The sequence below is a fragment of the Oncorhynchus nerka genome, linkage group LG15 (assembly GCF_034236695.1).
Source record: "Oncorhynchus nerka isolate Pitt River linkage group LG15, Oner_Uvic_2.0, whole genome shotgun sequence".
NCBI classification, from domain to species: Eukaryota; Metazoa; Chordata; class Actinopteri; order Salmoniformes; family Salmonidae; genus Oncorhynchus; species Oncorhynchus nerka.
Genome location: NC_088410.1, coordinates 60337492 through 60481670, shown reverse-complemented (window position 1 = coordinate 60481670; position 144179 = coordinate 60337492). Strand labels below are relative to the sequence as shown.

Below are 144179 nucleotides of genomic sequence, written 5' to 3'. Positions count from 1 at the left end.
CGCGAGATTTCATCTGGAGAGAGAGGGGAGAAAGAGGTCAGAGCACAGGGTAGGGCAGTGTGAGCAGAACCAGCGGTGTCGTTTGACTTAGCAAACGAGGATCGGATGTCGTCGACCTTCTTTTCAAAATGGTTGACGAAGTCATCTGCAGAGAGGGAGGAGGGGGGGAGGGGGAGGAGGATTCAGGAGGGAGGAGAAGGTTGCAAAGAGCTTCCTAGGGTTAGAGGCAGATGCTTGGAATTTAGAGTGGTAGAAAGTGGCTTTAGCAGCAGAGAGAGAAGAGGAAAATGTAGAGAGGAGGGAGTGAAAGGATGTCAGGTCCGCAGGGAGGCGAGTTTTCCTCCATTTCCGCTCGGCTGCCCGGAGCCCTGTTCTGTGAGCTCGCAATGAGTCGTCGAGCCACGGAGCGGGAGGGGAGGACCGAGCCGGCCTGGAGGATAGGGGACATAGAGAGTCAAAGGATGCAGAAAGGGAGGAGAGGAGGGTTGAGGAGGCAGAATCAGGAGATAGGTTGGAGAAGGTTTGAGCAGAGGGAAGAGATGATAGGATGGAAGAGGAGAGAGTAGCGGGGGAGAGAGAGCGAAGGTTGGGACGGCGCGATACCATCCGAGTAGGGGCAGTGTGGGAAGTGTTGGATGAGAGCGAGAGGGAAAAGGATACAAGGTAGTGGTCGGAGACTTGGAGGGGAGTTGCAACGAGGTTAGTGGAAGAACAGCATCTAGTAAAGATGAGGTCGAGGCCCCCCGACCATCCACGCAAGAACAAAACGGCCTGTAGCTGAATCTAGTTCATGATCCCTGCCTTAAAAGATCTGGACTGTGATAGTAAAGATGAATCAATCAAATTTCAATCAAATGTATTTATTTAGCCCTTTTTACATCAGCCGATGTCACAAAGTGGTGTACAGAAACCCAGCCTAAAACCCCAAACAGCAAGCAAGCAATGCAGATGTAGAAGCACGGTGGCTAGGAAAAACCCCCTAGAAAGGCTAGAATCTAGGAAGAAACCTAGAGAGGAACCAGGCTCTGAGGGATGGCCAGTCCTCTTCTGGCCGTGCAGGGTGGAGATTATCGCAGAACATGGCCAAGATGTTCAAACGTTCATCGATGACCAGCAGGGTCAGATAATAATAATTACAGTGGTTGTAGAGGGTGAAACAGGTCAGCGCCTCAGGAGTAAATGTCAGTTGGCTTTTCATAGCCGATCATTCAGAGTTAGAGACAGCAGGTGCGGTAGAGACAGAGAGTCAAAAACAGCAGGTCTGGGAAAAGATAGCACGTCCGGTGAACAGGTCAGGGTTCCATAGCCTAAGGCAGAGCAATTGAAACTGGAGCAGCAGCATGATGCGGTGGACTGGGGACAGCAAGGAGTCATCAGGCCAGGTAGTCCTGAGGCATAGTCCTGAGGCATAGTCCTAGGGCTCAGCAGGTCCTAAGAGAGAGATAGAGGGAGCAGACTTAAATTCACACAATACACCGGATAAGACAGGAGAAATACTCCAGATATACAGACTGACCCTAGCCCCCCGACACATAAACTATTGCAGCATAAATACTGGAGGCTGAGACAGGAGGGGTCGGGAGACACTGCGGCCCTGTCCGACGATACCCCCGGACAGGGCCAACCAGGCAGGATATGACCCCACCCACTTTGCCAAAGCACAGCCCCCACACCACTAGAGGGATATCTTCAACCACCAACCTACTACCCTGAGACAAGGCCGAGTATAGCCCACAAAGGTCTCCCCCACGTCACAAACCCATGGGGGGTGCCAACCCAGACAGGAAGATCATGAGTTCCTGCATGGAAAGTTCAGTTCACTTAGCATCAACAGAGACACATTTCGTTGGTAATGTTTGTTCATTGAGAGGGTCTGTGTGACTTCAATCAGCATGTCCACAACACTAAAGCTCGAGTTTAGTTTAACTCAAGTTTGACTGTATCTGTATTGATTTTGGCAGTTCGCTGGGAGTTGAAAACAGCCTTAGCTAAGTTTAGGGATCACACTAAGTTTTGACTTGGAATCCCCTGAACTCATAGAGAAGCAGGTTTTGCAGTGGGATGGAAACGTGACATCATAGAATGTCAACAGACGTGACCCAGGTGGGCCACATGTTAAATCTTCCACTAGTGCTCTCACATTTGCCTACAACAGGAAACCAGAGACATTCTAGCCCACTGAGTTATGGTTGGTCTGTGGCCTGATGACTTTACCACAATACACCCTTCTTTCTGGCGTAACCACAGTAACGACCTCCTCTCTGGCATCTGGGATGCTAACCAGGTGACTCACAGAGAACCAGACTCTGACTGGTGTGGAGGAGATAACCACCGTGTGGATAACACACACAGGCACACACACACACACACACACACACACACACACACACACACACACACACACACACACACACACACATACGCACACACAGGGGGAAAACCATCCCATCCCGTCACTTTAATGAAAGCATCTCTGTGCCAGACGGAAAGTATGCGTGGGATTTATATACCTAAAGGGAGGAGGGAGCGAGGAATAGCATGAGTATGGCCATTTATGTGAGCCTAGCTCATCCAGTAGTGTTTGTGTTTGAATTGAAATAAGAGTTTAAAGCCATCTAAAGCTGAAAGGCCAGTCTGTGGTTTATCTTTTTAACAGTTAGTAGTTGAGAGCAGCAGGATAGTCAAATGCCACATACTGCGCTAGACTAGAGAATTGGCAGTGTTGCCCGGTTTAACATTTCAGTGGATTCTCCCTCAGTGTCTGTGTTTTCACTCGGCTTCATGAGATAACAAAGCTCTGGAGGACGTCTCAGATCCCTGTGTATCTTTCTCATTAAATGACCAACTCCGTGAGAAAGGATGAGGAAGCTGGGGCCAAGCTTCCTGCCATCCAGGATCTCTATACAGGTGGTGTCAGAGGAAGGCCCTAAAAATGGTCAAAGACTCCAGCCACCCTAGTCATAGATTGTTTTCTCTGCTACCACACGGCAAGCTGTACCGGAGCGCCAAGTCTAGGTCCAAAAGGCTTCTTAACAGCTTCTACCCCCAAGCCATAAGACTCCTGAACAGCTAATCAAAAGGCTACCCAAACCCCTCTTTTACGCCGCTGCTACTCTCTATTTCTAATCTATGCATAATCACTTTAACTCTACCTACATGTACATATTACCTCAAGTGCCCCTGCACATTGACTCTGTGCCGGTACCCCCTGTATATAGCCTCCACATTGACTCTGTACCGGTACCCCCTGTATATAGCCTCCACATTGACTCTGTACCGTAACACCCTGTATATAGCCTCGCTTGTTATTTTACTGCTGCTGTTTCATTATTTGTTACTTTTTTTAAATATTTTTTTTTTTACTTAACACTTATTTTTTTTAATTAACTTCTTAAAGCGTTGCTGGTTAAGGGTTTGTAAGTAAGCATTTCACTGTAAGGTCTACCTACACCTGTATTCGGCGCATGTGACAAATACAATTTGATTTGATTTGAAAATGGAGAGTGGAGGACGAGAGGCAGTGAAATAGGACACGTGGTCATGACATTTACTCCTTTCAAGGCTTAATAAAGCCTTCATCATACACCTTTTATAAGGCCTTATAAGATGCTTCAGGAATCGTTCATAAGCTTTAGCTTGGAATCAAATCAAATCAAAAGCTAGTTCAATAGATGAATCCCCATCATCAAACTTGACCCTGTCCTTTTAATACCTAGATGCCTGCTTCACAAGGATATGGCACTCCCGCTGTTAATTTGTGCCCTATTTATGTTTACCTCTCTATGGGTGTTATTACAGCTAACTGTCCCCACCCTGTCAATATTTCCCTGGACTGACCAGTCTTTCAACTAGCAGGGGAGTGGAATGGGAGTGGAATGGGAAAAGGTGTCACTTCGACCCTTCACCAGGCCTGACCTTGCGTCAGAAACAGGCACAAGCAGCTCCTGTGACTGACTGTCTTCCATTCATTCATGGGATGAAGTGGTATTCTATTCAGGGTTTCCGACCAGGTCACGCCCTGACCTGACTGTGTCAATATGTCTTTATTTAGCCTAGTTAGACCCAACCAGGCAAACCCGTGTTACATCAGTTATTCATATTCTATCAGAGATATTCCTATCTTGTAATGCTCTAGCCTGTCCTGAAGTTCAAAGCAAAAACAAAAAAGCACTATTTAGAAAGGTCTATGAGTGTTTTGGAGGTTCTTTGCTTATCAAAGGCTTGTTTGTTGTGTGTTTGTGTATGTGTGTGTGTGTCTATGTATGCATGTATCTGTGTGTACTTTACACTAGTTGGCTGTCAAAAAAAGAACAAGACCACACAGATCTGGCAATTAAATTAAGCCTTTACCACAAATGATAGGTTGTCCATATTGAAGACATGAGTACTGCAGGTGACTAAAAGTTGTCTTTCCGTCATTTCAAATAAATCAATGCTCTTTCGGTGGAAAGACACTGAATTATTGTAATCTTCTGATAATCGTTTCACAGACTGGCTGACATATTTTTGGGTTAATTAAGCAAAACTTAAATGTCATGGTATAGTAGTTTATGACCATTTCGTCCATCTCACTTCACACTGGGACTTTCAGGTGTCTCCTAGCATTTAGTCCTTATAAATCATCTCAGTTGTTCAGTTCTGCTCCAGGCAGATTCTCCTTGTATGTGTTAGTTCTATCCAAGCAGAGCATCCGAGACCATCACAACGCTTTGCTTTGACCCTGGTCATTTAGCTATTTCCTGTCCGTGACGTTAGCCTTTCTTTGGTGCCGCCTCATGTTGACCTTTTTTGGTCAGTGTCAGCCGTGTTTTGAGAATGGTACTAGATGGATGACTCAGCTCCGCTGTGCTATGTCGCTAATGAGAATCGTCTTGTGTTTACGCTAGTGTTGCATATCTTAGGAGGAGTCGTGTGATATTTGGTCTCTGCTTTGTATAATGTAGGTCTGTTTTGTCCTCTGTTTGGTTCCTCCAAGAAGCCAAAGAATGAACTGAATGAAGTCATCTAACGGGGGGTTCTCTCTTCAGACCCAAACATTAGGAGGTGGGCAGGAAGCGTTGTTTATCATTAGCTAACTAACGCCATGATTCAACAAGGACAGCTGCTCACGCAATAGTTCACATGCACGTGGGGATAATGGCTTGCCAAACGTGGAACCAATCGCCAAGGTGGCCGAGGGAGTTGGGTCTCAGAGTTGGGTTAGCTGGGAGGTGCATCTCGATGTGGAGGGATATTCCATGGGTCTTATTATACGCGATATGGGCAATGTATCGTATGATGCTACAAAGCAAAATCGTCAGTGTTCATATCCTGGTGTAAGCAGTTTTGGTGTTGATGTGGTGTTACTATGAACGAACTGAACGCCAGCTGGTGTTGCTTTTTAAGATGTTAAAAAATACTGTTCTTCCATTAGGGTGTCAAATTGGCCAGTGTTACCTAGTGTAGATTTTTCAGCTGAATATTTCTAGTGTCAATTCAGCTGTTACATTAACTCTGTAAGTGTTAAATGACCACTTATTGGTATAAAAGAACCACAGTGTTGGTGTTAATAACCAGTTTTAAACCAAAACCATGTCCATCATTATCATATTTCCCAGCATGCTCTATTGCAGTTAGATCTTTTGTATTGTTTGTTTCAATATCTATGTTTTTGCATGTACATGGATTGGTTAATTCATCTTATGCTAATCAAATATAAATATAAATACATTCTTCTCAGCTCATCAAGTCTGTTATATGGATTTATTGCACCCTTTACTGAAATGGTTGTTTGAGTTCAGATGCTTAAGGTAATCTCATGTCTTAGTCTTCCCAACCTGGCAGTCATTCTGAATGCAGGTTGCGGGTGGATGCAAATTCCAAATGTTGGATATCCCCACTCTGGCTGGATTCCAATATGAATTGCACATCACTTTGCAAGCCAGCATAATGTGACTTGCAAGCCTGGTGTTGGAAAGTATCAATGTTCAAAGGACAACACTTTGAAAAGTGTAAATTCAACACGTTCTGGTGATTCTCACATAAAGACTTCAAAAGTACCCACATTGTTCAAATTACAGATATAATTTTGCTGTGTAAGTATATGTTTATCACCTTGTTTTCTTGCTGTTTTTTAAATGAGCCTGGCAACAGTATCTACATCGGATTTGATTACGCTTCATGATCGTGTATGATGAATTTTCAGCAATGATCTTTTCAGAGACACACCAACACCCATGCAACATTAACTATTTGGAAGACTATGGTGTGTCCAAGCCTTAAGGGGGTTGTTTCCTGGAGCCAGATTAAGCCTAGTCCCAGACAAAAAAATCATTCTCAATGGAGAATCTCAATTAAAAGTGCTTTTTAATCCAGGACTAGGCTTAATCTGTGTTTGGGAAATCGTCCCTAAGAGTGTAAAGTCTTTGCCGGTTTTGATGAGCTCTCTCCCGAGTCATTGCAAGTATTGACTGAGAGGTCTTCCCCCAAGTACTTCTGAGTTATCACAACACATGATGTGAAGTTCTTCCATTAAAAAGAGCGAAGCAGCAGCTGCTAACACTCTCCAGATGTCGATTACGATTTTGTCTGTTGCTCCCGGCCAAACACACTGTCAACAGACTGCCTAGCAGACCTTTGAGGTCCATATACAGCTACGGGGGGCAGCAAAGGTTGCATTTTTCAACCGGGCAAACAAAGGTGTTTCCAAAATTCTGTGTGACACGGTGGAGTTGGAGAGTTTGAGACAGGCTTCAGAGGGGCCTCGTGAGCGAATTGGAGAAAGGAATGTTGCGTATTTGGCTGAAGAACAAGGAACGTGTATTAGACGGTTGTTTCCCTGGATGGCAATCGGAACAGAATGTCCTCACTTACTGCCTTCCCTAACGTCTCATGTTCGACAGCTGTACCGAATCATTTAAGGTTTAGTATATCCTCCAAATGATGATGCGCAGCTAGCAGGCAACGGTGTTGTTTCCCATGTGTTCATCCATGCTTGGCATGTTGCACGTATAAACAACCCTGGCCTTATGTTCTGTTTTTATCATAGGAAAAATTGTAAATGAGATGACGAAACAACAGGCTGTGGAAGTCATTGTGAAGGTTTTCAGCCTCGGTTTATTTACACTACAGGACTGCCTAGGCCTAAGGGGTAGAGGCTAGGGGTCAAACTGCTGCTAGCTCTGAAGATTCTGTTGCTAACAAGACTCCCCTTGTTAGTTAGATTCCTCCGGGTATTAGCTCAAGGTGTGTGTGTGTGTGTACAACATACAAATAATGATGATACGACTAATAATATTTTTGATAACCGATTTCATATACAGTAGGGTCCGAAAATATTGTCACCCTTAAAAATATGAGCAAAAATGACTGTATCAAATAAATAATTCCAATACTGAGCTATATTGTATGCTCAAAAAAACTGTGAAAGGATATTATTTTATACTAATACAATGCTCAGAGAAAGAGATTTTGTTTAAAAAGTAATGAAAAAAATCTCAAACGGTAGATTATTAACTCCTGTGTTTTCAATACCTTTCAAAACCTCACCTTGTGAGGATAACGGCGCAGCCTTTTTCTAAAATGTTTTATGAGTTGGAGAACACATTGGGAGGGATCTTAGAGCATTCCTCTACAGAATCTCTCCAGATCCTTGATGTCCTTCATCTGCGCTTATGGACTGCCCTCATCAATTCAAACCACAGCTTTTCAAAGGGGTTCAAGTCTGAGATGGACATTGCAAAATATAGATTTTGTCATCAATTAACCATTTATTTGTGGATTTTGATGTGTGCTTGGGGTTGCTGGAAGATCCGCTTGCGGCCAAGTCTCAGCCTCTTGGCAGAGGCGATCAGGTTTTTAGTTAAAAATGTCCTGGTACTGGGTAAAGTTCATGATGCCGTTGACCGTAACAAGCGCCCCAGGGTAAGTGGAAGCGAAATAGCCCCATAACATCAAAGATCCACCACCAAATTCACCCTGGTCTCATAGACTCCACATAAAATAGTACATATAAATCTGGGACACTCAAATTAGTTAGATATGTTACATTTGTGTCCCATATGGCACAGCGGTCTAAGGCACTGCATCTCAGTGCTAGAGGCGTTACTACAGACCCTGGTTCGATTCCAGGCTGTATCACAACCCGGCTGTGATTGGGAGTCCCATAGTGCGGCGTAGACCATCATTGTAAATAAGAATTTGTTTTTAACTGACTTGCCTTGTTACATAAAGGTTAAATAAATAAATAATAATAAAAATGTGGTATGCTTACATAAGACAGAATGTTACTTGTGCTTGGATGAATAGATGGGTGGGTGTATAACGTAAACGTCGAACAACTCAAAGGTTGTGTTTTCGAATCTCATCATGGACAACTTTAGTATTTTAGCTAATAAGCAACTCTGCAAGTACTTACTACTTTTTAGCTACTTTGCAAGTACTCAGTATGTTAGCTAACCCTTCCCCTAACCTTAACCTTAACCATAACCCTTTAACCTAACTCCTAACCCTAACTCCTAACCCTAACCTTAACCCCTAGCCTAGCTAAAGTTAGCCACCTATCTAACGTTAGCGTTAGTGACCTAGCTAACGTTAGCCACCAGGCTATCATACGAAATGGATGATGGACATCCACAACTGAATTACACACCATACGAAAGATAACATATCATACTAAATTGAGTATCACGGATTTACGTACAGAATCATACAAAATGCTCTGAGACGAGGATGCCATATTTTTACAGTAGGTATGGGGTTCTTTTCTGCTTATGCATTCTCATTTCGACACCAGACCCACCACTGGTGTGCGTGGCCAACGAGTTCTATTTTCATGTCATCTGACCAAAGCACCGGTTCTAATCCAAGTGCCAATGCATTTTAGCAAACTCCAGGCATTTACATTAAGTTGACGGGAAAAGAGAGTTCTTTAGCCACATACACCAGTGATGGGTTTGGCGTCGAAATGAGAATGCATAAGCAGAAAAGAACCTCATACCTACTGTAAAATATGGTGGTATATTTTTTACGTTATTGGGCTATTTTGCTTCCTTCCACATGTCCTGGGGCCCCACAAAACAATATTTTGGTCTTTGTTTTATTAGTCCATTGTTGATATTGTGTTGCATGTCAGCATTCAAGTTTTCAAGATATACAGTTGAAGTCAGAAGTTTACATACACCTTAGCCAAATACATTTAAACTCAGTTTTTCACAATTCCTGACATTTAATCCTAGTAAAAATGCCATGTTTTAGGTCAGTTAGGATCACCACTTTATTTTAAGAATGTGAAATGTCAGAATAATAGTAGAGAGAATGATTTATTTCAGCTTTCATTTCTTTCATCACAATTAGTATTTGGTAGAATTGCCTTTAAATTGTTTAATTTGGGTCAACTTCGGGTAGCCTTCCACAACCTTCCCACAATAAGTTGGGTGAATTTTGGCCCATTCCTCCTGACAGAGCTGGTGTAACTGAGTCAAGTTTGTAGGCCTCCTTGCTCGCACAAGCTTTTTCAGTTCTGCCCACAAATGTTCTATGGGATTGAGGTCTGGCCTTTATGATGGCCATTCTAATACCTTGACTTTGTTGTCCTTAAGCCATTTTTCCACAACTTTGGAAGTATGCTTGGGGTCATTGTCCATTTGGAAGACCCATTTGCGACCAAGCTTTAACTCCCTGATTGATTTCTTGAGATGTTGCTTCAATATACCCTCATTATTTTCTTTCCTCATGATGCCATCTATTTTGTGAAGTGCACCATCCCCTTCTGCAGCAAAGCACCCCCACAACATAATGCTGCCACCCCCGTGCTTCACGGTTGGGATGGTGTTCTTTGGCTTGCAAGCTTCCCCCTTTTTCCTCCAAACATAACGATGGTCATTATGGCCAAAGGACATTTCTCCAAAAAGTATGATCTTTGTCCCCGTGTGCAGTTGCAAACCGTAGTCTGGCTTTTTTATGGTGGTTTTGGAGCATTGGCTTCTTCCTTGCTGAGCGGCCTTTCAGGTTATGTCGATATAGAACTTTTTTTTTACTGTGGATATAGATACTTTTGTACCTGTTTCCTCCAGCATCTTCACAAGGTCCTTTGCTGTTGTTCTGGGATTGATTTGCACTTTTCACACCAAAGTACGTTCACCTCTAGGAGATAGAACACGTCTCCTTTCTGAGCGGTATGATGGCTGCATGGTACCATGGTGTTTATACTTGCATACTATTGTTGTACAGATGAACGTGGTACCTTCAGGCATTTGGAAATTGCTCCCAAGGATGAACCAGACTTTTGGAGGTCTACAATTTTTTTTCCGAGGTCTTGGCTGATTTATTTTGATTTTCCTATGATGTCAAGCAAAGAGGCACTGAGTTTGAAGGTAGGCCCTGAAATACATTCACAGGTACACCCCCAATTAACTCAAATGATGTCAATTAGCCTGTCAGAAGCTTCTAAAGCCATGACATCATTTTCTGGAATTTTCCAAGTTGTTTAAAGGCACAGTCAACTTAGTGTATGTAAACTTCTGACCCAGTGGAATTGTGATACAGTGAGTTACAAGTGAAATAATCTGTCTGTAAACAATTGTTGGAAAAATGACTTGTGTCATGCACAAAGTAGATGTCCTAACGAACTTGCCAAAACTATAGTTTGTTAACAAGAAATTTGTGGAGTGGTTGAAAAACAAGTTTTAGTGACTCCAACCTAAGTGTATGTAAACTTCTGACTTCAACTGTATAACTTTCAAAATACAGAAATACAGCCGTTATGGTGCATACCGTCTTACTTTCTGTATTTTGAAAGTTATATATCTTGAAAATGTGATTGCTGACATGAAAAACATTTTGGGACAATATCAACAATGGACTAATGAAACAAATACTAAAAGATAGTTTTTGGGTAGTTGTCCTTTATGAACTTTAACCTGTACAAGGACATGGTTCCCTTTGTCATAGAAGCTCGACTCTTGGCCACATGTCGATCTTCAAGCAAGACAAAACAAAAAATCAGCCCCCCCGTGGAAAAAAATATCGCAGCACCCCCACCCCCAAACTACTTCCCCGTGGCTATGAAGACAATAACCCCAAGCACAACGTCAAAATCCACAAAGAAATGGTTAATTGACCTTCTCTGGATGCATTGAAAACCTGTGGTTTGAACTGAAGAGGGCAGCCCATAAGCACATATGAAGGATACCAAGGATCTGGAAATATTCTGTATGGAGGAATGGTCTAAGATCCCTCCCAACATGGTCTCTAATCTCATAAAACATTTTTGAAAAAGGCTCAGTGCTATTATCCTCGCAAAGGTGAGGTATTTAAAAAAAGGGGTGTCAATCACTACCTTTTGGGGAGAAAAAAAGAGGACATGTCAAACAAAATCTCTTTCTCTGACCAGTTGTATTCGTATAAAATAATATAATTTCAAATATTTTTGAGCATACAAAATACCTCAGTGTTTGAATTATTTACTTGATAAAGTCATCTTTATCAAGGGTGTCAATCATTTTGGACCCTATTTAATGTGGCACAACCTTTTTCACGACTAAGTCTCCATTCACTCATCGAGGCTCTAAGGGCTGCCACTGTAAGAGCAGTTTCAGACTGGAATGTGATGACATGCTCTGTGTGTGTTGTGCTGTCCATTGACTGGACACATAATGGTTTAGTCTGCTGGTAGGACTGATGGGACTTGGCTTTGCTGGGCTTGTCCTTGTGTGTGTGTGGGGGTGATGGAGGGGTTCCTTGTACTTTCTGTCTCGGTGTTACACAATAATAGATATTCCAGATGCGAAACACACAAACGTATGCACGCAAGCAAACACGCACACACACACCGGCAGAGCCAATCCAGTTTCCAGTCATTTATGAGGAAAGGCCTTCGAAACGGCAGGGCTAGGGGCAGATGTGAAAGTAATTTCAAATAATTTATGAGCTCTTTTGCTACTAAACTGCTGCAGCATGATTAACATTAATTTCCCCCCATGTTTAGTAAGAGAAGGCAGGCACGTGTAAGCCCAACGTGAAGCACAGTCGGGCAGTGGGGTGAATGAGAGGAAAGAAATGCACAGTAGTTTCAGGCTAAATTAGTCAGTTACTGGAATGACCGTGGCCTACCTCACTTTCACATAGACACCTACTGATGGATGGGGAACCCAGACAGGAAAACATTCTTCCTTGTTCCAGATGGCTGCTGTGGAAATGGTTGAGTAATCAGTAGGGTATTAAAAGTCTAACTTACATAAGGACATGTCCAGTCCAGTAGAAATTCTACTTTGAGAGGTCCATCGAACTGGCAATGACCATTTTTAGACGTATTTACTTAGACGTAAGAGTTGTAAGATTTAAGTTGTTTGTGAATAGTCTTAGGATGAATGATACAAACAGGCTTGTCGGGCCCTAGGTCAGTTCAGGTTAGCATTAGGTTGCACAGATGAGAACTGAAAGGACTAAACAGAAATAGATTAATAGTTTATTTGAGTATCCGTTTTGTGATACAAGTATGTTGACCAAAGCAACTCCCACAAACATATGTTTTTAGTTATGATCTAATTATTATTTGTATTTTTTTTTTTAATTTAACCTTTATTTAACTAGGCAAGTCGGTTAAGAACAAATTCTTATTTAGAATGACGGCCTACCAAGGGACAGTTTGAAATTTACTGGGGTGGGGTGGGCTTGTCCAAAATAGGGGAGGACTTTTTTTTTGCTTTGGAGAGGTTAGTGTGCTTTTTCCTAATTCACATGAGCCATTTTGCAGGTCTACTATACTATATAAGGTCTTCCATATAGCCACATTTCCTCATCTGCTTGCATGCGCCTCCCCTATGTTTTAGTACTACCCTTATGCAGTACGCTTTTCTGCATGCACTATACCACAGGTCAATATAGTCTATCAGTCAACTGTCTATCCTGCCCTCTATCAGCCATTCATGGTGACAATAGTGGTAGGTGGGTCGTTTGTTCAGATCTGCTGCATTTGACACCGTGAACCCTCTCAGGGCTGGGCGTCTCAGACTTTGCACACTCTTGGATTGCATCCTACCTGGAAGGCCGCTCCTACCAGGTGACGTGGAGAAGATCTGTGTCAGCACCATTTACTACTGGTGTACCCCAGGGCTCGGTTCTAGGTCCTCTCCTCATCTCTCTATACACCAAGTCACTCGGCTCCGTCATATCCTCACATGGTCTCTCCTATCATTGCGGATGACACTCAACTACTTTTCTCCATCGCCCCTTCTGACACTCAGGTGGCGACACACATCTCTGTGTGCCTGGCAGATATCTCAACTTGGATGTCGGCCCACCACCTCAAGCTCAACCTCAACAAGACGGAGCTTCTCTTCCTCCCGGGTAAGGCCTGCCTGCTCCAAGACCTCTCCATCACGGTTGACAGCTCCACGGTGTCCCCCTCCCAGAGTGCAAAGAACCTTTGGTACTTGTCTACAGAGCAGCAAGAGGACCTACCCTCCCCCCCTCATACCTTCAGGGCTATGCTCAAAACCTCTCTTGGCCCTCCCACCGCTACGTCAAGGCAGCGCCCACTCAAAGCTATTCTCTGTCCTGGCACCACAATGGTGGAACCAGCTTCTCCCTGAAGCTAGGACAGCAGAGTCCCTGCTGCCAAACCCTACCTATTCAAAGAGTATCTTAAATAATCCAACGGCACACCCCCTTGTACCACCTCCTCACCTCTTCATTCTCGCACTTGACTTTTTCCCCCCACTTACTAGCTCTGACCTTGCTTATAGCTACTTTATTGAGTAAAAATGTATTTACTTCGACTGTGATATGTGGTTGTACCACCTAGCTATCTTAAGATGAATGCACTGTATCTGGTCGTCCCACCTAGCTATCTTAAGATGAATGCACTAACTGTAAGTCACTCTGGATAAGAGCGTCTGCTAAATGACTCAAATGTAAATGTAAAATTACATTTGAATAATGGCGCAAAAGCCCTGTTATTTGAATGTTTCATTCCATTTGGATCAGTTGTGGGTCTACTTTCAACAGATTATAGTAAGACACGGTAGCAGCCCAGTCTGGCTGTTGCTGATCATCATTCTCCCAAGCTGTCCTATATAGTATGGCCACATACAGTGCCTATGGAAATTCTACACCCTATGGAACTGGGACTGAAATAGATGTAATTATATGTTCTGGTCATTGATCTACATAAAATTCTCCATAATTTCAAAATGAAAGTTCTATCAATTTTTACAAATTAGTATTCACCCCTTTGTGTGGGCAAGCCTAAATTAGTTCAGAAGTACATTTTGGCTTAACAAATCACATAAAAAGTTATATATATTTTTTAACGACTGCCCCTTCCTCTGTCCCCCATACATACAACATCTGTAAATGTTCCTGAGTGGCCATGTACAGTTTTGACTTAAATCTGCTTGAAAATCTATGGCAAGACTTGAACATTTCTGTCTAGCCATGATCCCAAACTCTTTGACAGAGCTTGAGGAATTTTGAAAATAATATTGGTTAACTGTTGCACAATCTAGTTGTGCAAAGCTCTTGTGAGGCGTACCCAAGAAGACTCACAGCTGTAATCGCTGCCAAAGGTTTTTCTAGCATGTATTGACTCAGGAGGGGGAACACTTATCTAACCAAGGTAAATTAATGTTTTCATTTTCATTCATCTTTACATAAATAGAATTTTGTTGAAAATCTGATTGCCCTCTAGCTGATCATTGTCTGCAGCCGGCTCTGATCGTAATGTAATGAAACAGGCAGGGAGAGTGAGCTCCTCTTTGGTGGTTGGTGAACCCTCAACCTTCTTGGCCCTGCATTGCATCGACTGTGCCACAAAACCATGCTGAAGTGGTAAAGTTGATATCCACATTCATAAACACAGGGTTTGCTATGGTTCTTGTTATTTATGGTGGTAATAATTCTTTTTGAGTACATTTTAGGAAGGGGGAGGGTGGGCAAAATATTTGACAGTACAAGGGGAGGGTCATGTGAAAATATTTTTTACGTTGGGGAAGGAGATGCATTTTTTTTTTAATGACACCTCGAGTTAGACCTTTGAGTATGACTACACTCGTCTGACCCCCGAGATGAGTATGAGCTAACCACGGTCCAAAGACAATACACTTGCTTGGGAGAGGTCATAACACAATCACCAAGGCTAAGGGTGATAACAATATTAGTCATTAATGAAGGTCACTAGTTCTGAGACATTTGTGTCTGAACCTTCACAAAATAGTGTTTTGATGTTTGTTAAGCACAATTTCCACATTGCTAAACAAGGTGTAGTTTTAGGTGGGCCTTGAGCAAACTGTCTGATGCCGGTGTTATGTCTGGTGGTCTTGTTTCGGGGAAATGAGTGTATATGCACCCCAGCTGAAGGTCTCATGTGTCCCCCCCCCCTTGCACATTCTCAGCCCTTTGGTTTCCTTTTGGACCATTCTGCCAAACCAAACACTGAGATGGTTTTAAGAGCCCCCACTTCAAACCGGCTTCCCCTCCGCCCGTCATGTATTTACATTATAGAGAGAAACATCGCCCACTTTGCGTCTAGAACCTCCAAGTCCTTTCAAGGCACTCTCTCCCTTGACCACGTTCACCCTGCCTTGCTCTGCTTTGTTGACGGAAACTCACAGTGATAAAGTGACCGTCGGGATTGAAATGTATGAAAGACTTTCTTCTCTCTTGCCACTGTAGTCAGTAGTCGGGTAACAGGGGTCACTGCAAAAACAGTCTCGACTCAATCACGTCTTTCCGTTCACCACTACATTTTTGGCGTCGAGGGAATACGAACATTCCCAGAGGCTGACGCCATTTCCGGAAAACCACCCCCATTTTTACTAAACGCTAATGTTTCTGGATTCACACAGAAATGTTGGACTGTCTTTCTTAGCAGGCGAGACGACTGGCTGTTGAAGAAAAGGCTGAGCTCAGCATTCATGGCTTTATCAAATGAGTTTTTAGAGGGTTGGCACTGAGTACTTCATGTCTCCACATACACATTACAGCCAGGAGTTAGACTATGGGTCTATGGTTCTATGGGCTTATGGGGCTGAACAGAGTCAGAGGGGTTGGGTTAAATGCGGAAGACACATTTCAGTTGAACTCATTCAGTTGTACAACTGACTAGGTATCCCCCTTTCCCTTTTCCTCAAATGTGAAGACGCCTTTAAGGGTTCTCAGGACAGACAGAGGAGGGTAACTGAGGACCATGACCCCTCTACTGGCCGGTTGAGTTTAGGGTTAGCCCCATACTTTAGAATTAGGAGACCACCCTCAGCTTACTTCAGCCCTCAGGCAACAGCTTTTGTCTCGACTGTTATTGTAGCTTGGTGAAAAGCTTGGTGTAGCTTGGGCTCCCGAGTGGCGCAGAGGTCTAAGGCACTGCATCTCAGTGCTAGAGGCATCACTACAGACCCTGGTTAGATTCTAGGCTGAATCACAACCATCTGTGATTGGGAGTCCCATAGGGCGGCGCACAATTGGCCGGCATTGTAAATAAGAATTTGTTCTTAACTGGCTTGCTTAGTTAAATAAAATACACGCAATCCAGATTTTTGTTATGTTGGATCAAGATTTGTGTTTTTGCAGTCCCACTTTGTATTTTAGTGATTGATTATAATTGAGAGAAGATCGATGGGAAAACATAATTGAATGATTGATTATGCAAATGCCATTCCCCTAGTCCCAATCAATTATATTTTCAACATCTCATTTACTTTCTCAAAAGTTGTGTAACATAGACCTACAGGAAGTGAAAAGTCACCAAGTAAAACAAATTGATGATGCGTGTGGTTCAAAGGTTATCTCCATGTTGAGAAGCGCCATCTGTGCTGCCACTGTGTACCCCAACCTGGCCCTTGATACACCTTACCCTGAACTCACCTCTCTGGTCAAGTTGGTGACACAACAAATTCTAGACATTCATAGGGTTAAGTAAGGCATTGCAGTTTAAAAGGATTGGACCCCTTTTTTTACATTTTCGCTTAAAATGACATTCTCAAATCGAACTGCCTGTAACTCAGGACCTAAAGCAGTGATATGCATATTCCTGATACCATTTGAAAGGAAACACTTTGACGTTTGTGGAAATGTAGGAGAATATAACACATTCGATCTGGTAAAAGATAATACGAACAAATTAACATGCGTTTTCAATTTGTTTGTTTTGTTCCATCATCTTTGAAATGCAAGAGAAAGGCCATAATATAATATTGCAGTTTAGGCACAATTTAGATTTAGGTCACTAGATGGCAGCAGTGTGTGTGCAAAGTTTCAGATTGGTCCAGTGAAGCGTTGCAATACTGGACAATATTTTGTATCAAGTCTGCCCAAAATGTGCCGAATTGGTCAAGTGATATATTTTCAAGTACATAACTATAGAAAACATACAAAAATGATATGGTAATACAAAATGTAGCTACTGTAAATTTGACAGTGCAGTTAGATTAACAAGAATTTAAGCTTTCTGCCCATATAAGACGTCTATGTCCTGTAAAATCTGCTGTTACTTACAACGTCATGCTAATCACATTAGCGCACGTTAGCTCAACCGTCCCGGTATAGGGACGCCGATCCCGTAGAGGTTTTAAAGGCAAGTATGTCTTCAAAAATGAAGAATAAGGCCTCAGTTGGGCTCCATGCCATGGCTGCACTGTCCCGAATCTTTCATTGATAATCTTCAAGTGAAATAATACATGATTGAATGACTGTGGCTGATCCAGGGACTCTGTGTCTCTCTCTTTCTGCAGAGTCTGAATGTCCAGGTGGAAGATGTGCGTATCCGGGCCATCTCCTCCCAGCGTAAAAGGGTTCCCATGACGGAGGGCTACCTGGAGGTGAAGGACGGGGGGAAGTGGAGACAGATCTGTGACTTGGAGTGGACTGAGATGAACAGCCGGGTCATCTGTGGGATGTATGGCTTCCCTGGAGAGAAAAGATACAACACTAAAGTCTACAAGTGAGCAGCATAACAGAAAAAGAGGGAAAGATACATGCAGACTTCATGAAGTGCTCCCAAATGTGTCTCTCTCTCTCGTCATATTCCATATAGTTGGACTCGAGCGATAGCCTGTGCGTGGGCACATGGAAAAGTTTTGCTTGGGTCAAACAAAATTGAATATAACGTTGCGATGAAGTTTGAAATGACACAATTTCACGTATACAGCATCTAAAGACCTGCACACCTGGACACTTCTATAACATGCCATTTACATCTAAAATACAGATTTAAAAAAATAGATTAAAAAAATTGAATCTCTCCTTTAAATTCGACAGATTGTTTATTCCAGCAGGCAGCCATACCATTCTGGCCTGTATCCCTCTAATGGCCCTCTTCTAGGGGAGGGGGTCGGTCCTTGCACCACCAGATGCTGTTGGAAGTAGTGTGGGGGGCCAGTAGGGGGCACTAATCCCATTTGGTGGCTCTACAAAGGGTCATGTCTCTAATGAGATATTAAACTAAGGCCCTGACTCTCTGTGGTCACTAAAACTCATGTGGGACTTGTGAGAGAAGTGGTGTTAACTGGAGCAGAAGAGAAAGTGGTTGGGCAACAATCACACTTTGTGTGTGTCCACTAATATTCTCACAAAATTATTTTGTTTCACATTTGGACCATGAATGACTTGGACTGGTAATGGTATCACAGGAGGTGGGACCTTAATTGGGGAGGAGCTTGTGATAATGGCTGGAGAGGAATCAGTGGAATGGTATCAACTACATCAAACATATGGTTTCCATGTGTTTGATGCCATTCCATTTGTTCCGTTTCAGCCATTATTATGAGCCGTCCTTCCCCAGCAGCCTCCACTGATGGGAATTGCATGTTATTTTGACTACAATACTGCCATTGTACTTTGTACTAAAACAGTCAATAAAAAAAAACCTTTAAACCTCCCAAGTTCAACTGGGGAAATGTATTAATGAGGGGTAGTAGGGTAGCATTTTATGTATTAAAAAACAAAAGTTGGTATAATGTTTCCTCATCAGGTACTGTAGACAAGTTCATGTTTTCACAGCAGGCTAAAAGAGAAAAATGAACTATTTAAATTCAGTGCAATTCAACTAAATTCAACTCAATCTCTTTGTTTCCTGTCTCAGGCTGCTGTCCAAGCGCAGGAAGAAGAACTACTGGGGCTTCGGGGTGAACTGCACGGGGAACGAGGCCAGCCTGCATGGCTGTAAGCTGGGCCACAAGGTGGAGCTGAGGGGGAATGCCACCTGTGAGAAGGGCTTGCCCGTGGTGGTCAACTGTGTTCCAGGACGGGCCTTTGCTCCCAGCCACGCCCAGGGCTTCAGCAAGGCCTACAGGGTGGAGGTAGGTTGGATCATCTGGAACGAGAGAGAGCATAGAACTGTGATTCATAGGACCTCTGTACAAGAGACTGCTTATGATGGAGATGTGATGTTACTGGAGTTTGAGCTGTCTCTGGCCTTGTATCTTGTATTGAAATGGAAAGCATTCAGAAGAGGAGAAAATTATGAAAGACAAACCTTAGTTGTTAATGTTAATTAATGTAAGGAAACAGTTACAATTACAGTTTGATTTCGTGATCTTTCCTATAAAATCCACTCTTTCATTTCTGCATTATGTGCTGTGCTGTTTTATATCACGTTGCATGTGATTCAACTTAGAGACTGCAGAACACTGTGTTCAAACACTTCACAGATGACTCATGGGCTCTGGACAAAAGGGAACATAGATACACTGAGATCTCAAACTCTCTCTCCCTTTCTCTCTCTGTGATTCACAATAAGCTCAGGATGTATGGAACAATACGATACTGTTTATTTTTGTGTGGTTCAACAAACAAAATCCAAATTTGAGTTACTGGACTGTTTCTGTAAAGAATACATACACACATATCAAAGTAATTGGATATTTTAACTATGCCAAGTGATTGTAAACTATTGTTTCTCAGTAACAGTAGGCCTAACACGGTCAATCGTTTCCGCAGCAACCCCTGGTGCGCCTGAGAGGCGGGGCCAACATAGGGGAAGGGCGAGTGGAAGTGCTGAAAAATGGTGAATGGGGCACCGTCTGCGATGATAGCTGGAACCTGGAGGCAGCCACCGTGGTGTGTCGAGAACTGGGCTTCGGTAGTGCCAAGGAGGCCCTCGCTGGAGGCAAACTGGGACAAGGTAGGTCTCCACTCTCTCTCTCTCCCATTCAAGTACATGAATCTGCTGTAATGGAATATGCAAGCGCTTATCCATAGTGATCCAAGTCTCAGACCAACCACCTCTGCCATCCACTATTCAGATACTGTATAACCACACAGTAACAGAGGATGGTGTCTTTTCTGTTTTCTTGACCTGCTGTCAGTCTGTGTCTCGGACCACCTTGAATCTAGTTACAGAGCAAACACTGCCAGAGAAATGTTCCTGTCCTGTCATATGCTGGAGACAGACACAGCAGGAAGGGAGTGATCACACATTATATTGTGGAAAATCCATTTTTATTCACATGAATTATTTCGACTTGACAAAGTTTTAAAAAGAGAGAGGAGGAACAGTTTAATGTTCCCAAGTGCCCCACTTGAATGGGTCAGAGTTGGCTTAAAATTGGCAGGAGAGTTCATATCCACTCTCAGTGGGATTTCTACTCCTGTTAGGCATTATTGCTATTCAATTAAACATAGTGGGACGGTTTCCCAGACACAGATTTAGCCTGGTCCTGAACTAAAAAGCTTTTTCATTGGAGGACTCTCCGTTGAGAATGCTTTTTAGTCCTGAACTACGTTAAATCTGTGTCCGGGAAACCAGTCCAGTGTCTGTGTCCTGGATTATTGAAAGCATAGAGATACATATTTAATTCTGTGATTGAGAGTGGGGTGGATCTGACTCCCAGTGTGTCTTCTCTCCCCTGTAGGAATGGGCCCGGTCCATATGAATGAGGTGAAGTGTTCTGGCTTTGAGAAATCCCTCACTGAGTGTTACTTCAATAGAGATGCCCTGGGCTGCAGTCACGAGGAGGACGCTGCAGTTCGATGTAATGTTCCTGCCATGGGCTTCCAGAACAGAGTGAGTAGACCTAGCACATGCAGCACGCATGTTGCTGCAAACAGTGCATTTGGAAAGTTTTCAGACCCCTTGACTTTTTCCACATTTTGTTATGTTACAGCCTTATTCTAAAATGGATTCAAGTAATGTTTTCCATCATAAATCTACATACAATACCCCATAATGACAAAGTGAAAACAGGTTTTTAGAAATGTTAGCAAATTTATAAAGTAAAAAAAATGGAAATACCTTATTTACAAGTATTCAGACCCTTTGCTATGAGACTCGGAAATTGAGCTCAGGTGCATCCTGTTTCCATTGATCAAATGTGATTGGAGTCCACCTGTGTTAAATTCAATTGATTGGACATGATTTGGAAAGGCCCACACCTGTCTATTTAAGGTACCACAGTTGACAGTGCATGTCAGAGAAAAAACCTGGCTATGAGGTTGAAGGAATTGTCCGAAGAGCTTTGAGACAGGATTGTGTCGAGGCACAGATCTGGGGAAGGGTACCAAAAAATTTCTGCAGCATTGAAGGTCCATAATAACACAGTGGCCTCTATCATTCTTAAATTGAAGAAGTGTAGAACCACCAAGAATCTCCCTAGAGCTGGCCGCTCAGCCAAACTGAGCAATCGGGGTGAAGGGCCTTGGTCAGGGAGGTGACCACCGGTAGGCATAGCCACGGGAAGTAGGGGTGCATCCGTGGATTTGCACATTTCTTTTGTTATTCTGATTCCGCTACTAACACCAACCACACATTTTTGCCAAACATTTTCATAGTATAAGAAATATTTGATGTTTTATTGCCTCTGGAAATACTTTAGGTAAAGCCTAAAGATAGGATTTATGGCAAATATTTGAGTTTTCCATGAAGAACAGAATACTTAACACATATGTGAGGGAATATACTACCTCTTTAAATCAAGTGGATTTTTGGCCTCATAATAAACAGATCATCTGTGGCCTAGCGGGTGATCTAGCAGTCTAAGTCGCTGACCCAGAACACATACTGCTGCAGCGTGGATTCGAATTGGACCCACTGCTATTTCAGCACACTTTCTCCTCCTGTCTTCCCTCTCCATCTCTACCCTGTCCAATAAACACCAAATATATGAGCAGAATGGGACAGCCTTTATAAACATCTAATCTCTGGTTGCAGCTGCGTCTGAGCGGTGGGCGGAACCCATTTGAAGGGCGTGTGGAGGTGCTGGCGGAGAAGAACGGCTCGTTGGTGTGGGGTACGGTGTGCAGTGACAGCTGGGGTACCATAGAGGCTACAGTCGTGTGCAGACAGCTGGGTCTCGGTTTTGCCAACAACGCCTTCCAGGTGAGTTTATACACAACAAAATATCATCACATTGGCTGGTCAGCCAGACAATCAAGAGCCTAACATTATTTGACAAAGGGTAAATATGCTTATGTGTAAGTATCAACAACATGTAATAATATTAAAAGGGTCAATTATACATTTTGTTGGGAAATAGTCTTCATAATACTTCGTAAAAGTACATCATCAAGTGGGCCTCAGTTATATATATGCCACCAGCAAACCCCATATATCCATATGGCTCTTATATACGTCATTTAGTTGTAAACAGCTGGAGATGTTCACTGAAGGAAAGTAAAAGGGGCTCTGACCTTAGAGCTTATAGTCTCCACACTGACCTTAGGGCTTATAGTCTCCACACTGACCTCAGGACTTATAGTCTCCACACTGACCTCGGAGCTTATAGTCTCCACACTGACCTTACAGCTTAGTCTCCACACTGACCTTAGAGCTTATAGTCTCCACACTGACCTTACATCTTATAGTCTCCACACTGACCTTAGAGCCTCCACACTGACCTTACATCTTATAGTCTCCACACTGACCTTAGGGCTTATAGTCTCCACACTGACCTTACAGCTTATAGTCTCCACACTGACCTTAGGGCTTATAGTCTCCACACTGACCTTACATCTTATAGTCTCCACACTGACCTTACATCTTATAGTCTCCACACTGACCTTAGGGCTTATAGTCTCCACACTGACCTCAGGACTTATAGTCTCCACACTGACCTCGGAGCTTATAGTCTCCACACTGACCTTACAGCTTAGTCTCCACACTGACCTTAGAGCTTATAGTCTCCACACTGACCTTACATCTTATAGTCTCCACACTGACCTTACAGCTTATAGTCTCCACACTGACCTTAGAGCTTATAGTCTCCACACTGACCTTACAGGTTATAGTCTCCACACTGACCTTACAGCTTATAGTCTCCACACTGACCTTACAGTTTATAGTCTCCACACTGACCTTAGAGCTTATAGTCTCCACACTGACTTAACACTTATAGTCTCCACACTGACCTTACAGCTTATAGTCTCCACACTGACCTTACATCTTATAGTCTCCACACTGACCTTACAGCTTAGTCTCCACACTGACCTTAGAGCTTATAGTCTCCACACTGACCTTACAGCTTAGTCTCCACACTGACCTTACAGCTTATAGTCTCCACACTGACCTTACATCTTATAGTCTCCACACTTACCTTACAGCTTATAGTCTCCACACTGACCTTAGAGCTTATAGTCTCCACACTGACCTTACAGCTTATAGTCTCCACACTGACTTTACAGCTTATAGTCTCCACACTGACCTTACAGCTTATAGTCTCCACACTGACTTAACACTTATAGTCTCCACACTGACTTAACACTTATAGTCTCCACACTGACCTTACAGCTTATAGTCTCCACACTGACCTTACAGCTTATAGTCTCCACACTAACTGAGGTGATGGAGTGAGGAAAGGCTACAGGCTACATTTGATGGTGGGGAGTTCATTCCTGCTCTTTGAAGTTTAATTGGCCTACAACCATCAGCAAACTGTATGTAGGGTAGGTACGCTTATCTGCTGATTAGTGCTGCTATTTTGATTATTTGTTGTATTTAAAGGGTGATTCAAGAGCTGTCTTTAGTCCCACAGTGTGATACACCTCTCTAAGGAAAGAACCTCGATACACGCCGAAAGGAAAGCACTATCTGCGTTCTTTATACATTTTTTCTTGCGGTTCTACAGTTTGAGAGACTTTCTCTAATTTGCAGTGTACTAACAACTGCTGAATGCCACTGGCAGTGGTGATATATGTCTGGAAAGTATTTATGAATCATGGAAGAACTGGGTTGATGGGTGGGAGAGTTTAATGACTGGAAATTGGACTGGGCTGATAGAACTCTTTTGCACAGTAATTGTGTGATTTTGATGATTGTGTACTAATGCCCCTTTTAATGGCAGTTTACATGAAAATGTCATTATGTGTTTGGGGATCCTTTAAATGTATTTGGACCTAGCATACACACCCACGTGCACGCACAGACAGACAGACAGACAGACAGACAGACAGACACTGAAACTGGAACAGCAGCACGACCAGGTGGACTGGGGACAGCAAGGAGTCATCAGGCCAGGTACTCCCGAGGCATAGTCCTAGGGCTCAGGTCCGAGAAAAGAGAGAAAGAGAGAGAGAGAATTAGAGGGAGCAGACTTAAATTCACACAGGACACCGGATAAGACAGGAGAAATACTCCAGATATAACAGACTGGCCCTAGCCCCCCCCGACACATAAACTATTGCAACATAAATACTGTAGGCTGAGACAGGAGGGGTCGTGAGACACTGTGGCCCCGTCCAACAATACCCCCGGACAGGCCCAACCAGGCAGGATATAACCCCACCCACTTTGCCAAAGCACAGCCCCCACACCACTAGAGGGATATCGTTAAACCACCAACTTACTACCCTGAGACAAGGCAGAGTATAGCCCACTAAGATCTCCCCCACGGCTCGAACCCGAGGGGGGCGCCAACCCGGACAGGAAGATCACGTCAGTGACTCAACCCACTCTAAGGTTGCGTCCTAATGGTACCAGATTCCCTATATAGTGACTGGTCAAAAGCAGGAGAATAGGGTTCCATTATTAACGCAGACTAAGTGTTTCTGCAGGCAGAGGGACAGATGGAACATATGATACCAAAGTCTAAAACTCTGTTCCGTAGATCTCCCTAGCCCCCCTCCTTCCCTCCAACCCACCTATACTTACTCCTTCCGTGGTAGACCCTGGAAATAATGAGTTTTACAGGAGTATTCCCTTGGCTTTGGGCGTTGTCAGAGACATACAGATGATACTAGAAAGAGGCAGAATCAGATCCATGAGGACAGATGTAATACATTATCTCTCTCTCTCTCTCGACATAGCAACATTTGACTTCAGACGGAGAGACTTTGTTTGCTTAAGGATCTTGCTACTTGCTTTATAAAGTCTCATCAGATACATGAAGTCTAGTAAACATCCGCCAAGGAAAGAGTGGCCTAACCAATATTCATCTATGTCTATCTTGTGAAGGGGTTTTGGACAATCACAATCAACTACATCTAGGCAGATGTTCCCGTATCGCAACAACAGCTGTGCAGTCTCATGACTTGCAAGAATGGAAATGTAGATAGGGAAACCTCTTGTGGTAGGATGATGAAATGACAGTTTTCCATTTTGAGTTGGAAGAATTGAAGCTCGGCCTATGTTTGATCAATTTGTCTGTGTTATTTCTCACTACCAGGAGACGTGGTACTGGCCAGGAGACGTGAGTGCTGATGACGTGGTGATGAGCGGGGTCAGGTGCTCGGGGACAGAGATGACTCTGGCCCAGTGCCTCCATCATGGGAAACACCTCGACTGCCCCCGAGGGGGAGGACGCTTCGCTGCTGGAGTCTCCTGCTCTGAGAGTAAGTCACTTACAGTAGCTGGGTCGCATTCATTATGGCACACCGTTGCAAAACATTAAAAAAAGAAAATGTTGTTTTTGAACAAGTCCATGTTACCTCCAAAAAGTGTTGGGCGGCCATTTTGCTGTTTGAATCCTTGATTGGGTCTCTATTCAAAGTGCAGCCTCTGATCTCCATATTAACAACAACCTATCCTCTGCCTCGGCATACAGCGGCCCCAGACTTGGTTCTAAACGCCCAGGTGGTGGAACACACCACGTACCTGGAGGACCGGCCCATGTACATACTGCAGTGTGCCAACGAGGAGCACTGTCTGTCCAGCAGCGCCGCCGCCGCCACATCGTCCTCCTACCGCCGCCTGCTGCGCTTCTCCTCCCAGATACACAACAACGGACTGACAGACTTTCGCCCCAGGGCCGCACACAACTCCTGGATCTGGCACGAGTGTCACAGGTATAGAAACATGGCGTCGGACGGGAGAATGAATTCCTGGGTCCTTCAGTTTTAGTCATTGAGTTAAGTAGTGGAAGGTATGATGAAGGAGGGGTTGGACAATGGCATGCAAGCGAGCATCGTTGTGTTGAGAACAATCACTGTGCTGCGATAAAAGTCCTCTGGAGAGGGTGGTCATTGTCGCAGTCTTGTGAGATCATAGATTTGTGGTCTGATTTGTAGTCATGTGGAGGCAGTGCCTGCTGTGGGTGTACAGGCTGGTTATGATGATGGACTGTCTCCGTCTCCCTGTCCAGGCACTACCACAGCATGGAGGTGTTCACCCACTATGACCTACTGAGCCTCAACGGCACCAAGGTGGCAGAGGGACACAAGGCCAGCTTCTGTCTGGAGGACACCCAATGTGAAGAGGGTAAAGAGGATTTAATGTGAAAAACAAATGATGAAAATGATCACAACAAACCTCGTCTATGTTCCTGATTCTGTACTTTAGCACTGTTGTCTCTCTGGCCGGCCAGGTATTGAGAAGAGGTACGAGTGTGCTAACTTCGGGCAGCAGGGCATCACTGTTGGGTGCTGGGATACGTACAGGCACGACATTGACTGTCAGTGGATAGACGTGACAGACGTTGTGCCAGGAGACTACATCTTCCAGGTGAGAATCGTATTTAATTTGTCTTATTTCAAAACATTTTTTTCTTCTTCCATCATTTAAAATAACAATTATGTTAGGAAAGGCATGCAAATCTCTACATCCAAATATGATATGGGAGCAAGGTCCTTGTATAACATGTGAATCTTATACTCTGATCAAAAATATAAACGCAACATGTAAAGTGTTGGTCCCATGTTTCATGAGCTGAAATAAAAGACCCTATAAATGTTCCAGATGCACAAAAAGCTTATTTCTCTCAAATTTAGTGCACAAATGTGTTTACATGCCTGTTGATGAGCATTTCTCCTTTGCCAAGATAATCCATCCACCTGACAGGTTTGATATATCAAGAAGCTGATTAAACAGCATGATCATTACACAGGTGCACCTTGCCTTGTAATGGGGACATTAAAAGGCCACTAAAATGTGCAGTTTTGTTACACAAGGCCACAGAAGTTGAGGGACTGTACAATTTGCATGCTGACTGCAGGAATGTCCACCAGAGCTGTTGCCAGAGAATTTAATGTTAATTTCTCAACAAGTAGACCCCTTCAACGTCGTTTTAGAGAATTTGGCAGTACGTCCAACCGGCCTCACAACCGCAGACCACGTGTAGCCACGCCAAGCAACAGGACCACACCCGGCTTCTTCACCTGCGGGATCGTCTGAGCCCAGCCACCCAAACAGCTGATGAAACTGTGGATTGGCACGCTGGTGAAGTGTGCTCTTCACGGATGAATCCCGGTTTAAACTGAGCGGCTTGCTGATGTCAATGTTGTGGACAGAGTGCCCCATAAGCTACGGCCAACGAACACAATTGCATTTGATCAATGGCAATTTGAATCCACAGAAATACTGTGACGAGATCCTGAGGCCCATTGTCGTGCCATTCATCAGGCACCATCACCTCATGTTTGAGCATGTTAATGCACAGCACCATGTCGCAAGGTTCCGTACAAAATTCCTGGAAGCTGAAAATGTCGCAGTTCTTACATGGGTTGCATACTTACCAGACATGTTACCCATTGAGCATGTTTGGAACACTCTGGATCGACGTGTACGACAGCGTGTTTCAGTTAGAAAACCAGATACGGACTAGTTTTCTAATCCACGCCCCTACCCTTTATTTTTAAAAGGTATTTGTATTCCCAGTCATGTGAAACCCATAGATTAGGGCCTAATGAATTTATTTAAATTCACTGATTTCCTTATGACTATAACTATAACTCAGTAAAATCTTTGAAATTGTTGCATGTTGCGTTTATACTTTTTTTCAGTGTAATAAGCTTGGAGTAGTGACAGTTCTTCTTTCCACTTCTTACTCCATGGGGTTAACAGGAGTCGATTCATTTCAATGGAATCCACTTTTAGTCATTTTGCTGGTCACTTTCCCAGCATTTTACAAATGTTAGAATTTCACTCATATTTGCTGCCAACACAGATCGGTCTTTTGGTCATAGCAAGAGTATGTGGGTGCTCTGATAACACCATCAATACGTTGCTTCTCTCCCTAGGTTGTGATCAACCCAAACTTTGAGGTAGCAGAGTCCGACTACACCAACAACGTTATGAAGTGCAGGTGTCGATACGACGGCCACAGGATATGGATGTACAACTGTTATATAGGTGAGAGACCGGAGATGACTGGCTACAACATTATTGAATGTGATGGACACTTGTCTTGTTCAAAGCCATTTTGTCTATGGATGACCACATTCCAAAGAGGTTTAAATTCAGAGAAAATAAATGCGTGAAAAGGCAATTGCAAAATGTAAATAAATGTTTTAATAGTACGGCATCCCGGTCTTGAACACAGACTTTTCACCTTGACAGCTCGGTTATTCGGACCAGCGACTTTCGATTACTGGTCCAACACTCTTAACCGCTAGGCTACCTACCTCATCTAGTGTATTGCTCAACTTGAATGATTCAGATGTTTGTGTGTGGCCATTTTTAGCATTGAAAAAATATATATACACCACTCTATTCTGTCTGGAATTTAATGTCTTTCGAGAAAATAAGTGCTTATGAAAATACATTTCACCCCTCAACACGTTTTTAGTTTATTTTTCTTCACAGTTAATTGAACATTTCACATGATGCATGCCTAATTTATACCCTAGGCACGACGTACACGACGTAAGAGTGCAAAATGGCGATCCTGAAAAGTTGCGTCAAGTTACAAGTGAAGTCGCTGCAGTTTATCAAATGAAACTTTATTTACATAGATCTTTTTACAAAAAGTAAATTAATCACCTATATATGTATCTGAAACCTACAACATAAATGATAGAGTTGCTTTGCTTTCCTAACAAAATTGTCCACATCCTGCCTTTTTATTCCCATCTCCAGACAAGATCTCTGTGTGTTAATTTAATGTCACCTTTACTTTTTATTTAAGTCACTGCACCTTTACATATTTTTTTCTATGCACGTTTGCAATTGGGGAGGGCGGGCTCGTGGTAATGGCTGGAGCGGAACAGTATCAACTACATCAAACATATGGTTTCCATGTGTTTGATGCCATTCCATTTGCTCCGTTTCAGCCATCATTATGAGCAGACCTCCCCTCAACAGTCTCCACTGATAGGAATTATACAACTGGTGCCTGTTTGCGATGCATCACCAACTCTGAGTATTACCTTATCTATCTATATATGGACGCATTCAGAGTGTAAAACTGACATGTAAGTGGTTGGCATAGAACAAATTACAAAGTAAAACACATAACTGTTGCCAACCCCCCCCCAAAAAAAAGGAGCCAGTCCAAGCTTTACTGAGTTGGCCTGGTTATACATCCACCATAGTTGTTGGAACCATGCTAGAAAAGACCACATGGAAATAAAATATCCAAGCCAGCATAGTGTGGTTTAGGTTGGCCCTATACTGTAAATCAGGCACTCGAGTGCTACAGTGGCATTAACAATAGGAACTTGAAAACAGGAACAAGACATAGGCTGGCACTGGTTTGACAGTTATTTATTAGCAAGGACATCAGTAGGTGTGTCGTCCAGTTGTAGCCTGACATTCCTGTAAAAGATCATGAAAACTATCAGTTCAGTTAAAAGAGAAGGCTTGTGAAGACTTCAGTGATTGAAGTATTTCTACCATTGTAACTATATAGATTTGTTTATATTGACAACCAGTGTACCCTGTGCTTTTCAAACTGCCCACGATTAAATGAGTGCAGTTCCTCATGTGTCCCGTTTGTCTCTCCTCTTCAGGTGGCTCAGTGAGCTCCGAGTCAGAGGAATCCTCTTTCAGTGGCCTCGTGAATAACCAGCTGGGACACAGATAGTGTGGACGGACTCAATGGAAAGACCAGGAGGAACATTTTATTTTGCGAAACTGATGAATGACCGACCAGCAAGACTGTTGTGAAATGACCAACCGCTAGAGGGAGACGTTGTGCCGTCTGTTCCCTCCCTAACGGTGCTGAATGAAAATAGAAAAGCAAAGCTCACCTCAGTGCCAACGTTTTATATAAGGACGTTGCAGACGAAAAAAACCCTGTTTTAAAGATCCAGCTTGAAGAAGCAACTCTGTCTTTACTGTTCTCACAAATTTCTGTCACATGTACAGCAGAGTGCTGGTGCTATCAAATCAGAGCTATTTTAGTTACCTGTACCCAACCTTTGTGGTCCACTGTAAGGAAAGTGATATTTTTCGACACCTGCTGCACTTTGAGACAGTGTCCTGTATTGTTTATTTCATTTTTTTTAGGACAATGTGTTGAGCAGGCAATTAACTATGCACCTATGAACACTAGCGTAACGCTAGTCCCATGCTGTCCCCAGAGTAGTGCTGAGCGATTAACTGAAGTCTTATTTTTCGGTTTTTAAACAACAACAACTGACGTTGAATCAATTATTTGTATTTCATTTAGTTACGTTATTTTTCCTGTAAGCTCAATGCACACAGTTTCTCTAAAGATAAATCAGATCCGTTCTGTGTTTCTGTTATGACTGCGACACAAGAGAGAAGAATGCGCGATCATTAAGGGATATAGAGAGCCGCTGTTGTTCCGTGAGGTAAACACATGATCTAAGTGGTTGATAGTTGGTATTCAGCCGTCATAAAAGTGTGCCTCGTTTCATTTGAAGAACTGCAAAATAGTGATTTCTTTTCAGACAGCATTAGGCAGCAGCTCTTTAGAGATGAGATGACTTGGAATTAAATAATATATTCATTAAAAAAATGTAATATACACCACAACTGAAATATTTTATTAAAGTAATGTGAATAAATGATGGTTAGTAATTGATAAGCAGTAATGGGCAGTCTACCATCATGGGACTTTTATTCATTGTTTTATTCTGTGTAACAGCATTCAACCCACAATGCATATTGCATTGAATGTTTTTAAAAATGAGCAAAACTGATTATTTTTTAAATAATTTAACCGAAACCGAACAGACCTCCAAAATCACTAATCGCTCAGCACTATCCCAGAGCTTCCTATACAGTTAGTCTCTTTCCTTAAAAGTGTTGAGGCCGGCAATTAAGGAGATTGAGAGGCTCAAATACAGATGTGCTTCTGTAACAACTTTCTTCTGCCCAGTTTCCCCTGATGTCGCCACGACAATCAAGATCTCTTTTTACCATCCCTGTAACTGTCGCTTCTGCGGAGATTGTTTACTAAACTAAAACTCATAGAACTACCTAAGAAGCATTAGACTTGTTGGAGGGTTACTGTCAAAACTATTTATTCAATAAATAAATAGACATGGATGACAGACACGTGGGCCACCAGTGCACGTGCCTATGAGGTGGGGGTGGGGAAAGTAGCGGAATAGTCTTACATCCACTGAGAATATTATTTGCGAGTCTGTGGCGTGATAATGTGGTAGAAGCCATTGTGAATATAAAATAAGGAAGAACTGATTGTTTTCTTGCTGTACGGTAATCACTAAGGATATGGCAGTATTATTACAACCATACAGCTACCACTAAGGAGAAACTTTCCCCCCCTCTCATCAAACCTGCATTTTTACGTCTCTAAAGAGGCAATGAGCATTTAAGGCAGAATCCCCAAGTTAAAATGTACACAAACTTCTGTCCACATTGGCGACAAACAGCATGATTTAGGTGAAAGGGAGTAAGTTATTCATAATTTGTGTTGGGATTCTGCCTCAAGTTAACAGTGTATCTTGCTTCACCTAATATCAACTCTGGCAATATATTTAATACCTTTCATCTTAGGATTCTAAGATACATATACATTTTAGTCTTATCACCATATTCTGCTCAGCTTAGTTCATTTTTCAAACATCCATTAAATTAAATTATTACCGTCAGGGACTCTTATGTTTGTTTTCTCAATTGTACAAGTCACAAATGACATGTGAAAATGCATCTTTGCATTCTATTTTTGTGACACTACAACTACAGGGCCCTTTATTTTACAAGGGTGCTCTTTACTAGATGGGTGATTATCCTATACTGTGTACACAGTTGAATGTTTTAAAGCATTTTGTGCTTGCTTCATATTTTCTCTAATAAAAATAAACAAGCAAACCATGCCATGTTCTTGATTTCCTAAACAGAGACTCAGCAATATGATGTGATGATGAGCAACAATGTGAACAAAATATCTTGCCGAAACCCTGTGGTTTACTTTGCATCTCTGTGCCTACGTTGAAATGTCATCTCACCTGCTGTAGCGGTCAGAAATGTTGTGAGAGCGCTCCACCTCTCCGCAGCCCCAGGGCTGTGGTCACCATTCTCCGAGCCACCGCAGAGTCTGTCCATGGCCTCTCCTTTACCGGCTGGATAAACTCTGGGAAATACAGAAGGACTTTACATTAGAGCAAGAAAAGAGGTAATAACATGGTATTAACATGGTAATAAGTTAGCTATTCACAACGAAAGCACGACAGACCACATACTTTCTGTTACAGTATAGATGGATCAAAAAACAAGAACAATACCCGCGCATCTCATGGCTTTCCCTTTGGCCTTCTTGCTCCCATCAGACAGAGTGCGTGTCTTCAGGAGAGGGTGCCAAATGGAAAGTGCATGGAGGGCTAAACAAACACAGGAACCGATTCAAAGATTTTAATCTCTTTTGTCATAAGAAAGAACACCAACTTCCCTTCACCGACCGTCAGAAGGTCACACAACTAACTCCAATGTGCCAAAGGGGACTCGTGACTCATATTGGAGTAAAATATAACTTAAAGTAACTGTCTAGTGTTTCCAGATTTCTATGAAATATAACTACTTACAAAATGAGAGTGAAATAGTTAAATAAACAATATTGGAAGGGAAGCTATGTTAAAAAGCAGCTATTCTGTGTGGGTGTACACTGGTCATTAAAATATTCACACAAGTTGTCACTTTCTTTCAAAATCGAACCCAGAAGCAGACCAGGACAAGGAGAGTAGGAAGAAGGTGAGTATTTATTTACAAGTGAATGTGAATGGGTAGATATATCCAGGTGGCGTAGCGGGCAGCGGTGGTGAGTTGATGGGAGTAAATAGGTGGATCCAATGGGGTAGCGGAATCCTCCGACGACCAGGCGGGAATGGGGTAAATGATCCGGGTGAGTAACTGAAGACAGAACAAACGGAGGTAAGTTTAAGGCAAGCAATACGTAAAAAAACAACAAAACAAATTCTATCCAACTTGAGGCTGATACTATGGCACAACATACTGTTCATGGCTAACGATCCGGCAGGGAATGGATGTAAGGTCCGGGCTTATGAAGAGGAGAGATGATGATCAGGACCAGGTGTGCAGATAGCTGATGGGATAAAGGTGCGGGTAATCAGAACTCCCAACTGGCTACATTGCCCGGCAACCAGACAGGGTGCGTTCCAGGACGCCGGAAAAAAACACTCCAGGACAGAACACAGGCAAAAAACAGACTCAGGAAACGGGATTCGTGACACAAGTAGACCGTTGATTGGCCAGCTCATCCTCTAGATCACTGACTGGCCAGCTCGTCCTCCCCAAGGAGATGACATGTTCTATGAGGAAACAGCAAGCATTTATTAAACAGTCTGAGATAGAAGTTTGAGGTGGGATTTTTTAAGTGTTTTTTCTTCTTAAATTTATGCTTTTAGCCACACAAAAATAAATGTCAACATTATTTGGATAGGAGTTCATAGAATATGAACTTTAAATAAAGTTAGATTTACACTGGGCAGTTACTTCAAATACGACTCAAAAGATGAAAAAAAAAGATATACTCAAAAACCATACCTGCAGATTGACTGGAGAACACGCCTAGGGCGCGTGTTGTCCATCCACATAATCTTCATGCCCCAGTCACTGAAAGACAGACCAAGATAAGACTGGGAGAGAGACAGACAGCCCTTGTGAGTGTGCTGTCGGCTTTAGTGAGGGGCATGGGGAGGCTTTCACCTGTGCTGCGGGGTGAGGTTTCCCTTAGGTACAGATCCAGGATAAGCTTCCCTTCCCCCAATCCTAACCATCAGTGAGGAAAAGGTAAAAGTGATCCAAGATCAGCATCTAGGGGCAACGTCACCCTACTCCAAGGCTTTTATCTGTAATCTGAAAAGGCATCCAGCAGGTCGTCTGTTTTGAACATGGCCGGGAAGTCGTAGATCTCGATAACGTGGGCATACTCGTCCTGGTTGATCCACACGTTCCCAAAACACGAGTAGTCGTTGTGGGTGTGTTCGATGGCCACGTGTGTCTCTGTCAAGTGGGCTGTGATCTGACAAGAAATTCAACCAGTTATTGACAGATATACCTATCCCAATGAAGTGTTTCTCAGTAATCCCTTTAAATATAATACATGTGAAATATAGCCTATATCTGAGACAATATTGTATATAGTCTATGCCTCCAAAGTTGATGTATTTAACTTGAGGACAATCTAAAATGTCATGGTAATTTGTGTTCCATTTTCATACAGATTTAGAAAAAACAACAACATTATAGTCATTTTAATTACAGAAATGATACACTCCCCACAGATCACCCCTACTCCACTCTATTGTCATGGAATTTGTCAGAAGCTCACGACACTAAACAGGATTCCATCCAACCTTTTTATGTGAGTAAACTACAGACATAACCATAAGTGAGTAAATGTTTCAGACATAACCATAAGTACAGTTGAAAATGTGATGTAAACCCATTTAACTGGTCTTTTTTAATATTCTGTACATGGTAATTTACCCACAAAAGTTATTTTTATGTGCACTACGTCATCATGTACAGCTTTTTATCCGCAACAAGTCAATTTGATAGAAACTCTGGTGAGAAAATTATTTTAATGCCGATTTTAGAATATTACAATGAAAATCAGTCGCTAATTGGATGGAAACCTAGTTGCTGTACCTTTTGGCTAAAATCAGCAGTGTCACGAGCAGCACCCTTGGCTGTTGTTGTATGCGAGGCATGGTGTTGGTGGGGGGCCACGTTGCTACTGCACACAGACTCCACCTCCGTCAGTACTTCTTCTGCTACTTCTTCCTCCTCTTTCTCAGTCTGGTCCTCCAGGGTTACGGCCAGACACAGTCTGGTCCCATGCAGGGGGCCAGGGGCAGGGCTCTTCTGCTGAGAAGCGAATAAAGTCGTCCTCCTGCCCAGCGCTAGAGGTAATAGAGGGCACACTGTCCTGGTTGGAGTTGGAAGGCGTTTCTGATGGCGTTCCCTTTGTGGTGTCTGAGGAGCAGGGGCAGGAGCAGCAGGACTCTGAGGGCGAGGTGCAGCCCGAGGAGGTGCAGCTGAGAGGGGGCAGGTCGAGGTCCACCCCTGCTGGTGGTACGTGGAGGGAACCCCCGCTGTCCCGCTGCCTGTCCCTGGCCGCCTTGGGGATGTAGATGGCCTTATCGGGGCGTTTGGTGTTACCTTCGCTCTTCCGGGCCGGGGGGTTGGATCTGGGCTGGGGGGGCATTTTGCTGCTCTGCATCACCATATCTCTCTGGGAGCCTCCTCATAGAAGCTGTCGTCCCCACACACCATACTAAAGTCATCATGTAACGTTGTGAAAATAATGGCCAATAATTCACATTAAGATGCCCATGGGGTTACTTTAGAACTACTTTGGCAGCCAGGCTTGGATCATTTTAATTTACAGTGTGACCTGATAATACATCATATGAATTTGTATTCGACAGTTGTTTATCCAGGAAGTCCCATTGAAGGTCAGAAGACTTATTTTACAAGGGAGACATGAATGTAAGACCTTGTTGTGTGTGCGCTACCTGTGGCGAGAGTAGCAGATGACCACCCTGCAGCTCCAGCCCTCACCCACCCACCCAGAAGGTAGCGAGGGTGCTTCTCGGTGGTTTTGTGAATCAGGTAGCGAATTCTCAAATCAAACCTTATTCAGAATATGGTGGGTGACTTGCAACGGTTTGCACGCCAGATAATGTAATACAACCAATACAATGTTGGTGTCCATTACTGGAAGTTACCGGTTTCCCTATATAAAAACGTTGCCATAAATGTTCAACTAACCTGGTATTGGCGATTCTCTTCGTTCTCGATTCTGGAAAACAGTTCTTATAAATGTCCGTGTCCAGTTGCAGGTGGTTCTACAAACACCAGAGAAAACACATTAAGATTGAAAATCCATGTTTTGTACCGCGCCTTGTCATCTTTGCTGCTGCACATTTCCTTGCGTCTTCGTGGGAACTAGTTTCACCGCCACGTGTAGAAGTATATAACGAGTCACACAGCGCGAACAAAACAAAGATCTAGACACCAGTGGCGATCTAGAGCAGTGGCGACCCGTCATTCAGGGCAGGTGGGGTTTAGAGCCCCACATGTTTTTGCAAAAAAATAAAAACAATACAAAAATATTCATAATTGGGGGGGGGTCTTGTCTGTTTTGCATGTTATTTTGTCATCAATACGTGTCACGTATCAGTTTGCAAACAATGTAAATATATATATATATATATATATATAAATTGAGTTAATAAAGCAGCATTCAAACATGGTCTGTTTTTTGTTTTCTTGAGTAATGTACCTCCAAAATGCAGGTGTTTCAGCCCAGCTCAGTGCTTTCTGTGGTGGTGGGGCAAGCCAGCAGAAAATATGGAGCGTTGCACCGTGATTGGCTCAGTGTTCTGTCACTCCACTCATGGGGAAACTACATCACCGCGAAATCTAAGGGGAGACCTTGAAAATTCGAGCCCTTTGGGTGCTGACATAGAGATACATTAGAAGTGCCCATCCAAGAAGCCTCAAGGTCATTGGCCACAGATAAAATGACGTCAAATCACGTTATATGTACAGTAGCTTTGATTGGACTGATCGTGTCAACATCATACTTTCAAAATCTTAGCTAGCAGTCATCATCGTGAATCAAGTCGACAATCTACTGTCAAATCCCTTTTAATTCTTGTCACGTGAAGAGAAATAATGAAGAGAAATTATAGATAAAACGTATCGGTGCTCATCGGCCATTGGACATAAACATTACACAACAAGTTGGAAATCGCAAATTCAACAATGAGTGGTTTGGAAGGAAGTGAGCACAGCTCAAGGTGAGTCCAAAAATGTATTGTATGCTGCTGCATAAATGATGTAATATGCCAGGGAGATATGTATACTGTAGCTACGAAAGTAATACTAAGTGTATGTTGTGTAGTAAGATGTTAGTAGCCCATGTGCCTTACCCTAAGAATTTGGTCCATTTACCCCTCTTAATTTCGCCTACCGTTCTGACTTGGTGGTGCACGTGCACATGTAGCCTTAGAGAAATGTAATCATCGAATATTGTAAGAGCTTTCATTGTCTGATTATATGGCCCAGTTACTTATCCTATAGTTCTGACTTAGTGTACAGGGAGAATACTGTAAGAACGGCTCATGTTCTGAATTCTGTCGCTGTACATTTAAAAAATGCTGAACAAATAGTTCACAACGTCCATCCTAGCTCGCTCATTAAATGTCTTAATCTAAATGATGGATTGCCTCTTATCCGCTCGTCGTTCCCTTATGCCATAGTTTGCACATCTCAATTGTCAGTAGAAACCACATTTATTTAAACAAGTCAGCCATATCAGCTATGTTTTTTTAAAGGCAGTAAATGAGGCTTAATTAACTGTTTTGCTGCCAGACAAGGCTCTGCTGATAACCAGGTGTAGCAGTGGTAAGGTGCTGATAGAACTCTGCTGATGGGACAGCTTTAGGTAGGCCCTAACAGTTTGTGGCCACCATTTGTCACCGTTATAGTGCAATTAATGTATTGTTTAGTGTTGTGTAGTGGCTTTGCTGGCATTTTTGTTTTGTTTGCCCCACCACCCTGGGGCGGCAGGGTAGCCTAGTGGTTAGAGCGTTGGGCTAGTAACTGGAAGGTTGCAAGTTCAAATCCCCGAGCTGACAAGGTACAAATCTGTCGTTCTGCCCCTGAACAGGCAGTTAACCCACTGTTCCTAGGCCGTCATTGAAAATAAGAATTTGTTCTTAACTGACTTGCCTGGTTAAATAAAGGTTAAAAAAAAAAAAAAAAAATACAAAACATGGATTTACTATCTTTCTGAGTTCTCTGGTGTTTGTAGAACCACCTGCAACTAGACATGGACATTTATAAGTTAACGAAGAGAGTATCACCAATACCAGGTTAGTTGAAGAAACTATGGTGGTGGTTTTTATGGGCAAACCTCTAAAGTCCAGTAATAATGTCAGACACACGAAATGGTTGGTTATCACACATTATCTGGCATACAAACTGTAGCAAGTGGGTGACATCAACTCACAAATAGGCTTTGATCACATATAGGTGTATTATGATCTGCGACACATAGCTAAATGCCACTGGTATTTAAAGGCAATTAATGCTAAATGTCACTGCCAGGGAATGTGTCTCACAAGGCAAATTAAATTAATTATACAAGCCCTCAATTCATGATTGTGACAGAATGCAAGAAATGTCAGCAGTTGAATCATTTGTGCATGTCCAGGGTTACAATACAAATGTGTACTGTTGAGGGTACTCGAGCACCAGGGTGGGGAAAACACTGGTCTACTTCATGACCAATGTTGGGGATACAGTTGACTCAGTGTGACAACTCAATGCTACAGTTAGCTAGCACATTTTGTTCATAAAGCGCAGTATTGGCTAGCTAGCCAGCCTACCGCCATTTCCAGGCTAATGCACCTAACAATACTGAACAAAAATATAAAACACAACAATTTTACTGAGTTACAGTTCATATTAGGAAATCAGTCAATTTAAATCCATAGATTAGGGCCTAATGAATGTATTTCACATGATTGGGCAGGGGGAGCCAGGCCCACCCAGTCAGAATGACTTTTCCCCCCCACAAATGGGCTTTATTATAGACAGAAAAACTGCTCAGTTTCATCAGCTTTCTGGGTGGCTGGTCTCAGACGATACCTCAGGTGAAGAAGCCAGATGTGGAGGTCCAGGGCTAGCGTGGTTACACGTGTTCTGCAGTTGTGAGGCTGGTTGGACATACTGGCCATATTCTTTAAAACGACATTGGAGGTGGCTTATGGTAGAGAAATTAACATTAAATTCTCTGGCAACAGCTCTTGTGGACATTCCTGCAGTCAGCTCAGCAATTGCATACTGCCTCAAAACTTTGGCATTGGTGGTATTGTGTTGTGTGACAAAACATCACATTTTAGAGTGGCCTTTTATTGTACCCAGCACAAGGTGCACCTGTGTATTGATCATGCTGTTTAATCAGCTTCTTGATATGCCACACCTGTCAGGTGGATGGATTATCTTGGCAAAGGAGAAATGTTCACTAACAGGGATGTAAACAAATGTGTGCCCTAAATTGGATAGAAAATAAGCTTTTTTTGTGCATATGGACAATTTCGGGATATTTTATTTCAGCTCATGAAACATGAGTCCAACACTTTACATGTTGCGTTTATGTTTTTGTTCAGTATAAGTTTAGCTATATCACACAGGAGGCTTTGTCCAGTACAGTACAGTGCCTAATTGCTTAGGTTAACTAGCTAAATTCTAATGCCAGTTGCAAACGTTAGCTAGCGAATGCTGAACACAAGTTGTTCAATTAAGCCGTTACAATTATGCAATGCTGATCAATGGATGCTAATCAAATATTTTATTCTGACCTTAGTTTGTCAGTTGAAAATATGGCTAAGTAATAGTGATGTTACAATTGATACCGGAGCCCCGAGGAATGCGTCAAAATCGCTAAACAGTTTACTTCGAAGTAGTGTGCCAATGCTTGTATCAGTTTATCAGAAGCACGTGATCAATGATGTCCAAAGCTTTGTTTTGTCAAATAACCACCTGATCCCTTTAGCTATCAATTTAGTTAATCTCTTCTCAGGTTTGAGGCAAAATATGAATACATGTGAGTTTATGGCCATGCATGACCATCCATTCATTTAATTACATAATATCTTGAAAACAATTTATTGAAAGCCAAAGTTATTAACATTTGGCTTCAAAGAGTATCTATATTTGGAAGAATTTTACAGACAAAAATGTAAAGTTTGTCTAGGATAATTTACCCAGCTTTATCACTAGCTGTCCGCTCAGTTTATAAAAATGATAAACCAAACCAACGTCAATTATATTAGGAAGAACAAGGTTCACTACATAAGGGTGATGTTTTAAGACCTTACAATGATGGGGGCTTGAATGTAATTGATTTAGAATGTATGAATGGTATGTTGAGACTAAAGTGGTTAGTATTTTGAGGACCTCTTAGGCCCCACTCCCCCTATCTGAGATATCTACTGTAGCCATCATCCTTCACATACAACACCCGTTCTGCTAGTCACATTCTGTTAAAGGTCCCGAAAGCACACATCCCTGGGTCGATCGTCTTTTCAGTTCGCTGCAGCTAACGACTGGAACGAGCTGCAACAAACACTTAAACTGGACAGTTTTATCTTAATCTCTTCATTCAAAGACTCAATCATGGACACTCTTACTGACAGTTGTGGCTGCTTTGCGTGATGTATTGTTGTCTCTACCTTCTTGCCCTTTGTGCTGTTGACTTTGCCCAATCATGTTTGTACCATGTTTTGTGCTGCTACCATGTTGTTGTCATGTGTTGCTACCATGCTGTGCTGTCATGTGTTGCTGCCTTGCTATGTTGTTGTCTTAGGTCTCTCTTTATGTAGTGTCGTCTCTTTTTGTGATGTGTGTTTTGTCCTAAAATAGATTTTTTATTTTTAATCCCGTCCCCCGTCCCCACTGGAGGCCTTTTGGTAGTCCGTATAGTTAAATAAAAGATTCAATCAATCAATAAATACATTTTCTCTGTGATATGGATGGCCTGTGTGCCTGCTTCCATCTTTAAAAAGATTGGAATATATTTCTTGCTTAGACTTTAATATTAACAAATTACCTGTGAAACTTTCTGCACTTCACCAACAAGTGTTATTATATAGGAAATCCACATATAAACACAACTTCACTCCACATAACACACCGATATGGAATAATAGGTGTATTCTGTACCGTAACAAGACCATAGTCTTTCTTTTTTATTTTATTTAGCTAGGCAAGTCAGTTAGGAACAAATTATTATTTTACAATGACGGCCTACCCCGGCCAGACCCTCCCCTATCCCGGACGATGCTGGGCCAATTGTGTACTCCCCTGTGGGACTCCCAATTATGGCCGGTTGTGATACGGCCCGTTATCGAACTAGGGTCTGTAGTGATGCCTCTAGCACTGAGATGCAGTGCCTTAGACCGCTGCGCCAGTCGGGAGCTAAGAGATGTAAGAATGGATTAACAAAAATATCTGTAAAAGACCGAATCTTTTAGATGAAAGTTGTAATATCCTCAGCTATAATGTTTAAGATAAAACATTACTGTCCTTATCGCCCCAAGCAATATTGTATTCATAAATGCTATTCCTTCTAGTCTTGTACTGCTGATGAAAGGGATGTTATTATATTCAGGTGAGTCTTTATACATAAATGGCTGTTGTTTGCAGGATAAGAAGTGTAACAATATACATCAGACAAGTTATTTCCAAATAATTCTTCCCAGAACAGTTAAAGGAACTATCTGTCAATTGTTTTTAATGTATCTGTAACCAAGAAAATAAGAACAAAATATTTGTCTTTCTCTATATTACCCAAGGCCAAAGAGAACCATTTAAAAATTCTAAATTATATTTATCCGTCAAATACATTTTTAAGATTGAAATTCAATGTAGAGCATAATGACAACATTTTGTGGGAATGACATTGAAACTACTGAACATATTTTATTTTCCTGTGATCATATTACCACTTTCTGGGAGGAGTTACATGATTTATTAATTTCAAAGAATATTAATATTGACAATTTCACATTCAATGACATCAAATTTGGGGGGGGATTTACTTGGCTCATTGTGCTCTAGTGACTCATGGCAGGCCGGGCGCCTGCCGGCCGACTTCGGTCGTCATTTGAACGGTGTTTCCTCCGACACATTGGTGTTTCGGAGGACGCATGACTCGACCTTCGCCTCCCCCGAGCCCGGCAGGGAGTTGCAGTGATGAGACAATATCGTAATCACAAAATTCGGGGGGAGGGAAATGGGGTAAAAATTACAAAAAATATCATACATGTAGTTTCAAGTCACCTTGTCTGAGAGAAATGTACATGGTTATCAAAACATCAAGCCAGGGTATGCCTACACCAAACACATCCCTTATTTTACATATTTCTAAAATTCCCTATGGGAAAAATGATTGGAAACATTTAGCAGTTTTATGGGTATTATGACACCTCCACTGTGGGGCTCTGTTTGACACAATTGACTACACATGCTCAATTCTTCAGGAAGCTTTGTTTTCCCATCACTACTAAGTAATAAGTTACCAAGCTATTTTGGGGGGTTGAAAGAATTGAAAAGCATTACAACCTATGAACACAACAGACACAAACAACATTACCAAGCATAGGCAGCCAACGCTTAAAGAACAGAAAAAGTAGCCAGCCCCTTCCAAATAATTATTGCTGGTTCCATCTGTGTAAATGTGTCCCCTTATGAGCAGGCGCAGAATGCACCCATAAACTGCATTTTATTATATTGCTAATGAACGATAACGCCATTGACTGCAGAATATTGTTAACTGCTATTAAAAATGGTAAGGACTCATTTGCCATTTTTGTCTAGCTAGCTACCATCACAGGTGATCTAGTAAAAACAAAACTGTATGCAATTTGATGCATGCTATATTTAATTGAGTATGGCTTTTTAGATTTTTCAAGAAAATAGTTTATTAATCGATACAGTACATATAATAAGAACAAGAACAAACAATACAGTAATGAGGAATTAACAGGCAGTCGTATACACCATTGAGAGTCAAAGCATGCTTAAGGTTTCTGTGGTGATTTTGTGTTGTGGTCAATAATTATTTACACATAATTGGACAACATCAAGGATATGGGGTAGTCTAAAAACTCTTCATAATTATGCTAAACCAGTCAGGGTTGCAGTCCCAATTCCTGTCAATTCACATTAAGTCAAGCTAAGCAGTGACAATATTGAGGTCAGATCTAGGTAAGTGATTTGTTACCTTTTCTTACAAATTCATAAATTAAACTAGCCAATGTGAAAACCTGATTCATATTGGCAATAACAGGTAACCTGTGTGCTTAAAACACTGTGCTTAACCGTCACTACAGAACAGACATCTTCATAATGCTATGCAGACCCACACAACATGTTGCATACGAAACAAGTTCATATTGAATAGCCCGCTAAGGTGGCCAAAAGTGCACCCACACAAACTCTATTAGTTCTCTTCATGAACATTTGCATACAAAATGACAGGAGGCTGAATAAAAGGTACAGTATGTCACATTTTAGCATGAACTTTGTTGATTTTTGAGGAGTACAATTTAGTAATACCTGAAATAACAAATCATAAACCAGAAACTTATCAGGATTGAAATGTTGTTACTGTTTTAGGTTTGCAGCCTCCAAGAACAAAAATCCACAAGTTGGAACGCGCTAGCAATGCCCCATTCCCCTCTCATTGTTTTTGGTCATTAATGCTCAAGTTAGCAGTTAGCAACTTTTAACCATAGCAGTAACAAATTGAGTTATAAAACCATGATGCATCTGCAACAATCATTCTTAAGACTAAGATGCTTAGTTTATGGCATAGTGCCTTACATTTTCACCCCAAATTATCATGACCAAAATGCATCCGGATTAAAATTGGGTAATTTTATAAAATGGTACTACTATTACTAGAAAAACCTAACTTATTTGAATAAACACAATATGTTTCTGCAGTTTGAGGATAAATCATAAAAATTCTGTACTAGTTGGAAGTTTACATTAAACTATATTTATTACATAAAGAGTGTCTGTGGACATGTTTCTCATTACCGTAACACTTTTTCAAATGGCTGTAAAAACTCCTATATTCATTTTTTATCAAGTTTTATTCACCCATGATGCTTCATCTAGAGAAGTAGTCCTTAAAGTTAATTTAATCTTTATGTCTTCAGAATGAGGATATTATTCTCCCCTTTACGACCTCATTACCAAAATGAGAGAAATGCTAAAATTGGGAAAAACAAAAAACTTGGAGAACCATCACCTTACCAGCATGGAGGCATGAATGGGCTTTAGTGATGTGGTCCATTTGCAAGCAATAGGAGACAGCAGACTGAGCTAAGTGCCTCTCATTACCGCATCACTTTTATGTCTTTCGTTAATGAGAACCTTAATTTCGGTAACGATAATAACCTCATTTTAATGTATAGTTGATGGGTGTGCTGTGGTGGTAACTAATTATTTACTAGGACTACAGCTTACACCTATTGTATAGATTTTTTGGTAAAACATCAGTTATTCGATTAAGTAGGATCAAATAATTATGGGTGTAAACCCCATTTAATTTACCTAAAGCCACAATCTGGAGTTTGTTTCAACAAAGAGCAGCCCTGCCACTTAAAGGAGGATATCCCCCATTTTGACATGTGTACCTGTTTTACCTCTCTTTTTGGTAAATATCCCAGATACTTTTTTGGCATATCATGCTATGCCATTTGCCCATAAAATGCCATGCAATTTACAAACCCATCTAAAATACCTTAGAACCACACATATCCATATCCTAATACACCAATATTACCTGTAGAAAGTGTCACCTTTTTATGCTTAAGTCCACTTTCACTTTTGAAAATACATGCACGTAATTACAGTACTTATGCTAAATTAAGGTATTTTAGTCAATTGTATTAAGACCTGTGATTTTCATATTACCCAAATCATTTGGGATTGACAAATGACATATTTTGATGATGAATCTAACAGAGCTCAGTACAGTTTTTAAACTGCAAACTATGCAACACTCATTACCAAAACATGTATTCTCATCGCCGGATCCAACTTATCATTACCGTAATAAACCAATATTTAGGAAATATTACAAAAAGTCAAATGTATACTTGTAATGTTGGCTTAATTTTATAGTGTGCCTTTTGTTCTTTATCCAAATAGGTTTACATAAAAACAAGTAATTATCACCAAAAAAACAAGATTCAGAAAAGGTTGTATGTTGCAGTAATGAAAAATTACAAAACACATGAATAATTTAATTTTAAATATATTTGTTTTCAGTGTTTAACTCAGGCCTTTTCATTAGGTGAGCAATGTTAAAAAAAATATATAGAAATTGGTTTGTCTATTACTTTTTGGGGACTTCGAAAACTATTACGGTAATGAAAATGTTTGCAATGTTAGTTGTGGAAATGCATAATATCTGATAAATAAACATAACAATTCTGAAATAGATAACTAGAGATCCTTTTCTTAGAGGAATTGTGGTGGAAAATGTGTTTATTTCTTGTTGTCAAGTGCCAGCTTTGTGAGAATCACCCAGTTGGTGTCAGCGGCTTAGTAGAAAAATATGTATCGTCGTGGATTACAGTTTCTCCTGGCCCGTAGACAACTGTCAAGTTAAGGAACCATCTTGCTAATGTTGTAATTTTGGTGAACCAAAGAGGGTATATTAAACACAGTTTTAAAAACTGTGGGTGAACTACACCTTTAAAGGCTATTTGTATTTGGAGATATTACACAATGCACCTTTAATGAGTAAGAGTTTAAAATGGCAATACAAAAGAAAACGGCACCATTCATACTAAAGGTGTGGTATTGGTTAACTAGAATAAGACATTTTCACATGTTCAAATTAATAATCTCAATAAACATGTAAAAACAGGGAGTGTTTGTTTCAGCGGGTCATAGGTTACTAGCACACATAGCCCATCCCTTTTGTGAAATAAATAAAAACAATTATCTACATCCAGAAAGACATCCATCTACATCCAGAAGGAATTATTGATGGGTGTGGTGAGATAATTGAGATGCACCAGGTCAAATAGGCCATCCTGCATGAGAGCAAAAACAAACAAATGTCAAATTAAGAATACTATTAAGGTAGTCTTGATAGCTTATAACTGTAGGCCAAGAGCTGTGATCGTGAAATAACATTTATTATAATTGCTGCTCCTTAACTACAGGGAATCAAAGCATATCATTTGACAGCATCTACAAGTCAATATTCTTCCATTCTTTCTAATTATTTAGAAACTTTAGTGAGGTTGCTGTGAAACTTAGTAAATTTCTCCATTGATATCCCCAGATAAGAGTGCAGGTTGAGAAGAACGCTCATTTCAATTAGGTGAATGATTTCTCTGAAAACACTCACCTTTGGTGTGGTTCATCTTCCGGAGCCAATACTTCTGTCCTCAAAAATGGTGATTTCAACCTGGTGAGAGGGTTAGTTAAGGAAACTAGGATCCAGCAGGACATTAAAGAAGGTTACACATGAAAGGTCTGAGTGTGTCCCAAATGGCATCCTATACCCTATATAGCGCACTACTTTTGACCAGACCAGTGCAATTTGGGATGTACCCTGTTTGTGTGAGCCACCAAGACAGTAATGGATACAACCCTGAGACCTCTCTCTATTGGGTCTGTCAGCAGGAGTCCAAGAGGAGCGTAGATCTTCTCATTCTGCTCCTTGACGAACCTAGCGATTTTCTTCAATACCTAGAGACAAAGAAAGTAAGCCCTTTCACCCATTCATGGCTTGGCCTCATAAAAAGACTACATCCAATATGGCCACTGGTCCACGTGTCATTCAACATTGGTTAAGTCCCAAATGACACCCGTTTCCCTAAAAAGTGCAATACATATTGTCTAGTTCTGTTTTTCCCTCAGCAGGAAAAAACTGAACTAGACAATACATTTGCGCCAGGTGTGATATCGCTCCTAAATAGCTCGTGCTAATATTCCTATCAAACCCAGTAAGGCCAGCAGGCTAGTCTCTTTTTATTGGTATGTAACTTATGAAAGTTGTACTGTCAATTTGTTTTGTATTTAAACGTGTACATGATACTGCAACAAAATTTCCCCAAAGGGACAATAAAGTCAATAAAGTAAAAGACTTAGGGACCTACTTTCTCATAGTGGGTCTCCATACAGAGGAAGATTGTGTAGGCGGTCATGCAGGCCAAACAGCCCTCCAGGTAAGACTTGCCACCAATTTTCTCAGCCTCGGCGTAAAGGTTGTTAAGTGTCTGCATCGTCTCCTCAAACTGCTGCTTATCAACCTGAAAAAATAACCCCTCAGTAAAAATGTCTGCATGGCCAAATTCACACCTTTGAAAAGGAAACAGGTGAGTAAGCTAGTTGTATCCATACATTGGGCCTAATTCAGGTGCTAATAAGGGTGAACATTGTACACAATCTTAAAGAAACCAATTCATTTCTAAGTACCTCTGTGTGCATGTATGTTAATAAAGTGCTGAGCGATTAACCGGAATTTCAGGTATTTTTCCATTTTTTAAAACAACTAATTGACCGGCATCGGTTCAATTATTTGAATTCCATTTGTTTTTCCATTGAGTTCAATGCGCACTTCACACAGTTTCTCTAGAGATAAATCAGATCCAGCCTGAACTGTGCGATGTAGTAGGGAGTTGCTGTTTCCAACAGTAATATTTTATAGTTTAGTGCATAAAATGTGGCCAATAATCCATTGTGCATCTACTTGAATGGTCTGTTTGTTTTAAGCCTGCTACGAAGAGAGAAGGATGTGCAATTGTGAGGTGATAAAGAGTGGAGGTGTCATAATACCCATAAAACCTAGTGGTCAAATATGGAAGTGGTTTCCACTCGTTTTCCCCCCCATTCATTTTCCCCCATAGGGTATTTTTGAAACACTTCAAATAAGGGCTGTGTTTCATGTAGGCTTACCCTGGCGTGACGTTTTGATAACCATGTAAATCTCACTTGGACAAGGTGACAATCAATATATGTCTCTACTTACTCTCAGATTTGAAAATGCTACTTAGCATCAAAAGTAGACATCACGCAAAGCTCCTGCACGCCATCTCTAGCCGACACCTTTGCTAACAGATAGTGTCCATTGAAAACTTGCAGAAGACAGTTCACAGAATTGTCCATTTAAAGAAATGTAGCCAATTAATTCATTACTACATTTAGCTAACATTAGATATATATGGATGAACTATCTTGTATTTATAAAATAGTCAGACAGCATAGGCATCAGCTCTATAAAATAAATGTAATATACAAAACTGAAATATTTTATTAAAGTTGTGAATAAATGATGGTTAATAGGTGATAAGCAGTAATGGGCCATCTATACCATCATGTGACTTATCAATTGTTTTATTCTGTGTTCCAGCATTCAACCCACAATGTATAGTGCATTTAATGTACAAAAAATATATTTTAAAAAATAATAATAATCAAAAACCGTGATTATTTGTATATAATGAACCGAAACGACCTTTAAAAAAAGCACAAATCGCTCAGCACTGGTGCGTTATCATACCCTGGACTCCAGCTCTGAGGGGAACTTGGTCTGGAACTTGCAGATTTTACCCGAGTTGTAGTCCCTCTGGACATACACTTTGGAGGCGACGGCTGCTTGTTGCTGCAGCTCCTGTAAGCTGTGCGTCTGGGTGGGGTAACGCATGAATTAAGTGAGGAAAGCATGACTTGAAAAAACATCTCATGGGATCACTTGAATCCATCAGAATTGTAGTTATTGGGTTAATGGGAAAAGCTAGCTAGCTAACGTTACATATCTCTGCTTCAGACAGACTAACGTTATGGGCCTTAAGATGTTTTTTGGAAACCGGGCCCTGGACAGGCAGAGCTAACTAACGTTAGCTAACGTACCTAGTTTGCTAGGCTAGTAGACCAAGCACCACAGCACAGGCAGCCACCAATTGGTGATATCTAATTTGGTCAGACACGGCTTATAATATAGTTGTAAATGTCTCAATACACACAGTTAAACCACAAATGTGAACGCAATTTACCTCCGCCATAGTGGACTGAGTGAGTGTTCCTTCCTCCAGCTAGTTCACTACTGCCGCGTTCAAACCAACTGGGATCTCGAGGAAAAACGAGCTCGGAATTCCAACTCCGGAACTAGTGCTTCTTTCTAGTGCCGCGTGCAAAACGACTGGGAACTCGAAAAAATACGAGGTAAAATCATGACGTCAGTTATCTTCAGGTCGGAAAGTCGGAGCTCAAGAAAAAGGCCCGAGATCGAGTTGGAATTCGGAGTTCGATAACCATTCAAATAAAACAGTTGTGTTGTTTTGAAAGCTCGGAAGTCTGAGATTTCTGGGACCGAGTTCCGAACTCCCAGTTGGTTTGAACGAGGCATAAACTCCGACCTGAAGAACACTGACGTCATGATTTGATCTGTATTTGTCAAAGTTTCCAGTTGTTTTGAACGCTGCATGACACCACTGTGAACCGGGCAAGAATAACTACGCACTTCCTGGTCACGTATTTTTGGAATCCTTTAGAATGAGAGTCCTTTCCTATATACTTTCTAAAATAATAACTAGGGCGAAATGATAAGTAATTTGCATAACTATCGATATATTTGATACTACTTATCATACGCCTGGGGCGGCAGGGTAGCCTAATGGTTAGAGCGTTGGTCTAGTAACCGGAAAGTCAAACCCCCGAGCTGACAAGGTACAAATCTGTCGTTCTGCCACCAGGCAGTTAACCCACTGTTCTTAGGCCGTCATTGAATATAAGAATTTGTTCTTAACTGACTTGCCTGTTTAAATAAAGGTAAAATAAATACAAATAATTATTGAAAATATTTCTGTAAGTTATTTGTTTATTTTTCCAAGCCTAAATGGTCAACCATGTTTTTTAACGTGTGTACATTTATTGCACAGTACATAATTGCTTGTACTGTTGTGTTACAGTAAAAGGGTGGTCCATTCTACTCAGGAGAAAAAACTATTGATACAACAGTAGCTAAAATGGTGAAGTCTGTCCATAATAAATCCCTACTCTACCTTCTAAACAGCACTATCAACAAGGCATGTCATACAGGTCCTAGTTTTGTCACACCTGACGATTGTTCAGTTGTGTAGTCAGGTGCCACCAAGAGGGACGTAGGAAAATTGCAATTGGCTCAGAACAGGGCAGCACGGCTGGCCCTTGGATGTATACAGAGAGTATACATGAATATTGTGCATGTCAATCTCTCCTGGCTCAAAGTGGAGGAGAGATTAACTTCATCAATACTTGTATATGTGAGAGATATTGACATGTTGAATGCACTGAGCTGTCTGTTAGAACTACTGGCACACAGCTCGGACACCCATGCATACCCCACAAGACATGCCACCAGAGGTCTCTTCACAGTCCCCAAGTCCAGAACAGACTATGAGAGGCGCATGGTATTACATAGAGCCATGACTACATGGAACTCTATTCCACATCAAGTAACATTTTATTTAAAAAAAACAGTAAATAATACACATTCTGGAACAAATCGAAATCAAATCCAACTTTGTCACATGCGCCGAATACAACAAGTGTAGACCTTACTGTGAAATGCTTACTTACAAGCCCTTAACCAACAGTGCAGTTCAAGAAGAGTTAAGAAAATATTTACCAAATAGACTAAAGTAAAAAAATAAGAATAAAAAGTAACACAATAAGAATAACAAGGCTATATACAGGGGGTACCGGTACCGAGTCAGTGTGTGGGGGTACAGGTTAGTTGAAGGTAATTTGTACATGTAGGTAGGGGTGAAGTGACTATGCATAGATAATAAACAGCGAGTAGCAGCAGTGTACAAAAGGGGGGACTGTAAAGTAACAGCATGGACTGTAAAGCAACACAAACATAGGCACAGACATATGCATACACACACACGATAACATACGCACTATATACACATATGGTGTGTTTACAGACATATTCAATCTCTCCCTATCCCTGTCTGCTGTCCCCACATGCTTCAAGATGGCCACCATTGTTCCTGTACCCAAGAATGCTAAGGTAACTGAACTAAATGACTATCGCCCAGTAGCACTCACTTCCGTCATCATGAAGTGCTTTGAGAGGCTAGTTAAGGATCATATCACCTCTACCTTACCTGTCACCCTAGACACACTTCAATTTGCTTACCGCCCCAATAGGTCCACAGACAATGCAATCACCATCACACTGCACACTGCCCTATCCCATCTGAACAAGAGGAATACCTATGTAAGAATGCTGTTCATTGACTATAGCTCAGCATTCAACACCATAGTACCCTCCAAACTCATCATTAAGCTTGAGGGCCTGGGTCTCAACCCCGCCCTGTGCAATTGGGTCCTGGACTTCCTGACGGGCTGCCCCCAGGTGGTGAAGGTAGAAAACAACATCTCCACTTTGGTGATCCTCAACACTGGGGCCCCACAAGGGTGTGTGCTCAGCCCCCTCCTGTACTCCCTGTTCACCCATGACTGCTTGGCCATGCACCTCCAACTCAATCATCAAGTTTACAGACGATACAACAGTAGTAGGCTTGATTACCAACAATGACAAGACAGCCTACAGGGAGGAGTTGAGCACTCTCGGAGTGTGATGTCAGGAAACTAACCTCTCACTCATTGTACACACGGCAACTGCAGCGCCCACAACCCCAGGGCTCTCCAGAGGGTGGTGCGGTCTGCACAACGCATCACCGGGGGCAAACTACATCTACAGTACCCGATGTCACAGGAAGGCCAAATTGGCAATCAAGGACAACAACCATCTAAGCCACTGCCTGTTCACCTCGCTATCATCCAGAAGGCGAGGTCGGTACAGGTTCATCAAAGCTGGGACCGAAAGACTGAAAAACAGCTTCTATCTCAAGGCCATCAGACTGTTAAACAGCCATCACTAGCACAGAGAGGCTGCTGCCTACATACAGACGTGAAATCATTGGCTACTTTAATAAATGGAACACTAGTCAGTTTAATAATGCCACTTTAAAAATGTTTACATATCTTGCATTACTCATCTCATATGTACAGTGGGGCAAAAAAGTATTTAGTCAGTCACCAATTGTGCAAGTTTTCCCACTTAAAAAGATGAGAGAGGCCTGTAATTTTCATCATAGGTACACTTCAACTATGACAGACAAAATTACTTACAGAAAACATTTGACCTCTGTCATTGCCAACAAAGGGTATATAACAAAGTATTGAGATAAACTTTTGTTATTGACCAAATACTTATTTTCCACCATAATTTGCAAATAAATTCATAAAAAATCCTACAATGTGATTTTGTTTTTTGCCCCATTGTATATACTGTATTCTATACTATTGCATCTTAGCCAATGTGCTCTGACATTGCTCATCCATATATTTATATATTCTTATTCCATTCCTTTATTTAGATTTGTGTGTATCAGGTATTTGTTGTGGAATTGTTAAATGAACTAGAAGCACAAGCACTTCGCTACACTCACAATAACATCTGCTATCCATGTGTATGTGACCAATACATTTGATTAGATTTTTACACATGGATTTTGTGTTGTAGATATGTGGTAGTGGAGTAGGGGCCTGAGGGTACACACTTAGTGTGTTGTGAAATCTGTTGTGAATGTATTGTAATGTTTTTAAAATTGTATAACTGCCTTTAATTTTTCTGGGCCCCAGGAAGAGTAGCTTCTGACTTGGCAGCAGGTAATGGGGATCCATAATAAATTCAAATACTTATATAGTTTCCAAATCCACAGAGTTTACACCCAGAGGAGCTTCGCTGCGTCGCAGCCCTCAGAGTATGGCCAATCAGCTTAAATGCAGTACGATTTTTGCTATTGTGCGTTCCCCAGGTAGTGAGCGGAATGGCATCTCTTGAGAGGGCAAGAACGAGATGTATATTAGAGGAATTGCAATATTATCATAAGGAGACATATACTTGGAATAAAGAGGAGGAATGTAGAGAAAGAGATGTAGAAGAGGTCAAAGAGAGAAAGGGAGGAAGAGGGTGTCTGCAGCATTGAAGGTCCCCAAGAACACAGTGGTCAGCCACCAAGACTCTTCCAAGAGCTGGCCTGCCCGGCCAAACTGAACAATTGGGGGAGAAGGACCTTGGTCAGGAAGGTGACCAAGAACATGATGGTCACTCTGACAGAGCTCTAGAGTTGCTCTGTGGAGATGCGAGAACCTTCCAGAAGGACAACTATCTCTGCAGCACTCCGCCAATCAGGCCTTTATAGTAGAGTGGCCAGGTGGAAGCCACGCCTCAGTAAAAGCAGAGCCGGACCTGACCTCTCTGGGGCCCTAAGCAAAATTCTGCTAACGGGCCCTCCTACCTGACCCCTGAGCCATGTAAACCATTGCCTCACAGTCACACCTGACACCCCAGTGCTCCCACTACAATCCTCCCTCCTTTAAAACAGTTGGCTCCATCTGTCGGTCTAAGAATAAGTAGACCTATACCGAACGAGGTATAAACAAACAATATTTATTGAATATAAGAGTTTCTATAGAATCTTAAGTTAATATTAACATTAACATAAATAAGAAATTGTAGAAAATATCAAATGTAGAAAATAATAAAATATAACACTGCGCTTTGGCTCTGCTGCCTGGTAATTAGTCCAGTCCTCACAATATTATACAATTAGCTTTGTCTATACAATGTAAACATAGGCTATGGCTGCTATGGTTCCCTCTACAGCCCGGGCATTTTCAGCACCAGTCTATCTGGACTGTCTGGAAGAAGTTGAGAAAGTATGTCACATAGTTAAGCAGTCATTTACACAAATGCACTTCTGCCATACAATCTTAAATGTTACTAAGTGTGTAAACATTTGAATGTTTGAATTAAAATCTTACCATCAAAATATTCCTCTTCTGCACTTTATTGAGGCAAAATCATCAATGATGTCATCATAGGACATGTGTTTCCCCATGTCATGATTTATGCTCATGATGGCCAGACCACTCATACGTTCCTGTGACATGTGTTTCCCCATGTCATGATTTATGCTCATGATGGCCAGACCACTCATACGTTCCTGTGACATGTTTCCCCATGTCATGATTTATGCTCATGATGGCCAGACCACTCATACGTTCCTGTGACATGTGTTTCCCCACGTCATGATTTATGCTCATGATGGCCAGACCACTCATACGTTCCTGTGACATGTGTTTCCCCACGTCATGATTTATGCTCATGATGGCCAGACCACTCAAACGCTCATGTGACATGTTTCCCCACGTCATGATTTATGCTCATGATGGCCAGACCACTCATACGTTCCTGTGACATGTTTCCCCACGTCATGATTAATGCTCATGATGGCCAGACCACTCAAACGCTCCTGTGACATGTTTCCCCATGTCATGATTTATGCTCATGATGGCCAGACCACTCATACGTTCCTGTGACATGTTTCCCCACGTCATGATTTATGCTCATGATGGCCAGACCACTGATACGTTCCTGTGACATGGAAGACCTATGGTAGCTTTTGATGAGCTTTCATTTTGAAAAGCTCCTCTCTGCCGATGCTACTGTTACTGGTAGGGTGACTGCAATTCTTAGGGCCGTCCAAAGGTTAGGATAGAGTTCCTCCAGGGTTTTTCTCACAGAGAAAGGAAAGCAGCTCAAAGGCAGTCATCTTATCTGATGGCAGATCTGGTTAATTCTGAATCTCGTGTGCCAGATCCATTCCACTGAGGTCACAGTCATCTCTGAAGGTTAGAGTGTTTTCAACTTCCATGCAGTGAGCCTTTAAAGATTCACTGGACATCTGAGAGGCAGTGCTGAAGGACAGCAGCACTCCATATTGGGTTTTCACCTGGTTGAGTGTTTCAAATCTCTCATCCATGGATGTCACAGCAGTTGACCACAATGTTGAAGTAGTTGACCTCAAGGTTTTTCGGTGCATCAGTCACTGGTTCGTCAGAAGCCTCATAGCTGAAATGCCTATTGGTGTTTCTCAGGCTCTTCTCTATCAGAACAGCCTCCACATTCATTTCTTCACAAATGCTTTTGGCTGTTGTCTGGGCCTCAGAGAATCCAGTTTCCCGGTATTTAGTGAGGGAGGCCTTTGCGTTTGAGATTAAATTCACTGCGATATCCAACTGCATTGGGGTGGATTGGAGGAGCTTGTTCATCTTGTCTGTCATTGTCAGTATCTCACACCATACGACACAGCAAATCAAGAAGCGGTAGGACTCAACACCCTCTGCAAATGCTTGTGCCTCCACATTGGCCACAGGATCGTTGATTGTCTGTCTGGCTTCCAGTTATGCCTCCCGAACCTCAGAAGCCTGATACCTGATTATATGAACACTTTGGAGCCTACACTCCCATCTTGTGTCACTCCATGACTTCACAGTTATGTTCACGTGTTTCTTTAAAACACTCCATCTTTGTGTGCCAGCTGAAAAGAAGACTGGGGGCCAATCTGCTGGGTCATTTGGTGGAGCAGCAACTGTTCTATTAAATCACATTTATTTATATAGCCCTTCGTACATCTGCTGATATCTCAAAGTGCTGTACAGAAACCCAGCCTATAACCCCAAACAGCAAGCAATGCAGGTGTAGAAGCACGGTGGCTAGGAAAAACTCCATAGAAAGGCCAAAACCTAGGAAGAAACCTAGAGAGGAACCAGGCTATGTGGGGTGGCCAGTCCTCTTCTGGCTGTGCCGGGTGGAGATTATAACAGAACATGGCCAAGATGTTCAAATGTTCATAAATGACCAGCATGGTCGAATAATAATAAGGCAGAACAGTTGAAACTGGAGCAGCAGCACGGTCAGGTGGACTGGGGACAGCAAGGAGTCATCATGTCAGGTAGTCCTGGGGCATGGTCCTAGGGCTCAGGTCCTCCGAGAGAAAGAAAGAAAGAGAGAATTAGAGAAAGCACATGTGGGGTGGCCAGTTCTCTTCTAGCTGTGCCGGGTGGAGATTATAACAGAACATGGCCAAGATGTTCAAATGTTCATAAATGACCAGCATGGTTGAATAATAATAAGGCAGAACAGTTGAAACTGGAGCAGCAGCACGGCCAGGTGGACTGGGGACAGCAAGGAGTCATCATGTCAGGTAGTCCTGGGGCATGGTCCTAGGGCTCAGGTCCTCCGAGAGAGAGAAAGAAAGAGAGAAGGAGAGAATTAGAGAACGCACACTTAGATTCACACAGGACACCGAATAGGACAGGAGAAGTACTCCAGATATAACAAACTGACCCTAGCCCCCGACACATAAACTACTGCAGCATAAATACTGGAGGCTGAGACAGGAGGGGTCAGGAGACACTGTGGCCCCATCCGAGGACACCCCCGGACAGGGCCAAACAGGAAGGATATAACCCCACCCACTTTGCCAAAGCACAGCCCCCACACCACTAGAGGGATATCTTCAACCACCAACTTACCATCCTGAGACAAGGCCGAGTATAGCCCACAAAGATCTCCGCCACGGCACAACCCAAGGGGGGGGAACCAACCCAGACAGGCTGACCACAACAGTGAATCAACCCACCCAGGTGACGCACCCCCCCCAGGGACGGCATGAGAGAGCCCCAGTAAGCCAGTGACTCAGCCCCTGTAATAGGGTTAGAGGCAAGGAATCCCAGTGGAAAGAGGGGAACCGGCCAGGCAGAGACAGCAAGGGCGGTTCGTTGCTCCAGAGCCTTTCCGTTCACCTTCCCACTCCTGGGCCAGACTACACTCAATCATATGACCCACTGAAGAGATGAGTCTTCAGTAAAGACTTAAAGGTTAAGACCGAGTTTGCGTCTCTGACATGGGTAAGCAGACCGTTCCATAAAAATGGAGCTCTATAGGAGAAAGCCCTGTCTCCAGCTGTTTGCTTAGAAATTCTAGGGATAATTAGGAGGCCTGCGTCTTGTGACCGTAGCGTACGTGTAGGTATGTACGGCAGGACCAAATCAGAGCGATAGGTAGGAGCAAGCCCATGTAATGCTTTGTAGGTTAGCAGTAAAACCTTGAAATCAGCCCTTGCTTTGACAGGAAGCCAGTGTAGAGAGGCTAGCACTGGAGTAATATGATCAAATTTGTTGGTTCTAGTCAGGATTCTAGCAGCCGTATTTAGCACCAACTGAAGTTTATTTAGTGCTTTATCCGGGTTGCCGGAAAGTAGAGCATTGCAGTAGTCTAACCTAGAAGTGACAAAAGTATGGATTAATTTTTCTGCATCATTTTTGGAGAGAAAGTTTCTGATTTTTGCAATGTTACGTAGATGGAAAAAAGCTGTCCTTGAAATGGTCTTGATATGTTCTTCAAAAGAGAGATCAGGGTCCAGAGTAACGCAGAGGTCCTTCACAGTTTTATTTGAGACGACTGTACAACCATTAAGATTAATTGTCAGATTCAACAGAAGATCTCTTTGTTTCTTGGGACCTAGAACAAGCATCTCTGTTTTGTCCGAGTTTAAAAGTAGAAAGTTTGCAGCCATCCACTTCCTTATGTCTGAAACACATGCTTCTAGCAAGGGCAATTTTGGGGCTTCACCATGTTTCATTGAAATGTACAGCTGTGTGTCATCCGCATAGCAGTGAAAGTTTACATTATGTTTTCGAATAACATCCCCAAGAGGTAAAATATATAGTGAAAACAATAGTGGTCCTAAAACGGAACCTTGAGGAACACCGACATTTACAGTTGATTTGTCAGAGGACAAACCATTCACAGAGACAAACTGATATCTTTCCGACAGATAAGATCTAAACCAGGCCAGAACTTGTCCGTGTAGACCAATTTGGGTTTCCAATCTCTCCAAAAGAATGTGGTGATCGATGGTATCAAAAGCAGCACTAAGGTCTAGGAGCACGAGGACAGATGCAGAGCCTCGGTCCGATGCCATTAAAATGTAATTTACCACCTTCACAAGTGCCGTCTCAGTGCTATGATGGGGTCTAAAACCAGACTGAAGCATTTCGTATACATTGTTTGTTTCAGGAAGGAAGTAAGTTGCTGCGCAACAGCCTTTTCTAAAATTTTTGAGAGGAATGGAAGATTCGATATAGGCCGATAGTTTTTTATATTTTCTGGGTCAAGGTTTGGCTTTTTCAAGAGAGGCTTTATTACTCCCACTTTTAGTGAGTTTGGTACACATCCGGTGGATAGAGAGCCGTTTATTATGTTCACCATAGGAGGGCCAAGCACAGGAAGCAGCTCTTTCAGTAGTTTAGTTGGAATAGGGTCCAGTATGCAGCTTGAAGGTTTAGAGGCCATGATTATTTTCATCATTGTGTCAAGAGATATAGTACTAAAACACTTGAGCGTCTCTCTTGATCCTAGGTCCTGGGAGAGTTGTGCAGACTCAGGACAACTGAGCTTTGAAGGAATACGCAGATTTAAAGAGGAGTCTGTAATTTGCTTTCTAATAATCATAATCTTTTCCTCAAAGAAGTTCATGAATTTATCACTGCTAAAGTGAAAGTCATCCTCTCTTGGGGAATGCTGCTTTTTAGTTAGCTTTGTGACAGTATCAAAAAGGAATTTCGGGTTGTTCTTATTTTCCTCAATTAAGTTGGAAAAATAGGATGATCGAGCAGAAGTAAGAGCTCTTCGGTACTGCACGGTATTGTCTTTCCAAGCTAGTCGGAAGACTTCCAGTTTGGTGTGGCGACATTTCCGTTCCAATTTTCTGGAAGCTTGCTTCAGAGCTCGGGTATTTTCTGTGTACCAGGGAGCTAGTTTCTTATGAGAAATGTTTTTAGTTTTTAGGGGTGCAACTGCATCTAGGGTATTGCGCAAGGTTAAATTGAGTTCCTCAGTTAGGTGGTTAACTGATTTTTGTCCTCTGGCGTCCTTGGGTAGACAGAGGGAATCTGGAAGGACATCAAGGAATCTTTGTGTTGTCTGTGAATTTATAGCACGACTTTTGATGTTCCTTGGTTGGGGTCTGAGCAGATTATTTGTTGCAATTGCAAACGTAATAAAATAGTGGTCCGATAGTCCAGGATTATGAGGAAAAACATTAAGATCCACAACATTTATTCCATGGGACAAAACTAGGTCCAGCGTATGACTGTGACAGTGAGTGGGTCCAGAGACATGTTGGACAAAACCCACTGAGTCGATGATGGCTCCGAAAGCCTTTTGGAGTGGGTCTGTGGACTTTTCCATGTGAATATTAAAGTCACCAAAGATTAGAATATTATCTGCTATGACTACAAGGTCTGATAGGAATTCAGGGAACTCAGTGAGGAACGCTGTATATGGCCCAGGAGGCCTGTAAACAGTAGCTATAAAAAGTGATTGCGTAGGCTGCATAGATTTCATGACTAGAAGCTCAAAAGACGAAAACGTCATTTTTTTTTTTGTAAATTGAAATTTGCTATCGTAAATGTTAGCAACACCTCCGCCTTTGCGGGATGCACGGGGGATATGGTCACTAGTGTAGCCAGGAGGTGAGGCCTCATTTAACACAGTAAATTCCTCAGTCTTAAGCCATGTTTCAGTCAGGCCAATCACACCAAGATTATGATCAGTGATTAGTTCATTGACTATAATTGCCTTTGAAGTAAGGGATCTAACATTAAGTAGCCCTATTTTGAGATGTGAGGTATCATGATCTCTTTCAATAATGACAGGAATGGAGGTGGTCTTTATCCTAGTGAGATTGCTAAGGCGAACACCGCCATGTTTCGTTTTGCCCAGCCTAGGTCGAGGCACAGACACGGTCTCAATGGTGATAGCTGAGCTGACTACACTGACTGTGCTAGTGGCAGACTCCACTATGCTGGCAGGCTGGCTAACAGCCTGCTGCCTGGCCTGCACCCTATTTCATTGTGGAGCTAGAGGAGTTAGAGCCCTGTCTATGTTGGTAGATAAGATGAGAGCCCCCCTCCAGCTAGGATGGAGTCCGTCACTCCTCAGCAGGTCAGGCTTGGTCCTGTTTGTGGGTGAGTCCCAGAAAGAGGGCCAATTATCTACAAATTCTATCTTTTGGGAGGGGCAGAAAACAGTTTTCAACCAACGATTGAGTTGTGAGACTCTGCTGTAGAGCTCATCACTCCCCCTAACTGGGAGGGGGCCAGAGACAATTACTCGATGCCGACACATCTTTCTAGCTGATTTACACGCAGAAGCTATGTTGCGCTTGGTGATCTCTGACTGTTTCATCCTAACATCGTTGGTGCCGACGTGGATAACAATATCTCTATACTCTCTACACTCGCCAGTTTTAGCTTTAGCCAGCACCATCTTCAGATTAGCCTTAACGTCGGTAGCCCTGCCCCCTGGTAAACAGTGTATGATCGCTGGATGATTCGTTTTAAGTCTAATACTGCGGGTAATGGAGTCGCCAATGACTAGAGTTTTCAATTTGTCAGAGCTAATGGTGGGAAGCTTCGGCGTCTCAGACCCCGTAACGAGAGGAGTAGAGACAAGAGAAGACTCGGCCTCTGACTCCGACTCGCTGCTTAATGGGGAAAACCGGTTGAAAGTTTCTGTCGGCTGAATGAGCGACACCGGTTGAGCGTTTCCTTCCAGAAACCGTGAGAAAGTTGTCCGGCTGCGGGGACTGTGCCAGGGGATTTATACTACTATCTGTACTTACTGGTGGCACAGACGCTGTTTCATCCTTTCCTACACTGAAATTACCCTTGCCTAACGATTGCGTCTGAAGCTGGGCTTGTAGCACAGCTATCCTCGCCGTAAGGCGAGTACAGCGACTGCAATTAGAAGGCATCATGTTAATGTTACTACTTAGCTTCGGCTGTTGGAGGTCCTGACGAAACGTGTCCAGATAAAGCGTCCGTAAGTGAAAAAGTTGAGGGGGAAAAAAAAATATATATATATATATAAACGGTAATTAAAAAGTAAAAACCGTAAAGTTGTCAGGTAGCAAAATAGGTTTGCAACAAAACGCACAGCAACTCGAAAACAAGTCTGCAAGTTGTGACCGGAAATGAGCTGCTTGTATCTGATGCTGGCTGTACACCTCTGGTCGTGCTAGTACTGGCTGAGGCTGCCTGTACTTCACCTGGGTCTGTGTTAGTACTTGCTGAAGACGGTTGTACTGGGTCTGTGTTAGTACTTGCTGAAGACGGTTGTACTGGGTCTGTGTTAGTACTTGCTGAAGACAGCTGTAATGGCTCTGTGTTAGTATTTGCTGAAGATAGCTGTAATGGCTCTGTGCTAGTATTTGCTGAAGCTGCCAGTACTGGGTCTGTTAGTACTTGCTGAAGACGGTTGTAATGGGTCTCTGTTAGTACTTGCTGAAGACGGTTGTACTGGGTCTGTGTTAGTACTTGCTGAAGACGGCTGTACTGGATCTGTGTTAATACTTGCTAAAACTGACAGTACTGGGTCTGTGTTAGTATTTGCTGAGGCTGCTGGATGTGGATCAACTGAGTCTGTGCTTGTATTGGCTGATGATCTCCTCTACTGACAAACTTAAGCAAATTATAGATAACAATACAATTATTAATTTATCAACTGCATCTGGCCCATTCAGACTGGCTCCCCCAGATTTGATTTTATACATTTAAAAAAATAAAATACTATATATACTATGGGCTTGGCTGAATACTTGATGGTTATTATTTACTGAGAGCTGTGCATCCATATTGCCCAGTATGCCCAGCTAATCAACATTTTAAATTCAATATATAAATCAATAGTCAGTGTTAATCCATTGCTTTCCATCTTGCATTAGTCCAGAGTTGTAACTAAACCTTGACTGAGTGTTACGATCAACTAGGAGTGGTGGGTGGAATCAGGCGCAGAGAGCAGGGTTCAGTCTTTCTTTCACATTTATTCCCCAGCGCAACAAAACAGTCACGCCAACACACAGGGCGTATATAAGTTGCCAGTCCTAACAGGACAAAATAGTCCGGAGAATAAATACATGAATAACTCACACCATCAAACCCAGAGTAACACAAACAAGCCCGCACAAATACCCAGCGGGCCTAGTGCCCTTAAATACCCTACAAACAAACCTTAATACAAAACAGGTGTACCCAATTACCCAAAACAAACGGAAAGGGAATCGATGGCAGCTAATAGGCCGGCGACGACGACCGCCGAGCACCGCCCGAACAGGAAGAGGCACCATCTTCGGCAAGGTTCGTGACACTGAGAGACTTGATAATCATTGTCTTGTTTTAAAATGATGTGCTCCTATGGGGAGTGTCATCACACCCATATATCGTCTGGACTGGTCCCCACAGAGGTTGCTGCTGGAAAGCGCAAGTTTCATTTTGTGCACGCGCATTTGAACGCATGTTCACGCTTGACACGGTTATCTTTTTCAAGTTGCAGTTTATAAACACTGTTGCCCGTTGGCGTTTATCAAACGTAATAAATAGTTGTATTTCACTCTCACTTTTGTCATGCACAAAGTCACAGAACACAGTCCTGGAAGTGGCTGGTGTAAAGAATTGCTATTATGCAGGAGACCAATCTACTGCTAAATACATGGCTATTGCATTGTTATAACTGAGAAAACCCATAGCAACGTATTTTCACAGTAAAGCCTGTGGGGTCCCCTACAGGATAGCTCCCACATTACACATATAATCTCCCTTTTAACCGAACACTGTGTGCCCGAAGAAGATTCTACGATGACGGACAGACAACTGAGCCAATGGCGGAAGACTACAGACTACAACCAGCTGAACCAATCCGGAGATCCGATCTTCCTAGAGTCAACCTACTTTCTGTGACGTATATAAGGGCTGTGCTGACTGTTTTACTCTCTCTCTGCATGCTGTTCCACACGAACTAACGGAAGAGCCGTAATTACGCTGTACTAGATATTTTCACTCTGAATAAACTGTTACTTGACATAAAATTGAATCCTTGACCGGCTCACCCATCTTCATATCCAATTTCTAACAGAAATGGTAGCAGAGGATTGTTAACTAACGGTCCAGTCGAAGTGAGCAGATTGGGTGTGATAGAGGGGGTGAGCTCGTGGAAAGGAAGATTCGAGAAGGACGGTGATGATTTGATTTTCGGGGGGTGGACAACAATTCTGCTCAACTCGGGAAACTGATCTAAAGGTGCACCATAAATAAGGTAAGCAAAACCTGTTAAATCAAACTTTGCATATTGTCGTATAGTCTGCCTAAATTTTGATCAGTATTTCCGAGTAAGTATGAATTCTTGTGTAAATTTATAATTTGCTGACGAGTCGAAAAGAACAGTGTAGTGAAGATATGTAGAAACAAGCCAGCGACGGCTGGTGTGATATAAATCATTGATGAGATATCAGTAGGGGATAGTTAATTACTATTCATTAAACCTGGAACCGAGGGGAAAAATTGTAATTTTGTCCCGTGACCCGGTCAGCACAGTCTGATAGCTTTCAATGATGAGAGATCACTTAAAGGCCTAGATAGTTCCGATAGGGGTCGAACATATATAAATTCAGTTTCGATAGGGGTCGGACATGTGTATCAATGCTGATAGGGGTTAGTTCGATAGGGGTCGGGAATAGAGATCAGTCAGAAACCTAACGCCGAGGGGGAGAAATTGCAATTTTGTTCCGTGAACCGGTAGAGGCTAGTCTGAGAAATTCACTGATAAGAGTCGGGAATAGAGATCAGTCAGAAACCTAACGCCGAGGGCCGTGAACCGGTAGAGGCTAGTCTGAGAAATTCACTGATAAGAGTCGGGAATAGAGATCAGTCAGGGGATAGTTAACTACTATTCAAGAAACCTAACGCCGAGGGGAGAAATTGCAATTTTGTCCCGTGAACCGGTCGAGGCTAGACTGATAAGAGATTCACCGATAGGGGTCGGCTTTCAGGGGTCAGAGAGATAACGTATATTAATTCTGATAGGGGTTAATTCGATAGGGATCAGTAGGGGATAGAATTGAATTCTAGAGTTGAATTCTATCCAGTAAATCCGCTTAGTCCGGTCTGATAGGGGTCGATTAATAGAGGTCAGAGATATAACCAGTATTTGTATGTTTTGTCTTGTTTTGTCTATTTGTAACTGTTAATATGTACCTATGACTTCTGTGTTCTGACAGTTGTTATATAATTTTATTAATTGGCCTGTACTGAGTTATTTTAATAGGAATGAGTGAATTGTGATTGACCAATATGTTAAATTCCTTCGGGACCCTGTTTGTTCTGAAATCTGCATAGAAAACTGTCCTAATTATATATATATTAGGTTGTGTATAGAGGTGAGGGAAAGCAGAGGCTGTGTTTTAACATGTAAAGGACACGATTATGAATGTTGGAAATTCTATGTGAATTTCGTATGAATGACTGTAGTATTGAGAAAACATATTAACCAGAGTTTGCGTTCCATGATTTTGAGACCGGGGAAATTAAATTGAGAGAAACGTTTGTCGCGGAGTAAACCGCTAGGTGGGGATACGTAACTGGGCTATTATGCACACGTGCTGATAGACAAGGCTACCTCAGTAGTCGAATGGCCGTGCAAACTTGATTGACAGCCGCCGGGCTAAAACACTGATTTTCGCTTTTTTCATTCCTGTTGATATTGCCGAAAGAGATAGAATTATTCTGACAATTGCTATAGAATCGCTCAAATTTAAATGTATAATCAGGAACAAAATGACTGATGTATAATTGAAATAATATCTGAATATAATATTTAAATATTGAGACTAAATAGTCGAATAGATCCCTTGGTTGTGCGCTCCACAAATGCTATACCAACCCATTTGTTTTTCTCGAACTAAAACATACAAAGGAGAAGCTCAGAGATAAGACAGAGCACGTGCAGCAGTGTCTCTTCGAGTACATCGTGGGTATTAATCAACGTCGGGCGAAGTATATGCTAACTATATTCAGATAGAAGGAGAGAATTCTGATTAAAACTACGATTAACTTCCGATTGAATTAAATTAAATTACGATTAAAGCAAATTCACAATGGCGACCCCCAATACTCCAAAACTGAGGTTTAATGAGTTCCTAGAACAAAAAATAGAATATAGATCAGGGGGAAAGGGACAATGGAAGCACATGAAGAAAGTTTGGGAGGGATTAAAGCTAAAATGGACACAAGAAGGTTATTTAGGAGGGGAACCGCCATCCGCAGTTAAGCTGAAAACAATGGAATGTGGGTTAAGAGAGAAAGAGGCAGAAAAGAACAAAATTCACGTATTTAAGAAAGAAGGGTCAGATACGAAGGGAGCAAGATTAATGAGAATCCTAATTGAGGGAAAACTTTGGGCGTTTAAATTATTGCTATTTTCTGTTGTTCAGATGCCGGAGTAACAAATACAGATAACTGTAAATTGGGTCTATTTGCGGAGAATCTCAGTTCCATAGTGGTTCAGTGGTAGAATTCTCGCCTGCCACGTGGGAGGCCAGAGTTCGGTTCCCAGCTGAGGTGTAAAGAATAGTTATATATGTCTGAGTTTTTGGTTGTAATTAAACTAATTGTTTTGCAGAGAAAGTTATAGTCACTAGTATTGGTATAAGATATAAACTGAACGTTTTAAATAGTTTGTTTGGTTCAAATTGAAAGACTAATTCATTCAACTTAATATAAGAACGGAGATTTTGATGCAAGGCGATGTCTGTTCACTAAATGATTTGTTGGGAATAATACATTGGGAAAAGAGTCGTAATTAAAATGCTAATTCAAAGACGAGACAGTAACTTAAATCAAATTAATTCTGAATAATAACGGGGGAACAATTACGATAGATTTGTGTCCATCGAAATGTTTTTATAAGATTAGCGAATTGAGAGATGTTGATTGATGTTGTAAACTCTAATTCAGGATTCAACAGATGTGATAAATTAGGTTTGGTTTATCGAACCCGAAATACTGTTGTTGCAGACAGCCAACCATTATTTACAATGAGTTGAAAATCGTTGCGAAATGAGTCAAGATTGAGCGCTTGTTGATGACATCACTCATGAGGTTTCCGTCGCCACGGAAATGATGTCTTGACTGGGGGTGACAGAGAAAATGGTTAGTGTCCTTTAGAAGGAGGTGCGGGCATTAATGTTGAGTCACTTTTCAGAAGTTGATAAACATTTCGAAATACATTTTTAAAAAGGAGTATGTAAATCGTCAGGAAAGATGCTAAAAACTAGCAGCTGATTCGCTGGGTGGGTATCATTGATTTGTGGCGTTTATTTGGACTGTAATTGGGCCGAGAGAGAGAGGGATTGGATGTCTGAGTCATAAAACATCGTGATGGTGGATTCTGATGGTTGTTGATTCTTGGTTTGATCGTTTGAATAGCACCAGTGAATTTGAGCACTGTTTCTATTATGTGGAACGGTGTCAGGGTATTAATGGTGAAAAGCAACCTCTATGGTAAAACATCATTGTACATGTTTCGGTAAACTAGCGAGGTTGAATTTGGTTATTTGAACGTTTCCCTTGATACGTAGACATACGTAACAGGGGCAAGTTGTTTTTCCTTGAGGAACACGCAGATGGTGTTTTGTTTTATTGAGATGTAAATGTGAGTTGAAGGAGCCAAGGGAAAATACGTTATTTTTTATTAAATATCAGGGATTATAATCTTGGGGAGAATGAGGCCATAAACGACCAAATTGGAAAGGCCTGGAAGTTTTGATTAATCATTAAGGTTTGCAAATATATACACATAAAACATTTGTTAGGACTATTTGTTTTGGTGCAAAGGTATTTTAAAGAGACACGCTCAAATATGGAACTTTATGAGTTTTTATTTTATAAGTTTTAAATTACACAAGTGAATTTGGATTTTAAGGATAAAGGGTTCTTTAATATGTCTAGTGTAGTATAGAACTTGACTATAAAAGGGTGGGTTGACTCATGGACCTTATCATGACTGTCTTCTAAGGTCTGATCAGCCTTAGGGGAGAGTCATTGGTATAATGAATGTGGTCATATTGAGTTACTAGTTTTAAGGTAAATTCATTATAAAGGAGTTTAGGTTAGGAGGTTAGGATAGGAGATATATTAAGCCAATAGGGCAGGGAATTACATAGAAAAATAAGTTTCAGTTCTTAGGGGTGATAAATTACTGTAGATAAGGAATTCCTGCACTCTGCAACATATATTAAATTCATGTTATTGTCAGATAGAATACTGAGGGTCCTTGAAGGAAGGATTTTGATATGATAAGCATTTTTTTTGAATTTTTTGACCATTAGGGGTTTAAAAAAAAAAAAAAAAATAGTATTAAATTTAACAGGTATATAGGACATCTGTGATGATTTAGGATTATTGTTAGGTTGATTAAGGAAATGTAAGGACTTTTAGAGATTGACACTCATAGACATGATTTTAGATAAAGTCAAACAGTTAGAAGCTTAGTGGTATTTGAGAAATATGAGAGAAAAGGTTTAAATTGGTAAATATATATTTAAGAAAATATATAAGTAGCGCAGATAGTTCTTAAGTAGATAAGAAACTTGACAGGGAATTGGTACTGGATTGACGCCCAAGGGAGAATTGGACATGTGGAAAACTAAAAGGGGCTCCATCATGATGATGTCAGACATAAGGATAATATACTAATCTTACCTAAGTCATTATTTAGAGTAGGTAAGGTTGATACCTGGGCAGAGTCAGGTATCAAAAGGGGGATGGGTAAATTGTGGTCTAGGATAGGATGGGGCTTATTGGATAAGAAACTAATACAAAAAAATGTAAGCTAACAATTGGGCATAGAAGTTAAAGATATAATCAGATAAAACATATGAGAAATTGTTTGTTAACCAAGCCTGTATGTCCAGGATTTTATGCATTACAGGTGAACTACAGGTGAAGTCACTCAATCCAGTCCCAGAGGCTTGGGGACCATAGAAGACCCCCGGTGACAGCTAGCTGAAAGAGCTACCCAGATTCATATCGCACGGCGGAAGGGTAAGACACTTTTTCACTGTTGGACTATAAACAGAGTTCGGGAGAAGAACTGGAATTAACAGAATTCCGGGGGCCAACTCTCGAATGAAGTAACCCTACCTGTCCTATCACCCCTGTTTTTGTTCATAGAAGTGAAGATGTGTCTGGCTCTGGCTAAGTGATGTGTATTTTGTTCCAAAATAAGCATAAGAGATCCCTAGATCTGGGTAGACAAGAAGTTAGAGTAGAGATTACATGATAACCGACTTCGGACAGTTCTAGGATTGGAGAAGAGGGTATCCTTATAGCATGGGGGATCCCACAAGGGTGGATAGGTTTTCCATGATATGGGGAAACCTGGGAGTAATGTTGAACTTTGTAAAGGTGATGAAATCCTACTAACCATCAAAACTATTAAGCTCTCTGATGCAGGCACTCACACCCTCGGACTACAAAGGACGAGGACAGACATGATGGGTGTGTTTTCTATTAAGGTACTGCCAAGACCAGAGGTAACCGGACACACTCCTCTACCACCACTGCGTTAAAAATACCATTCAGGTAAATCATGTTAGAGACTATTCGGCTATGGATCAATTAGAAACTGAGACTGGTTTTGATAGTAGGGACAATTTGTGGCTGTCTTATATGAGGTACACAGCTAAAACCCTGAGAAGAAAGGACTGTATTATTTGTAGTCATTATAGACCTGTTCTGGCTACACACCCATTTGCTGTAGGAGAAGGAGAGGGGTGGTTGTGTATTCTGAGAAGTTTTTACCAGGTTAAGCCCAATTCAACCCTCTGTTCCTCTTTGAGCCTTGTGTTTCCTGCAGTACCTCCTCATCGGGCCTCTTGGGGTGTTGAGGCATATGGGGGCAATTACGAGTGCATCACGGGTACAGGTAATGGCATTGATTATGGGAGATTGCCTGAAGCTGATTGCAGGAGTAACATAACCATTAATTCCACTTGGCCAGTTACAGGCCTAAACCAAACTAGTGGTCTGGCTGATGTATGTTGGATGAGTGGAGCCAAAAGAGTGCTGAGACCCATTCTTAGAGGAGAATGGCAAGGTATGTGTGGTCTGACCAGTTTGATAATTCCACTGACCATTGTTGATGTTGTTGCTGAACAGCTGCTGAGTTCTGTAACCAGGGGACCTGAAAACATTCTATCCCATGGGAGACATAGATGTAGTGCTCCATGGACAGAGGATGTAGTTGACATACACACTAACCTATTGGGAGTGCCAGTGGGGATTCCTCATGAGTTTCAGGCCTTGGGTAGGAATGATGGACTCTGGCACTTACTACCTACTATGGGTCTAGCCATAGTGGATGCTAGACAGACTGCATGGACTAATTATATCTACTATGGTCAACAGCGTTTTGTGAATTACTCCCGTGATGCACTCACTAGTATGTCTGAACAGCTTGAGGCCACATTTGGGGTTTCCAGACAGAATAGACTTGCCTTGGATATGCTTCTTGCCAGTCAGGGGGACGTCTGCAAGATGTTCGGTAAACAATGTTGCACGTATATTCCTAATACCAGTCCAGATGGTGGTATGTCTAAGGCGGGGTTGATGCACTATCTGCTAAGATGAGGTCCACAGGGGGGGTGGAGGAGTCTGTTCTCTTGGCCTGGTTTGGTAAGTACACTGGTATGATGGTTACTGGATTTCTGACCCTAATTCTTGTATTATTTGTTATTGATGTGATGTGCTGCTTGCATCATACCGTGTTTTGAGAAGTCTGTTACAGATGTGGTGAGGGCTTCAGGCATGATGCCTTTGCTTGATGCTCCAGTTGGCGATGCCGATACGGAAGCATGCTTTCAGGGGAGGATGGGACTGACTGAGGATGACACATGGTTTTTAGTCCCTGGGTGGCAAGGAGCCCACCTGGTACAGGATAGGAGTAGCTGAGAGGACCAGATGGTTTCTAATAATTCTTTACTCTGTTTTCCATGACCAAAGTTTTATCCTACATCTTACATGTCAATAACAATAAAGTTTTATCCTGTTTTTGATAAGTGACACCCTTGGGGGAAACAAAAGCATACAACAGTAGTAATAAACTTTTTATTATTTTCATGAAATGCTATGACTGCTGCAATAAAGGATAATGAGTGACACCCTAGCGGGAGTCAAAAGGGGGACCTAAATTTCACACTATTTTCTTTTGTTCTGTTTTTGAATGAGCTGTTCTCTTTTGACATGAAGGTAGTTTAAACTTTGTAACTGTTATATGATTCATTGCTGAGTTTTTGTTCACACCCTTGGGGTTATTTTACATTATAGCCATTACCATATATATGATTGAATATTATCTGCTGTTGCCTTGTGTGGATGTATGTATGTGTTATACTACCTAGCTGATTTGAAACATTGTTAAAAGTATCAGGGCCATGGAACTTTCTCATGCTGGAAAAATACAGAAGGGAGGGCACATTCAGAGCGTGGGGTTGCGAGAACAAGCGGTCTTTTTGGTTAGATAACAGGAGCCAGGTGCGAGATAACGGTATGGAGCATGAGACCCATCTTTCAGTTTTTGCAGCAATTTTAGGAGGGGGATCCAGTTGCTTTTATTGATTAAGCTTCTCCATTGTATGTCGTGTCCCATCTGGGATGGGAAGAGGGGGAAATTATTTTTCTTTGTGGGCCATTTCCGGATAGACATACCTAGTTTAGGATATTTTTCCTTTTTGGATTATGTTTTCGTTTTTGCTTGGAGTAATGTATCTGGACTATATCACATCTCTTAGGAGATGTGAAGAGAGGGTATCACAACTTTTTCCTGCTGGAAAAAGTTGGCTAATGTGGACAATAATTTTTACTTTTATTTTGAGCTGTTCTCCGCTCTGTTAAATGAGGGTTGTAAGTTCCTAGGTGGCTGGTAGCCAACTTAGTACATAGTGGGATTGAATGGAGAACATGATGGTAATACATACATATCTATTTCTGTTTAATACCGTGCCTTATTTCATAGTCCTTTTGGGAGAAGTTTCTCTTTGTGTCTGGATCTAGTTAGGTTGTGTCACGTCTCTGGTGAGACGTGAAGAGAGGGTTTTGTAAAGAATTGCTATTATGCAGGAGACCAATCTACTGCTAAATACATGGCTATTGCATTGTTATAACTGAGACAACCCATAGCAACGTATTTTCACAGTAAAGCCTGTGGGGTCCCCTACAGGATAGCTCCCACATTACACACATAATCTCCCTTTTAACCGAACACTGTGTGCCCGAAGAAGATTCTACGATGACGGACAGACAACTGAGCCAATGGCGGAAGACTACAGACTACAACCAGCTGGACCAATCCGGAGATCCGATCTTCCTAGAGTCAACCTACTTTCTGTGACGTATATAAGGGCTGTGCTGACTGTTTACTCTCTCTCTGCCTGCTGTTCCACACGAACTAACGGAAGAGCCGTAATTACGCTGTACTAGATATTTTCACTCTGAATAAACTGTTACTTGTCATAAAATTTACCACTTAGTCTGAATCAATCCTTGACCGGCTCACCCATCTTCATATCCAATTTCTAACACTGGCAAGCAAGCAAGACACAGACAGACCAAGAGATGCACTGCCCAGCTAGGTTAGCCAAAAGGCACCTAAAGACTCTCTGAACATGAGAAACAAGATTCTATGGTCTGAGGAAACCAAGATCAAACTTTTTGGCGTGAATGCCAAGCGTCACATCTGGAGTAAACCTTGCATCATCCCGATGGTGAAGCATGGGGATGGCAGCATCATGCTGTGGGGATGTTTTTCAGCGGCAGGGACTGGGAGACTAGTCAGGATCGAGGCAAAGATGAACGGAGCAAAGTACAGAGAGATCCTTGATGAAAACCTGCTCCAGAACGCTCGGGACCTCAGACTGGGGCAAAAGTTCACCTTCCAAAAGGACAATGACCCTAAGCACACAGCCAAGACAATGCAGGAGTGGCTTTGGGACAAGTCTCTGAATGTCCTTGAGTGGCTCAGCCAGAACCCAATTGAACAGCTCTGGAGAGACCTGAAAATAGCTGTGCAGTGACGCCCCCCATCCAACCTGACAGAGTTTGAGAGGATCTGCAGAGAATAATGTGAGAAACTCCCCAAATACAGGTGTGCCAAGCTTATAGCGTCATACCCAAGAAGACTCAAGGCTTAATCGCTGTCAAAGGGGCTTCAACAAAGTACTGAGTAAAGGGTCTGAATACTTATGTAAATGGGATATTTCAGGGTTTAAAAAAATATGAATTAGCAAAAATGTTTTTGCTTTGTCATTTTGGGGTATTGTGTGTAGATTGATGAGGGGGAAAAAACAATTGAATCAATTTTAGAATAAGGCTGTAACATAACAAAATGTTGAAAAAATCAATGGGTCTGAATACTTTCAAAAGGCGCTATATAAGCAAGCTGTATGTCAGAACGAAGACAGGAGGAGAAATGGAAGTGAGGTGCCTTTGGGTGAAAACAGAGTTGGGTGCTGTGGAATCGGTGAAGGTCACCAGAAATGGTCTTGTGATAATTGTTTGTGTTTCTGTTGGTCAGAGGGAGCATGCGCACAGCCTCAAACAAATGGGGACAAGAGATGTGAATTGTTTTGCTCTCGAGAAAAGGGTGCCATTGAAAGGAGTGATTACTGTGATTAATGTGAAAGTTGACCAATTGAAGGGGAAGATTCCCGTGATGCTCGTCGTTTGGTGCGACACAGACACAGTGGCGTGAGTGGTGAAACAGAAGAGTCTGTCTGTTTTTTTGTTTGTTTTGATTTTGAGTCTTTGCCTGACAAAGTGATGTTAGGATATATAAGTTATCCCATATAAGCTTTTGTGCCGAATACATTATGGTGTTACAGGTGGCAAGTTTATGGGCATGTGGCAGAAGTGTGTATATAACATTGCAAGAGTGCATAGTTGGATGGTGAGCCGTGCATTGCATGACATTTAATTTTGTGCTGTTTCTATCAGGTACATTGTTAAAGATATTATATTGTATATTGTAATTGTATTATCTTGGTAACTACATGCCCAGTGAACAAGCACCAAACCAGTGTGCGTGAGTGCAGAGTTGGATGGTGAGCCGTGCATTGCATGACGTGGAATTTTGTGCTGTTCCTATCAGAGTAAAGCTCCGTGACTGGTGCTACAAGTCGGAGTTCGTGTCGATGATTGATTGTACACAATGTAAGCAGAGTACTGTTACATGTAGGAGGGAAGTTCCTAGGTGTGAGAAGTGTGCAGAAGGGCATGAGACAAAGGAATGTGTAGCATTGAGGGAAGAAGCACTATGTATTAATTGTAGCGGTGCCCATGGGGCTGGGGATCAGAAATGTCTGGTGCGAGAGAGGCAGGTTGAGGTTACCGGGGTTAGAGTAGTGCAGAAGTTGTCATATGCTGAGGCAGTGAGGAAAGTAGAGGAAGATGGGTCAAGGTGGAGGTATCCTGAGAGGAGTGGTGTGAGTAGTAGAACTGTACCAGTACAGAGGGATAGGCCAACAAGGGATATGTTTCAGTAAGATTGGATTTTTAGCGTTTATAGAAATGGTTATCAACTGTACAGCAGGGACGTAAGTCACAGTAAATTGAGGTTATGTTGGCAGCTGCAGAGTAGTATTTGGGTGTACGAGACTTGACGTCAGAGGAGTTACAGGGTGTGTTGAGTGGTGGTGTCCCGTCCTTTCAGGATGTTGGCCTGAGGTAGGTCTAGATAGATTGAAATAGTGGAGTAGGGTGGTGGGTTTTTAATGAGTGTAGGGTTAGATGGTAGGGTATTTGAGGGCTGACTGCTCCGGGAGAAGATAGGGCGTGTTATGTGTTGTTTAAGCACCCACCGAACAGTGTGTTGGAAGCAGTGTTAGGGTTGTATAATAAGGTGTGGAGGACTGGGGTGTTACATGCGGGGTGGAAACGTGCGGTGGTGTTGCCATTTGTGAAACCTAGGCCTATCGCGCTGACTTCCAACGTGTAAGTTGATGGAAAAGATGATAGTGAGTAGGATGATGTATTTTGTGGAAGTTAGGGGTTTGATGAGTGTAGCACAGAGGGGTTTCAGGAGAGGGCGGTCTGCCATGGATGCCCTGGTGACAGTTAGTATAGAGATAGCCAAGGCCCTGTCAATAAAAGAGGGGATGAGTGTTGTGTATTTTGACATTGAGAAAGCTTATGATACCATGTGGAGGGAAGGGCTTTTGATAAAATCAAATCACATTTTATTGGTCACATACACATATTCAGCAGATGTTATTTAAAAAATATGTATATTTCACCTTTATTTAACCAGGTAGGCTAGTTGAGAACAAGTTCTCATTTACAATTGCGACCTGGCCAAGATAAAGCAAAGCAGTGCGACACAAACAACAGATTTACACATGGAATAAACAAACATACAGTCAATAACACAATAGAAAAAAAGTATATATACAGTGTGTGCAAATGAGGTAAGATAAGGGAGGTAAAGGCAATAAATAGGCCATTTTTATTGCTGGTGTAGTGAACTGGTTAGTGTCTTCACTGACATTTTCAACTTCTCCCTGACCGAGTCTGTAATGCCTACAGTACCCGTCAAAGTTTGGACACACCTACTCATTCCAGGGTTCTTCTTTATTTTTGACTATTTTCTACATTGTAGAATAATAGTGAAAACATCAAAACTATGAAATAACATATATGGAATCATGTGGTAACCAAAAAAGTGTTAAACAAATCTAAATATATTTTATATTCTTCAAAGTAGCCACCCTTTGCTTTGATGACAGCTTTGCACACTCTTGGCATTCTCTCAACCAGATTCATGAGGTAGTCACCTGGAATGCATTTAAATTAACAGGTGTGAATTGTGTCATGAATTTACTTTCATTCATCTGATGACTTATTTATTTCACCCACTAACTATGTTTAATTGTTACCCGATTAAACAGAATAAGTTGTTTAAAGAGTTACCATCTCCCGAATGAAACTCTATAAGGTCTTTACCTACAACATCCATAAAACAGTCAACATATTAATCATAACCTCTTATCATATCATCATTCTGAACAGTCGTAACCTTATTGGATCTGCAAAAACCCCAGCCTTGCTCATGATTCAGTACTACACAAATTAGTTGAATTATTTATTTACTAGCTAACTAAATAATAACACAGAATAACCATACACCCTTTACATGAGACAAAGGTCCCTAGTGAACTGACAAAATATGACTGCTTGTTTACCAAAAGAGGGAGGGGTAGAGAGAAAGGGAAAGGGAGACACAACACTTGGATACACTTGGAAACTACTCTCACATAATCCCAATACCTGGCACATGAACCACTGCCCAGTTAGAGTAAGAAATCATGAATGTATTGACGTGTGAATGCCTTCATTAATTGTTTATCTCTGTCGGAACCAAGCCTCCTTGGAAAAGGGTTTGGTTGGGTCTCCTCATGTGTAAGGCTCTGATTGTCCACAAGAGGTCTCAGTGTCCTTCTTCTTAGTTGTCTGGTCTCCATTGGGTGTTCATTCCTCAGAACAGATACTTAGCTGTACCAGTGATTGTCTGAGAGGGGAGTTCTCCTCTCTACACCTCGGGTAGATAGTCAAAAGTTCCAAACCACTTTACACGCGCAGCTGCAGACTGCCGATGTCCTGGTCTGGTAGGTGAGTTAATTTTCTTCACCTCGTGTTGAGGTTCAAAGTTACAACCATTTCAGATGTGTAACGACCGCTCCACGCTTTTCTGGTCTAATGTTAATTTTGTTACCAAGGCTTTTTATGCATTCTGGCCAAAGGGGACGGCTCCATCCATCTGAAAAGCTCTCCGACCTCACTCAGAGCATGGCTACTTATTTATACACAGTTTATAGGAGATAGATTCTCACATTCCTGTTAACGAAAATACATTAATACATTTTTCATATTATATGCACAACGTATTGGATGGAAACTTGACAGATAAGAGGGATATACTTTCCAAGTTACAGTATTTCATCCATACAGTTTTTAATGACGTCCCAAAATGAAAACCAATATTATATTTGTTTTCCAGAGTTCCCTCTGACCATTTCCCATATTGTTCCGGTATTCACTTTTTGGATGTTAGAGTTTCAGGTGGCAAACGTATCTGGAGACATAGGACATTCCTTTAGTTGATCCTAAAGGGGGAGAAAGAGCCACCCCTTCTCCTTAATTTACAACAGGGTGTGGAGGTATCAACACCCCCACACAAGTTCCCTCCTCCCCTCTGTGGGCATCTGTGGGGGATGTTGTTATTGTCAACCATTGCCAAGCTGATATGACTCATGGTGATCCTCACAGGACAGTTATGACACTTGTTAAAAGTTTGTGGAACTTTCTTTCTTTCTTAATGCGTTTCATCCTATCAGTTGTGTTGTGACAAGATAGGGGTGGTATACAGAAGATAGCCCTATTTGGTAAAAGACCAAATCCAGATTATGGTAAAAACAGCTGAAATAAGCAAAGACATGAAGGTCAGTCAATGCGGAACATTTCAATAACTTTGAAAGTTTCTTCAAGTGCAGTCGCAAAAACCATCAAGCGCTATGATGAAACTGGCTCTCATGAGGACCGACACAGGAAAGGAAGACCCAGAGTTACTTCTGCTGTAGAGGATAAGTTTATTAGAGTTACCCGGCTCATAAATTGCAGCCCAAATAAATGCTTCACAGGGTTCAAGTAACAGACATATCTCAACATCAACTGTTCAGAGGGGACCATGTGAATCAGGCCTTTGTTGTCTAATTGCTGCAAGAAACCACTACTAAAGGACACTAATAATAAGAAGAGACTTGCTTGGGCCAAGAAACACGGGCAATGGACATTACACCGGTGGAAATCTGTCCTTTGGTCTGATCAGTCCAAATTTGAGATTTTTGGTCCCAACCGCTGTGTCTTTGTGAGATGCAGAGTAGGTGAACGGATGATCACTGCATGTGTGGTTCCTACCATGAAGCATGGAGGAGGAGGTGTGATAGTTACCACAGCATTGGGCAGCGATATGCCATCCTATCTGGTTTGCGCTTAGTGAGACAATCATTTGTTTTTCAACAGGACAATGACCCAACACACCTCCAGGCTGTGTAAGGGCTTTTTGACCAAGAAGTAGTGATGGAATGCTGTATCAGTTGATCTGGCCTCCACAATCACACAACCTCAGACCAATTGAGATGGTTTGGGATGAATTGCACCGCATAGTGAAAGAAAAGCTGCCAACTAGTGCTCAGAATACATGGGAACTCCTTCAAGACTGTTGGAAAAGCATTCAAGGTGAAGCTGGTTGAGAGAATGCCAAGAGTGTGCAAAGCTGTCATCAAGGCAAAGGGTGGCTGTTTGAAGAATCTAAAATCTGAAATATATTTTGATTTGTTAAACACTTTTTTGGTTACTACATGATTCCATATGTGTTATTTCATAGTTTTGATGTCTTCACTATTATTCTACAATGTAGAAAATAGTAAAAAATAAAGAAAATCTCTTAATTGAGTAGGTGTGTCCAAACTTTTGACTGTTACTGTACATGTTTCAAACAGACCACCATAGTCCCTGTGCCCAAGAAAGTGAAGGCAACCTGCCTAAATGACTACCGCACCATAGCACTCACGTCGGTAGCCATGAAGTGCTTTGAAAGGCTGGTCATGGCTCACATCAACCCCATCATCCCGGAAACCCTTGTTAGATTCTGGGTTAAACATGGAACATTGTTATACTAGAGAGATGATACATCAGGAGTAATACTATAGTATCTGAGGAGTGATAGAGACTGGTTTTTACATTAGAAATATCTGTAGGAGCCAGGTTGCTCTGGAACGTGCTGGGTAGAGGGGAGGCAATTAAGGGAGTTTCTATAGGTGACACGGGTGGAGAGTTTAGGATAAGACATCAAGGCAGTTGAGGTCAGGTCAGCTTAAGGGAGGAGTAACGGTTGATTATTACATCACTTCGTCTTCCTGTTGAACCATAACAGATGTCAGGGTTGGAGAGAAGGAGGAGTGCATCTAAACTGGAGTATATATACTTGTGTTGATGGAAACATGTTTTGTCTAATGCAGCTGTATTGACCCTCTGGGAAGAATTAAACTTGGTTAAGCTTTCATAATGTCCGTTGAGTTTTTACTCTGAGAATTAGAACCTAACACCCTAGACCCACTCCAATTCGCATACCGCCTCAACAGATGACACAATCTCAATCACACTCCACACTGCCCTTTCCCACCTGGACAAAAGGAACACCTATGTGAGAATGTTGTTTGTTGACTACAACTCAACGTTCAACACCATAGTGCCCACAAAGGTCATTACTATGCTAAGGATCCTGGGACTAAACGCCTCCCTCTGCAACTGGATCATGGACTTCTTGACGGGCCGCCCCCAGGTGGTAAGGGTAGGCAACAACACATTTGCCACGCTGATCCTGAGGGGTGTGTGCTTAGTCCCCTCCTGTACTCCCTATTCACCCACGACTGCGTGGCCAAGCACGACTCCAACACCATCATTAAGTTTGCTGACAACACAACAGTGGTAGGCCTGATCACTGACAACAATGAGACAGCCTATAGGGCAGTATGGTTCCAGGACAACAACCTCTCCCTCAATGTGAGCAAAACAAAAGAGCTGATCGTGGACTACAGGAAAAGGAGGGCCGATCATGCCGCCATTCACATCGACGGGGCTGAAGTGGAGCAGGTTGAGAGCTTCAAGTTCCTTGGCGTCCACATCACCAACAAACTAACATGGTCCAAACACACCAAGACAGTTGTGAAGAGGGCACGGCAACACCTTTCCCACCTCAGGAGACTGAAAAGATTTGGCATGGATCTCCATATCCTCAAAACGTTCTACAGCACCATCGAGAGCATCCTGACCGGTTGAATCACCGCCTGCTATGGCAACAGCTCGGCATCCAACCATAAGGCGCTACAGAGGGTAGTAGATACGGCCCAGTACATCACTGGGGCAAAATTCCTGCCATCAAGGACCTACAGTGGGGAGAACAAGTATTTGATACACTGCCAAGGTTTTCCTACTTACAAAGCATGTAGAGGTCTGTAATTTATTATCATAGGTACAATTCAACTGTGAGAGACAGAACAAAAATCCAGAAAATCACATTGTACGATTTTTAAGTAATTCATTTGCATTTTATTGCATAACATAAGTATTTGATACATCAGAAAAGCATAACTTAATATTTGGTACAAAAACCTTTGTTTGCAATTACAGAGATCATACGTTTCCTGTAGTTCTTGACCAGGTTTGCACACAATGCAGCAGGGATTTTGGCCCACTCCTCCATACAGACTGTACAGGGCTGTCGCTGGGCAATACGTACTTTCAGCTCCCTCCAAAGATTTTCTATTGGGTTCAGGTCTGGAGACTGGCTAAGCCACTCTGGGACCTTAAGATGCTTCTTACGGAGCCACTCCTTTGTTGCCCTGGCTGTGTGTTTTGGGTCGTTGTCGTGCTGGAAGACCCTGCCACGACCCATCTTCAATGCTCTTACTGAGGGAAGGAGGTTGTTGGCCAAGATCTCGTGATACATGGCCCCATCCATCCGCCCCTCAATACGGTGCAGTCGTCCTGTCTCCTTTGCAGAAAAGCATCCCCAAATAATGATGTTTCCACCTGCATGCTTCACGGTTGGGATGGTATTCTTGGCGTTGTACTCATCCTTCTTCTTACTCCAAACATGGCGAGTGGAGTTTAGACCAAAAAGCTCTATTTTTGTCTCATCAGACCACATGACCTTCTCCCATTCCTCCTCTGGATCATCCAGATGGTCATTGGCAAACTTACGGGCCTGGACATGCGCTGGCTTGAGCAGGGGGACCTTGCGTGCGCTGCAGGATTTCAATCCATGACGGCGTAGTGTGTAACGAATGGTTTTCTTTGAGACAGTGGTCCCAGCTCTCTTCAGGTCATTGACCAGGTCCTGCCGTGTAGTTCTGGGCTGATCCCTCACCTTCCTCATGATCATTGATGCCCCACGAGGTGAGATCTTGCATGGAGCCCCAGACCGAGGGTGATTGACCATCATCTTGAACTTCTTCCATTTTCTAATAATTGCGCCAACAGTTGTTGCCTTCTCACCAAGCTGCTTGCCTATTGTCCTGTAGCCCATCCCAGCCTTGTGCAGGTCTACAATTTATCCCTGATGGCCTTACACAGCTTTCTGGTCTTGGCCATTGTGGAGAGGTTGGAGTCTTTGATTGAGTGTTTGGACAAGTATATTTTATACAGGTAACAAGTTCAAACAGGTACAGTTTATACAGGTAATGAGTGGAGAACAGGAGGGCTACTTAATTAAAGAAAAACTAACAGGTCTGTGAGAGCCGGAATTCTTACTTGTTGGTAGGTGATCAAATACTTATGTCATGCAATAAAATGCAAATTAATTACTTAAAAATCATACAATGTGATTTTCTGGATTTTTGTTTTAGATTCCATCTCTCAAAGTTGAAGTGTACCTATGATAAAAATGACAGACCTCTACATGCTTTGTAAGTAGGAAAACCTGCAAAATCAGCAGTGTATCAAATACTTGTTCTCCCCACTGTATATACTAGGTGGTGTCCCAAAAAACTCCAGCCACCCATGTCATAGACTCTCTCCAATGCAGCATGGCAAGCGGTACTGGAGCGCCAACATATGAACATATGAAAGTTGGTGGTTCCTTTTAACATGAGTCTTCAATATTCCCAGGTAAGAAGATTTAGGTTGTCGTTATTATAGGAATTATAGGACTATTTCTCTCTATACGATTTGTATTTCATATACCTTTGACTATTGGATGTTCTTATAGGCACTTTAGTATTGCCAGTGTAACAGTATAGCTTCCATCCCTCTCCTCGCCGATACCTGGGCTCGAACCAGGAACATATCGACAACAGCCACCCTCGAAGCAGCGTTACCCATGCAGAGCAAGGGGAACAACTACTCCAAGTCTCAGAGCGAGTGACATTTGAAAGACTATTAGTGCGCACCCCCTGAAATGGTTAGCTAACTAGCTAACCATTTCACATCGGTTACGCCAGCCTAATCTCGAGAGTTGATAGACTTGAAGTTATAAACAGCTCAATGCTTGAAGCATTGCGAAGAGCTGCTGGCAAAAACGCACGAAAGTGCTGTTTGAATGAATGATTACGAGCCTGCTGGTGCTTACCATCGCTCAGTCAGACTGCTCTATCAAACCATAGACTTAATTATAACACAATAACACACAGAAATACGAGCCTTAGGTCATTAATATGGTCGAATCCGGAAACTATCATTTCGAAAACAAAACGTTTATTATTTCAGTGAAATACAGAACCGTTCCGTATTTTATCTAACAGATGGCATCCCTAAGTCTAAATATTGCTGTTACATTGCACAACCTTCAATGTTATGTCATAATTACGTAAAATTCTGGCATATTATTTCGCAATGAGCCAGGCAGCCCAAACTGTTGCATATACCCTGACTCTGCGTGCAATGAACACAAGAGAAGTGACACAATTTCACCTGGTTAGTATTGCCTGCTAACCTTTCTTTTAGCTAAATATGCAGGTTTAAAAATATATACTTTTGTGTATTGATTTTAAGAAAGTCATTGATGTTTATGGTTAGGTATACGTATATGTTCAACGACAGTCCATTTTCGCGAATGCACACCGCATCGATTATATGCAATGCAGGACACGCTAGATAAACTACTAATATCATCAACCATGTGTAGTTATAACTAGTGATTATGATTGATTGATTGTTTTTTATAAGATAAGTTTAATGCTAGCTAGCAACTTACCTTGGCTTCTTACTGCATTCGTGTAACAGGTGGGCTCCTCGTGAGGCAGGTGGTTAGAGCGTTGGACTAGTTAACCGTAAGGTTGCAAGATTGAATCCCTGAGCTAACAAGGTAAAACTCTGTCGTTCTGTCCCTGAACAAGGCAGTTAACCCACCGTTCCTAGGCCGGCATTGAAAATAAGAATGTGTTCTTAACTGACTTGCCTCGTTAAATAAAGTTGTAAAAAAAAGTTGTTTTAAAAAAATAAAGAAATCGGTGTCCAAAAATACCGATTTCCGATTGTAATGAAAACATGAAATCGGCCCTAATTAATCGGCCATTGCGATTAATTGGTCGACCTCTACACTCAATTAGTATTTGGTAGCATTGCCTTTAAATTGTTTAACTTGGGTCAAACATTCCGGGTAGCCTTCCACAAGCTTCCCACAATAAGTTGGGTAAATTTTGGCCATTCCTCCTGACAGAACTGGTGTAACTGAGTCAGGTTTGTAGACCTCCTTGCTTGCACACACTTTTTCAGTTCTGCCCACAAATTGTTTATAGGATTGAGGTCAGGGCTTTGTGATAGCCACTCCAATACCTTGACTTTGTTGTCCTTAAGCCATTTCCCCACAACTTTGGAAGTATGCTTGGGGGCATTGTCCATTTGGAAGACCCATTTGCAACCAAGCTTTAACTTCCTGACGGATTTCTTGAGATGTTGCTTCAATATACCCTCATTATTTTCTTTCATCATGATGCCATCTATTTTGTGAAGTGCACCATCCCCTCCTGCAGCAAAGCACCCCCATAACATAATGCTGCCACCGACGTGCTTCACGGTTGGGATGGTGTTCTTCGGATAGCAAGCCTCCCCCTTTTTCCTCAAACATAACGATGGTCATTATGGCCAAACAGTTCTATTTTTATTTCATCAGACCAGAGAACATTTCTCCAAAAAGTATGGTCTTTGTCCCCATGTGCAGTTGCAAACCGTAGTCTGACTTTTTTATGGCGGTTTTGGAGCAGTGGCTTCTTCCTTGCTGAGCGGCCTTTCAGGTTATGTTGACATTGGACTCGTTTTATCGAGAATATAGATACTTTTGTACCTGTTTCCTCTAGCATCTTCACAAGGTCATTTGCTGTTGTTCTGGGATTGATTTGCACTTTTCAGATGTCCTAACCGACTTGCCAAAACTATAGTTTGTTAACAAGACATTTGTGGAGTGGTTGAAAATGGTTGAAAATCATTAAAACTATTTTTTCAACCACTTTTAAAATATATTTTCCTTTATTACTTTCTAACCCTACCACCCCTCCCCTAATTTGAGTAAACTAGTGACCAACAACGCTTAGGTTTCTACTTCCAGCTTATACATACTATATACATTTATGGACACAATCTATTTTACAATAGCTATATTTTGTTTGTTTTTACTCCAGTCCTTCCTCTTCCCTCAATCTCTCCCATCTATTTCTGATTTCCATACGGTTTGATTTGTATTTGCCATATCTTTCAAACTGTCTGATGTGAAACTATATATCGGCAACTAAATGTATACAACCATTGAAATATCTAAGTTTGACCAATTATTTTACTACACTGATTCCACAATCGAATGTCAATATATCATACATCTCTTTTATTAAGAAAATGTTTCATACACAAATCAAAATTTATGAAGACAAATACAATTAAATGTTTTTTTCAAGTGATTTGGAAAACTATTTAGAATCATTAAAACATATACAAAACAAAATGTCTAAAAAATGTATTCGCTACATGTCTGTATTTGATTTGATATGTGCATTTGTATTATTAGTATTTTTCTTTTTTCTCTTCCTTATTTCTTTGGGTAATCCCTCTGCCTGTTCTTTTTTGTGTGTGTTTTGTATGTTACTGTTTAATAATAAAAACATATTCCTCAGGGAAGTGTGGTTAGTCCGGTGTTGTTCACCGTGATGATACAATATATAGATAATCGGTTTTATTCATTTTTGAGGATATGTACAGATGGTTCAAAGGATCCAGTCAGTGGTATGGTGGGAGCATGGGTATATATCCCAGATTTCAATGTTAGAGTATGTAAGCGGTTAACTGATTGTGTCAGTGTATGCGGCGGAGTTGAAAGCCAAGTTTATAGGTTTGACATGGGGGGAGAACGTGAAACAACTCAGAGTGGGGATCTGCTCTGATTCGGCTGCAGTGTTGAGTAGTGTGAAGACAGGCAGGTCGGATAGGGGACACTTGTATGCGGAGATGGTGCTGTTAATGGGATTGGAGAAGATGGGAGTGGTGGGAATCATTTGCTTACCATGGAGGGGGATGCTAGTAGTAAGGGGAGGCTATTTTATCGCATGCACCGGTCAGTAGAGGAAGAGGTGGAGAATATGGGATGTAGGAGAGATGAAGTTGTGTGGAGTAGATTACGGTTTGGGCACACAGGTTTGAATGCCACATTGTGGATGATAGGGAGACATGAAACAGGTCTGTATGATGAGTGTTTCATGGAGGAAATGGTGGCGCATGTGTTGATATTTTGTAAACTGTATGACGTAGATAGGGAGAGATTGTGTGAAAGGGTTAGAGAGGCTGGACAGGGTTGGGGTTTGGGTGGTGTCGAGGGCTCTATTTCACTTTCTTAGAGGAACAGGACTAATGAAGAGAATTGAATGTATTTAAGCCATGCAGTACACAATCCAGTACAGTAGGTGGCGGTGTATGCACCTTAAAAGTTGGATGCGATCCGCCAACTCATTCTCAAAGAAGAAGAAATGGAGTACGTTTTTCATGTTGGACATACCATACCTAATTGCCTGCACATTGTGTTGCAGCAAAAGTGGGGTCCATTCTACCTAGGATCACTTTCCAAATCCAGTTTATACCCCCAAGGCCGTCATTGATATCGTGTCCCTTTAAGAACAGGAAATCATCTTAAATCCAATAATTCCCCCCCCTGTCATATTAGAGGGATAACTTATATTTTATACAAATACATGTGCTACAACAGAGCACTTTGGCAGTTTAGAATAAAACCGAATTGCTGTGCAGTTTCCATAAGATGTAAAAAAAAAAAAACACAAATAAAAAATAAACACAATCCACTTTTCTTCCATAAATTTGTGCACATCTCACAAGTATATGATATATTTTCACAACTCTCAGCACAGAGATCTAAAGAGATCATAAAAATTGCCCATGTTTCAAAACTCTAAGCACATTTTCAATTAAGTACAACAAGCAAATTCACAGTCACACATCCTACGTATACTGTATAAGGATCATGAAACTCTAAGACTGACATGTTTCTCAAAATGCTCACAACCTGCCATTGGATACAAATTATACTTTTATTGGTTTGTCAAAAAAGAACTGCAAGCTATAGTCAAATACTGTATAGAAAATATTTACCATCTACTTTGATTTATATTGGACACTTCAAATAGAATAGTTTAGAAATTTGTATGTATATATATATTTGTTAAATGTTAGTTAAAATTACTAAACTATGAGCCCATCATCCATTATCTTATGTAGGCCTATTGGGGACTAAAAATGTTGAAATGGTATTTCACAGAAAATGCCATTTGCATGAATGGCTCAGGGGTGAAAGATGTGTTCAACTCCAATGAATGCACAACAAATGTTCTGAACATAAGATCGGGACATTACAAGTGTTATCAGTTAAGAGTTTTACATCTGAAAAATGTGTCAAAGTGAGTAAAAAAAACATTTAATTGAAATGCCCCATCTAGTGTCCTTTTAAAAGCACAGCTAATGATTGAATTGAGTTTACACCCTCACAGCTGCTTATGTGTGTCCCAAAGTCTGAAGTCAGCTGAAATGCAATAAACTTTGCATATTGAACTCAGAATATACATTTTGCTTGTGATGTAACATGTTATATACCTGCAAGGACTGGGAAGGGATATGAGATAGGCCTACACCATTCACCTATGAATATAGCCTAGTGCAGTTTCTACTCTATAAATTGATATTTGGTCATTGTTTCCTTTCACAAAAATGACACATGACTTGAACATGTTTCCGACTTTCCCAGGTGCTTAACGACCGTCTTTATTGAGACGCATAATAAAACAGAACGGAAATCTGTTTTGACGATGCCTAACAGACTGACATGCCCGTCTAATTAGTTAGATTATCATGGTCATGTCAGCTGGTCCCTTTGTGGCAGGGCTAAAATGCAGTGGAAATGTTTTTTGGGATTCAGTTAATTTGCATGGCAAAGATGGACTTCGCAATTAATTGCAATTCATCTGATCACTCTTCATAACATTCTGGAGTATATGCAAAATGCCATCATACAAACGGAGGCAGCAAACTTTGTGAAAATGAATATGCGTCATTCAAAACTTTTGGCCACGACTGTAGGCTAGAACACACCCGTAGATTAAAACTGGTTTCAACGAACCTAGTTTGGAAGAAAATAGACTTGGACATCACACGTGCACTAGGTGCAGCGACTACATCCAAAACCATGGCAGACATTGGATGTTCCTCTGCATTATCATTACCTCAGTGAAAACAATTTCCTGAGACATCAAATTGGCTTTTTAGCAACTTACGGTTTTAAAAAACACCTTTGACTCAATTTGGCATGATGTTCTGCTATATACATATCCATTGAAAGCAGTGTTTGGGGGAAAACAAATCGATGTAAACAAACTGCGTTCAAAATTGTATTTCTTTACCGGGCCTGGGGGTGAGACGGATGCAGCTCGAGTTCCACCCTCAACATTAATCAGTTAACTGGCGAGTGAACAGTCTGCAGCACTCGGGTCTCACCCAACTTGACTCAAGTCAAATGTTTAGATTGCAGGTGATCTGGTGCTTCTGTCCCTAACCAAGAAGCGCCTACAGCAGCACATGTACAAATTCCACTTAGATGCCGTTGCTCTAGAGCACACATAAAAATGATACCTACCTCAGCATCACAGGTAACTTCTACGAAGCTGTGAACGATCTGATTAAAGGCCATGGCATTTTTACACCATCAAAATTCAAACTTGACATCCCAATTAGGATCTGGCTAAAATTACTTGAATGTCTTTAGGCCATGCAGTTAGAGCCCATTGCCCTCTGTGAGGTCTGGGGTCCACTCACCAAGAATTCACAAAATTGAGGCTCTGCACAAACATCATGTACAGCATGCAGAAATACGATACATGCTCATAAAAATCCAGAAACAATTAAATCCTACAACCACCTATAAGAGATTCTCAACTTTCATAAAGCCCTCACCTAGACATAACCATGAGAAAAATCCCTTAAACCAGCTGGTATGGGGACTACAGACCCCAGAGCCCGAGGACAGCAACACAATTAGACCCAACCAAATCATGAGAAAATCAAGATGACTTTAAACATTAGAATCAACAAATACCATTGGACCCTAAAAGTACAGTAGCAGAATGACTGACCCAGCTGCACCTCCTCCTGCAAATGTATGACCATAGCACCACAAGAAAATAGTTTCATGTTGATTCCCTTTCACATGGCAACTAAGTTGCATTGTTTCACTATACATAGACCGTACCACTTGAATGTGTCATGTTGTGCACAAGTGCTGACTAAAGTGGTACGAACTTTCAAAATCTGACTTTTGGCCATTCGGAAATCAATATTTGGACCAGGCGTCAGTTAAAGTGCAGTATCAAAACAAATCCGTACCTTTTAACCGAAACTCTGGCCTCAGAGGTCAGACAACCTTTATGTACTAATTCTGGCAGACACCACATCATATGCTGCTTCTCAGGTTGAACACTGTACCATACACCAAATATCTGAGGTCAATTCTCAACCTGTGCAAGACATGTTCAGAAAGATGAGAACCGATCATAGAACTCTACCCACAGGCACTACAGGTTTTATTTCTGTACCCATATACATCTATTGGGAACATTGACATCCTCCAGTCCACAAGACTAAATAGCTAAGCAGCTAGTTCAAGACTACAGGTTTTTAACAATACATGGTGTCAGACTTACACTTGACAAAAACCTTCTCATCCAGGTGTGCCAGCCACACCAATCAGGTTGTGGCCCAAGAACCTGACTTTACATTTAGCAACATTGGTAAAACATACACACAAACATGAATTCATTTTCTAGATTTTATTTAAAATTCAATGATCTTCTTGAATTCGGTCAGCAACCATAGGAGTGGAGTTTACTGCAGTCTAATCAAACAGGCCAAAGCCCATGTCGTCGTCCGAGCCCTCCTCAGACTCCTCCTTGGCCTCTTCTTTAGCAGCGGCTGGGGCAGCAGCAGTCACTGCCGCAGCCACAGGAGCAGCTACAGCGAAGGCAGTGGGGTCAGCTAGGTAGGCCTTCACCTGGGAGTAAAAGGGGGTAGAGAAGCAATGTGAACTAAAATATAGAAAGCTATGGATAAAACATGCTGATGGGCAACCTAGTGTCTGAGACCAAGCGTCCCTGCCAGCCGTGGGATGCAGACAGACAGGGATAGTAGGAAACTAGTTAATGTGTGCAGGGGGAACGACAGAGTAGCACTTAACAAGCTGCACTGTAACTTATCCTGCAGCTGGGACTCAACGGTGGCACCTATTCCCCATGTAAATGTTAGAGCAAAGGATTTGATAGGCATAAGCGATGGTGAACATTCCTTAGCCTGGAGGGCAAGGTGGAGCTACAACCATATTACTAATACAATTATTTCAGCCCTACAGCAACTGTTTGTGGACTGGGCCAGTATTTGGCCCGTCATCCATTTCAATACCATGTGGTCCAACATACCTTGTCTGCCAGAGGGAAGGAGTAGTCAGTCTCCACAGCGACTGCCAGGACCCTCTTGTATCCGTTGATGATGGTGTGAGGGACAGAGGCCAGAGTGGGGTATCCGATCTCCAGACACACACTGGCTATGTTACGAACACCCTGAAAGAAACGAAGTTGTCAGGACAGCAACTTTCAGCACTTCACCCAAGTCTGTTCAACACATCAAGATTTGTTTGAGACCAAGCGTCCCTGCAAGCCGTGGGATGCAGACAGACAGGGATAGTAGGAAACAAGTTGATGTGTGCAGGGGGAACGACAGAGTAGCACTTAACAAGCTGCACTGTAACTTATCCTGCTACCTCAGAAAAAATGACCTGAAATTCACAGCTTCTATTACATTCCTCTTCCAATGGTTGTGTTACTCGTTTTTATAACTTTAGATATGACGGAAGACCATGGAGGAAGGGGAACCAATGACAACATAATAGGACACAGCACTACACTACCCAAGGCACCAATACAACGGGTTTTGGATTATGGACCCAAGGCTTTACAAGGCATATATGCTTCCTCACCTCCAGGAACCTGGCGTGCAGAGCATCCTCAGTAATGTCGAGCACCTCAGGGCTGTAGACACTACCGTTGTCATACACCTGCTGGATGAGCAGACCGAAGGAGAAGGGAGAGATGTTCAACATGTTGAGGAGCGTGGCCTCGCTGGCTCCCACCTTGTCTCCAGGCTTGATGAGCATCACGTCGCTCTGTGGGGAGAAATGAAGCAACCAGACAATTAGTCAACAAGTGTTTCATTTTCAGAAACCCTGTTTATTGTTTTCTAGAGAATAAATGATTATATACATATCCTACAGGACAGGTCATTACACCCACACAAGCCTAGCAACATAATTGATCAAATCAAGAAGAAACCCTTCTCAGACAAATGCCTCGATGTCTTCAAGTGAAAAGACACACTGCTCTGGGGACCTGAAACCAAAGACACAGAACGTGACCCTGACCCAGTGACCCCAGAGACAGATCGTGTCCAATTCCGACTCGTCATCGTCTCATCACTGAAGAATCTCTTATTTTGATGACTGAATGCAACCATCCCACTAGTTTATAGTAGAGCCCATTAAGCATAGACTGGCTGAGATACTGCCTGAGGACTATGAATACAGTTGCCACACTCACCAATATTTCAATAGTTCCTCTGGAGATCTTGGTGGTGATGCCCAGGGCCTGGAAGAAGGAAGTCTTCTCAGGACCCAGCCCAGTGTTCTGGGCTGGCACAGTCACGTCACAGGGGGCAATAGCACCGGCACGGGCAGCAGCTGGCACCTGAGGGGCAGAGGGTTGGAGGTCAGTGAACAATCAAGCCATGGCTCCAATTCAAACAAAAAGTGCACCGCCCATGGATGCATGCCAAATGACAGCCTACGAGACTGAGCAAAATCCACAGGACAGTGTCTGAGACCAAGCGTCCCCGTCAGCCGTAGGATGCAGACAGACAGGGATAGTAGGAATCTAGTTGATATGTGCAGGGGGAACGACAGAGCAGCACTTAACAAGCTGCACTGTAACTTATCCTGCGTCGCCATCTCATCCTGAAGCATAATCCAAAATCTGGATCTGCTACATTGTATTACTAAATAATATTGTATTTGGTCCAAATGGCACCCTGCCCTATATAGTGCCCCGTTCAAAAGTAGTACGCTACAAGAGTGCCATTTGGGACAAATCTTGACAATTCCCTGCTAGACCAGAGCATCCGAAACGGCAGTCACCTTATTGGCCAGCAGCATGTCCCTGATCTCAGCCAGGTCCTCCTTGGTGAAGACAAAGCCCACATTTCCTTTGATGTGAGGCAGCAACCTGTGAAGACGGCAACACTTAACATCTCAAACCATCCAACGGATACACGATTAGCAAGACTGAGAAAACACTTGTCTGAGACCAAGCGTCCCTGCCAGCTGTGGGATGCAGACAGACAGGGATAGTAGGAGACAGGTTTCTGTGTGCAGGGGGAACGACAGCGCAGTACTGAACACGCAGCGCTGTAACTTATCCTGCTTTATAAATAGCCAATCCATGGGCCCAATAGCTGCCTTTGATAACTGGGTCGTGCACACAGCAGCAAAAGTTTGCAACCTATATTGATAACAAGCTCATCTTATTGGCCAACTTCAGGCTGTCCCTTATGCGAGCATGGCCAGCCTCTTAGGCCAAAATGTGTTTGCTGTGAACTTACTTCTCCAGGGCGGGGTTGTTCTCCAGGTGGCCGCGGATGGCTTTGCGCATCATGGTGTTTTTACCCATGAGAACCACAGCCTTCCCACGCAAGGACAGGCGGATGGCCTGCATCTGCTTGGAGCCCACATTGTCGGCGCCGACAATGAAACATTTGGGATAGTCATCCAGCAATTGCTGCAAAAAGAAAAGTAAAACACAACTTCTAAATTTCACTGCTTGAGGAAATGTAAACCCACTACCATGGGATAACAAGACTGCAAAAGCTTTATTCAGTTGGCTACAACGCCTGTACAAAAGTGTCTGAGACCATGCGTCCCCGTCAACCGTGGGATGGAGGCAGACCGGGATAGCGAGGAGACAGGTTTCTGTGTGCAGGGGGAACGACAGAGCAGTACTGAACAAAATGCACTGTAACTTATCCTGCGTTGTACATGGTCAATCAAACGGTTTATTATGGAATGCCGTTTTGAGTCTTTGCGTGTCAAAAAAAGCTTTTAGTTTTGACACATCAAACAAATTGTACTGTGTTGGACCACAGCTTCTGGGGTAGCTAGTTTTCGCTTGGGCAAAGGACTGTGAAATCCCTTCCCCAGTCAGCCTATTGTGTGTATTGACATTCATATTGCACTGCTTTAGGGTAAGGATTGGGATCAAGAAATGGTGTATCAGTCTACTCAATTAACCAAGACTTGCCCCCCATCATCTTCAGTTAAGACTCAAACATCCACGTAGTATTGTTTTCCCTCTGGAATAGTGTTCAATACACATGGGTTGACAATAAATGTGGCTCAAATCAGTAATTCCAGATTCCCGCAATAAGAGCTACCACACTAATGTTCTCTGGGTGTCACTGAGTAGACTGACACCATGTCATTGAGCCACACTCATAGGTAAGCCTGTAGAGTTCAATAAGTATGTTCCCAATGCAATTCTAAAGTATAGTGATTTCAGATTAGTTTGTTGATTTTCTATAACATTCCAACCCTGTTTAGCAATTATGGCATAATTCTACTATTTGTACCACTGTCAATGGCATACTTATTTTGAAGGCTAAACGTAAATTCCACTATTATGGCTAGCTTCAAATAGACGAGTCCAACAGAGCAAATAAATACTGTCTTATAAATTGTGGCTATTTTAGATGACACCTAGCTGTATAGTTAGCTAGTTAAAACAATAGCTACTGAAACAGATGTAATTTCGCTATGTTTTTTGAGAAAAACATTGCTGGCATCCATAAGTTACCTAGCTTTTTTGTATGACCAGCACTGTAAATGCGCGAGACAACTGCATCATAGCATACGTATCGACTAATCGTTGTGACATAGGAAATACGAGTAAATGTAATCAACGTGTAATAGTTCCGTAAAATTATTATGTGACGTGCAGTCATACCGGTCCTGATTGGTCAACAAGCTTATTTAACGTGCCTCTGACACGCAAAGACCTTAACGGCGTTCCATAGTTTACACACTTCCGTGCATCAAAAGTGTCAGTTATTTCAACGTACGATGATTTTCATAAAATAGTTGGACTTCCACGTGGTCCTGTCTTCCCTCGGCATCTTTGCAGTGCTTCGAAGGATCGCTTAAACAGCTGGTTTAAAGACAAGATTTTCTATGGAAAAGAGAACTATTTTAGACAGGTATCAGGGCCACAACGTTACAATCACAGTAAGTAGCCACTTGCTAGCAGTCACTATCGTTACTCACCTAACTAGCGCTAATACACTGCAAAATAGGACTAGCTTTAACTTGTAGCTAGCTGACGTAGCAAATATAAAACGTAGGCTACATACATATAGCTAGATAACTAGTTAAGACATGTTATTGGAAGTGTCTTTAAGGTGAAAATGTTGTACCATTATGGGTTAGAAGCAAGTTTAGCTAGCTAAAATGTCACGGAAATAATGGTAGCACATGGTGGCAGTGTGCCGAATAGGCCGCACAGATGAAAAACACATTTAAATAAGTAATCCTATTGATCTTGTGACATTATCACAGTACTGTAGTTCAACGTAATCAAAGTATTTTATCAAATAATACAGCGAAACACATTTTAACGTGTAATCCTACATAAAGAATCAAGCCCATGAAAACTCCTTACCTCTTACCAAGGACGCGTGAAAGAAAGAGAGCTACATAAGGAAGCGCACAAGTAATATACAGCGTTAACAGCCAATCACAATCCACTACGACAACAATGGTCCACAGACATGATTGGCCAGCTGTGTCAATCTTTTTGTCGGATGCTAACCGTGGGTGCGATCGTTTTATGCCGCCTGAAAGCAGCCACGCCGGCTGTGGATTTCCAGAACGAGTAAAGCAGGAAATGCAGACTAGATTGGGGACGTGAGTTTGTCAAGATCAAAAGAAAAAAAAGCAACCTATCGGCTCATAGTCTTAACTGTGAGAATTCATTGTGTGTCTTGTGTGCATAGTCGTTGAGACAAAAACAATGAATGTCAGAAATAAACTATTTATTTATTGGCATCAATCACATTGAATTAAAAATGATCAGCAATCAGGTACCATATAGCCATCCCATAAAACATGACAACAGAGGTACATGGGCAAATAAAACAGGAAAGAGGAAAGGAAAAAACAAAACCACTTTTTAAAAAATTAACTAGGCAAGTCAGTTAAGAACAAATTCTTATTTACAATGACAGCCTACCCCGGACAAACCCGTATGACGCTGGGCCAATTGTGCGCCACCCTATGGGCACTCCCGATCAGAGCTGGTTGTGATACAGCAAGGGATCGAACCAGGGTCTGTAGTGACGCCTCTAGCACTGCGATGCAGAGCCTTAGACCACTGCACCACTCAGGAGTATTGGGGTAAAATAGTTCCTTTCAGATAAATTAAGGGGATTAAATGACAAGGTTCACTTGTAAACAATAAAATAAAAAGGCTTTGAGAGTAGTCAGACGGGTTGCTTCCCACTTAGGTCTGGGATTTCTGAGTCAACAGAGAGAGCATAGAACTAAAGCAAAGAAATGTAATAGGATGAATACATGTAGAAATAACTAATAATAATTACAATCCCTGATGATTTACATAGGGTGTAGATAAATTTAAAAAAAAAAAAAAAAAACTTACATAGGGTGTCTAGAGATACACCAAAGTAACATGCTCTCAAGCCTCTCTTTAAAGGGCTCCATTTGTTGCATTACATTTGGGCTGGTGCCTAAACCTGTGGTCATGGCTACTCTCAAGAAATCTTTCCAGTAATTTCCCCTTGATTGAGGAACTCATTCAACTTTAAACTGTAACTGTCCAGGGCTAAATTCAGGCACCCTGGCAGCACTTACACTTGTTTTCATTGTCTGTGTCTCCGGTCTCCAAAGCATGGCTATAAAGGCTATCAGAGGGATATTTCATTGAGCTTGATACATTATTTGGCACACTAACTTGAACAATTTAGGATTTAATGGCTTAGAAAGAGAGCCTGACTTAAAACAGGGTCAATATGAAGTGGTACTAACCCTTCTTCTGTTACACCTCAGTCTATGAATTTCAAAATTAAATTAGAATATTATGTTAGCAGCATTCCTCATTAACCAGGCTAGGTGAAATGCCCCTCTGAAATGCCCCTCTCATCATGTTCATGTCAACACAGTTGCACTACTCGAGAAGCTCAAGGAATCTATGGCATAGCAAGGCTGAAAGTGCTTTAAAAACCGTCTCAGCGGGTGAAGAAACAAAACCGTTCCAAACATCACCAGAAATGGCACCCGAGCCTGAGGAGGCCAGACATAAAAAACACCCAATAGTAACATGTAGTAATTTTAAAGCAACAATTACTATACACCTTTAAACTGCCGACTATACTGTGCTGAGGACATCCTCAGTTTGCCCCCTCTAAGTTATTTGCCTCTCTTTTACTGACACCCAAAACCCAGAGGTGCATCTCAATAGTCTAAAATGGCTTCCCTATTTGTCTCTTCTTAATGTACACTTCACTGTAAGCTATATTGAGGTTGTATTCAAGGGGTTTGCTTTCACCTGTCCAGTACTTTCACATCAACACAAATGGAGGAAATAAGTAGAGGAAGCCAATTTAGATGTTTGAGATGCACCCCATGGCACTGGCTAATCCAGCCAATGTTGTTCTACGACATCCAAAATGGCTTCACCAATCCGATCGCAGCAAGGACTTGGACGTGCGCCATATACCTCAACAGTGTTAAAGACATTGCATTGAAAATTTGGCACTAGCACAATTATCTTTATTCTTTCAAAGCATTAAGAAATTCAAATGAAACGTATGTGTGTATTTATACCACAACCAACATGCCAAGTGATGACAACTGGGTTGAAAACCATAAAAAACAAACATTTAGCATAAAAATATAAGCAACATGTGGAAAGTTAAAATCACCTGCTTCACAATGATTCAAATATGCAACATTACAAGGACACTTGAAAAAAATAAACAGTGAATGATGAAATAAGTAAATCAATTACGTACATATCAAAAACAAATGCTCAAACCTGACCCACTGCAGTGATTTGTGATCAGGTAACGAGGATATTTGGATGCCATTATTGACTTGTTGTGCATCCCAAATGGCACCCTATTCCCTATATAGGGCACTACTTTTGACCAGAGCCCTATGGGCCCTAGTCAAAAGCAGTAGACTTTATAGGGAATAGGGTGTCATTTGGGAAACAGACTAGGTACTGACTGCAGATCTGTGTGTACAGATTACCATGTGCATCCCAAATGGCACCCTATTCCCTATATAGGGCACTACTTTTGACCAGAGCCCTATGGGCCCTAGTCAAAAGCAGTAGACTTTATGGGGAATAGGGTGTCATTTGGGAAACAGACTAGGTACTGACTGCAGATCTGTGTGTACAGATTACCATGTGACTCTGAGGGCATTTCAGGGACCCATGGTTAGAAAGGTCCCTGTTGCCTGGAAACGAACCCAGTGTGTGTGTGTGTGTATTAGGGTCCATTTATGTCCTTGTCCATAGAGCCAGCTCTTTGCATATCAGTGTGAGCTACAGAGCTCAAAATCATACAGTGACAATACTGCTCCATGCCACTAAACCAAGTATGTTAAAGTCAATTTAATATTGTGATTGTAATGAAATTATGCAGAAAATGCTGACAAAAACCTCTACACAACTTGTATTGCAGAATGTGTGTTGCTCAATAAGTCAATAAGCAGTGAGGTTAAAAACCAATCCTCCCCCCGTACATTAAAAGGACCCCTCTATTAGTTACTTTTTAAGTATCTGAGGGAAAACACACACATTGTCAGTAGCTAAATGTACAACAAAACATTGCCCCAAGAAAAGCACTCCCCATTCACTCTGAATTATTCATTTTAAGACTTGGATAAATGTGTGGGCGAATACAGTAGCAAATCAAATACACACAATTAACATGTTGTTTCAAATCAACATGCTCTAGTATTTTGTCCTGTTTCCTTATAGAAAGGGAGAATCCTAGCCTGGTCACACCAGACTGAAGAACGCTGTGCTCAGTTTGGTTGCCAGGCTAAGAGCTGCCTCCCTACCCAAAGCGGATGGAAAGTAAGGGACGAGCAGAGTGCCTCCGAAATGAGAGGTTGCCAACACTCACCCAAACACCGCCATCCTCTGTCCACATCAAGGGAAAGACAACATTCAAATGCACGTTCTTTTAAAATCAGATTACATGAATGAGAATTCATATGAGATCGGTGGCGCAAAGGCTGATCTACAGAAAATAGAAACGGAGAGTCCATAGCACATCGAAAAGAGCAGTAAATCTGGAGAAAGAGTGTGAGTATGTGTGTCTGAACAACGTGTCTCGTTTGGCACAAACACATTTGAGAGTTTTGTACAGTTCCATTGGACAAATGAAGCGAAAAGGAAAACGGATCTACTAAATCTATGCCGCTGAGCTGTCCTTGTTAGTATATGAACATTTCCATAGGAAAAGTGTACAAAAATAGGACCCTGATATCGTGACCATACCAGGCTGTAAAATGACCCCAAAAAGGCCACAGAGAGAGGACTCTATGATTGAGTTGAGTGAGCACCAAGTGTTTGAACTGGTCTCACAGAGAAGTGAAGAGAAAGGGAGGAGGGAAAGAGGAGACGAGAGCTTTTCCTCTTCTCAGAGTATAAAGTGTGTGTGTCTGTGTGTGTGTTTGCGTTTGAGATCAAGAGACAGTTCATAAGGTGTGCATTTGCAATGGCACCGACATACTGCATATTTTGGACTAATAGGCAAAACGCTGCCTAGTGAATGTCAACAACATTCTATGTGTACTAAGTACTGCCTGAACACCTGTCTAAACCCATCCCAGGACCCCATAACCTGACCTCCACACGTCGGTCACATGATAACGCAGTCTACCATTATTAGGACAGGAAAATAAATCGAACAGAACATAAAACCGCCTCTCACACAAAAATGGCTTCTCTTGCTCGTTTTACATTGACAAAAATCTCTTTGGGCTCGCTTTAAACCTCATGCTTTCTGGAACTCTTGAAATGTCAACCCCACGGCCCTGAAGGCTCTGTTGAGCATTGAGTCCTGTCTGCAGTAACCTCCAGGTGACTGTATGGGAGCTTTTCTAATGGCCAGTCTCATCTCTGCTACATGCACAGTAAGGGAAAACTCTCTGCTTCCTCTCATCATAGCCACCGACGGCCTTCTATCCAAGCCTTCACCTTTTGACACGCACGTGTCCCCGATTCTCTTCCTGTGTACTCCTCCCCACACATTTTAAAGCATTGGATTGGTGTAGGCATGGGCTGGAGTTTCCACAGTATTTCATACACCTGTCATTTCCTTTTAAATTCATGAAGGGTGCAAGTGCACACTTAGGGCTGAACCGTAGAGAATTGGGACAAAGCATGCACACACGAATGTGCACAAACGCAGACACACACACACACACACACAGCTGGGGAGTGGGTTAGCTCCCTAGTTGAAGAGCTTGATGAAGCAGCCCTGGCAGTATGGCTTGTCATTCTGCTCCTTGAAGGTGCCCTTATTGAGCTGCTTAAGGCAGAAGGCACAGACAAAGTGCTCGGGGTGGAACTTCTTGGCCATGGCTGTGATGCAGCGGCCCGTGATGGGCTTCTGACAGCCCGAGCAGAGAGAGCCGCGGCGCTCGTGGTAGTGGCCCTCGCAGTAGGGCTGGCCCTCGTGCTCAAAGAAGCTCCCATTTATAAAGGGGGTGAAGCACTCCTGTAATGCACAAAGGTGGGAAGAGAAGGAAAGGAGGTTGTCACAAAATGGCTGAGGCAATCAAGGCTTTCTATACTGTTTTTCTAAATACCCTTTTTTCCCCAAGAACTGTATGAAAGCTATGGAAGCTACAGGTAACTGCCAAAATAAAGGAAACTCACAAGTAAATAAGGTTTCTGGCGGCTCTTATGGGGTGGGGTGCATTTTCAGGACTTGGTTTAGGTCTGTTCAACCCCTTAGAGGGCAAGGTAAATGCCAATAACACAGACATTCTGAGTGATCACCTTCAACCTATGGTGAATCATTTCTATCCTGATGGGAGTGGCCTCTTCCAGGATGACAACGCCCCCATCCACAGGGCACGAGCAGTCACTAAATGGTTTGATGAGCATGAAAACTATGTAAATCATATGCCATGTCCGTCTCAGTCACCAGATCTCAACCCCATTGAACACTTATGGGAGATTCTGGAGCGGCGCCACCATCAACAAAACAACAAATGATGGCATTTGTCGTGGAAGAATAGTGTCGCATCCCTCCAATAGAGTTCCAGACACTTGTAGAATCTATGTCAAGCCGGCGGCTCGTGGTGGCCTATGTTGGCGTTTCATTTATTTTGGCCGTTACCTGTATGTCTCACCATAGGTAGATGCGGGATAATGCGCTTAGAATAGCACCACAGCACACACCCACTTACCCTGCAGACGAAGCACTCGGGGTGCCAGAGGGAGTTGAGGGCTGATATGTAGTTCTCCAGGATGGCGCGGGCACAGCCTCCACATTTGGGTGCAAACATGTCAAAGTAGTCCTTCCGACAGTACGCCTTCCCATCCTTCTCATGGAAGCCTGTGGAGGATGGGCAGAGAAGGACACCGCCTTAAGACAACAGAGAGAGAGAGAAAAGTGGAGAGGAGGAGAGAAGAGAGACAGAGGAGACAAGAGAGCAAAAGAAGAGACGCTAGAGAGAAAGGAACAGAGGAGAGAGAGAGAGAGAGAGAGCTTACCCTCTGGACCAAAGAAAGCTCCACACTGAGCACAGAAGAAGTGTTCTGGATGCCAGTTCCTGTCCAGTGCAGTCACCACTTTCTGTAGGGGGCAAAAAAAGATAAATATTTTTCCCTAGATGCAGTTAGCATACACCGAGTATACAAGCCATTAAGAACACCTGCCTTTTCCATGACATAGACTGACCAGGTGAATCCAGGTGAAAGCTATGATGATAGAGGAACTACGTCGCTGTCTTATCTGCTTGTTGGCCCCCCCTTCACTAAAACCACCGCAAAGCTTTTGCCTGCAAATCGCCCAAACCGCGACGTTCTGGCATGTCTGCCTAGTGATTTGTTGGGAGAGTTGTCCGTCTGAAGAAGTCCCTCCCTGGAACCCCCCCCCCCCCCCTTTCGAAGTTAACACGAGAGTCAGTCCTTAATCTGAGGCCAGTTAGCAGCAGATTGAATTCCTAAAATCAAGGTTTTAGGCCTTTTACCCATTTATTTTATATCCAACAGATGGCAGCACTAGCGAGGCTGACGACAGTGGACATAGTAGCGTGACAAGAGAGAGAAATAGAAAGAAAGGAGAGATAAAGGAGTTATATGAACACACAACAACTGGACCAATGAGGAAGCTCGTCTCCACCGGGACTAATTTGACCGATCCCGAGGCCAAAGTCCAGTCGCTCTCCCCTTTTGCTGCGGTGCCTCACCCCAGGCAGTGTGTGTGTGCGCGCGCACGTGTGTGTGTGTGTGTGTTCATGTGTGCAGTGACTCATACACATGCTGCAGTGTGTCAGAGCAAGAAAATGAGTGAGTGTTGACGTGCGGAGTGAGACAGACACAGAGATGACGGGTGGCTCAAAGCTGGGTCTGTGGGATTCAAGGTGGCATAATGTGTGTGTGTGTGTGTGTGTAATACTAACGTCCAGGATAGGTCCGTTACAGTAGTGGCAGCGTGGGGAGAACAGGTTGTGGTAGTCCTTCTCACAGTAAGGCGCTCCGTCCCGCTCAAAGAAGTTCCTGGAACCGATCTCCTCTTGACAGTGGGTACACACAAAGTGCTCCGGGTGCCACGTGCGCCCCATGGCGGTCACCACCTGGGCACAGGGAGGGCACAAGAAAGACGCATCACAAATCTAAACTAGGAGCCTCGACCTAAGATTTTGTGAATGTGGAAGGGCATTCATAAACCGCCTCAGACTAGGAACACGTAACCCCTTGTCCATGTAAATGTAATCATTATGATCTAAAAGACCCCTGATCCTGGATCAGCTCTCCTACTAGGAGTCTTCACGAATACGCGCCCCCAGGGGTGAATCCTAATCAGAGATGTGCGTATGACTATGCTAATGTCCCATTGACATCAATGTATGATTGATTTCCACCGGTTAATGGTGCATATCTCCAGTTCAGATTCAGTCCTCACTGTGGAACAGTGACCTTCCTATGGTGGACAAAGTACTTAACCTTATTTCCATTACCAGCCAACATTGATTATATGTAGGCAGCTCAATCTAATCATGAGCACATTATTCACACCTACTGTGGTATTGACCGTCAAAATGGATCTAGGAATAAATTCAACGGGGACCAAAAAATGGATGTAATAAGCACAGTAAAGGGTGCATGTAAGTGTGTGAATATGGCCTGTTTGTGTGTGTGTGTGTGTGTGTGTGCGTAAGGTCACCTGTCCAACTATGGGCTTGTTGCAGGCCCCACACACTCCCTTGGCCACAGTCTGGACGCCCAGTTTATGGAGGTCTGACTGGAGGCTTCCCAGCATGTTGTCCAGCTTGTTGGCCTGTTTGGGGGGAGCCTTGGGCAAGCTCTTCCCCTGGGCCAGAATCTGTGGATGGGTCACACACAGACAGACATGTCAGAGAAAGAAACAGATGCACAGAAACACACACGCAGACAATAAGCAGACACACTAACACTCGCATATAGAAACGTACACACGCAAACAACACAGTTCCACAAATAGAGATCCCTTCCCAACTCATGTTCTGCTCAACTCACAGAAAACCCCATTAAAGCGTAGAAGAGTCTCTCTTCAACAACTCTGCTGATTACATCTGAACATAATTGCTCCCCTGGGATCAAGTCTTTTGGTTTGAACTGAGTCTTCATAGACACAACAGTAATTATTCTTGACGAAACAGAACACACTCTCCCTGGCCTTATGTGACCCGCCACAGAAATCAGTCTTTTTAATGGCTGAAATGGAGAATGCCGCTGGCATGCATGCCAGGCTAGAAAGAACATGTTCGGCTCATCGCATAAAAGCTGACATTACATAAAGCACTGCAGTCCAACTACTGTCTCCAAGAGTAACGCTGCTTATTAGCTACCTATAGAGCCTATTGATTGTCTGTGGGTTGTTGATGGGCAGAAGCAAGGTGGGAGGGAACTACACTTCTCAAATGGGTTTGGTCATTGGAGCTTCCTGACCCAGTCAAATTCCACAGAGGGAAAAAATAGCCTGTCAGTGGGCCTACTGCTTACAAAAAACGTGCACACACACACACACACACATAAACACGCACATAAACGCACACACACACACATAAACACGCACATAAACGCACACACACACACAGGGACTAACAGTCACGTACAGGCAAATTTCACCAACGAAAGGCAACCCTCACTAAACAACCACCCTTCCATCTGGAGTAAAATCAAATACCAACTTGGTTTGGACCTGGATGTGTTTGTTAAAGAGAAAGAGGTAGGGAGAAAATGAGATTAGGTACGAAGAGAAATAGTGGCATATAATAACAGTGTCTTAACAGAACACTATGCAGTCAGCTAAATCACGAGTCAAGTTATTTCAACCTGTTCAGATTTGGGCTTGGCAAGTTAAACAGTCAAAAGTTAGGTCTGAAGTGCCTCTGGTGGAGGCAAGTCCTCTGGGAGGTGGGAACCATTCCAGCGTCATGACAGATATCAGGACAGTGTGGCTGTAATATCAAGGAGAGAGCCATGATGTCTGTTCCCCACCAACCACCCGATACTGATTTCAAGGAACAACATGGCCCAAGTTGGTGCCATTCTCCAAAAACCCGAGACGGTTCACTCGCCAGCCTGGATGTCATACTCTCATCTCTACAGAATGGATTTCACACATCCTTAAAGAGCTCCTTCCTTATCACAACCCCTCTCCTGGACTCTTGGTGGAGAAGTGGCTAGAGATAGGGCCCAAAATACATCTGTTTTCTCAACACACACACACACACACACACACACACACACACACACACACACACACACAGTGAAGAGTTTTGGTTTTGACACTCAGACAGATGACTCAATACAAACGACGAAAAAGAGAATAAAGTTGGTGATAGTGAGAAAAGAAAGAGGTGAGAGGCAGATTAGGCCAAAGAGAGAACGGGAGAAATAGAGAAAACAGAAGGATAAATGAACAAGGTGGATTGAGTTTTCCATGCCTCCATTGGTGGGAAGATGGGATCGTACTCAGTCTGGCAGCCAACAGACACAAAGACCTTGGGCGGAGGGGGCGGGGTGACAGACTTGGGCGGGGGGCTGGGCGTTTTGGGCGGGGCAGGTTCCCTGGATGGAGGGGTGGGCTCTCTGGGGGTCGGCATCCAGGGAGGGGTGGGCTGATGCACCACAGGTGGGGGGAAGGGGTGCATGGCGGGGGAGGGGTGGGTACCCTGGGAGGGGCGAGGGGGTGGGGGAGGAGGCAGGGGCGGAGGGGTCTGCTTGACAGGGGTTTGCTTTTTGGGCGCCGGGGGGGACTGTGGAGGCGGGATGACTTTTCTCTGAGGGACAGGCGAGTCAGGAGGGATGATGATCTGGGTGTGGGAAGAGACAGAGAGCAAGAGAGACATCAATAATGAGTGAAATTAAACCACAGGAAATAGAAAGCCTCAGGTGGAGCAAAAAAACATCAACAAGTGGTTACAGAAGAATACGGTTGAGAAACTGTTCGCTAGTCATAGTCCATCTGTGTGGTATAGAACATTGCCTTGATAACGTTACTCTAGAATAACAGCACTAATCAAGAAACACGCTACTGGAAGGTGCTGTATTGCTCTACAACTAGTCGGTCCAAATTTGGCCCAATGAGATGACTTAGAATGGGCTCCGGCCACATCTCTGTACCTTGTCCACCACCGGCGAGGCCCTGTCTTCCCGCATGCGCTGCGGGTTGTTCATGACGATGACCCCCTCAGTGAGCCAGTCGTCTGACTGCTTCTTGCGTCTGCGCTCAACGGCGCGTTCGATTCCCAGCTTGCCCTGCAGCTCTGCGATGAGACAGTCCTGGGAACTGCTCTTGGTGAAGATGACAGGACCCAGTTTACGCCTTAACACATGCCCGTCTCGGTACATGGGGTGCACGTTGGGCGTCTCTTTGGTGCGGCGGATAACCGACTTGAGCTACAGAGTTGGGTAGAATGAAGTAAGGGGGGGGGCATGGTGGTGCTTCCCCATACCTCCCATGACAACGCACATATGGGTTGTGCTGCAGAGCCAGGCACGAAACACCAGAAAGCACAATCCTTCAGGCCAGGCCGGCTCATCGCAAAAGTCAAACGGCACTCCACTCGACTGCATTCCATTACACTCTTTTCCGAGGCAGTCTATTTCACACGTGCTAGACTGCAGTGTGTAAGCATGCTGGGTGATTGAAAACACTTAGCAAACGTCCATTCTTCTCAGTGCAAAAACATACAGGGCAGCAGGTAGCCTAGCGGTTAACAGCTTTGGGCCAATAACCAAACGGTCACTGGTTTGAACCCCGAGCTGACTAGATGAAAAATCTGTTGATGTGTCCTTGATCAAGGCATTTAATCCTAATTGCTACTGTAAGTCACTCTGGATAAGATAATGACTCAAATGTAAATGTAAAATACACGATGTGCAAAACAACGACTAGGACTCTAATGCTCATGCAATACACAGGCAGGCGTAAAATGCAAGCAGCAAAACCGATGGTCTTAGATTCTTGTAGTAATGTCACTGTAGAGAAGTAGCTAATGTCCTTAAACAGATTCTAAAACTTGGTTCCACAGGCCCATATAAACCCTCTCTGCTCCACTCGCATGTTGTTTTAGGTTTGTCCCTTCTCCACCCAAACATGTGCACAGAGAATGTGTGTAGTACCTAGCCCTGTGGAACACCCGTAGTGAGACAACACGGTGTAAATACAGACCTTCATGTCACCTGGAAGAAGCGGTAACGCGGTCAATTCAAATCAAATTACTCTTCCTTAACACCACAGGCTCTATTTTTGGCTGCCGCTAAGGAGGCACAAGTGTCAAACATGGGAGGGGTGGCAATATTTGAGGTGTGTTCTTAAAAACAAGGGCAAAAGTGACAATTTCATGCAGCGCTGAAGGGAAATTTTAAGACCCACCAAAAGCAGGTCTTAACGGTAACGCATGGATTTTGACGCACAGTCCATATGGAACGAGAAATGTGCCTTTTGCGCCAGTGAATCTCGTATTTAGAAACATAAAACAATATTTCCCTCCCATTTCATTACATGAATAGCCTACCTTTCCCCTTAATTAAGGCTGGTTTAGCAGCTTCGGATAGGTGTGTATTTTAATCCTGGCCATGCATAAACCAAGTCGACTATGAATAAAGAGGTTTTAAATGGTCCGCTGAGAGTGCCTTCAAATAAGAGTTTTTTTTGCCTTCATGCTTTTTTATGATTCACAATTTACATACCTGCATAATTAATTTAGCTTGTTCAAGTAGGCTATCCATGCCCATTTTCAAAGAGTGCACCTGGTACGATTACCAAAGACACACGCTCATCTAAACTATTCAGTCCTCCTATACTGCCATATCAACAGCTGACCAATGCATTCGCCAAATAGCAGCCAATCAATAAAGGATTTCGCTCGTAAAGACTGCGTTGAAAATACATGTGAAATCCCCAAAACGTTATTAAACGATCAAGTTTGGGAGCAGCAAAATAGTGAGCAGACATCCCATTTATCACTATTTTTTTATTTTATTATTTTGGACGTGTGTAAAAGACTCCATATGGTCTACCTTTATATATCCACGGGAAGCAATGATGGTGCCTGCAACTGTAATTAGACACAGCTTAGCTGCTGCTGTTTAGTTTTGTTTAGATTTTTGATTATAAGCCTTATCAATGGTGAATTTAATCTAGTTTATTAACAACATTTGGCATGTCTATGGCTCAGACATAATGCAATTTACAGTAGGCCTAGCCAGTGTGAATGTTATATTTAACAATATATTTCCAAATTGAAGCCATACAATAAGGCTTCATACAATGTGGACCGCAAACACCTAAACATTTAGCAAAGATGGAATAGATTACATTTTGTTGTTTTGTTTCTGTAGGCTATGCCAAACCTAGATAATGGCGCCGGAGGGGGATGGCTGTGTTTTATGGGCTCTTAAAACCAACCATGCTATATTGTTTTTTTGTTGTTGTATTTTTTTGTATTTATTTTGTACATAATGTTGCTGCTACCGTCTCTTATGCCGAAAAGAGCTTCTGGACATCAGAACAGAGATTACTCACCTTGAACTGGACAATGAATTTTTCTTTAAAGAGTCGGACGAGAGAGATTTAATCCAGACACCCAAACAGGCCCTCATCCCAGTCATTTACAGGAGAAGGAGACAGAGATTTCGCGGAAGGAGATTTGGGTGCCTTTGTAAGGATCTGGCGACGAGTGGCTAATCTGACTTTGTCATTGGTACTATTGGCCAACGTACAATTGCTAGATAATAAAGTGGACAAACTACAAGCACATATATCCGACCAACGGGACATTAAAAACGGTAATATCTTATTTCACTGAGTCGTGGCTGAACAACGACATGAATAACATACAGCTGGCGGGTTACACACTGTATCGGCAGAATTGAATAGCAGCCTCTGGTAAGATACGGTCTATGTATATTTGTAAACACCAGCTGGTGCACGATATCTAAAGAAACCTTGAGGTTTTGCTCGCCTGAGGTAGAGTATCTCATGATAAGCTGTAGACCACACTATCTACTATATTCTTCGTACCTGTCCATTTACCACCACAAACCGATGCTGGCACTAAGACCGCACTCAATGAGCTGTATATGGCCATAAGCAAACAGCAAAACGCTCATCCAGAGGTGGTGCTTCTAGTGGCCGGGAACTTTAAAGCAGGTAAACTTAAATCCGTTTTACCTCAGTTCTACCAGCATGTTAAGTGTGCAACCAGAGGGAAAAAACAACTCGAGACCACCTTTACTCCACACACAGAGACACAAACAAAGCTCTCCCTTGCCTCCCATTTGGCAAATCTGATCAGAATTATATCCTCCTGATTCCTACCTACAAGCTACAATTAAAGCAGGAAGCACCAGTGACTCAGTCAATAAAAAAGTGGTCAGACAAAGCAGATGCTAAACTACAAGACTGTTTTGCTAGCACAGACTGGAATATGTTCCGGGATTTTTCCGATGCCATTAAGGAGTACACCACATCAGTCACTGGCTTCATCAATAAGTGCTTCAATGACGTCATCCCCACAGTCACTGTAGGTACATACCCCAAACCAGAAGCCATGAATTACAGGCAACATCCGCACTGAGCAAAAGGGAAGATCTGCGGGACTCTAACCCGGAAGCTTATAAGAAATCCCGCTATGTCCTCCAACGAACCATCAAACAGGCAAAATGATCGAATCGTACTAAGTCGGATGTGGAAGGGCTTGCAAACTATTACAGACTACAAAAGGACGCACAGCCGAGAGCTGCCCAGTGACACGAGCCTACCAGACGAGCTAAATAACTTCTATGCTCGCTTCGATGCAGTTAACACTGAAAAATGCATGAGAGCATCAGCTGTTCTGGACGACTGTGTGAGCACGCTCTCCGCAGCCGATGTGAGTAAGACCTTTAAACAGGTCAACATTAGTCCGGAAAGGGCTGCAGGGCCAGACGGATTACCAAGATGTGTACTCCGAGCATGCGCTGACCAACTGGCAAGTGTCTTCACTGACATTTTCAACCTCTCCCTGTCTGAGTCTGTAATACCAACATGTTTCAAACAGAACACCATAGTTCCTTTGCCCAAGAACACGAAGGTAACCTGCCTAAATTACTTCCGATCCGTGGCACTCACGTCTGTAGCTACGAAGTGCTTTGAAAGGCTGGTCATGGCTCACATCAACATCATTAGAAACCCTAGACTCACTCCAATTTGCATACCGCCACAACATATCCACAGATGATGCAATCTCTATTGCACTCCACACTGCCCTTTCACACCTGGACAAAATTAACACCTATGTGAGAATGCTTTTAATTTACTACAGCTCAGCGTTCAACACCATAGTACCCTCAAAGCTCATCACTAAGCTAAGGACCCTGGGACTAAACACTTCCCTCTGCAAATGGATCCTGGACTTCCTGACGGGACGCTACCCCAGGTGGTAAGGGTAGGTAACAACACATCCGCCAAGCTGATCCTCAACACGGGGGCCCCACAGGTGTGCGTGCTCAGTCCCTTCCTGTACTCCCTGTTCACTCATGACTGCATGGCCAGGAACGACTCCAACCCCATCATTAAGTTTGCCGATGACACAATAGTGGTAGGCCTGATCACCGTCAACAACGAGACAGACTATAGGGTGGAGGTCAGAGACCTGGCCGTGTGGTGCCAGGACAACAACCTCTCCCTCAACGTGATCAAGACAAAGGAAACGAGTGTGGACTACAGGAAAAGGAGGACCAAGCACGCCCCCAGTCTCATCGATGGGGCTGTAGTGGAGCAGGTCGAGAGTTTCAAGTTCCACTAACATGGTCCAAGCACACCAAGACAGTCGTGAAGAGGGCACGACAAAACCTATTCCCCCTCTGGGGACTGAAAAGATTTGGCTTGGGTCCTCAGATCCTCAAAAGGTTCTACAGCTGCACCATCGAGTGCAACCTGACTGGTTGCATCACTGCCTGGTATGGCAACTGCACGGCCTCTGGCTGCAAGGCACTACACACAGCAGTGCGGTGAAGGATTGCATCACTCTTGATTGTCCAAGTGACAAGCTCACAGCTGCAAGTTGAGACATGCAATATAGCCATAAACAACACAGAGAGGACATTTCAACATGGACCACGGTAGGCAGTTAACCCCCTTGACCACAATGAAAAAGCTTTAACAGGTTTTTAGACATGTTTGCAAATATATCATAAAAAAAAAATAGAAATAGCTTATTTACATAAGTATTCAGACCCTTTGCTTTGAGACTAGAAATTGAGCTCAGTTGCATCCTGTTTTCATTGATCATCCTTGAGATGTTTCTACAACTTGGGGAGTCCACTTGTGGTAAATTCAATTGATTGGACATGATTTGGAAAGGCACACACCTGTCTATATAAGGTCCCACAGTTGACAGTGCATGTCAGAGCAAAAACCCAGCCATGAGGTTGAAGGAATTGAAGGAATTGTCCGTAGAGCTCCAAGACAGGATTGTGTTGAGGCACAGATCTGCACCATTGAAGGTCCCCAAGAACACAGTGGCCTCCAATATTCTTAAATGGAAGAAGTTTGGAACCACCAAGACTCTTCCTAGAGTTGGCCACCCGGCAAACTGAGCAATTAGGGGAGAAGGGTCTTAGTCAGGGAGTTGACCAAGAACCTGATGGTCACTGACAGAGCTTCAGAGTTCCTCTGTGGAGATAGGAGAACCTTCCAGAAGGACAACCACCTCTGCAGCACTCCACCAATCGGAAGCCAGGCGGAAGCCACTCCTCAGTAAAAGGCACAAGACAGCCCGCTTGGTGTTTGCCAAAAGGCACCTAAAGACTCAGACCATGAGAAATACGATTCTCTGGTCTGGTGAAACCAAGATTGAACTCTTTGGCCTGAATAAAAAGCGTCTTGTCTAGAAGAAACCTAGCACCATCCCTATGGTGAAGCATGGTGGTGGCAGCATCACGCTATGGGGATGTTTTTCAGCGGCAGGGACTGGGAGACTAGTCAGGATCGAGGCAAAGATGAACAGAGCAAAGTACAGAGAGATCTTTGATGAAAACCTGCCCCAGAGCGCTCAGGACCTCAGAATGGGGCGAAGATTCACCTTCCAACGGGACAATGACCCTAAGCACACAGCCAAGATAATGAAAGAATGGCTTAGGGACAAGTTTCTGAACGTCCTTGAGTGGCCCAGCCAGACTTGAACCCGATCGAACATCTTTGGAGAGACCTGAAAATAGCTGTTCAGCAACGCTCCCCATCCAACCTGACAGAGTTTGAGAGGATCTGCAGAGAAGAATGGGAGAAACTCCCCAAATACAGGTGTGCCAAGCTTGTATGACACCCAAGAAGACTTGAGGCTGTAATCGCTGCCAAAGGTGCTTCAACAAAGTACTGAGTAAAGGATCTCAATACTTAGGTAAATGTGATATTTATTTTATTTTATTGTACAAATTAGATAACATTTCTAAAAACCTGTTTTTGCTTTTTCATTATGGGGTATTGTGTGTAGATTGATGAAAACAATTTAATCAATTTTAGAATAAGGCTGTAACATAACAACATTTGGAAAAAGTCAAGGGGTTTGAATACTTTCCGAAGGCACTGTATATCCTTGTTAAGTTCACAATAGCCAACATTCTACACAAGGCAGAAAATACAAACTCCATGCATAACTTCTCAGGTAAAACTTCGACAAGATGCCCTATACATTCAAGTCCTTGTGTCCTCATGTTGTGTTCATGTGAGTCACTCTCCCAAAATAAGAGCCCATCTCAAATCACTTCAACTTGATAATAACTGACATACTGTAACAGAGCTAAGTTGAACTTGAATGAGCCTAGTGGATACAGTCGGATCGCTGCTTAATCCAAAAGATGTGAATTTGGAATAAGCCAGAAAATTGACAGTCCAATCAGCATCCTCTCAGAAACAGTGGGTGGGTTTTGGACAAAAACCATCTCAGTCAAACTTTGCTTTGAATTAGGCCATCCTCTGATTGGTTGAAGGTGATCCAATCGCTGACAAGTTAGTTTTGAATAATGCCCCATTACAGACACAGACTCGAAGATGAGAAATCCCAGACATATAAGCGAAGTGAAAAAGGATGGTGAACTTAGCGATCAGACTGATTCCACCAGGCTAGAATGAGCCATCATCAAATAAAAATTGAATGGCATCATATATATTAGCGATCATTATCATCTCTGTATGTTACTGGCTCCGTTACACGTATTAGTGTGTGACACCACCAGTGCCAGGATACATGGGAACGATGAAATGTGTCAAAGTGGGGATTTGGCCTAAAACTTGGCCTAATAAAAGATAAACCATACGGTGTCTTAGAGCCTTTAATCTCACGTGCCAGCTTATTTTGGGAGAGCGTTGTTGCGGGTGGGTGGTCTGTTGGGAGGGAGCATCGTACTTGGCCCGAGGTGGACAGCCTCTCCACGGCCGAAGGCTGGTTCAGGGGCAGGTCCAGGGTGGTCTCGGGGGTTCCTGGACACGTCGAGGGGGTCAAACAGTCATCCATCCAGCTGGCCTTGTTAATGGGGGTCATCGTCCCCTCGCGCCCGTCCAGGGACGTGCTGTGCTTTGGGTTAATACTTTCCTTGTCCTCCCAAGTCCTTTCCTTGTCTCTTGCCATGGAATAAAGCTCCTCTTTGTCCTGATGGGTCTCCTTGGCATGCTTCACTTCTCCCTCTGGCAGGGTAAAGTCGAAGGACAGCAATCTGTCAAGGGTGTCCTCCAGCAAGGGCTCCCGACATGGCCATGTTATCCCCAAGTCAGGACATGCAGCAGGGGGCTCTGCTAGCTGAGCAGCAGGTGTTTCTGGATGCTTCTCCTTCAGTGAGGAAGATGGCTCAATGGAGGGTGACTGAGGAAGGGTGATTGTTTTAGGAGTGGGACTCTTAGCAACACTAACAAAAACAGGGCTCTTAGCAACCAGAACTGGACGGGGGCTCTTGGCAACTGGAAGAGGACTGAGGCTTTTAGGAATCGGAACAGGACTGGGGCTCTTAGCAACCATAACTGGACCAAGAGTCTTGGCAGCAGTTATAGGACTATGGGTCTTGACAAGAGTCATGGGACTAAGGGTCTTGGCAAAAGGTACCAGACTAGGGGTCTTGGCAACAGTTACTGGACTAGGCGTCTTGGTGGTCTTATTATCCACTGCAGGACTTGTGGTGTTAGAGACCACAGTGAGGGACTCCATGTGGGAGGTCAGCGTAGTTCTCACGCTGGGATCAGTTACTCCTCCCAGCTGTGTGTGAATCTGGGTGTACTGGAGGCTCTGGGACGAGGCCAACAAAATGGAGGAGGCTGAAGCAGCTGAGAGGGGGGTGGAGGAGGGCGGGCCAGAGCAGGCATCTTCATCTATGTGGAGGTCTAAAGGAACAGGGTTACAGGAGGGGGACGTGTCACTGGGGGGCTCCAGCTGCAGATCACCAGGCCCAGTTGGGTCTCTGGTTACAACTACTGGGGAAGCAGGTGACTTCGTCTCCAAGGAGGAGGGTTCTGATCCTTGACTGATCAGGAGGGTATTCATATTGACAGACAACTGAGAACCAGACTGGAGGACGGGCAGCACAGAAACAATAATAGAAGACAGGGAGAAAAAAAAGGGGAAATGGTTTCAGGAGAGGTAGAAAAGGGAAGTTGCCACAGCGGCAGACATGCACCATGGCAAATGAACCATGACAACTTCCTCAATAAAGCTGTGTGAAAATTGGAATTATATATATATATATATATATATATATATATCACTGTGATGGATATACAAATCATTCACATTCCACACTCATTGCATCAGTGTAAATAAATTGTTGTATCAATAAGGTAAATGGTAGGAAATGCCTGATCGAATGTACATTAGAGTCTAGACCACAGCAACACTACAGCAATCTACCTGTGTGAAGAACCCCCACATCCATGCTAAAAATCAAAATACAACCAACCTTTTAAAAACATATGCACCATTCATTTGACTGCACATTTCACCCTACAGTATGTCCCTTCACCCATCTGCATCTGCCTACCTCTCTTTCTATCCATCTCTACACCCTTGAATGAGTAGGTGTCCAAACTTTTGACTAGTACTGTACATACGCACATACAGTACCAGTCAAAAGTTTGAACACACCTACTCATTCAAGGGTTTTTCTTTATTTTTTTTACTATTTTCCACATTATAGAATCATAGTGAAGACAACAAAACTATGTATTAACACATATGGAATCATGTAATAACCACAAAAGTGATACAACAAATAAAAATATATTATATATTCTTCAAAGTAGCCACCCTTTTGCCTTTATGACAGCTTTGCACACTCTTGGCATTCTCTCAACCAGCTTCATGAGGTAGTCACCTGGAATGCATTTCAATTAACAGGTGTGCCTTGTTAAATGTTAATCGGTGGAATTTCCTTCCTGCTTAATGCGTGTGAGCCAATCAGTTATGTTGTGACAAGGTAGGGGTGGTATACAGAAGATAGCCCTATTTGGTAAAAGTCCATATTATGACAAAACAGCTCAAGTAAGAAAATAAAAATGACAGTCCATCCTCAGTTTAAGAAATGAAGGTCAGTCAATCCGGAAAATGTCAATACTTTGAAAGTTTCTTCAAGTGCAGTCGTAAAAACCATCAAGCGCTATGATGAAACTGGCCCTCATGAGGACTGTCTCAGGAAAGGAAGACCCATAATTACTTCTGCTGTAGAAGATAAGTTACCAGCCAGAAGAAATGGCAGCAGTTTTACGGGCGCAAAACCAATTGTGCTATTATGTGGGGTTTTTTGCGTTATTTGTAACTTATTTTGTACATAATGTTTCTGCAACCGTATCTTACGGCAAAAAATAGCTTCTGGATATCAGGACAGCGATCACTCACCTCGGATTAGACAACAATCTTTTCTACAACAAGGACGACGCACAAGACATTCTCCAAACACCCCACATGGCCGACATCCCCGTTATTTGCAAGAGGAAGCGACGCAGTGACAGAGCACAATGAGCCGGATGCCTGGTCAGGACCCGGAGAAGGAGAGTGGGAAAGCTACCGTTACCGTCAATACTACTCACCAATGTGCAATCATTGGACAATAAATTAGACGAGGTATGATCACGAACCATCAAACAGGCAAAGTGTCAATATGGGACTAAGATCGAATCGTACCACACCGGCTCTGATTCTCGTCGGATGTGGCAGGACTTGCAAACTATTACAGACTACAAAAGGGAAGCACAGCCCAGAGCTGCCCAGTGACACGAGCCTACTATATGAGCTAAATAACTTCTATGCTCGCTTCGAGGCAAGCAACACTGAGGCATGCATGTGAGCATCAGCTGTTCCGGACGACTGTGTGATCACTCTCTCCATAGCCAACGTGAGTAAGACCTTTAAACAGGTCAACGTACACAAGCCTGCGGGGCCAGACAGATTATCAGGACGTGTGCTCTGGGCATGTGCTGACCAAGGTATGATCACTGACATTTTCTACATGTCCCTGATTGAGTCTGTAATACCAACATGTTTCAAGCAGTCCACCATAGTCCCTGTGCCCAAGAACACAAAGGTAACCTGCCTAAATGACTACAGACCCTTGGCACTCACGTCTGTAGCCATGAAGTGCTTTGAAAGGTTGGTAATGGCTCACATCAACACCATTATCCCAGAAACCCTAGACCCACTCCAATTTGCATACCGCCCAAATAGATCCACAGATGATGCAATCTCTATTGCACTCCACACTGCCCTTTCCCACCTGGACAAAATAAACACTTATGTGAGAATGCTACTCATTGACTACAGCTCAGCATTCAACACCATAGTACCCTCAAAGCTCACCACTAAGCTAATGATCATGGGACTAAACACCTCCCTCCAACTGGATCCTGGACTTCCTGACGGGCCGACCCCAGGTGGTGAGGGTAGGTAGTAACACATCTGCCACGCTAATCCTCAACAATGGAGCTCCACAGGGGTGCGTGCTCAGTCCCATCCTGTACTCTCTGTTTACCCACAACTGCATGGCCAAGCACGACTCCAACACCATCATTAAGTTTGTAGACGACACAACAGTGGTAGGCCTGATCACCGACAACGACGAGACAGCTTATAGGGAGGAGGTCAGAGACCTGGCCGGGTGGTGCCAAAATAACAACCTATCCCTCAACATAACCAAGACTAAGGAGATGATTGTGGACTGCAGGAAAAGAAGGACTGAGCACGCCACCATTCTCATCGACGGGGCTGTAGTGGAGAAGGTTGAGAGCTTCAAGTTCTTTGGTGTCCATATCAACAACAAACTAGAATGGTCCAAACACACCAAGACAGTAGTGCAGAGGGCACGACAAAGCCTATTCCCCCTCAGGAAACTGAAAAGATTTGGCATGGGTCCTCAAATCCTCAAAAGGTTCTACAGCTGCACCATCGAGAGCACCCTGACTGGTTGCATCACTGCCTGGTACGGGAAATTGCTCGGCCTCTGACCGCAAGGCACTACAGAGGGTAGTGCGTACGGCCCAGTACATCACTGGGGATAAGCTGCCTGCCATCCAGGACCTCTACACCAGGCGGTATCAGAGGAAGGCCCTAAAAATGGTCAAAGACCCGAGCCACCCCAGTCATAGACTGTTCTCTCTACTACCGCATGGCAAGTGGTACCGGAGTGCCAAGTGTAGGACAAAAAGGCTTCTCAACGGTTTTTACCCCCAAGCCATAAGACTCCCGAACAGGTAATCAAATGGCTATCCGGACTATTTGCATTGTGTGCCCCCTCTTTTTACGCTGCTGATATTCTCTGTTTATCATATATGCATAGTCACTTTAACGATACATTCATGTACATATTACCTCAATTGGGCCGACCAACCATTGCTCCCGCACATTGGCTAACCAGGCTATCTGCATTGTGTCCTGCCACCCACCACCTGCCAACCCCTATTTTACGCTACTGCTACTCTCTGTTCATCATATATGCATAGTCACTTTCACCATATCTACATACTACCTCAATCAGCCTGACTAACCGGTGTCTGTATGTAGCCTCGCTACTTTTATAGCCTCGCTACTATAGCCTGTCTTTTTACTGTTGTTTTATTTCTTTACTTACCTATTGTTCCCCTAACATCTTTGCACTATTGGCTAGAGCCTGTAAGTAAGCATTTCACTGTAAGGTATTCGGCGCACGTGACAAATAAACTTTGATTTGATTTGAAATTGCGGCCCAAATAAATGCTTCACAGAGTTCAAGTAACAGACACATCTCAACATCAACTGTTCAGAGGAGACCTTCATGGTGAAATGAGGCCTTCATGGTCAAATTCCTGCTAAGAAACCACTACTAAAGGACACCAATAATAAGAAGAGACTTGCTTGGGCCAAGAAAAAGGAGCAATGTACATTAGACCGGTGGAAATCTGTATTTTGGTCTGATGAGTCTGAGATTTTTGGATCCAACCGCCATGTCTTTGTGAGACGCAGAGTAGCCAACAAGTGCTCAGCACATGTGGGAACTCCTTTAAGACTGTTGGAAAAGCATTCCAGGTGAAGCTGGTTGAGAGAATGACAAGAGTGTGCAAAGCTGTCATCAAGGCAAAGGGTGGCTACTTTGAAGAATCTAAAATCTATTTTGATTCGTTTAACACTTTTTTGGTTACTACATGATTCCATGTGTGTTATTTTGTAGAAAATAGTAAAATAAAGAAAAACCTTTGAATGAGTAGGTGTGTCCAAACTTTTGACTGGTACTGTATATACATACACATATAGACACATCCTGGTAAAAAAAAAAAAAATTCTGTAAAACTTACATTGCTCTGGACTTTGAAGTCGGACAGCGAGGCCATGAGCTCGTCGAGCTCCCGCGTGGCGGAGGAGGCAGAGATTCTGGCCTGCAGCTGGGAGGGTGTCTCCTCCTCCCCCTCCGTAAACTCCACCAAGGGGATGGGACTAGAAATCAAATAAAAACAACAAACATTAGGCCATAAATGACCACAGTCAAACATGAGAAACACACAGGAGAATAGTACAATCAGTGTGTAAGATGAAACGGTCTTCCGGAACATAAGGTGCAGTGTCACTGCTTTGCTGTCAATTGTCCCTCATTTCTGGGGATAGGAACGTTTTTGACCAGCTCTAAAGCCTTCCGCATGTTTCGGTTCGGCTGGCACCTAGTCGAACCGAACAAGTATGCTCGCATATTCCCCTAAAATACCTTCTCTTGAAAATCGCGGCAATTGTACAATTTATCCATCTTGTGATGACGCAGCCAGTATATACTTCCACAAAATAATTAATCTAACATAACTCAAATAATAATTTTGACCTTTTTGTCAAGGAGATCTTAGTCGTGCAATTTTACATCTGAGGTTGGTGCAGTATTTCTCAAGTGAAATGATAAAAACTTAATTAATCAAATAAAAACAACAAACATTAGGCCATAAATGACCACAGTCAAACATGAGAAACACACAGGAGAATAGTACAATCAGTGTGTAAGATGAAACGGTCTTCCGGAACTTGAGGTGCAGTGTCATTTTCCACCATAATTTGCAAATAAATTCATAAAAAAATCATACAATGTGATTTTCTGGATTTTTTTGCTCATTTTGTCTGTCATAGTTGAAGTGTATCTATGATGAAAATTACAGGCCTCTCTCATCTTTTTAAGTGGGAGAAGTTGCACAATTGGTGGCTGACTAAATACTTTTTTGCCCCACTGTATATGCTCAAACTGGGAAGCACGAGGACGCCTTAATCCTTACATGGGGGAGGGCACAGCACTTTCTAGCTCGTCCAGAAGGCTCTCAACGCTGGGGCGCACGTCTTCAATGACCCTGGTGGCCACGCTGCGCTTGGGCTTCTCCATGGTGGGGGGAGGCACCTTGCCGGCCCCTGAAACCCCGTTCTCCTGCACATAGTGGGTGGTGCTGCTAGAGGGGAGGGGCGGGGCTGTCTCCTCTGCAACAGAGATGGAGAAATATACATCTTTACATACAGTATTCCCTTAGTTTCAACAACAAAGACGAAGTGCCTGCTAAATGCTTTATGTACCAAAAAGAGTTTTGGACCCGTGAGCCCTGGTCAAAAGCAGTGCACTACTTAGGAAATAGGGTGCCATTTGGGTTGCAGACATAATGGTATAGCGTACCCTCAGTCGGGAAGGAGGGAGTGTTGTGTTGCACAGCGTTGAGCTCCAGAAGCAGCCGGTCCAACTCCGACAAGTTGCTGCCCAGGAAGGAGCTCATGGCAGCCTCTGCACTCTTTTGCTTGTTGGGGAAGCTGCAGAAACCAACAGAGACACAAACATCAGTAACAGACATCTGATGTTCATTTTGTCTTGCGACACAACACAAACAAAAGTGTATTGTTATTATTAGCATTATTACCTGTAGACGTGGTCGTCTTCACTTTGGGGTAAGGGGGGGGAGCTACTGCTGTAGGACTAAGAAAGGGTAGGTACAAATCAAAATGTATTGCTTACATACAAGCCCTTAACCAACAATGCAGTTGAAGAAATAGAGTTAAGACACACATTTAGAAGTGCAGTATGTGAGTGGTCCAGATGGGTCATGTGGTAAATGAGTGTGTGTCAGCGGTGTTCAACTTTACCCTCAAAGGGTCATGTGGATACAGACTTTTGATCATCCATTCATAGTCTTCACCAATACTTTATTAGTTGAACCGGGTATGTAACTTACTTGAACAAAAGCCTGCACCACACCTGCTTTTTGGTTATGTACTGTACTGTATGACATATACACAAAGGTGTATATGAGTATGTACCTGTGTGGATGAGCGGGTGGATTCTAGGGGGTCGAGCGCGGTTCCGTTCAGGGCCTCAGTAGAGGGATGTTGGGGTACAGGGGACGAGGCCGGTCCTCCGTGGGGAAAGAGTAGGGCGTCTCGTCCGGCAGAAACACCGGCCGCTTGGAGATGTGGGAGGTTGTCGACTCCAAGTCCGCCAGCAAAGCATCTAGGAACATAGAGAGTAAGATCCATTTTTCAAATGCAGCAAGTGGCAATCTTAAAACCAACAGTTGACCTGCTGTAAACAGAAAATCACTGACAAGTTTGACAACACTCAACATCGGGAAATCCCATTTGCTTGTTTGTTTGATTGCATCTCTCAAGGAGAGGTTTCATTTTAAAACGTAGGCTATCCTGTCCCTAGATCTCCCCATCATCTAATGTACCACAATGTTGTGCCGGACAGTGAACCCCTAATCTACTGAAGTTTCAAACTTCATTGTTGTGGAAGTTTATTTTCTCAACTGCAAAGCCGAGTTATGACCTTTGACCATTCATCATCATCATCCTCCTACTGGTCATCAGTAAGTACCCCCGGCCGTGTGAGGTCCAGACGCTTTCCCAACGTGTCCAAACACAGCCAGGTGGGAATAACATTCAGACATCAGCAGACTAGTAAATAATCCACTTCACTGAATCATCTGGACTATGTCACCACTCAGCACCACTCCTTTGGTTACTCATTTACCCTGCTGTAGTACACTTACACTGGTTCACTCACTCTGCTGCTCCCAGAGTTCCACTGCCAAGGATAGAGTGTGAAGTGAACAGTGGCCACACGTGAAAGCCTCGGTAACTTAACATTAAAATGTTGACTTTATTAAGGATTTATGGTAACACTTTTACATTCAGGCACCCTTTAAACAAACTATTAATAAAACAGTTTATATACTACTTATAAACATTTTGTGAATCATTTTAAGTATACCTTCATCTAAAGAGTAAGCCTACTACCAGAACTTTCTCTGCCCAGGTTGTATTCACGGCCAACCAATTGTTGCTTTCCACCTTTGATTGGTTCATCTAGATCATGTCTGTTCAATGCCTTGGAAACATGGACCCAATTTGGGATTCAACACCACACAATCCCCAGCTCCCCTCTAAATGCAGCCATTATATCCGAGGTAACAAAACGGCGAGCCAATTAGCCTCCCAGACAGTTTGTGGGCATTGAAGAGAACTTGAGGAAGACGACATCATCCACACCCACTCTGTAAACCACCTCCACTGTTACACAACCATGTCCCGACACTTCTCTCAAGATCTTAAATCGATGCCCTCGATTTCACAAGTGTGTGAAACTGTGTGCAATGCAATCCCCCCTTCTTCACTAATAATACTTACCCTACTGTCTTAAATAGACTCTGCTTCAGTCAGAACATTGAAAACAGGAAAAACAAACAAAAGCACATCCATAAATGAACTGTGAACGATATACACCTCAACTTGAAGAAGTCAACAATACACTGCCACACTGAACCAAGCAACTGATAAGATGATTGAAGCATTATGCGCTGAAAACTGATGCCGACAAAAAGGTGAGAAATAAAAAGAAAACCTTGAGACTCACATATGTGGAAACGACATACCTGAGGCGATAAAAGACTAGCACATACACACCCCGGAAGGACGAAGACAGGAATGCAGAGGAAGACTGGGAAGAAGAACGCAACCCAAACACACTGGCTGACAGGCAGGAACTGCTACCCTTAACTAGCACCAGAGACTGGTAATGAGAGACTGAGACAGGAGGGAAGGAAAGGAGGGAGGGAAGAGGGGAGGCGTCACGTTGGTAGCAGCAGGAGGATTAGGTTTACCCCTAGCTATGCAAGTTTGACGTTTCAGTGTTCTTGGCTCCATGAAGGCTGAGGTAAGAGTTTGTTTTCACTCACACGACTGCTGTCGAGAACGGTCGGCTAACTAGGCAAGTAGAGCGAACTCGACAACTTATTATACCAAAGCCTGGGAAAAACAACGTTGTGAAAAAGTTGTGAAAGTGATGGAATATATGTTGCGTCTCTTGTTCTGTCGGTCTCAAGGTTCAGTCCAGGTGCACTTGACTTCAGTGACCAATTCATTTAAAAACATAACACAACACACTCCCTCATCAGTACGGAGAGGCTGAGACAGACAGAGCGTATCCCATGGCCCAGGGAATCATGGATGCCAAAGACAGACAGTGGTGATCGCTACTGAACAGATCCACTTGGCTGGAGTTAACGTCATTAGCATGCCAGATGATGACAGGGTTTCCGAAGCAGAAGGGTTTGCTCACCAACTCTGAGACAGTGTAGACATTCCAGAGGATTTGATTCTGGATACAGCAGAGCCGGGTGTTTATTTAACTACAGCCAGATACTCCCTCTCAGGGGAGATAGATAGTCTAACAACAAACCAACTGCCCAGAGGGAAGTAGCAAACCTCAGCATCTAGAGTCAGGCTTCTTATTGGGCAATGAAAACGCTCAAAGATCCATTACCGTTTGATTTCAAGTAAAAGGGGTTTCTGAAGGTTTTTGTGTGGAAGGTTGTGTGCTAGTACACCTGCCAGCAAAGAAGTGGATGAGGGACAGTCTTTAGGACAGCCTCCAGTTATTGTTTCTGGTAGTTCTGAGGACTCGGATCATGAAGGAAACTGATTGCAACAGGTTGTGCAATACGGAGGCAGTTTTTTACATTTATTGCTGTAGACATTAGCATTTGTGTGGAGGCCTACAAAAAGGTCTGTGTCAGTCCTCCTTGCCAAAGGATTGAGTTGGAACATGCCAAAACACAGCAGCTTATAGCCAGCCATTCACACGGCTGTTACAATATCCAAACTCAAATATCACTCAGAATGAAACAATATACACTGCCTTCAGAAAGTTGTCATATCCCTTGACTTATTCCACATTTAGTTATGTTACAGCATGAATTCAAAATGGAGGAGAAAACAATATATACAATCTCACCCAACTACACATAATACCCCGCAATGACAAAGTGCAAACATGTTTTTAGACATTTTCGCAAATGTATTTAAAATGAAATCCAGAAATATCTAATTTACATTAGTATTCACACCCCCGAGTCAATACATGTTAGAATCACCTTTGGCAGCAATTACAGTTGAGCCTTTCTGTGTAAGTCTCTATGAGCTTTGCACACTTGGATTGTACAAACCTTAAACATTAAAATTCTTAAATATCTGTTGGTTGATGATCATTGCTAGACGTCCATTTTCAAGTCATTGTCATCTCGGTAAGAACTCCAGTGTACAGTGCATTCGGAAAGTATTCAGATCCCCAGACCCTTGCTATGACACTCGAAATTGAGCTCAGGTGCATCCTGTTTCCATTGATCATCCTTGAGATGTTTCTACAACTTGAAAAAAAAACAAGCCATGGGGTCAAGGAATTGTCTGGAGAGCTCCGAGACAGGATTGTATCGAGGTACAGATCAGGGGAAGGGTACCAAATAATGTCTCCATCATTGAAGGTTCCCAAGAACACAGTGGCCGTCATTCTTAAACGGAAGAAACCACCAAGATTCTTCCTAGAGCTGGTCGACCGAATAAAATGAACAATTGGGGGAGAAGGGCCTTGGTCAGGGAGATAACCAAGAACCCGATGGTCATTGACAGAGCTCCAGAGTTCCTCTGTGGAAATGGGAGAAACTTCCAGATAGACAACCATCTCTGCAGCACTCCACCAATCAGGCCTTTATAGTAGAGTGGCCAGACGGAAGCCACTCCTCAGTAAAACACACAAGACTGCCTGCTTAAAGACTCTCAGACCATGAAAAACAAGATTCCATGGTCTGATGAAACGAAGATTGAACTCTTTGGCCTGAATGCCAAGTGTCACGTCTGGAGGAAACCTGGCACCATCCCTACGGTGAAGCATGGTGGTGGCAGCATCATGCTACGGGGATGTTTTTCAGCGGCAGGGACTGGGAGACTAGACAGGATTGAGGCAAAGATGAACGGAACAAAGTACAGAGATCCTTGATGAAAACCTGCACCAGAGCGCTCAGGCCTCTAGACTGGGGCTAAAGTTTACCTTCCAACAGGACAATGACCCTAAGCTCACAGCCAAGAGAATGAAGGAGTGGCTACGGAACAAGTCTTTGAATGTCCTTGAGTGGCCCAGCCAGAGCCCGGACTTGAACCCGATCAAACATCTTTGGAGAGACCTGAAAATAGCTGTTCAGCAACACTCCCCATCCAACCTGACAGAGTTTGAGAGGATCTGCAGAGAAGAATGGTAGAAACTCCCCAAATACATGTGTGCCAAGCCTGTAGTGTCATACCCAAGAAGACTTTGAGGCTGTAATTAAAAATAAATAAAAAATAAAAAAATTTGCTTTGTCATTATGGGGTATTGTGTGTAGATTGATGAGGAAAAAAATATATTTAATCTATTTTAGAATAAGGCTGTAACGTAACAAAATGTGGAAAAAGTCAAGGGGTCTGAATACTTTCCGAATGCACTGTATATTTGGCCTTGTGTTGTTGTCCTGTTGAAAGGTGAATTTGTCTCCCAGTATCTGTTGGAAATTAGACAACCAGGTTTTCCTCTAGGATTTTGTTGTGCTTAGCTCTATTTAGTTTCTTTTTAACCTAAAAAACTCCCTAGTCCTTGCCAATGACAAGTACATGCATACCCATAACATGAAACAGCCACCCCCATGCTTGAAAATATGAAGCGTGGTTCTCAGTGATGTGTTGTATTTGCCCCAAACATAACACTTTGTATTCAGTACTTAACTTCTTTGCCACATTTTTGGCAGTTTTACTTTAGTGCCTTGTTGCAAACAGGATGTTTTTGAATACTTTTTATTATTTTTGGCCTCCTTCTTTTCACCTCGGTCATTTAGATTAGTATTGTGGAGTAACTACAATGTCCTTGGTCCATCCTCAGTTTTCTCCAATCACAACCACTAAACTCTAACTGTTTTAATGTCACCATTGGCCTCATGGTGAAATCCCTAAGCGTTAGGAAGGATGCCTATATCTGTGTAGTGACTGGGTGTATTGATAAACCATCCAAGTGTAATTAATAACTTCATGATGCTCAAAGGGATATTCAATGTCTGCTTATTTTATTTTTTACCCACTTACCTTCTTTTGTGAGGCATTGGAAAACCTCCCTGGTCTTTGTGGTTGCATCTGAGTTTGAAATTCACTGCTCGACTGAGGGACCTTACAGATAATTGTATGTGTGGGGTACAGAGATGAGGTAGTCATTCAAAAATCATGTTAAACAGAATTTTGGCCCACAGAATGAGTCTGTGCAATTTATAATATGACTTGTTAAGCAAATTTTTACTCTTGAACTCTAATGTCCACTTTGATATTATGGGATATTGTGTGTAGACCAGTGACACAAAATCGCAATTTAATCTACTTTAAATTCAGACTAACACAACAAAATGTGGTTACTGTCAAGGGGTGTAAATACTTTCTGAAGACACTGTATTGGGAACGAATTCTAAGCAATGATTTATTTATACACTAGATGACTGATAGGGGCGCTGATTTGAAGCCACCACACCCCCATTTTGGCATTCTCCCACCAGTGTAAAACATATTTTGGAAGCTATAGAAATGCATTTATTAATGTTTACATATTTTTTTCCACTTTTATGCTATTACAGACACCTTAATGCTTACTTTTAAATGACATTATGTGAGCTAAACATTCATATATAAAAAAATATATAAAAAATACATTTCCTTAAAGTATAATTTTTTGAAAGTACTAATGTTACTGTCGACCACTACAACAACAGAATACTTACATTTAATTGAAAAACTGTAAAATTACATTAATTCCTATGGAGGACTGCTCCTTCTGGGGAGTGCCAATATTGACGACTGGTGGCTTCAAAGCCTCTCATTGGCAAATACATAGCATCATTGACTTAGTGTGCATATTGGAACTTGGCCAAGGACCTTGCACTCCTGTCTGGAACTAAGTCCCTCAGTGGCCGGGAATGAAACTGCAGCAAAGTCAAAAGTACCCCGAATGAGGGAGTGTCTCCTCGAGTCGCCTGCAGCTGGGAGATAGCATTTCAACCTCTGCATACTAAACAAATCCTCTTCCCTTGAAAAAATGCTGACTCCTTTGGAAGAGAACATCACGGACAGAATACATTTCTTAAATGTAATACGGTAAAAAGATATGAGCCGTATTGAAGTTCATAAACCAGTCGCCCAACAGACGGTAACTAGGGCGACTTGAGCCCCCGGGTAAGAGGTTGAGCGACCCCCTGGCTAAAATAAGAAGCCTAAAGCCCCTAAATATACACACCACCAGAGCTTTATGTGCTTGAGTGAGGAGCATGACCAAACTGCAGGATCAGCAACCATAAAGAATGTTCTAGATTTTTCCTTGCAGTGTATCGTAACCAAATACTGAACAATAGGGCTACTACACCTGAATGAAATGAAGCCTGTAAGCCAAGATAGGCGAGTTGAAGGGTGCCACGGCACAAAGAAAAGAGAAAATAGAATGGAAAGAAATCTGAGTGAGAGAGAGAAGGCTAGAAGTGGGTTGGTGTGATCGTGGAGACTCCCTCCCTGTTCATATTAACGGTGAACGGTATTTACATGTATTTATTACGATGCCGCCTTGAGCATAGTCACATAGGATTCATTACAAGGCCAGACAGGGAAGAGAGAAAGAGTTAGAGACACAGAGAGAGGGGAAGCCCCTCCCTAGAGCGTAGAAGTGGGTTGGTGAGACCGTGGGGGCTCCTTCCCTGTTCAAATTAACGGTGTGTGTTTTTTTAGGAGAAGACGGCAGGAAGATGAAGGGATCCAGACAGAGGAAAAAGAGAAAAGGGATTTAAGAGAAGAGTGAGAGAACAGGAGGAGAAGAGGGAATGGAGATAAACTTTGAGTGCATTACTATGTGTTATTAATAAAGTTACATATCGCAATATTATTTTGGACTATATTATATCTATACTTTGACTCAAAGAACCGATTTGTAAAAAACAAATTTAAAAAAACTTTTTGTTTGTTGTTGTTGCTAGGTAGCATTTGCTAGCGCTAGTCAGCTGTATCTGCGCAAAAACTCTGGTATTTTTCATCCTACAGCTTGATCTACATCTTCTTCAGCACTTTCTTTGGGTAGGCTATCTCAGTGCTACCCACTATGTCCCATTTTCTACCCACCCAGCTAAAAAGCAGGCCTTTGCCAAGACACTGCCTATCGTAAATGATTGTGTCTTCAAAAATGCCTTGCTTTTAGGCAACAATTAGCTAACAAACTCGCTTTTCCATACTAACACAACACACAAAATTCTCCATCGGATCATGTCATAAATCCTCTACAGATCGGTGGGTCGGGACGGTTGAGCTAACAGAGGCTATTGGGATTAGCATGAGGTTGTAAATAACAAGAATATTTCCCAGGACATAGACATATCTGATATTGGCAGAAAGCTTCCATTCTTGTTAATCTAACTGCACTGTCCAATTTACAGTTGCTATTACAGTGAAATAATACCATGCTATTGTTTGAGGACAGTGCACAGTTATGAACTTGAAAAATTATTAATAAACAAATTAGGCACATTTGGGCAGTCTTGATACAAAATTCTGAACAGAAATGGAATGGTTCATTGGCTTAGTCTAAAACTTTGCACATACACTGCTGCCATCAAGTGGCCAAAATCTAAATTGTGCCTGGGCTGGAATAATACATTATGGCCAAAGATGACGGTACAAAGAAAATACAAAAAAACGCATGTTTTTTTCTTTGTATTATCATTTACCAGATCTAATGTGTTATATTCTCCTATATTAATTTCACATTTCCATAAACCTCAAAGTGTTCCCTTTCAAATGGTATCAGTTATATGCATATCCTTGCTTCAGGGCCTGAACTACAGGCAGTTAGATTCAGGTATGTCATTTTCAGGGAATATTTTTTTTTAAAGGGTTCGATCCTTAAGAGGATTTACACAACGGGTGAGTCTAATCCTGAATGCTGATTGGTTAAAACCTCATTCCAGCTGGTGTCTATTCCACAAGTTACCACAGGCTAAATCTATGACATTATCTCACATTTCTTTTAGAATAACATTTAGTATTCAACAGCAGAGATTTGTATAAACCTTGCTGTCTGTCTCTCCAACATTGTTTCAAAATTTAAATTCGATCTCCAGCTGTCCCATAGTAATGAACGTGTCCGGATGAGACAGACAGGCAGCGTTTCTAGGCTAGTCCAAATCATGAATCAGCTGGCATAATTTTTTATGCCAGCTGAAACGGTGAAAACGAAGTGCAGCTAGTTTTCAGTCTTTCCAGCTTCAGTTTGAAGTGATTGTGTTAGCTGTGTTGTTGGCTAGCTCCTCTGAACAACAGTGTCCTGACGAGAGAGCACATTTTCTATGTCAGGCAAAATTGTGCCTCATTTGCTCATTGTTATGGATGTATCCAAATAAATGTCACTAGAAAACAGCTTAAACAAATGCAAATGCAGCTACTGTTGTTATTCTGGCTGCACTGTTTGACGTGAATGTAAGTTAGCCGTAGATGTCTAACTAACAAACATGGGATAAGAACGTTGCCAGCCAGTATGGTAATAGAACATTTAGAACGAACGACTGGGTCGTGTTCATAGGCACAGAACAAAAAGACTGAACGACTGGGTCCCGTCTCTAGCAACCGAACCAATAGAAGGAATGACCAGCCGGCTGAGGTAGCAACACTAGATTTGTGTCGGGACTATATCTTGTGGAAGGATGAAATAGTATGAATAAATTCAGCAAAATAATGTTTTAATGAAAACATGTCAATTATTATTTGAATATGTTGGCAACCCGTTGTATAAAAGTGATAATGCCTTCGAAGCCGGTGTTTGAAGGATATATTAGCATGGTTTGCAGGCCATCGACTTTGTCTTGAGCCTAACAACACCCGTGCCAATATATCCTCCAAACACCGGCTTCGAAGGCATTATCACCTAATTATTCTCTTATGTAAGCCAGAAATGTTTTATTCACTATAAATGTTCATGCTGGATGATATTATGTGTTGCTGCTTAGGATATCAAATATAGATGCCACGAGCTAATATGGGTTTCAGTAGTCTTGTTCACCATTCTGCTTCATTCTAGATCAACCAGTGTCTGTTGCAGACTGAAGAGGGCGACATTGAATTGTTAAAAGAGAGAGAGAAAGGGACTGTTATGCAGAATGGGAAGTCAACAGTGAGCTTTTAAATGTCATTGGGTTTTGAGCGAGAGAAAGGTGGGGGGTGGGGGTGGGCACTGTTATGCAGAATGAGAGGTCAACATGAGTACTTTAAATGTCATTGTGTTGTGTGTTCCCATCTTAAAAATAGGCTACTTGGTATAGGGACATGTATTGCAATAAGCCCTAATACCGTATGTCAAACAACAAGAGAATGGACAGAGGGAGTGAAAGATTTTTACATTACATTTACATTACATTTAAGTCATTTAGCAGACGCTCTTATCCAGAGCGACTTACAAATTGGTGCTTTCACCTTATGACATCCAGTGGAACAGCCACTTTACAATAGTGCATCTAGGTCTTTTAAGGGGGGAGAAGGATTACTTTATCCTATCCTAGGTATTCCTTAAAGAGGTGGGGTTTCAGGGAGAATCTGCTATGGTTTAGGTTGTTGAACATGCCTGCCTTTATCTATCTGTGCATAAACTGTATATCCCCACTCTCTCTTCCTTCCCTTCTTATCTGATGGGCAACGAGGTGTGCTGGGAATTACTGACATGCTATCGCCTGCTTGCTTTTTAAATACGAGAAAGCGTGGGGGGCGGGGTAGTTAGAGAGAGAATAGAGGAGTTTGACGGGCAAGAGAGCAAGGAAGGAAAAGGGGGAAGGTGTGAGGATTGCAGAAGTCATGGGAGAGATGAATTAAAGCTAGAAATGACCCTGCTCATATGTTTAGAAGGCTTTTGGTTCTCCAATCAGTTGAACACTTGAGCAGAGATTTAGAAAGTCAATTCGAATATAAAGATGTAGGATCTTAATTTGATCACTCTTTTGTTGCCGAAAAAAAACAGGAAATACAAACTTGTAGTATATTTCCACTTAAAACAGTACATCAACCCGTACAAAAAATGGGCATTGACTATAATCCACATAATAATTCACATTTCATGTTGCTTCAGGATTATTTTCCTGCTGTAGAAAACTGGCTCAAATTAAGATCCTACATCTGTAGGCTACCAGTAGATAAAGCTTTCCTGATTTAATACTAAATGCATTTACAGTGTTGAGCCTGCAGCATTAGTATAAGTTGACTAAAACGGTTTACAGTCAGCAGAGTGGCTTTGAATATGACATGAGCCGAGCTGGCAAGCTATTTAAGGAGAGATCCCCTACACACCCCCACACCCATACCTCCAGATCAGTGGCAGGCAGCAGAAGGCTCTTGCCTGTTGAAATGGTGTGTGCATCATTGGTTCCAGCTGCTTCTGCTACAATATTCACAGGTGCCTAGTACCACTAAAACAAGTGCAAACACTCACACAGGCAACCTCACCATACACATGCTATGGACAGGGCAGACAACCCAAACTGCAAACCTGGATGAGCCAATTACATAACGGATTTCAGAAAATACTTTTTTAAAGGGTTTATGTGGCAACCTGGGTTTCAAACAAAAATAAAGCAGGCACCCTGCCACTTTCTTGCTATACAGCTGTGGGATGGGACTAGAGAAACTTAACCACTCCCAATAATCACTTCCCGTGAAAGAATACCCATACGTGCGTTCTAAATAGCAGGCTTTTTGGGTATACGAAAATAGAATGTCTTATAATATGTGAAATTTCTAAACTGTTGTAATCTGTAGCCCTTTACACTTATAACCCTATACGGGTTGAAAATGGCAGATTTGGGCATCAATAGAGTACCACAGTATGAGTCATAATCCCTACAAAACCAAGCAGTCAAACAAATAAATGGTTCCAATCGTTTTTCTACCATTCATTTTTCCCATAGGGGATTTTAGAAACATTTAAAATACGGGCTGTGTTGTGTGTAAGCTTACCCTGGCGTGACGTTTTGATAGCATGGTTAACATAAAGAACTAAATATTACGTGATGATCTGGACTATACTGCCGAATCAAGGCAAAGTTAAGAATCTCTGGATTCTTATCTAATGTTAGCTAAATTTAGTAATGAATACATTTGCAAAATGTATTTCAATTGACCATTCTGTCTTGTGCAAGCTTTAAATACACACAATAACTGTTATCAAAGGTGTCAGCTAGAGATGACGTGCAGGAGCTTGCAGGGATTTGTAGTCTACTCTGATGCAAATTAGCATTTTTCGAATCAAGAGACCAAATTGAGCTGAATATATTGATAAATCACCTTGTCCGAGAGAGCTTTACATGGTTACCAAAACGTCACACCGTGATAAGCCTTCACTAAACACATCCCTTATTTGAAGTGTTTCTAAAGTCCCCCATGGGAAAAATGAACGGTGGAAAACCAATTGGAATCATTTCCCTGTTTGACTGCTAGGTTTTATGGGTATTATGACACCTCTACTGTGGGGCTCTATAAGGGTCTAAATTGGAACGTAGTGGCTGTATAGTAACATGCTATAGATGATGTCAGAGCTCTGGCTCTGCGCTTCACAGTGCTGTATGGGTTTTCACTAACAGCCATTCTGAACTTGAGCAATGCGCGTGACAAGAAGTGACCCATCCCTGCCGGCAACTGGGCAACTTTTGCAAATGTTTGTTGTCTGAGAGGGAAATTCTGTAAATGAAAATGACTTGATGTATTTTGAAAGATGAGGCATTGAGGATTATAATAAATACTGCTTTGATGTCATACAAGCAAGCCAAACACCCATAAATTCAAATGTGAACTTCACATTTCCAAATCATGGAACTCATGTCATATACAGTGTCAACGCTTATGATCTCTATGTTTGATGTACAGTTACAAGATGACATGTCGTCATACCCTGGGTTGTTCTGAACAGACTGATCCTACAGTATGTCTGCTATTGTGAAGAAAATTTGCCATGGCACATGACTCCTTTCAATGAGCACCAAAATTCTGATTGGTTTGTCTAAATTGCCTTGTGAAAGCATAACACTGTAAGATCGTATTTTATAACTTAGCTACAGAGCCTTCAAAAAATATTCATACCCCTTGACTTATTCCACAGTTTGTTGTGTTACAGCCTGAATTCAAAATGGATTAAATAGATTATTCTCACCCACCCATAATGACAAAGTGAAAATATGTTAGAAATTTAGACCTATTCTTTTCTGCCTAAACAAGTGATAAATTATAGCTTTATTGCCAATTTATTGAAAATAAAATACAAAAAGATCCAATTTAAATAAGTATTCACACCCCCGAGCAAATACATGTTAGAACACCCTTTGGCAGGGATTACACCTGGGAGTCTTTCTGGGCAAGTCTAAGAGCTTTGCACACCTGGATTGCACAATATTTGCACACTACTTTTTTTTTTTTTTAAATCTTCAAGCTACAGTACCAGTCAAAAGTTTGGACACACCTACTCATTCAAGGGTTCTTTATATTGACTACTGGTTATGCATATGCTTTCCATATTTATTCTGTAAGAAACATTTCAATTTAGCCCTATGCATACAGGCCAGTTCCAACGAGTTAAAGGGTTAAATGCCAGGAATTCATATTCATTTGGGCTTTTAATCTAGTAGAATTCACTGCACACTATTGAGGAAGAGAATAATATCCTCACAGCTAGCAATGTTTGACAAGAGCTGATCATCAGAATAGGGGACGCTCTTTAGAAAAATGAACGAACGGCCTGGAACAAGTGTGATCACGCATCTAAGATGACGCCTTCTCAGTACGGATGATATGTACAGTATGTACTTTTTACTAAACAGTATGTTCTAAAACAAGTACGGCCGGGACGATACCAGTTTCGTGATATTCTTTCCATGGCGAAAATTACAACACAAATCAGACCGAACTATTTGGTCCTTTAAAACATGATGTAAAATAAGGTGTGCTTGAGCTTTGAAAATAAATGGGAAATAAACAAATGTGACTGGATGACATTGTTTCCAACATTAGGGCTGTTTTCCTAAAGATATTCGCTTCTTGTTTTGTTTCCTTGCCATGATACTAATGAGTATTGCGAAAAAGGTACTGTCCTCGCCCTACTAAATGCACTGAACAAAAATATAAAAACGCAACATGCAACAATTTCAAAGATTTTACTGAATTACAGTTCATATGAGGAAATCAGTCAATTGAAATAAATGCATTAGGTCCTAATCTATGGATTTCACATGCCTGGGAATACGGTATCTGTTGGTCACAGATACCGGATTTCGCCCCCAGAATTGCACCATAAGATACAAAATATTGTTCAGTCAGGCTAATTCGAGACTTATTAGGAGCATTAGAATATTTCTGGATGGAGTATGACATGCATGGCTACCCATACGGTTTTCAAAATAATGACTTGACACACAAGCACACAGACTTTAAGAGAAAATGACTCGGAGTACTTCACTCTTCAGATGGGACTCTCCAAACACACACACACACACACACTCGCATCCTTTAAATTTAGGTCACATTTGAGATTGATGGGCATCTCTTTTTCAAGTGAGCCCTTGTCCACAGCAATCATTTCAAAAGGCTTTAACACATATCCTCGGGCTATGTGTCCCAGACATCCTCTACTCTAACCAAAGAGCAGTAACATCCAAACACTTGCGCAATGCTCAAGCACCAATGCAGCACTAGAAACACTTCTGGCCAGGGCCCTGTGCACATCCACATTGCAAACCAGAACATAAGCAATAAAAACATCTCAATTAATGATCCACCAGAAAAGTCCTGTGTCGTATTCACAAGGGAACATAGTTGCAAAACGTTTTACAATGAAAAAACGAAAACGTGTTTCTCATTGGACACTAGTTTGGCTAGTCCCTCTCTGTTTCAGTTGGTTTCCTTCCGTTTCGTGCCTAGTAAACACAACCGATGTCAAAGATCCTCCGGGATATTGTCCCAACTCTAGAGAGATCAAACATTTCTGCACAGGGGGAGACCCACTTATGTTCTCTCTACCCTACTCTCAATCTCACACTTCACTCTAGTTTCAGCTTCTCATCTCTAATCCATAAACAAATTACCACGACCAAATGCAATGTTTTCAAACTATTGCGTGCATTTCTGGGAATAGAATTTGCGTGAATGACTACAACCCATGTCTTATTTCACGAAATTTGCAGAGATGCATAAGAATCCACACTGTTTACAATGAGCAAGAGACTTGACTGAACACTTTACTAGGTCTAGACATACTAGTCCATGGGGTTGGGGGCTGCTGAATAGACCACTGATCAACTTGATGTTTGTCTCTGCCTGGGCTCTGAGCGGTACTGTCTCTGTTCTGGAGGCCAGTGTTGATCATAGGGTCCGAGACAGGCCTGCCTTTGTCAACCTCCGTCTTGGACACAATAAGAGAAGGAGGAGGGGGACGGCCCCTGAAACGCCATAAAGTTCGGGCAAACATCCCGCCAGGCCACATCATCGGCTGGAAAACAATCAGTGCTGTTTAAGTGCCAGAGAGGGAGAGTGAGAGGGTGAAAGGGTTCGGACTGAGAAGGGGAGGCTTCTAATTAAGCAGTAGTTGGCCTGGAAATCTGTTTCCGCAGACGTAGAAGCCCCATCTCCCACAGCAGTGGGTTATAGTCCTAATCTGTAATCCGTGTTGTCAGAGGAGACAACTGGAAATTGAGTTTGGATTGGTCCAGCTCGCCTTATAACTGGATCCAGCAGATGATTGGAACCTACAGAAACTCTCCACCGTCCGTGCATGTTGTTCATTCTCCTAAGAACTCCACATAAGAACGAACGCACTGTCACGCACACACACCTAATAAAAAGGACTGCATTGTGCCCAAATACAGAAGGACAGTGTAGTGTTTGACGGATGAAGTCGGGCCTTTCACTAGCTCTGAAACAGCTGTTACCTCCTTCTCAGTGAAGTCAGGCCTTTGAAGTGTTTCACTTTCAACGTGTGAATTTTCTTCGACAGGTTATCTTTTCAACATACGTCCAGTGGCGCTGCAGTATTATGGCGATTGTTCATTTCAGAGGTGTTTGGTTGAAGTTTGTACCGGCATTGTTTCGTGGTCTGTACTAGCAGTAGTTGTTTCAGTGTACATAGATGTGATTGTTTTGTAGCTGACCTAAAATGTTGGGCGTAGTTCACAGGCATTGTCACCACCACAAAGGAAGAAAAAGAGGATCTTACTTCAGAAAACTTTGAGTGACTATTGCAAGTGGAGGACTTTGTTGAACGTCTACAGGGCCTTTGGAAAGTATTCAGACCTCTTGACTTTTTCCACATTTTGTTATGTTACAGCCTTTTTCCAAAATGTATTAAATAGATTATTCTCACCCACCCATAATGACAAAGTGAAAACATGTTAGAAATGTAGACCTATTATTTTCTGCCTCTAACGCTTAACTGCGCCTTTACCAAATGCTAAACAAGTGATAAACCTGCCCCCCCCCCAAAAAAAAAGTGCTTTGTCATTATGGGGTATTGTGTGTAGATCGCTGAGTATTGCTTTCATTTAACCCATTTTAGAATACGGTTGTAACGTAACAAACTGTGGTAAAAGTCAATGGGTCTGAAGACTTACCAGTCACAAGCTACTTCTCACTTACCACTAGAAAAGGAAAGATTTAGATGTGGGCATGGCCACATTTAGACAGAACCACATTCTCCCACAAGTGACGGATAGAACTTGTGAATCGTAAAAGTTAAGACTACATCAAATTTGGAATGTTCGGGGTCTGTTTCCCGGATTTAGAATAATCCTAGTCCTGGACTGAACAGCACTTTTAAATGAAGATTCTCCTTCCAAAGTGCTTTTTAGTCAAGGAATAATAGTACCCGGGAAAACAGTCTTAGAAGTACCTGAAGCACAAGTCACTGTGCTTCCCTAGCCCCGGTCACTTATGCCTCACCACAGACACACACACACGCAAGAAAGCACTCAGTCACATGCAGCCTCCCAGACAAAGGCTACACATAGGTCAGAGGCACACAGACCCATAGGGCTGCAGAGGCAGGCACACAGATCAAGTCAGACTCAGAGACATGGGGCTGCTGTGCTTTGCATTACGAGAGGAAATGACACATTGGCCCTTGGGCCATCTCCCTCCGCCAAGACTGACAAACAGACAGTGACAACTAAGATATTCCACTGAGCCCTCTCACTCACACAACACAGACAGAAGCCCTTTAAAATACAGTAAAACACACTGTCCATGTCAAGCATATTCTATTCCCATAAACTTAGGCCAACATTATATCAATTTACTTGACGCACACTTTGGTAGTGGTCCGGTGTGCAGTGTAATGGTGAACATTAGAACCAGATGACAGGAGGAGTCTATGTATGTCAGTTCTCATTCAGGGGTAACAACGAGTTCTCACTCAGCACAGTGCACCGACGGCACTTCAAACTGGCCTGTTTTAGCTTTTGAGGAAACACACGTACATATACATTTAGCAGGGGGCACATTCAGATGTGAAATGGCCACGCCCTCAACTGCGGAAGTTGAGGGTGTGTGTTAGTGGCGGATGTGCTGATGTAGAGCTACACTATAACCCTAGTCCTAGAAACGCATCGTGCAGAACGGCATAGTGCTCGACTTTGCCTTGAGCCGAACAACACCCGTGCCTATATATCCCCCGAACACCGGCTTCTCGGGCATTAAATAGAGTACGTGTGTGTGCTTTCTTAGAGACACAATTTGAAGTTTGATTTCTGCTAAAAGGCATTGATTGTAAAAGGCTGAACGGAGAGAGGGGGGTATTGTTTGCACTCACTCACAGTGAGTGAGGGAGTAAGGACAATTGTGTGAGCATCGGTTGTTTACATATTTTTATACTGTGGTAACAGGGGACATACATTTTTGAGATTGCACCTGTAGGTGTAACTCACATTGCTGTCAAAGCTCTGGTTGTCCATGTGCTAGCTCTAATGCTGCAGCTGGTTAAGGCGGCATGATCTTTGCGACAAGGGGCTGCGCAATATCATGCTGAAACAGGAGGTGATGGCGGCGGATGAATGGCACGACAATGGGCCTTCCGGATCTCGTCACGGTATCTCTGTGCCTTCAAATTGCCATCGATAAAATGCAATTGTGTTAGTTGACCGTAGCTTATGCCTGCCTGCCTGCCCATACCATAACCCCACCACCACTACCACGGGGCACTCTGTTCACAACCTTGACATCAGCAAACCGCTCGCCCTCACGACGCCATACACTCTGTATGCCTCCTGCAAGATAAAGTTGAAACCGGGATTCGTCCGTGAAGAGCACACTTCTCGAGCGTGCCAGTGGCCATCGAAAGTGAGCATTTGCCCACTTGGAACTCAGTTCCGACGCCGAACTGCAGTCAGGTCAAAACCCTGGTGAGGATGATATGTATGCAGATGAGCTTCCCTGAGACGGTTTTTGACAGTTTGTGGAGAAATTATTCGGTTGTGCAAACCCACAATTTCATCAGCTGTCCGGGTGGCTAGTCTCAGACGATCCCGCAGGTGGAGAAGCCGGAATGGAGGTCCTGGGCGGGCGTGGTTACGTGGTCTGCAGTTGTGCGGACGGTTGGACGTACTACCAAATTCTCTAAAACGATGTTGCAGTCAGCATGCCAATTGCACACTCCCTCAAAACTTAAGACATCTGTGGAATTGTATTGTGTGACAAAACTGCACATTTTAGAGTGGGCTTTTATTGTCTCCTGTATCATGCTGTTTAACCTGCGTTCCACTAGCAGAACCCCTCGACAACAGCCAATGAAATTGCAGGGCGCCAAATACAAATCAACAGAAATCTCAAAAATCTAAATTTCTCAAACATACAAGTATTAGGCACCATTTTAAAGATACAATTCTCATTAATCCAGCCACAGTGTCTGATTTCAAAAATGCTTTACAGCGAAAGCTCCACAAACGATTATGTTAGGTCACCACCAAGTCACAGAAACACCCAGCCATTTTTCCAGCCAAAGAGAGGAGTCACAAAAAGCACAAATAGAGATAAAATTCATCACTAACCTTTGATGATCTTCATCAGATGACACTCATAGGACTTAATGTTACACAATACATGTATGTTTTGTTCGATAAAGTGCATATTTATATCCAAAAATCTCATTTTACATTGGCGTGTTATGTTCAGTAGTTCCAAAACATGCAGTGATTTTGCAGAGAGCCACATCAATTTACAGAAATACTCATTATAAATGTTGATGAAAATACAAGTGTTATGCATGGAACCTATGATAAACTTCTCCTTAATGCAACCACTGTGTCAGATTTTTAAAAAACTTTACGGAAAAAGCATAATCTGAGAACGGCACTCAGAGCCCAAACCAGCCAAAATAAATATCCGCCATGTTGCGCAGTCAACAGTAGTCAGAAATAGCATTGTAAATATTCACTTACTTTTGATGATTTTCACCAGAATGCACTCCCAAGAATCCCACTTCCACAATAAATGTTTGATTTGTTCGAAGTTCATATACCTCCTTTTGTTAGGGTGTTTGGTAAACAAATCGAAACGCGCAACTTCCAGCGGAAAGGTCGGACGAAAATTCCAAAAATAGTTATATTACTGTTCGTAGAAACATATCAAACGATGTATAGAATCAATCTTTAGGATGTTTTTATCATAAATGTTCAATAATGTTCCAACCGGAGAATTCCATTGTCTGTAGAAAAGCAATGGAAATGGAGCTACCTCTCATGTGAATGCGCGTGACTGAGCTCGTGACTGCTGGCAGACCTCTGACTCATTCCCCTCTCATTCAGCTCCCCTTCATAGTAGAAGCATCAAACAATGTTCTAAAGATGGTTGACATCTAGTGGAAGCCTTAGGAAGTGCAACATAATCAATATTCCACTGTATCGTCAATACGGACGGAGTTGAAAAACTACAAACCTCAGATTTCCCACTTCCTGTTTTGTTTTTTTTTTCTCAGGTTTTTGCCTGCCATATGAGTTCTGTTATACTCACAGACATCATTCAAACAGTTTTAGAAACTTCAGAGTATTTTCTATCCAATACTACTAACAATATGCATATATTAGCATCTGGGACTGAGTAGGAGGCAGTTTACGCTGGGCACGCTATTCATCCAAAAGTGAAAACGCTGCCCCCTATCCCAATGAAGTTAATCAACTTCTTCATATGCCACACCTGTTAGATTATCTTGGCAAATGAAAAATGTTCATTAACAGATATGTAAACAAATTTGTGCATAGAATGAGAGAAATATGCTTTTTTTTGCAAATGGAACATTTCTGGGATATTTTATTTCAGCTCAGGAAACATGGGACCAACAGTTTACATGTTTCGTTTATATTCTTGTGCAGTGTAAGTGTAAAAATGTGGAACACATGGGACATAACACTAGTTGAGTGGTCTTGTGTGTTTTTGCCTCTCACATCCACTCACTGACAAGTCAGCAAACACATTTAAGAGGAGTAGGAAGTAGGGTGTGCTTGAATGTCCGTGTGAGACCACACCTCTCATCCTCCTCCTGCGTTTGTGTGTGTGTGGTTTGTTTATGCATAGGAGCCCGGCCTGGGTCGGGGTTGTGTGGTTTGAGTGAGGGTGCCAGAAATAGACAACGGAGTCCATAAAGTGTGTGTGAGAGAGGGAGAGGCTACCTGGGGGATGCCGCCTCAGCACTTCAGAGAGAGACGAGGACAAACTTGCTGGCCCCTCTTTTCATGATATACCTCTGCCTACCAAGGAAAACCTTCCCGGTAAACATTTCACTTTACCAGTCCTTTTTCAATTACCAGTCCTTTTTTCAATTACCAGTCCTTTTTCAATTACCAGGTCCTTTTTCAATTACCAGTCATTTTTCAATTACCAGTCATTTTTTCAATTAAATAACTGAGTAATTACTTGGTAAAGTTTGGTCCTAAACTCTAATTCAGCCATGAGATGAACTAGGAAAGCAAGGGTAAAAAAGGCATGAACTACCAAGTGTTTCTATTATGAAATGGGCAGTTTAAGATACAGCTTAACTTCCATTCTCTGGAATATGTTGTTGCTGATGTGTTGTGGCCCTCAAACCCCCCTAAAAGCTATTCAGAATCCCTATGACAACATTTACAACCCCTCACTGCATGGCCATAAAGCCACACTGGATTGTGCAACTCTTCATTTTTGAGGGAGAGCTTTAAGGAGAAGCCCTTCAACTACATAAGTGGAGACGGTTTCTGCATCCCAAATGGCAACATATTCCCTATACAAGTGCATTATTTTTGAACAAGGGTCCATAGAGCTTGGGTCAAAAGTAGTGCACTATGTAGGGGATAGGGTGCCTTTTGGGACACAACCTGTGTGTCTATAAATATTGACAGGGTTTAGTGTGACAAACATTCATGGCATGATTTTCTTTGGGCACTAAGGATAACATTTGGAAGGGAGGGTGATTTCCCGTTGGTCATTTAGAAGATGTGTATGATTTCAACTACGCCACTGAGGTGGGCGCAGTCACATAGGTAAGTTGTTAGTGCCCCTTTCAACTCGAGTGGAAAACAAACTACGGCCCTTTTCACACTACAGAGCCAAGTCAAACTGAGCAAAACCGAGTGGAGCAATACTGGGATGACCTGGTTATGCATCGAGTCGCTGGAAAGGACAATGTGGAAAGAATATATCTGAGCCAGTACAGTACGGTTCAGGTTGTCCCCTATAGTATGTGAATCAGGCAAAAGACTCAGTAGGTACGACGCTGTTCTCCTGCATTTCATGCGATGCCGCTTCGCTCGGTCCTGCAAGTGTCGGCGTGGCAATTTTTTTAACATCCAAAATCAAATGAGACCTTTAAAAGGGGCCTCACATTACATGGCATCCTATATCAATACCATAATAGCATGAGCCACATGTCTTTTACAGAACAGTTTATTACCTGTCTTGAAGTTAAGCTGTTATTCTGAACCATTTTTAGCATCCAATTAAATGCATTTTTTTTTGCATCCAATAATGTGTTTTTCAGATGACTGACTAAATTTAACCTCATGGTTTCCATGTCCAACAGACAAACCTAGACCCAGACACACCCACATCTACGATTTCCCCCCTGCAATATTGCATTGCTGAGTGAGTGTGAGCGTTGGGTGTGCAAAACCTGTAAACACAATGCTGTGGTCTATTTTGAGACTCTGATACAATTATGAACTGGGAGTGCTCTCTCTAATCACTTGTGGAGGTTCCCTAATGATGACAGAAGCAACAGCACAACCATTCCATGCTTTTAGCAGCAAACCAATAGCATGTATTGTAGGCTAGCTATTTTGGGAGGCGAGTTAATTCAGGTTTTCACCACTGTTCACTGATAAGTCCATTAAGGTTGCGAGCTGACACTTAAATCAAATCGAATTTTATTTGTCACATACACATGGTTAGCAGATGTTAATGCGAGTGTAGCGAAAAGCTTGTGCTTCTAGTTCCGACAATGCAGTATCTGCCCATAAGCCGTGGTCAGTTCGTGTGGAGCTAGGACGTTTATTGTAAAAGCAGATTCATAAATTTTGTAAGAAAACAGATGGTGTCACACTGTGGACAGCATGCACAATGAACCCCTCGAGTCCAAACTGGGCTGGGGGGGGGCGTTGTGTTTCTGCATGACCGGCACTCAAATACCAGAATGAACTCCCTACTCATCATCTGCACATGGACCCCATAATTGGCTTAGATCAAATAGGACAGAAGGGGAACCCAGATGCTCACACAGTTACAGGTAAAAGAAGATCATTAAAAAATACATAAATAAAGGTAACAGAAATATTCAATATAAAACATCTACATTGAGAGATACGCATGAACTCTTTAAATAAGTAGATGCAAAAAGAAAACAAAGGGCAGCAGAGAACTAGAATGAACAGATTTCTTCAAACCCGAGGCTACACATTTATGGCTCAACAAACGCCCCAACTTGGAAAGTAAGCAGAGGTGTGCACCTCGGTAACCAGATACCGAATATCATGAAAAGTGCGAGTGTTGCAAGATGAGTGCATGCATAGTCGCTGTCATCATTTAGTTGCATTGCCCGTCAGCACCGGGCAAAACTGCATACCGACTCGCAAAATTCAGATTGGCAATCTGTCATGTAATTAAAAAGTTGATATGCAAATCAACTCATATGTGACGAGGCAGTTAAAAACTAGAGGCTGAATCCTAATGTGCATGTACATTGCTAACATTATGTTCAAATTGGGTTTTGAAAACACATGTGCGAGCATTGCTTCATAGCTAGCAGGAGTTCACAATAATCACGAATTGGATGTCTAGCCTATTGCTCCCTCCATGACGCCAAGGCAAAAATCAAAATTTCGGAACCACAGCGGGCCTCCAACCTGCCGATTCCCACGCTGTGTAATAGGATAGCTACAGCTGGGTAAAATAACTGGCTATAACGTTAGCGACATTTGTTGTCCTGTGCTATAGCTATTAACAGATTTGTTGTGCGCCGAGGAACGAGCGATATCCAGGTAATCTGGCAGTAAGAAAAGATGGGAAACAATTCGATAGCTCTAGCTAGGAAATAACAACAATCAAATGTACCTAAATCATCCATGGTGGTAGCAGCAGGAGTCGGTTCTACTCTGCAAACCGAGGCGGTTTTCCTTTGATTCGATTGTTGGTAGCACAGATCTGTCTACGCCGTGGCTGCTATACAGAAATTCCAGTGATCTGAATGCAGCAAATAAGTTTTCAATTTAGCTGCTGCCTGCTACAATCGAGGAGGAGACAAATGCACTCATGGGGACACGCAGCTCGCCCCCACCTGGAGCCTCCAAGTTTTACCAGTAGGCTGGTGCATTTAAACTTTTAGCGGTAGTCTGCCATCTAGCGGCAGTGGGCGATTTTTAAAATGTATTTTTTTACTAGGGATGTTCTGATTAAAGCTACAATATGGGATTCGTTTTTCAGCGAAATGGCAGCCCCGAGCTCCGCCAGTTATTTTGGGTTTAGGGAAGCTCAATATTTGGTGAGACGATAAGTGACACGCACACAATTCCAATTTCCAACCAATGTGTATTTCTGTTTATTGGAGATAAATGGTATGCAACCCTGGCCTAAATAATAAATCAATCCGATTTGTGTTGCGCCATTCCCGCCAATCTGTAGAACGCTGATGAACGCTTAAACGACTGAACAATTGGCAATACGTCCAAAGTGATCCTCGTGGAATTATTTAAGAAATTAAATTTAAAAAAAAAGCTTAAGTATTGTAACGCTCTGGGTTTATAAAGCGCGGATATCGACTCTGCCGCTCGAGCATGCTTTTGTACATCGCCTTGGTCCGTACAATTGCCCTTATTTTAGCGCCCCAAAAACGTAATACTTCCAGATCAACTGTAAAGTCAATACCATTGTAAAGCACAATTTCTCCCCTTTCCAACAGAATCAATTACATGACCTAAATGCTGCCCGTTTCTGCATAATTCAAGCAAGCAATGAGCCCCGTAGGGTCTTTTTAAAAAGTGCGGGGGGGGGGGGGGGGGCGAAACTAATGCGTGATAGTGAGAAGGAGAGATGTTGTGGGAAAATTGCTTTTTTTCCCACTCAATCTGTCCAATTTATCACCTTATCGCCTCTAAAATGTAAATAAAACACTATAAAGAGTTTATATAATGTGTTATGACATACCTATTTGAAGGTTTGTGTCGAATTTTAATTGGGTTTTCAGGGCGGTGCTAAAGTGATCTTAGAAGTTAACAGCGGATTTGAGAATGATGATCGCATGCAATGCTGACGAAAAAAATTACTAGGTATCCCCTCCTTACCCCCGTCACTGTCCATTTCTTGTTTTTAAAGGATGAGAGAAGTGCTACACCTGGTGGAGAGAGATTATAAGACAGAAATAGTAGCTTTATGCATGCTGTATGTTATGACATGACACGTCAAGATGTAACGGAGGGTCAGTTTTTTCAACTTTTCTCCAATACTATAGAACCATTACCATGTCGATCAACGCTTGAATAGAAACCTAGTTCACACCCCCGATTTTGACATCAACACAGTCCCATTAGTTTTCTTTGTAGCCTCGTTTGAATGTTGCGGTTGCGCAAAATTTGTACGGAATGGGGTGAGTTTATATTACCAATTAACAGTGAGAAGTTAAAAATAATAATTCACAAACCAAAAAAATCAAAGGCTAAGTGGCCTACACTGGTGACTACTGCAATCTCATCTGAAAAATTGTTTGTTGTAGCCTGACAGGCCTGTTATTCATTTAGGTCTGTCATTGATTTTGGCATGTTATGTGGCTTGATCAAGCCTTTGACATGGACAGCCATTTGATTATTTAGACAATAATGTCACAGACAGGCCAGAATTATGCCCGAAAATATTCAGAGAAAGAAGGAAAACCTTCATGAGCAAAACCAGCGACTCCTCGTGGACAATGACAGTTACCCGGTTGCCATCTGGAAATAGAAGGAACACCTTGGCTGTCTTGACACCAAGGTAAGACCAATCAGAATGACTGTTGCTAAATTACTTGATAAAGGACTGTTGCATGTTGCTAAAGCTCTCTCAGATCAGTCAGTGGGATGGACAATGATAGCCTGGTCCCAGATCTGCTTGGTATGAAAATAACCTATGGCTATATAGGAGTATGGAAGGTACCACAAACCGATCTAGGACCAGGCTAGGATAATTACTTTTTTTCAAGCTATTCCTTTTCCTCAGATGAAGGAGATCCTGCTAAGCTGTGGCAGAGGAAGAAGGAGATGGGGTTAGGATACGCACCCTGAGGAGACTTCATCAGAGGCAGCACAGCCGCATCATGGAGGACAATGTCAACCAGGTACTGCAGTCATCATCACCAACCAATTCTTTTTCCATTCAACACTCACATAATCACATAAACCTACATCCATTACGCGCTCACATAATCACACTAACCATGTATTTGTTGTGTTGGCTATGAACAAAGATGGTGGATAAATGAAGGTAGTTCACTGAGACCGTTTGTGTGTGGTGCCAGGACAGCGACCTCTCCCTCCATGTGAGCAAGACTAAGGAGCGATAGGAAGAGGCGAGCCAAACAGGCCCCCATTAATATCAACGGGGCTGTAGTGGAGCGGTTTGAGAGTTTCAAGTTCCTTGGTGTCCACATCACCAACAAACTATCATGGTCCAAACATACCAATACAAAATCTTTTCCCCCTCAGGAGACTGAAAAGATTTGGCTTGGGTACTCAGATCCACAAAAAGTTCTACAGCTGCAACATCAAGAGCATCCTGACCGGTTGCATCACCGCCTGGTATGGCAACTGCTCGGCATCTGACCGTAAGGCGCTAAAGAGGGTAGTGTGAACAGCCCAGTACATCACCGGGGGCAAGCTTCCTGTCATCCAGGACCTATATAATAAGCAGTGTCAGAGGAAAGCCCATAAAATTGAGACCAGTCACCAAGTTACAGACTGTTTTCTCTGCTACACCACGGAAAGCGGAACTGGAGCGTCAAGTCTAGGACCAAAAGGCTCCTCAACAGCTTCTACCCCCAAGCCATTAGACTGCTGAACAATTCATAAAAATCACCACCGGACACACCCCCCACACACTGCTGCTACTCGCTGTTTGTTTGATACCTATGCGTAGTCACTTCGCCCCCACCTACTGTTGAAGTCAGAAGTTTACATACACTTATGTTGGAGTCATTATAACTCGTTTTTCAACCACTCCACAATGTCTTGTTAACAAACTATAGTTTTGGCAAATCGGCTAGGACATCTACTTTGTGCATGACACAAGTAATTTTTCCAACAATTTCACTTATCACAATTCCAGTGGGTCAGAAGTTTACATACACTAAGTTGACTGTGTCTTTATACAGCTTGGAAAATTCCAGAAAATTATGTCATGGCTTTGGAAGCTTCTGATAGGCTAATTGACATCATTTGAGTCAATTGGAGGTGTACCTGTGGATGTATTTCAAGGCCTACCTTCAAACTCAGTGCCTCTTTGCTTTACATCATGGGAAAATCAAAAGAAATCATCCAAGACCTCCACAAGTCTGGTTCGTCCTTGGGAGCAAACGCCTGAAGGTACCACTTTCATCTGTACAAACAATAGTACGCAAGTATAAACACCATGGGACCACGCAGCCGTCATACCGCTCAGAAAGGAGAAGTGTTGTCTCCTAGAGATGAACGTAATTTGGTGCAAAAAGTGCAAATCAGTCCCAGAACAACAGCAAAGGACCTTGTGAAGATGCTGGAGGAAACAGGTACAAAAGTATCTATATCCACAGTAAAACGAGTCCTATATCGACATAACCTGATAGGCCGCTCAGCAAGGAAGAAGCCACTCCTCCAAAACCGCCATAAAAAAGCCAGACTACGGTTTGCAATTGCACATGGGGACAAAGATCGTACTTTTTGGAGAAATGTCCTCTGGTTTGATGAAACAAAAATATAACTATTTGGCCATAATGACCATCGTTATGTTTGGAGGGAAAGGGGAGGCTGGCAA

The 144179-nt window shown here is 42.6% G+C and overlaps 3 protein-coding genes, 5 non-coding genes and 2 pseudogenes across 9 annotated transcripts in view; 1 reads left to right on the top strand and 9 right to left on the bottom strand.

Annotated features, from left to right (window-relative positions):
* LOC115143009 (lysyl oxidase homolog 2A-like) overlaps positions 1–32362 on the top strand; it is a 49335-nt gene extending 16973 nt beyond the window's left edge. The window contains exons 4-14 of the mRNA XM_029682963.2: positions 17706–17914; positions 19055–19271; positions 19912–20095; positions 20826–20977; positions 22121–22288; positions 25569–25734; positions 25947–26187; positions 26484–26599; positions 26706–26842; positions 28357–28468; positions 30067–32362. Coding sequence (XP_029538823.1) covers positions 17706–17914; positions 19055–19271; positions 19912–20095; positions 20826–20977; positions 22121–22288; positions 25569–25734; positions 25947–26187; positions 26484–26599; positions 26706–26842; positions 28357–28468; positions 30067–30140 — 1776 coding nt within the window. The 3' untranslated portion in view covers positions 30141–32362. The remainder of the gene's footprint in view (positions 1–17705; positions 17915–19054; positions 19272–19911; positions 20096–20825; positions 20978–22120; positions 22289–25568; positions 25735–25946; positions 26188–26483; positions 26600–26705; positions 26843–28356; positions 28469–30066) is intronic.
* Positions 30519–38913, bottom strand: LOC115143010 (R3H and coiled-coil domain-containing protein 1-like; annotated as a pseudogene).
* A 6424-nt stretch (positions 38914–45337) lies between these two features.
* Positions 45338–49237, bottom strand: LOC115143008 (golgin subfamily A member 7-like). 2 transcript variants are annotated; one of them, XM_029682962.2, is made up of 6 exons: positions 49111–49237; positions 48618–48743; positions 47215–47367; positions 46703–46804; positions 46461–46520; positions 45338–46140 (listed from the first exon to the last, which is right to left on the bottom strand). In XM_029682962.2, the coding sequence occupies exons 1-5, from the start codon at positions 49117–49119 to the stop codon at positions 46473–46475; spliced, it is 438 nt and encodes a 145-aa protein (XP_029538822.1). In that variant the 5' UTR covers positions 49120–49237; the 3' UTR covers positions 45338–46140; positions 46461–46472. The 2 variants fall into 2 exon arrangements, with proteins under 2 accessions (XP_029538822.1, XP_064857838.1); XM_065001766.1 differs by lacking the exon at positions 49111–49237 and having other exon boundaries at positions 48618–48776.
* A 38522-nt stretch (positions 49238–87759) lies between these two features.
* LOC115143007 (large ribosomal subunit protein uL10) lies at positions 87760–92840 on the bottom strand. The gene is made up of 8 exons (XM_029682961.2): positions 92755–92840; positions 92159–92265; positions 90647–90822; positions 90183–90270; positions 89590–89736; positions 88974–89159; positions 88417–88557; positions 87760–87995 (listed from the first exon to the last, which is right to left on the bottom strand). The coding sequence occupies exons 2-8, from the start codon at positions 92210–92212 to the stop codon at positions 87840–87842; spliced, it is 948 nt and encodes a 315-aa protein (XP_029538821.1). The 5' UTR covers positions 92213–92265; positions 92755–92840; the 3' UTR covers positions 87760–87839.
* Positions 88076–88204, bottom strand: LOC115143815 (small nucleolar RNA SNORA63). Its single transcript, XR_003865712.1, has one exon. It is a non-coding gene; the product is annotated as a small nucleolar RNA SNORA63 (small nucleolar RNA).
* LOC115143816 (small nucleolar RNA SNORA63) lies at positions 88628–88756 on the bottom strand. The gene has a single exon (XR_003865713.1). It is a non-coding gene; the product is annotated as a small nucleolar RNA SNORA63 (small nucleolar RNA).
* On the bottom strand, positions 89326–89474 carry LOC115143810 (small nucleolar RNA SNORD15). Its single transcript, XR_003865707.1, has one exon. It is a non-coding gene; the product is annotated as a small nucleolar RNA SNORD15 (small nucleolar RNA).
* Positions 89862–89990, bottom strand: LOC115143814 (small nucleolar RNA SNORA63). The gene has a single exon (XR_003865711.1). It is a non-coding gene; the product is annotated as a small nucleolar RNA SNORA63 (small nucleolar RNA).
* On the bottom strand, positions 90342–90470 carry LOC115143813 (small nucleolar RNA SNORA63). The gene has a single exon (XR_003865710.2). It is a non-coding gene; the product is annotated as a small nucleolar RNA SNORA63 (small nucleolar RNA).
* A 272-nt stretch (positions 92841–93112) lies between the features above and the next one.
* On the bottom strand, positions 93113–140423 carry LOC115143005 (paxillin-like; annotated as a pseudogene).
* Positions 140424–144179: the final 3756 nt, after the last annotated feature.

Coding starts and splice junctions, on each gene's coding strand:
- LOC115143008 (XM_065001766.1), bottom strand. CDS start 48,761: ATGCGTTACCCCACCCAGACGCACAGCTTACAGGAGCTGCAGCAACAA. Junction 47,368..48,617: donor CCTCAGAGCTGGAGTCCAGG/GTATGATAACGC, acceptor TTATTTTTTCAG/GTTGATAAGCAGCAGTTTGA. Junction 46,805..47,214: donor TGGAGACCCACTATGAGAAA/GTAGGTCCCTAA, acceptor CTTTGTCTCTAG/GTATTGAAGAAAATCGCTAG.
- LOC115143007 (XM_029682961.2), bottom strand. CDS start 92,212: ATGCCGAGGGAAGACAGGACCACGTGGAAGTCCAACTATTTTATGAAA. Junction 90,823..92,158: donor ACTATTTTATGAAAATCATC/GTACGTTGAAAT, acceptor TTCTTTTTGCAG/CAATTGCTGGATGACTATCC. Junction 89,160..89,589: donor GAGGAACTATTGAAATATTG/GTGAGTGTGGCA, acceptor TTCTCCCCACAG/AGCGACGTGATGCTCATCAA.